Genomic DNA, 144,179 nt, shown 5'->3' on the forward strand with positions numbered 1-144,179 from the left:
GATTTAATATGCAGTCGCAGGCATGCGGACTTTCGCATTGCTCCTCAAATGGGGCATATGATTTGGATGAGTAAGTGGCCACTCTTCTTGCACTCCTCATCCAGAATTGATACTCTTCTTCCAAGCAAATTTCAGGGGAAATGTTACAGATGTTACAGACTAACAGTAATTAAATACATTCAAGTTATACAAAGGGTCATTAATTGACGGTACTTTCAAAACTTTGTTTTTCATTTAATACAAGAAAGTATTCATGTATTGAATTTAAAGTGACAATTTAAGTATATATTTTTTTAAGAAATCCAAGATTCGTTGTCTTTCTAATATGCGGACCAGACTTTTAATATTCATTTGGATATATGTTAACAGAAAATTCTAACCAATATCGCTGCATTGTTCTGTTGTGTTCTTTGTACTATTTATTCGAAAATCTCAAAAAATTAAAATGTAAACGTACAGTTCTCATCGTGTGCCAAATTGTTGAAAAAGTCTCATAAAATGTAATAAAATGCAATATTTCTAAATTTGCGGCAAAATCAAAACAGCTGCTGCTGTTTGTCGTACGTCTGCCTATATGTTGCAAATGTTTGCTAGTTTTGTCTCAGATGTACGAAGCGATTTCGCTTCCGCGGTAACTTTAATTGAAAAATTGTCTCTCCAATTAAAGTTGCTCATCAAAAAGTATAATTCCGCAGCTCATATTTTTGAGCCTGTGAAGCTGAAATGGATTTTAGCTAAGTCTGATTTTTAGATGATTTACAATCAGAATGTCTCTTAAGAATTAAACCGTAGTAAAGTTTTCTCCAAACGTGAGGCATTTCTCACAATGCCTTGACACGACTCCATGAGTTTGTTTTACTTTGTCAAAATTTTTAAATATTTTATAATAGAAGATTTCAGCGGCAAAGTATTCGTTCTCTCTCTCTCTCTCTCTCTCTCTCTCTCTCTCTCACGTCTGGTGTCATTTTCCACACCAGCTTCATCGGAGAACTCATTGTCAACTAATTTCTCGGCCTAAGTACCGTGACATGCACTTAAACTGCTAGTCGCTACTTACGATACTATCCTATTATCCCCAGTGATAAAAGCGGCCATTTTCATTCAATATGTCTATATTTCTTAAAATTACAAAAGTGACAGTATTAATAATTAAAATTGTTTGGCAATAAATCATTCCCGAATTTTTTTATCAGTGGACTGTCATTGAATAATTTAAGTTTGTAGAAGTAGTTCTAAGCTGCTTGTGCGATATGGAAATTTTAGGTGTGCGGTATGGAATATGCGATACGGAATCATCGATATGGAATCTGTATCGAATGCCAGATGAGTCATGCAAGATTAAATAGGCATTAATGAAATTATCTTTTGGACTAGGATATCTTAAGATACCTATCTCCTTGCGTTATTTTTCTGTGTTTTAGTACATTTATTGAGATGTGCTGAAAAGCACGACTACCGTGTTCGTAAGGAACATACACACTAATACCCATCATAAGTGAAATAACTTTCTACCTGTATTTTAATTGATCCGTTATAAGATTGTAGGAAATAATACATTTTCAGCTGCCTAATCTTGTCAGTTTGTACTTTATTTCCTGCGTGCTCATTCAGAGCAAAGAATCACACATGTTGTTGAAAGTGTGAGTTACCAGACTTTCTTTTGTCACTCTTTCGCAGAAGTATTTTCTGTTTTCATTTAAATCTGTAGTTGTTCTTCATCATTATTCTAATTTGATCACGTACAAATCCTTTTTCTATTAGAATCCAATAGTTTGAACCCATAGGTGTTTTAATTTCTGTACTAGAGCCTTACCAAATGATCCTCCAAAATGTATTCAAGTTGCAGCAATTGTACAACAACTTTTGATACGCGTGCTAGTATTTTTTACCGTATAAGGATTATCGTTAGTTTATAATTCAATTATCTATAAGCAGTTTTCTTTTCTAGACAGCATTAAGTGTGTAGTTTAATCTCTAAATATTAGGTACACGAGCTCATTTAAGGTCTAACGAGTAAGAGTCCCTTTTTATTTCTACAAATAATTCGATATAAAAGTTGATACTAAAGATCAGAATGATATACAAGGTGTATTCTTTATATAATTCTTTTCAATGGCATATTCCTGTATATCATCTACAGTGTGTATCTTGTATTCAGCATTTTGTAATAGACATATTTGTTGACTTATGTTCTGAGTGCTGTTTCAGGCAATCCGTTTTCATTTCAATCATTGTTGATACTAACTGGTCCATTTGTATTTCTTTAACAGTTGTAATTATATCCCTTGTTTTTACCCGCAACATAATGCCATCTGGTACAAATCGACAATCGATAATTAATATTCGCCCAGATATTAGGCTGGTTTTCTCATCAAAATATTTTCATTTTTTGATTTCTATACATTTTCCATGTTAAATTCAGTTTTAGATGTATTTGCTTTCTTTTATTTCGTTTCGATCCCCTTTGATTGAACCGCCTAATGTGATCCTTGTTGTATTTACTTCAGTTTTGACTGCATCTGTTACAACCTCTAATTTCAAATCAGTTGAATCTCCTTCCTATCCATTTCACTATTTCATCAAAACGGTCTTGTAGCACTGATATTTGTAATCACCTATCGTAAACAATATGTTGTCGAATCCGTTTTTGAATATTTAACCTCGTTGTGTAATGTATTGCAAACTTCAGCAATGTACGCCTTTTAAATCTTTTTATATTTTGACTCAAATCCGTAATCTGTCAATTGTAATTTGTTCTTATAGATCTCATCGCGCTGTCTTTAAGATTTCTGTTGTTATTGGCATCATCTATCTTCATAGCTACCTCTGTTCAATAATTATTCTTCTACGACAATGACAGATGATTAGTGTTGTCATAATTTTCCTCTACTTTTTAATATCTATCAAATTAATGCCTTCTAACGTTTTACGTATATGAGTATCAGCTCCCTTTCTCACAAAATGTGTACATAAATCTAACACCTAGTGAGGCAAACACCGTTTCGGTTTTTGTCTCAATGTTTAAAGTAAGCCTAAGTAACTAAGACATTTTAAAGAGATCTGTATAATGTATTTTACATAAAAATCCTATGTTACAGGCATTCCATGAAAATTAATAGGGTGTAAGGTGTAAACAGTCTTGTTTAATTTGATTCGTGCAATTAGAGTAGCAAATGCAATTATGTTCATGTTCTTAAAGTTAGTGTAATGCATTAACAACAAAACCTATTCTACTCAATGCCTACATACATACATACATACATACCTACCTACCTACCTACCTGCCTGCCGGCCTGCCTACCTACCTGCCTACCTACCTACATACATATAAACATACATACATACATAAATACATACATACATACATACATACATGCATACATACATGCATACATACATACATACATACATGCATGCATGCATACATACATACAACTTTGTTTCAAATAATGTTTATATAATTTTTGATTGAAGCGTTGTAGATTGAACTTGTATATTTTCGGAAATCTTCACGTTGTCTTTGAATTTAAACAAATAAGCTAAATAGGTCATTTATTACTCACTTATACCGTACTAGTTTAATCATCTTGCTACCAGTTTGATTAGCATTAAATGTAATATCTAAATCAACCGTTTTGCTAATTAATGTAGTAGAACATTAGTTTATGTTTGAATTAACAAATGTACATTTTCATTCTGTTATATACTACGTTGTAATATAACTAATCACACTTTTATCCCTTGCAAACATGTAAACCAATACGTATCATATCTTGATTACGATAGTTTTGATTTCCTGATAAATCCATTAAATAGATACAGAACTCTCATATAACTGTTGAACTGAACACAAAGTGGCTTTGTGACATTATTCTGTCCTGTATAAATAATCTGTATTATGATTTGTACAGTTTGTTTAGTTGCACATTGTCTTCATAATGTGATTCTAGTGATTTAAATGATTTTCAAAATAATGACAAGTAGAGCTAGTCCAGTGATTTTCAAATTTGAATTCTATATTCTTTTTCCCAGTATGGGATCATTAAAACACAAAACAGACCGGTCAAGTATTGTCCATATATATGGTGCTATTTCATGCACTCGATATGCACACAGTCCATTTCTTTTCATTTTGATTTCTAATATTTTTAGTACACCACAAGTGAACACTAACGAAAAAAAATATTCGTCAAGTATCGTTCATGTACATACCGTTATTTCATTCGATCAGTAAGCACATCGACCGATCAGTTTAGAAATATCATAGTTTTTGTGAGAAACTATTGTTTCACATACAAATTGTGTCCTCTTTGCAGCTGATTGTATCGGCATTTTATTTACTTCCTTGGCTTCCATGCCAAGTTGCTTCATGCGGGGCACAATTTCCTTCTATTTTGCAATAGAATATGTCTATTTATATCTTTGACATATTTATCAAATACCATATTGAAATAAACCGGTACTTACCGCCTTCATATCTACAACATGTAGACATGACTTATATATTTACTTGAAAGTACGTCATTATTGTCTACAGAGAGTGGAGATTACTGATAAGACTTCAACATGACTGCCATGATTTGGTCGCTTTTACTTGGTAAGCATGAAAGTTATAACATTTATTTGTTTCTGTTTTCGTTTTGTTTATTTTTTTCAAAGCTTTTATGGCACATTTTATTGTAGTACATGTGTCTAGAATGGACTTGGAAGATGTACAATATGGCTAGCAATATGGTTTACATATTTTGGCCATATGGTTGATATAACTGACAAAGGCAACGCTCATAAGAACAAATTCACGTACGAGTGCATGTTAGTTCATGTATGCATATAAACATGCATAAAACGATACTTATGTGTATGTGCTTTTTTCTGATCTGATATTGGATATTGAAAAAATGACATACGTTTCTTACCCATCTGTAAGGGAAAACATGCAAACTAGAAAAAAAATGGCTCTGATGTGCATGCTGCACTGTTGTACCTCTATTTCTCTCCAACTACAGACACAATTTCCAGCAACTTATCATAAAATGATATCAAGTTTGATTACACGCATCGGTCACTGGTAGTTCTTTTGTTAATTCTCCTGTTGATTATAAACTTATTGTGACGTGTTAAAGGCACAACAGTGCCGAGTGTCTGTAAGTTTATGAATTTTAAAGATCATGAACATACTGAAATGTGTCAACTTATAAGCTGCAATAAATCACAAAAACCTAGAATTTCTGACTATTCAATTCGATAATTGATAACTAAACGAGAGAAAATGAATATTTGTGGGGCCCGCTTTAATTGAAACTTGTAGGTCACGAACTGTTACGGAAACCCCATGTGACCAGAAAAACGGACACGTCATCTTCGTCCAGTGGGCGTGTTATGAGTCACGTGGTTCTAATTTGAATATATACTATAAACAAAAATGGCGGACGCACTAGAGAGTCAACAACGTAAAGGTCACCCGCGCTTGTCGCTTTCCGAGAAGAAACGTCGAAAAGCTGTCAGACAATCCGAACAGGACCTAACAAGGATTCGTCTTTGGGACCAGTTTATTCGATGGAGAGCGTTGATGGAGGAGTTAAAACTGGCATCATACACTACAATGGTGAAGTTATTGTTGGACAGGTAGGTCATTAGATACGTATAAAATGTTCTCCAACTGCAATTGTCAATATTTTGTTCCTATGTTTGAAAGCACACTGTTTTATTATTACTATCTTTGCACAAGGACTTGATTGGCTTTTGTAAGATTCCCAAAATGCATATGATCGGCTGATCGATGTTTCACTCGGTGATTGCATTGTGTGTATTATATATGTTGGGATGTACTTTATTGTTTTATAACAGCGAGCTCATAAAGGTCATTTGTATACATGTCCATTAGGCTGTCTTCGTGAGACAGGTTCTTTAAGTTACGTTAGGGAACATAGAGACATACAGAAGCTTTATCAATATGTATAACCTCTCTCCCCGGCACACACACTTTGGGTAAATGTGACAAGCACATTACTTGTACAAAATCTGAATAACCTTTTCATGTAGACGTGTAGATATAGTTGTAGTTGTTGTAGGGTTTAACGCCATTTTTCAGCACACGATAGGCTATACATGGCGGCCAGTATTAATGGTGTAGACGTGTAGAACAAATAATATATGTTTAATGCTGAACTGTTCATAGAGTTTTCTGTATCTGAATGTAGAACTGATCCAGTACAATTTTGATCTCATGTTTACAATAGGCTGGATGCTAAGATTTTTTATTGCACGTCTTTCAACCACTAGTAAATGTATTATAAAGCATTGTATTGTCTACAATTACAAAAGGATCTCTAGTCATGATAGGAAAGGATTTTGTAGTGCTACCAAAACATAGGGCTGGCAGGTTGTTATGTTATCAGTTTTAAACTGCAGTCAAGTTAGTTTTATTAGTTTTCCAATACTCTGGAACTTTGCTTTGGAATATTATTCCAGTTGAGATTAGAAATGTCCACTCTGTTTCCTTCTTCCAAACCCAATATATCCAATGGCTTCAGGGATGCAGCTAAAATAAATAAATTCCTTTGTATGGGGGCCTCAAGGTAGATTAGTTCTTAGCTAACATTGTTACCCTCCTTAAATAAAGTCATTATTATTGATGAAATTTTTGTAGATCTATTATTATCTATCCCTGCTAAAATGAAGTATTTCAGTTCTAAGTGTTTAACACAAAGTACAACAAAACAGATGTAAAACATAAATTATAATCCAAATGAATCTTTAATACATATTTTTAGTTACGAAGTTGCAAAGTATATAGCAAAAGATGAAACCAAGCATACAGAGCCGATGGCCGGTAGATCTTCATACTTCACATCATCACATGGCCAAGAGGTTTTGCAACATAACAGAGAGAATGAAGATACCGTCAGTATCTGAAGTATTTGCTACTGAATCAGGAAGGTACAAATTACAGATTTCTTGCAGATTTTATGAGGAGGGGGTGTCTTATAATTGTCATTCTACTGAAAACAATGATGTAACAAATGCAATGCTGATAAAGGACATTAGTATAACTGTGCCAGCAGTTTGAGATCTTGTCATTAGTATTGTTATCATTCTAGTGGATATTAATTTTGATTTGAGCAATGCAAGTCTACTAATTAGATTCAATTATATATATATATATATATATATATATGTATAGCACTTTCCCAGGGGACTGACACTTTATTAAGGATGTATGGGGTTCATGGAATTTCCTCTGGATGGGGAAGGTGCTGTGCTGTCATCATGATGATTACTAGCTAATACCTGTTCCAGAAAATATGTTGCCTTCTGAAGTATTGGGCAAAAATGCATCCTGTCTCACATAGTACTTTGTAGATAGAACAAATAAGAACAAAAACAACCCCTCAACAACCCCTTGGGAACTGGTCATGAGGCTCTAATATTGGGTGAAAAGTTAATATAGGAGAGCATGGGGATGCTTCTCTCACAAGTTAAGAAAACAAACGTTTTTTTTTTAAACAGGTATCATTGATGTTACAGCAAGCTGGTCCATCTACCCTTGCAAGGAAAAGAAAACATATCCCCACATCAAGGAACTTATACAGAAAACTTAAGGGCAAGCAGTGTATGAGGAGGAGAAGAGAACTAAAGGAAGATGATCCCAGTAGAATTTGTAGAAACCTGGCACCTCAACAACTACCATCAACTCTAGTTTTGTAGTTTTGGTGAAGGAAAAGATCTCTCGATTTTAGTTATGTAAAATATGAAACTGTCTGATATATGAACGTGTCTGCTAAGGCAGGTTACACTCTATATAATAACCTGTACATATCAGTAGTTGAAAATAAAATAATGTATAATGATGTATCTTCAATTGCTGAAAACGTATATATTGATTACTTATGACCTTCTTGCCCACATTGTTTATAGGCAGAATCAGACTGGTGTTAACAAATCTGAATAAAACATTATATAGTAAAATTTGGTTAGGAACAATATTACATCAAATCTGGCATTTGCCAAATATTCCATACGCATGTTTCGATGATAAGTATGGCTTATATGGTTAACAAGCGCTCATGGGAGTGGCAAACAGAAAGAAAATCTCTTATAATGCTCCGAACTCTTTTATGGTCATCTATATATAAATTATATACCTTATCTTCATTCGATTCCTTCGATATGTCGAGCAAGTCCGCGTCTTTGCGGGTGGTGAGACCACTTTGGGCACCCGAGAGAATTCCGAATGGACACATAATCGGTAAGTAACCGTAATGAAATTATTTGACTAGTTTTATCAACTACGCCAGGTACTATAAACATACCTCCGACGAAAACTCCGGTTGGTACACTTGTGATAGTTGCTTAGTTCGCAATTCCCGCTACACCAAGGCCAACATTTCTCGTGGCGAGTCCACATATAACATGCATGACAACACACGCACACACACACACATGAGTAAAACTGTTTTCTTTTCGATTATTTATTTGCATTGGTAAGCTTGAGGGTCTATCACATATGTATTATTAATATTATCAGTGAACTATACATGTTTGATACTCTGGCCTTGTTCGGGTGCAACATGTACATGCACTTATAGCCAATTACTTTTCTTCATTGGTACAAATGCCACGCAATCGTAGAAAATATCGTACTGGGAAATATTAAGTCTTGGAAGGTTGCGTCTTACAGGAACATGTCACCTCATTTAGTTAGAAACACATCGATTACAACCTTCACTGGTGTTAGCAATGATCAATCTCATTTTTGCCCAAGAACTGTTACACAGACCGGTGCATCCTTGTTGAATCTGAGATACCTCTTCCATAATTTAAATGTTACCGATGTATTCTTTTGTTTGGCGGCCTCATACTTAAGTTTTATTTGAGTTAATCAGAATTGATCATTTCCAGTTTAGTTTGGCGGAGAAATCCTCAATGTAACTTCGCAATCGTTTTATTACACTTTTACGTTAACCGTGACTCCATGAAATGACAATTTTTATTCCTGTTTTTCAGTTACAACTACGTGTTTGAGAAAACAACTACATGTTTTATATAAGCACATCAATAACCATCATTCGGCCTCGTGTACCTTCAAACAAAATTAGCTTATCGATGATCGCTTCTGTAAGTGGGGACATTGTGCTTGGTTACATGTGCACGAAAGTACATGTCGACCACGGACTGCTTGTTGAGGCCTAGATACTCGAGAGAAATGTAATCTGTAGGGTACAACGTAGTGACGTATTTCCGGGAACTCGATTTCTAAGAAGGCCTTTCATGGAAGAAAATACCGCGATTTGTTTTGCAGTTGGAATTATATGCGTTCACGTTGATTAGGGTCGCTAGATGGCTGCGAGTAATACCGAAAATTGATTCTGATTTAGCAACACAGACGCGTCCATGGCAAACTTGGAATTGGGTGCATCTTTAAATTTTGCCATGACGAAACTTTATATATTACAGGTTTCATCTAATACCTTTTGATGCCCGTCTACAACTGCACTCCATTTCCCTTTGTGAGATTTCCAATCATTGAATCTGTATTGGTTTATTATAGAAGTTGTTTATTAGCTTCATTGATAACTTTACCAACATTGACTGGGATCGTTGTTTTCTTTGGTTGGCGAGTCGCCAAACGTCGTAGTCGATCTCGAATTAATTTAATCACGTGTGAATCCAGATCGTTCAAGCGATCCACAGCGGTGCTTTTATTGCTATCAAATACTCTTAGCGCAATTTGTTTAGCGATCGGTGCAACGTTGGAGGCCAGACCGGCGAGAAACTTTGGGCTTCCTGTGAACAATCCCCAGACGACATTACCAAGATAATTTCCATAATATGCCGGGAAAAAGGAAATATTTTCAGACTAACCGGGTACTGTTTTCAAAGGCGACTGTCCGGTGTCAACTTGTACTGTGGTTATACAAGAGCTGAGAGTGTGATCGTGTTTGCTTGTTAAATGTTGGAGTCTATCCGGGTCTTCAATGAAATGCTCAATCGGATCTCATCATTGATTAAGACAATGTAGAAGTAGCCCGAGGGAAGTCCAGCAACATTACGTGATGCACCACCGTCCGACAATAACACATCCGAGTTATCAGCTTTGAAGCCCATAAACTGTCCAAATAAAATATTATGCCTATGCAACGATGCTAGTGGGATTTCCAGTGTGTGGGATTTCCCTGGTTGGGCACTTTAGCGGCAAACACTAAAGGATCTCCTAAATTGATCAAGTTGCATGACCCTAATTACAGTTTTGAGATTTGGTGGCAACTGTGACTTATACCAGGGTGGTAGTTCTGGTAGAAAACTTGATGCTGCCTCTTGGTCGTCATTGGTCTCATTTTCTTCCAAACCAGCTTTTTATGATTGATCCATCCAAGTCTTCTCGGATTTGCACTGGTAAAAGTTTCATGCCGCCACGGTTTCTCAAGTGGCTTTCTTGATATATTTGATGTTTTGGCTGTCTTAATAATTCTACTAGATTCTTGTTCTCTTTAAATCATTATTATCACTTCTATTGTTTCTGATGTAGCTGTTGCAGTCTCTTTTGTTGGTTTGAACAATGGTGCAAACATTTATTCCAAGCCGGATACAAAGTATTCCCATGTGGTCTGTCGCGACTGAAGAGTATCTTTGACACGTTCGCGGATACCTATAAAATCGTGGATACGTTCCAATTGTTCGTGGGCAGCTCTGAGGCTTTGATCAGAATACAATTTTATGGCATCGTTGACCGGTTTCGTCAGTTTATCGTGGTCGTTAAATTGCTTCACGCGTTCACATCTAACGCGCACGATACTTGCGCTGTCTACTTTCAGTTCGATCGTGAGGGAATCATGCGGGTCCCGGATAACATCCGCAAATATATTTTGAAACTCATCCTACGAAGCACCGGCAGCAGACCTGACCTAATGACTGTTAGCGAGGCTATGAGCGTCAACTCCACTAAATATTATCGACATATTGCATTTTTACTGGATACCTTAGGCACGTGTCGTATCATTGGGTTACATAGAGAATATCTGTGTTTTTGTGCCGGTCCCGAGAAGATTATTCTTTTCCAGGCTGAGGTCGTTAATCACAGGGGCTTCATCGATGTTGGAAAATAACCGAATAGTGGGTGATGAAGACTCATAATGACAGATTCTTTTGCAAATGTTCCGTTTTCCAAAACATATGCCTTCACATTGATGGCGTCCCAATTACATTTATGTTTCTTCATGCACACAAATTATATTCTTTAATAGAAATTCTCATTTATGTTCTCAAATGGTGTTTTAGTAGCGGATCGTGCGTAAGGTATTTTTCTTTGAGCCCATTTGTGTCAGTGACTTTTATTATAATTATCCCTTATCAAATATGGATCATTTAAATATCCTTTCCTTAGGATTTTGTTGGTGAGATGTTAATAGGAAAACTCGTGGTTTACCATACTCTGCTAATATCTTCGTTTGTCTAAAAAAAATTCTGCGCATATACTAAAGGCGTCTCTCTAACTGATTTGCTCTTGACAGTAATCGCCAAAGATCTTCACTGCGAATCTTCACTCTCTTTGTTGGACGTTCAATGTCTTTAGAGACGTGTTCGCAGTCTTCGCACACCAGTGACTAAGTTAACGTCAGGAACTTAAAGTTTCTTGTACAACATCATATCGACTCTTCTATCGTTGTATTTATTCTTCGTAACGTTTTCGTCGTGCTTCCGGTTCCGGTTACGTCTTTAGAAAGTCATATAGTATCGGTGGGTTCTCTTTGACGAATTGATACGTCGAATTCGAGCTAAATAGCTATTTAATCTTTTATTTGACCTAACAAACACCATTGGTCTGGTAATTTAATTCCTGCATTTGCAGGCTAGACTTTCTTCAGGAGACTACGTGTGTCAAACGTTGTGGTTCTAATACATTATATAACAGTCTATAGCAGTTGTGTAATTTATGAATCACTATTGTATTGAAAGATATATACTGATATGTCTGCGAGCTCAGAGCACTTCCGCTCCTCAACCCGAAACACATGATTTAGACTCATGTGGATGCACGCGTGTGCAAAAGGACATTATTGGGGAAAAGTTATGGGGAATCCAGAAAGGGCTTCGGGTTGGGAAATTTAGGAATTGGTCAGCCACTCTAAAATCCCCCATAATCACACTACTCCTTCCAACCACCAAACCGCCCATTTTGTGTAGAGGATATTCTGCTTGCATCCATTGGTCTTATCATATATTAAATATAAACTGCAATGCCTTTTTTGACTTAATCGATATTTTGCATAGTTCTGCGTTTCAGGTTTATGTGTCTTACTTTTCATTACGCAATATATTTTGACCGTATGACTTCAAATGAGCACAACACAAACTAATATATTGGAATTAATTCAAGCTGACAGAATAACTTGATTAGCTTCTTATAATTATAAATACGTACAAAGAGTTAATAATCTGCCACAAGAATAAGCAATTTGAACTGCTTAGTTTTCACAACGTTTCTAAAAGTAAACCGAGTTCAAAATTCAGATTATAAAGTTGAGGGAATTCATTTGTAACATACGGGACCACTTTGGATTGCACAGATGAACACTACGGTGTGAAGACACCTGCACATGAGCTGTCATGTACATTTATAACAGTTATGTCACTATCGTTCTGAGATACATTCGACTTTGACATCTTCTTGGAGTTTTTGAAGCTGATAAGAAAAACAAATGCTTCTTTAAACGGTAATGTTTAGCTTATTTGTAATTACAGTACTGAATCTAATACACCTATCAGTTAAAGCAAATTAAAATGTAAAGTTTATGTTATGCTAATATGAATTCATATGGCCAACGTACATGGTACAATGACCAAAAAGGGCATATATACCGCAAAGGTTGTCAGTCAGGTCCTTATGATATGACACGTTTAAGGTTGTTCTTGGTACGAGCGATTTGATTTTCTGATACACGTTAGCAATGTAATTTCCGTAATTTTTAGATGAAAAAGGTGACAACATCGTGTGCAAAGAACACATACTGTAACACATTGGTGTTCAGTATGATGTATGATACGTAGGACTCTCACCATTAATACAATATAGCCCAACAAATATTACAGAGCACGTAAAAGGTCATTATGAATATGTCATCCTTATATATGTGGATTTCGATTTGGAGGCGGATCGTGATCTGCATAAGTGGATAGATATATAGATATTTAAATAAATCAACTGGCAGCTTATTGTTTATATATAAAAGTAGTCCTTGTAGTGGTATTCTAAAAGAATGAAGACGGGTGGGATAGGATCTAGCAAAAACACTTATCAATGCTTACGTAAATGGGATGTTTTGTTTTCTAATGTAAATAATATTGCATGAATCTGACACCCTACTTATGCGCACTAGTTCAACAACAGATACAACAAATTATGTTGTTCATAAAAGGAAACGATCACGTAATCGAATAAATAATCACAAATGTTCTCACATATCAACTGATATGATCACTAATTGGAACTTATCAACATATATGACTGATATATGGATTCATAAACAAATATGCTGGTGAAAAATATGATAAATGTATGAAATTTATCAACAAATATGAATATTATATGGATCTATCAATATGACTGATGTAAAGAATTATCAAGAAGTATGACCAATATAAAGTTCATCAATAAATAAGATTAATGTAAGGATATATGTATTGTTCATTAACAAGTATGATGCTGTATTAATGTATTGTTCACTAACAAGTATGATGCTGTAATAGACTATTTGATATTGACTTTAGGTTCAACAAAACCTTATTTATCCAGACAATAAACTCAAGATTCTGTCTCCATTGCACCCATCAAATAGGAACAATCTTATGTGGTCCGCTCCTCTCCCCCTGCTCTCACACCGAGTAAACCAGTATCGTTGACCGCCGTATGCGGGCACACAATCCCCCAGAATTCGGTGAATTCTCGTAACAGCAAAGAATACAATGACTGAACCATGTAATGCATGAGACGTTTAAGTGTGAATAGAGCCATACACATTACGCATGCCCACACAAGTATCAATATCGTTACACTTTGCATTCTTTCATAAGAACCACTGTAGGAGATTATTATTACAATAACCACTCTAGTACATGAATCTGTCTCCGACAGGTATAATCGCACGTGATTATAGAACTTCGAGTATTTCCCATCATTTAATATAGATCTCTAATTGAATTAAATGTGTCTCTTCAGCTATTGAGAGTCTATCAAAGAATAGAATAAATTATATCTTATAGCATGGCAATATATGATATATGTCTGACTTTCTAGAAAAGTCATAATTAATTCCGAAACGTCTAATATATTAAGTCATTTATAAAATAGAATGGATAGCAAGAAATAATATATTTTTCATATTGACATACCTCTTCAGTTGCAAATTGCTTCCATAAAATTGACAGCTATCTTATAAGACTATCGATATTGTAACGATACTGAGATAATTTGGGCTATAAGTACTATAATCGTGGTCATATCCGCAGCCAGAGAACTCGAGGTAAAACGAGTTCCCCTCTGCCATTACTTTGAGCGTGCAGCAGTGAGTGAACAGAAATCAGCATTTCATGATCACCAAGGTAAGAATTAATATGCGGGTAACCCTGTTCCGGGCAACGAAACCTCCACGTTTTCATCCGTAACGCTTAAACATTTTCGTACACATCATTCCATTACACGATTCCTGAATCATGACCTTCTTTTTACGGTCACTAATACAGCATTTTTTGTGTCACATATGCAGCGTTTCTTCCTAATCTTCAAAAAAAATGAAATTATCGTCTGCATAAAATATTGTCCTGCAATTGATCGATCCTTTTCCTTAACATGTAGCACTGTGTTTGTAGAGAAACAAGTTGTATTAGTAGTACACGTAATTTCTTCCTGACTTACAGGTTGCTGTTCAAGAAGAAATTAAATTAAAATTCTACCACGCCGTCTATACACTACTTATACTTAAGTATGGAAAGCGTGTAATACTAGCCTGTGTTCTCCACTTAGACCCAATGGTTTGAATGTTATTAACAGAGATTCGTATCACACTATATAGAGACCCACAGGGACATCAATGTTATCCTCCCTAAAGCTAGCGCATCATGTCGGTGTCATCCGCTGTGGCTAGAGTGAATAACCAGGCTACACTTGTTGCCAAAGTTCCTTTCCTATTCCATTCTGTTGTGAACTTGGATGCCTCTCAAAGTTCGAAATGTGTTGTATGCAACTGATTGAGCCAATTAGGCTGGTAATATTTTAATTCTTCACTTTAATTTGAGCTAATACACCGATTTACTTGCTTCTTGTACATTGGAGTTAGGTACTAAATTTTCAACATGCCTTTAACCTGACCAAAGGTAATGAAACTGTTTATTATCTCAGTAATGAAGGTTATGCCTGAACTTTTAAATGTCCCACAAATATTCCATGGACAGCTGCTTCTATCCATGTTCATTAATGACAGGACAATTTTCTCTAGTTTTCGCTGAGATCAGAGAAACTGTGGCGTTTATTTGTACACAGTCGAATTTACGTTCTTGTCAAAAGGATAGACCGAGTTTGTTGTTGGGTTATTGAAGAGATCAATACCAATTAATAAATCGGTAGTAGTGTAGCATATAAAATTCTGACACCCCTAGCACGTGATGACTTCGGTAGTAGTGTAGCATATACAGTTCCGACACCCCTTGCATTTGATGACTTCGTTAGTAGTGTAGCATATACAATTCTGACACCCTTAGCATATGATGACTTCGGTAGCAGTGTAGCATATACAATTCTGACACCCCTAGCTATGCAATCACACAATCACACTCTGATCTAGTACTCATTTTATAGTAATATATATTCACAACAATTAATGAAAACTTCTGTTTCAAATACAATTTGTATCCCAGTTGAGTGATTTGTGTATGTGTGTGTATGTGTGTGTGTGATTTAGATTTTAAACGTAGCTTAAACAATTTTCCAGTCATATCGCTACGATGTCTGCAGTGTGGCAGTTTACTGTGATGTCTAGCACTGAGACATCATGCTGCAGACATGTAGCACGATGTCCTACCCAGTCACATTATCCTGACACCAGGCCGACCAGTCCAAACACTAACCTCTTATTGCTGAGCGTCTAACGAGGCAGCTGTTAGTACCATTTTTGGAAGTCTTTGGTATGACTCGGCCCAGGGTTCGAACCCACGACCTCCTGCATCCGGGGCGGACGCTCTAACCACTAGGCCACCGGAGTGGTCGAATCCCAATTGAAGTATCGTGATATTTTGTCCAGTTAACATTACACATTTGCATTCTATTAGCATAGCAGATGCGAAATTGTATTGTTCACACTGACATATATGAAATTGTTCATTTCATTTATTGCGATTGTGAGTCTATGCTAAATCATAATTTTATTTTGAAGATATGATATTCACATAAGTGAGGAAACTATGAAATTGTAATATGCAGAACAAACTAAATAGGGGAAGATCATTCATATGGTATGGCGTTGTGACACCATATCATTCATATGGCATCCATGAAATTATTACAATACAACGTCCATCAATGGTTGTGACGTTGCCCAGTTTCACTGCAATAGGGCATATATAATGAATGATCCTATATATTAAATTCATCTCCACCGGGAATCTAACTTTCGCGCAGACATAGGTTGAAGCATTAACCTTTGACCCCTCAGCCGCTGACCGATCCAACACAACTATTTCGAACCATTGTAACATTAGTCACCTAGAGATATACACATTAAACCGTGCATGGCATGAACCGTAAAAAATAGCATATTTTGGTAGAAACAGCATTAACATGTCATATATGCGTTCACAAGAATAAATTTGGTTTAGCACTAAAACTATTTATGCTAAGAAAGACTACACGGACTTACTTGGTAACCAAGTTCATACAGGAACCTATGTACAACGGGAATGATAAGATGCGATTATAAAATGTTCAAATGTATCTCATCTTTAACTATACACCACTCCCTCGATAACTCGCAAACCCACTTATAACGCGGGGTCAGGCGTGGATCCCATTTTTTAAGTCAGAAAACACCCCAAAAATTGACCTCTATTTGCTTGAACTTGAAGAAAATCGCGATCAAATTTGATAACGGAAACTTTGATGTATCGCTCGTTTTATCGTCGAAACGGTGGATATGACCTGGAAATGTTAATCAACACTATGAAATTTAAAAACAGGTCATACAATTTTTTACATTTTCTTTCTAAACGACATTCCTAGTACACCGCAATTAACGATATGTAAGGAAATTTCGATCAATGAAATTGTCATTCACGCCGAGTGGAGGCAGTACTTTAATAAATAAAAACAAATTATATAATTTTTTATCAATTGAAATTTGTGTTCTAGTTCTATCTTTTAGGTCCTCTTGTAATTAAACGTAAAATGCGTCACTCTACCGAAACAGCTATGTCCGCGATCGTTTCTCTGAGAACCTAATTAAATGCCGACCGTGTTTTGATAACTGAATTCCGGAAGTATTTGTTGTATTGTTGCACTGAATTAAAAGCTGGCCTCCTTTGTATTATCACGTTAATTGTGTATTTTGAATCAAATAAATGAGGGTGGGATTAAAGAAAAGTGAAAAGGTACGAAAATTCTACAAACCTAATATTTAGCGGCCCCGGTCGTATGTCGAGTGAATTCACTTAAATTGATCAATCCAACACTTATAAATGTTATTGTGTATGTAACATAAACTACCTTAAATTAACCGATTCTTTCATAAATGTGATCAAAGTTAACATGGCAACCAAGCGAAATGAATACTTCGTAAAAATAAAGAGCTTGATTTCACAGATAAGGACCATTGTGGGCAAGCGAGTTTCAGAGAATTCTTGAACTGGCACTTAGAGATATCCTCAAGGATGATAAGAAGTTTCATTATTACTTCCAATGAAATCACGACATCAATATTGTACTAACTGAACAATAAAAAAATTGAGTTTCGACGTACACGATTGTCTCACGAAATAAATGTCGCGTGTTTTTGAAAAAAAAAAAAGGAATCTTGTTTGGTGGACTATAAACACTTAGTCTAGTTCCCTGCTTTGTGGATTCCCTATTTCGCAGGATAATATTAAACACCATTGCGGGAACCAGACTCATCACAAAAAAAAAGCATCAACGTAATACACAGAATTTTTTCACGTACACGTGATGGTTGTTGAAACCAGTAGGAACGATCTTTCGTATGTTGGACATTTTGAAAATAAATGTTATTTAAACAGAATAACGAACAACTTCATTAGAAAAAGCGCATTATTAAAAATTATTATCGATGTGATTGTAAAATGAGGATTCAGTCAATAAACAGCCCAGTTCCCTAACGCCTCTCCCCACCCCCTACGGTTTTCTCGATGTCAAAGCGATTTTTTTCTTCAAATTTTGGAGGTCCCTCGGTAACTCGTGCCTCGCTTATAGTGCGGTCAATGTTTGTGGACCCCGTTATGCGCGTTATCGAGGGAGAGGTGTATATAACATACATAATGTTATACGGTATAATGACGTTTCATGGACCGATATTATATCTCAGTGTTAATCATTCGTAGTATCAGACGACTACCTTTCCTATGCCTACATCAAGTCGATATTACTCATACATAATATCACGTGATAACGTTGCACTGACCATTATCATTCCGCGATTATGAAACATAACATAATGACGTTAGAGGTGTATCTCTTTTGCCTCCGAATCGTACCGCTGACGATTTTACAACAGTTTGCGGATTAAAACAGACATGTCTGGTTTGCATAAAAAAGTATAAAATATGTACTTCTTGCAGGCGATATGTTGGAAGCTCATTAAATTAATTTCAGTTTTCTTCATGCCCATGCTGAAACGACAGAAATCAATAAAATTACTTGTTTCATGAAATTGCTGGTATGATGATTCACGTAATATTTTTCATTTTCAGGACTTCTGCAGGCTGTTATCTTCTATCCAAACAGACACGCTGAAGGTAGGACTTTGCACATTATTATTATTATTATTATTATTATTATTATTGGGGCCCCGAGTGGCCGAGTGGTCTAAAGCGCTCTCCGCTACGGATCACTGCCATCTCACCTCTGTCTGCGTAGGTTCGAGTCTCGGATTCGGCCAATGTGTGGTATGTGAGAAAGCTTGCCACTAGCTTCTCGAGGGTCGGTGGTTCTTTCCAGGGTTTTCCCGGATTCTTCCTCCACCATTAATACTGGCCGCCATGTATAGCCTATCGAGTGCTGAAAAATGGCGTTAAGCCCAACAACAACAACAATTATTATTATTATTATTATTATTATTATTATTATTATTATTATTATTATTATTATTATTACAAGTTGCTAATTGTTCTTATGGAACTCTATGATTTGTATGTGTAGACAATAATGTTTCTTAGCATCAACTGTTTCGTATCTTTATATTAATATGCTTATTTTGATGTTAAAGTAAAACATGATATCCTGCCAAAATAGTATATTTATACATCTATATGACGTCAGTTAAACGTTGTAAACTGGTACTCTCGTTCCACCAGACTCTTTCGTTGGTCTATGAGTAGTATAAGGGGTGAGGTTAGCGACAATGGGAATTAGCATTAAAAACACCCCCTGGGTAAGATTAGCGACAATGGAAATTTAACATTAACCACCCTGGGTAACATTAGCTACAATGGAAATTTAACATGGGCAAAAAACCCTGGGTAAGATTAGCGACAATGGAATTTAACACTGGAGAAAGGAAAAAAAAGGAAATATTGAGATTAGCGACAAAGGCATTCGAACAATGGAAAAAAAATATCGATTCTAGGGACAAAGGCAATTGAACATGGGGAATAGAGTTTGGGTCTGTCTAGGGACAAGGGGAATTGAACATGGGAATAGAGTTTGGGTTTGAATTGAACATGTTAGAAAAAAAAAACTAGGGACAGGGGAATTGAACATGGGATTATTTTTTTTTTAATTTTTATAAAGGGGTAGGCAATCGAAAGGTTATCTCTTTTCGAGAAATGTGGGTGGCCCTGAAAAGGGCCTTTGGTTTTTCTTCTTCTTCTTCTGCTTCTAATTTCTTCTTTTTCTCCACCAACTTCTTATTTTCTCTCCTACACTCTTTTTCTTCTTTTTTTTTCTCCTCCTCTTCTTTCTTCTTCTCTTCCTCCTCTTCTTTCTTCCTCTTCTCATTTTCTTCTTCTTTTTCAATTTTTTCATTCCATTTTCGTATTCTTATCCTTTCCTCTTCATCCTCCTTCTCCTCCTTTATCTCTTTCATGACACCACTTATTATGTCCTTTACTTTTCTTAAGGTATTAATTTCCATCTTTAATCGATGGGGACTATAGGAATAGTGGTCTTCATTGAGTCTCACTAACATCTGCTCCATTATTCCTAAATTGTCTAAAACGTCTTGTAATTTTTGCATTTTGTCAAGGTGGTTCGAAGCCATCTTCTTTGTATAATGGTTTGAACGACGAATACTGTGGGTTCTTATACGAAAAGCGCGGATGTGAAGGAAAACATCCCCCCTAAGACATAAAATTGATCTTACCTAGATCATGACCAAACAACGCGCGAACGTGAAGGAAAACATCCCCTACTTTTCTCATTTCATATAATATACTATCCACATAAGTGAAGCAACAATAAACAAACCCCAAATCTACTATTTACACACGCAAATCATTAAAACAAAATCCATAATCTACTATCCACACAATCGTACGTGAGCGGTTACAAAACCCAAACTATACTCTCCACAAACACAAACACACAAACACATACACTCGCGCTATGAAAAAAGAGTTAGTGTTTATATTCACACTACTCTACCTACACACACACACACACACACACACACACACACTCACACACACATACACACACACACATTGGCAAATTGATGGTTATTTCTTTTCTAGAGTATTGGGTAGCCCTGAAAAGGGCTGTTTTTTTTTTAACTTCACGGACACCTGGTTAATGGTGGCACCTTCCAGGCCTGGCGCCACATGCACATCTTGTTCCCCAGTTGCTTTTTACTTTTTTGGGGGAGAGAGCAGAGGCAGGATATGTGGCTTCAGAATCCCAATTTTCGGTTTCTGGGATTCTGAAATTTCTTCTTCTTTTCTCCTTTTGCTCCTCCTCTTCTTTGTATCTTCTCTCCTCCTCTTCTTTGTATCTTCTCTCCACCTCTTCTTTATTTCTTCTTTCCTCCTCCTCTCTCATCCTTCCTTCTTCCACAATGGCCTCCGCGGCCAGTTCGTTCAACAGGCGCCTGGCATATTCCAGATGCACATGAAGTTCCAACAGTTTCGCCAGTCTCGTGTTCATTCTGGTGTTGATCAATCAACAAGGGTAGTTGGACTGCAGAACGAGTTTCAATTTATACTAAAACTGCGGACGTGAAGGAAAACATCCCCCTAAAAAACATAAAATTGATCTTACCTAGATCATGACCAAAAAACAATGCGCGGACCTAAAAGAAACACTCACTCACTTTTTTATACTACCCATTCCTATTCTAAAAAATTTTTTCATTAATCACTCCAATATACTATTCACATACGCAAAGCAATCCAATCAACCCCCCCCCCAAATCTACTCTCCCCACACCTCAAACAGCCAAGAAACACATGATCTTAATCTACTATCCACACCAACGTACGTGAGATGTTACAAACACAAACACACAAACACATACCCTCACACTATAAAAAAGAGTTAGTGTTTATATTCACACTACTCTACCTACACACATTGGCAAATTGATGGTTATTTCTTTTCTAGAGTATTGGGGTAGCCCTGAAAAGGGCTGGTTTTTTTTTTTGTTTGCTATGGCAATCTTTTAGTTTCTAAGAATGCGACGTCCTCTGAGGATAGACTTTCTGACGATAGGTCTGCTTCTTCGGAAAGAGAAGAAGAACTCTTTGGTGTCGATACGACAATCGACAAAGCCTCTGTCAGGTTCAGGTTGCTGCTGCTGCTGCTGTTGTTGTTGCTGTTGCTGCTGTCTCTGAAGTCTGTACTTCTCTGTCCATTCTTCTTTCTCCCTGTTCACTTCTTCTCTGAAGAGCTCTTCTATCAGGTCTTCAGTGACTTTTAACATTCTCACATTCTCTATGTCTTCTGGCTTCGGTATCAGGCTGTGTCTGACCCTATGCAAATTCACGTAGGCTTCGTTTAGCTTAGCTAGTTTGGAGCACATCTTCGTAGGAGGATGAGTCGACAATGGATATTGGACTGGAAACTACCCCGGCTTTAAAGTCAAAGCGCGGACGTGAAGGAAAACATCCCTCTACGGTTTTTGAGCCGGAACGTTCAACGAGTGTCATGAGAGAGATAGAGAGAAGTCAAAGGGCATGAATCAACATTCTTATAGCCAAACAAAAGACAAAGGCATTTTTTTCAAAACACAACATTTTTTATTCAAAATCACTTAACACTAACAAACAACTCTAACATTTTTTAACAATAATCCAACAATATAACATCAAACATTTTTTTCAAATCACAAACATTTTTTTTCAATTTACACTCTACTTTAAACAGGGTTGGCAACGTTGTGAATGAAATTGTGATTTCCACTGTTGCAAGTCATTGAGTCATGGATGGACACTACGTTTCCTAGCTTAAGACAACAAAATAAGCATACTAGTCACAAAATCAACGATTTACTTTCTCATCGTTTCTAGAAAAATCACGATCAAAATAAGTCACTAAATGTTCTTTTGCTGATAATAAGTGATCTATTTCGATCTCGACTTTCTCTTTGAATTTGTCAAAGAGGGTTTTGATGTAATGGATGTCTCGAGTCGTTAATGGAGGACAGAAATGTTCACGCAAGTCTTTATACCACCAACGTAACACGTCTTTTTTTAAACAGACTCCAAGCTTCGTCCAGATATTCGTTGAATTTTTCTTCTTGACTGATGTTTTGACATCCATAGTAATCATGCTTCATCCATGTCGTAATTGTGTCTGCCAGGTATGTAGCACAGTAGGAGACCAATTGCTGTTCTTGTTCTGGACATCTAGACTTGATCACGATGTCCTTTTCGTCTTTGTGTTGGGATTCTCCTTCCACGGTCTCCTCACATTCCATCTTCAAAGCTTCTCCACTAGGTAAAGAGGGATAACAGTCTTCCTTAGCTTCTAGTAATCTAGAATGACTTCTCTCAAACTGTTGATTTCTATGGTATTATCGAATTCTGCATACAGGATGACGTTCACTGTCTCGTCCAGTGGCTTTGCAAACTGAAGTTCCACACGAATCTGGCCAGATTTTATAGGGTGGAAATGTCCCTCGTCGCTGCCTTGGTCTGGAGTGAAATCGAAAGCCCACAAAGCGTAGCCTCCTGCATAATCCTCGTACGTAATGCCGTGACTGGTGTTGGTTCCTAACTGTCCCGTGGCTTCGTACAGCGACAAGTACGACCTCAAGTAATTCTTCTTGTCAAAGTTAGGTTCGAAAGGTCGGGTACACAAGGTCTTGCCATCGCGACTGACTTCGATCTTGGACACGTCAAAGTGTTGAAAGTAGAAAGGATTTTTAGCGATAGCTCCGTTGAAGGCTGTATTCTCGACCATACCAACAATCAAACGTTTGGGTAACTGTCCTTGGAACAGATGATCGTCAATCATGGATCGCTGTCCCCTAGGAATGGTGAAGGTTTTCACTTCTACGCGTCGGATCGGATACTTGGCGGTCGTTCTGCTCAACGTCTGACTGATGTCGTTTCCCACCTTAGGTAACACTTCCACACGGCGTACGTAGAGTCTGGCTTCTTGGATTTTGGTTTTGTAATTATCGTCACTATCAGCTATTAAATGGAAAGCGGCACTGCTCCGATTCAGTCTCAGACGGACATCCACCCCATTCAGCAAATATTTTTCTTGCAACCACATGTCCAAATGCAAACGATCCATCAGTTCTAAACTGTGTCCGTCTTTGATTCTGTCTCTTCGTTCTACAAATCCCGCATTGTGGTCTTTGGCTGTATCAGTTTTGAATGTTTCAAATTCGCCTGCAACGTCAGCTTCCCATACCACACAGGCATTGAGATGAGTGTTCTTGACGTCTATTCCGTACGTCAAGAGATTTTCCAGGTACGCTCGATAAGGGTAAGTATCCATGCTGCTACTGACTAGTTTGTTATTCAAGTACAAGTCCACTCCGCTAAACAAGGAATGCATGAAATTGTTGACGGGAGCTACTGGCTCAGTGTCTATAGCATTTCCATCCTTATCTTGAACTTTGACTTTCAAGTACAAGTAACTGCTATTCAAATCGATGTAATCTTCGGGCTGTCCTTTGATTTCAAACTCGATGGGAGCGGAATCGGTCAATGAAGAGACGGGATGAAATTCCACCCATTGGGATTCTCGCATGGTCATCATGGTGGGTGGCATGGCAAACAGATCCAGTTCCGTCTTGGAACAGGCGCAAGACTCTCGGTGCATCATTTTTTTGTTGCTGTGTCTCAATAATCGAAAACGTCTAAGTCTCGAACGGTTCTTCTTTTCTTTGCCTTTCTAGCTTGAAGTCTGGTGAAAGGGTGTTTTCTTCGTCGTCTCTTTCTGCCTTGTCCTTGCTGAATGCCTGACTCGGTAGCGTGCAGGGCATTAATAGGTGTTTCACGTCGGCCCAAAAGGTCTTTGCCTGTTTGCAGCAAGACATTTTTGCCTGCCCTCATGAAGGCTTCTTTAGAGTTTTGTTTGTCGATGATGACATTTTGGAGAAATTCTTTGCCTTGCGTCAGTGCCGCATCTTTCAAGGCGTGCAATCCGCGTGTCACCATCGGTTTCAACACTGGGGCCACCGAACAAAAGGATGATTTTAACATATCTCCTAAACCGTGTCCTCGCTGTCGAGCAACCCCTCGATACACTGGATACATGACTTACGAGTCGTGAGAGAACCGTTTTCGAAAATGGAGTTTCACCGTGACTTCTCCTTTGGTGAATGAAATATTTTGTCCCAAATCGCCTTTTATAGCAATGTTGACCGTGTCCAAATACGACTTGCTGACAGGCAAATAATGAGGATGTACAAATTCCCGGTGGACGTGGTAAGTGTTTCCACCTTCCTGGTCACTGGTTGTGGTACTATCCACTTTGAAAGGAATGACACGCAGTAACGGCACAGAGGTGTGTCCCACCACGTTATACTCCACCACATCGGAGTACACGAACATCAAATTCAGTTCTTGGTTCAGTTCTACAGGGAATCGAAAAAACTTATAAAATTCCGTATTGCTGTTGATCTTCGGTTTAAAATTTGGAGCCATTTTTGTGTCTCCACCTAAAATATCAAACAAGTCCCGATTAAAACTGATGGACAACGTTTGGGTATCCTAAAATTTCATCAGTAAGCGACGAGCCACTTTATGGTACTCCAGGGTGACACTTTTTTGACTCTGTTCAGGGCTTTGCCAAAGGCTAAGTCGAACCTGGAAGTAATGGTGTCCACCAAATGTTGACCACTAAAATAAAACCCTGCCGGAATTTTCAAGGTCTAGATATTGAAGGGTGAATTTTTGGATGGTCTTGTGTCCCCTGAAAACCCGATGTCATTCATGACTTCTTGTAATTGTTGGTTCAGGATTTCGACCTCAAAAGTGTTTTGCTTTTCGGTGATGTTTTAGATTTGTGTAGGGTGAATCATTTCTACCAAAGCCACTTCCCAATGGGCTTCGTGATCTAACTGGATGGCTTGAGGTAATTTGGCCGTGTAACAGCACAACGTGTTGTTGGGGAACACCTCCATGGAATTGTCACTGGGGAAGGTCAAGTAAAATTGGTTTTGGTGACCCAGAGTTCTGTGGCTGTCCGAGGGGTTACTGGACGTCAGAGGCGTGTCTCCGCCCAAAATGAGGTTCTGGTTGTGATTGTTGTTGGAGTGGTGACTGGCACTGTCACTGGACACAAGGTTCCCGTGGTTCCCGTTCGAGGAGAATTTCAGGGAGGGATTGGGAAGCAGGTAACCGATGAAACTGCTCAATAAAATGGTCCACAATTGTTTGTCTCCTTGTTGCAAACTCAAATTGGCGATGGCTGCCCCGATGACACAATACACCACGAAGATTTGGCAGAAAAAGACGATTTGCGTTTTAGGCACACGTTCTCCACACCACACCCACAAGGGTTGTTTTTGTAAATCTTGCAGAGAAGAACTAGGTGAAGGAGGAGTGGTCGACGTAGCTGCGTCTGTGTGAAAGGGCGTGATGGTCACTTCTTTTTATAGTCGATGACTTGCGAAGCGTCGATCCAAGAATCAAAACTGGGTGGATATCCATTCCAACGTACTTTGACTTCTTTGACACGTCGTTTGCCCACTTTACGGGTTCTGCGTTCGAGAATGCTTTCAATGTCGTACACGTCGTCTTCTTTTTTGGTCACACGTTGTAACTCGGGCAAATAAAACGTTCCTTTGAGCACTTCTCCGTTCATGACTTCCAATTTATAGACGGCAGGATGACGCCATGCACTCGTCCAGTGACGCGAAACAATTCGGTCGTCCAGTTAGGTAAGTAACCTTTGTCGAAAGTGCGTTTGGTTTTGCCAATGCGCACCCAATCTCCTACGGCCAACTCTGCACTTTTCTTGGGGACAGCCTTCGTCGGGGACGTACCAAACAGGCGCTCAAACACCAACACTTCGTTGTCGGGAGTCACGTCTTGCGGGGCACGTCCGATGCTTCGATGGTAAGATTGGTTGTACGCTTGCACCAGGTGCGGTAAGATGTCGACGTACTTCAGAGTGTGGTGATGCGTAAAATATTTCCACATGCGTTCTTTCAAAGTGCGTTGAAAACGTTCCACGATGCTGGCTTTGGTTTCGGGATTCTCGGTGGTAAAAAAATGAATGTCACGTTTCTTTAATTCTTTTTGGAAAGCTTGGTTCAGAAATTCGGTGCCTTTGTCCATTTGCCATCGAAGAGGGTGACGGCCACTTTGTTTCAACACTCGTTGCAGGGCTCGCACTAACTCGCTGCTGGATTTGGAAGGCAAGGGCACGACCCAGGCAAATTTGGAAAAGACGTCGATGACACAAAACAAATATTTGTAGCCACGATTGTAGCTGGCCAAATGAGAGACATCGGCTAAATCGGCTTGCCATTGATCATCGATGCCTTCCACTCGGGTGCGACTTCTGGCAAACTTGCGTCGAATGGGTTTGTGTAAAGTGTAGGTAGCTTGTTCTTGTAACCATCGTTGCACTTGAGGTAAACGGAGACTTTTCAGTCGCGTTTTGGCAGCAAGATACAATTTTTGAACTCCTGCGTAACCTGCAGGATGGGAGGGATCGTAGTAAATGCTGGCTAAGACTTTTTCCATTTTTTGTGTTGGTTGGTGTGTTAATAAGACACCCACTCTTGGAGGATGCTACTCTTTTTCTCTTTGGGTATTTTCTTGGATTGCAATGCTTTGCGTGTGCGACCGGCAATAGGTGTTGAAGAGGAGGAGATCTGAGCGGGGGATATCGGTTCTTGTTTCACTTCTGTCTTCACTTTCTTTTTCTCTTGTGATGAAGAAGGGGTGGCCATCATCTTTTTAATCCATCCAATTCTGGAGGTAGGTGTTGTTGTTAACTTGCATACTTTTTCTGGTGGAGTTTGAAACCCTTCTTCTTCTTCTCCTTTTTCTGTCTTGGTCACTGGTAGTGGTGGTACTGGTACTGGTACTAGTACTGGTGATGGTGCTGGACTTTTCATCAAGGTCTTAAAATCTTTCAGAGTGGGTAGAGCTGTTTCGTCTAAAGCTTTCTGGTGAAAGAGTTGCAGTCGTTGCAAGAGTTGACCGTACTTTTGCGATTTTTCTGTTTGGGACAAATCTTGGCGATCCATCAAGGACTGCAATTCGTGTTGTAACTGGGACATCTCGCTCAACTGGGGATTGGAAGGTAAATGCGGGGTGCGTTGTTCTTGCCACCGATGGTATTCCATCCATCGTTTGTAAGGCACTAAAGCTAGTTTTCGTCCTTCCATGGGGTTGTCAGGGGTCGATTCTGAAATCTTGGGACTTCCGAGGGCCTTTTTATCTTGTTCCCACCAGTCCTCCCAACATGGTTCCCAAGACTCCTTTCAGTAAGGGGCCTAACAAGAGAGGTAAAATGCCTCCACGTTGGACCAATATCTTCTTTTTTTGACGAATCGGAATTTTCTTTTGAACCATTTGGCGAAGAACGTGACGATGTTTGCTTAAGCATTGTTTCTGGTGTTTGGACAAAGGGATCGTTCCTTTCAAGACGTTCATACAACATTCGCACACGGTATCGATGACCTCTTTGGAGGCTAATTGAATGAGTTTTTTTTTCGTAGAGGTGGAGAAGCTTTGGACAGGACAGATAACATGTCCCCATGTTTGATTAAACGTGGTGGTAGTCCTTTTCTTTTCTTTCCTTGGGGTTTTCTGGAGGGTGACATCTTTGAGTCTTCAGGAGCACCAAAAAACACTGATACCCTACTTGGTCACACACTTTTTTATACTGGAACGCGTCGCCACTGATTGTCTTTACGTCGTATCAATTTGAGGAGAAGCATGACACGTCGTGCAGGGGTACGTAACGGACTAAATCGAGCCAGTTCTTGCTTGGACAAATCCAGTATACTTTGTAACATGCCCGATCTTTCTTGGACTTTGATTTTGGGAGAAGGTACTTTGTGAGCAGCAGCCACTGCCACTAAATTGGAGGGTCCTACCACTGGGGAAGTAATTTTTGGGGTCATCAACGGAGAAGTTCTTGGTGTGATCAACGTCTCCAAGTACTCTTCAGTTCTTGGTGTCATCAACGGAGAAGTGGATGAACGTGAGGCTGCCGGAGATGCGGTCACCGCCGTGGCAGGTCGTGGTTTGCGAGTGTAAAGTTGCGTCCTGGCCGAAGTGCCTCTCTTGCGACTAGTTTTCTTCTGTGGACTTTTCTTTTTCTGGGGACTTTTTCTCTGTTTCTTTTTCTGGGTGCTTCTTTTCTTTCTCTGGGGTGGTGTATGGTCAGAGGAGGGTCCCGGCACTGGAGAAGTTCTTCTTGGGGACCTGGTCTTTTTCTTCTTCTTGGGGCTTCGTTGGACTTTTTTCTTGGGGAGAAGTTTGGGGGCATTAGGATCCCATCTTAAGAGAGAGCGAATGATGACCCCTCCTAGAGTACCGCTCCCTCCAGGTTTCAAAATGATTTGTTTTTTGGTTTGAGTGTCGATGCGGGGTTCGGCCAGTTGGACCAAAGCGACTTTGTTTCGATCGAAAAAGCGTTTGGTTTGATGAGGAATCTGAATGATTCCTTGGAGTAATTGACGTGCCGTCACCGTGAACCATCGTAAGACTTCTTTGAGACTAGCTTCTAAGACACGAGCTCGTATTTGTGGATTTTTTTCTCGACTGATGCCATACAAGGCACGAATCAATTTGACGGGAAGATGCGACTGAAGGGACGTCATGTTGACGTTGTGTGAGACAGACGAAAAGTGTCTGAGGCTTTTATAGATTTTTTTTGTGGAGTGAAATTAAGTCGAGGACGGAGACGTGTACAGGACAGGCCCTCCGTCTTGGCACCAGTGGTGAAACAAGTGGGTTCGAAATCGTAAATCCTCGGGGGTCGTAGGTTTCAAATCGACGAGTAAATAGGCGTGTGGAGTTTGAGTGGCATCGTCGTACGCCTGAGTTAGCCAAGGCGTTCCTAACCGTTTGGCTAAGACTTGCACTTGCGATTTATCTCGAGGGCTTTTAAACAAGACCACGTAATGCGCATTGAGACTGATGGTGCGATGGGCTTTACTTTGTGGAAACAAATTTTGGGTGATGTAAACGACACTGGCATTACGGTGATGCCCTTTGCGCGTGAACCACAGTTTAATTTCTTCTTCGTCTTCTCCTAACATGTCGTCAAAAATGACCAAATGGGTTAGACGGGAGTCAGGGACGATGCCGTCGTCTTCTTTAGGAATGCCTTCCACAACCACGATGGAATCGCCTTGACTTTCTCGCAAGAGGCTATACGCCGATTGCCACTCTTTGTAACACCACACGATTCGTTGAGGTGGCCGATCGATCAAATGATGTTTCTGTTCGATCAAACGTTTGACGAATTCGGTTTTGCCTGAACCGCTAGGTCCAGCAATGAGCATGTTAAAGGGATGGCGAAGATACAAAGCCTCCCAACTGGCACGATCTAAGTGTTCGTCGATGACTTTGACAGTAGAGGAAGAGGGAGCAGAGACAGCAGAGGTAGCCATAGTGTGAGAAATGTCACTTGTGACACGAAAACAAACAAGACAAGAGTTTATATACTTTTTTTCAGAACACGTTTATTGAATGTTTCAAACATGAATACGAAAGACAAAAATACATAAAAGCCAAAGGCTTAAGTATAAGGATAAAAGGCACATGATAACCATTAACGTGGAATAAACACAAATGTCTGTACAACATGTTTTGGGTAATGTTCTAACCAGTTCTATAGTAGGGGGTAAGGTCACACAAGTGTCCTCCCGAAAGGGTCTTTCAGGCCTGTCCACGACAGTCCCGTCCTGGGTGACGGGTTCTTCTGGCACCGTCACTAACACAGGTTGAAAAGTCGCAAGGCTCACAATCGCATTCCACTTCAGAAGCCCCACACTTGAATTGTGCCTTTCTAAACTTGTTTTGTGTTTTTCTGAAAGTATTCATCTTGTTCGTTCGGTCTTGGTAGTCACAATGAACTATCGATCTTGCCTAGGGTTTCTTTTTATATACAGACCAATACCGACGTGTCCATACGGTAAGGTGAAATGATTGGGAAGTCGCACTCGCTTCTGGTACACGATTTGATAGACTTTTTCCAAGGGTCGACTGACGATGTGGTGAGTGGGTGAACGTACAGTTTTGTTCGGTTGATAGGTGGTCACTTTAAAGTTTGCATCCTCTCCCGATTGCAAGGCTTCTTTCAATACCCCAAAGTTCAACACACGACTGGTACGATAATTCAGAGTCAATCGTTTCACTTTACACGTCGTGTGCAATTCTCCTTGTGTGTCCCGGTATTCGTAGCCGTAATGTTTGGGACCACCACTGACGAAACTTAGAATCTTGTCGTTGGGATGTTCATCTGTCCAGGCTCCTAAACGGTCTCCTTCGATGTCAGGGTGCTGTTGACTCGGGTGATGGATGTAAATGCAACTGTCCGTGTCAAAGTACAGGACACGTTCCCCTAACAGTTCTAAAGCTTCGTACAATTTTAAGCGAGCATGAGCTGTCACGTAAGCCGCAATGATGACATTTCCAAAGGGGTCGTCTTGTACAAAGTCCAGATCTTCTTCGTAATTGACTAAGATTAAATCCTCGCGAACAACGTCCACGTGTTTCATATATTTGGTTTTGTCGTGAATCATCTGAAAGTAGCGGGAAGGTTCTGTCAAATATTCCGTCTTGGGTAAACACGGTCATTGTGCCATTTTACCCCACAAACAATTTAACATCACTTTGGCAAACGACCGCCTGCCTTCGTTTTTCTCGATGTGGTCTAAAGAGATGCCTTCTTGTTCATAGTATTTCTCTTTGAATGTCTTTTCGTCTTCGGGAGTGTGACACCAGGAAGGATAGCCGCTGGCTTCTTGCTTCAGTTTCAAAACGGCATCCACGTAGTCGGCGAAAATGCCTTTCTGAGTGGGGTCACCCTTGTGGTATTGTTGTGTCTTGGGAAAGTGGCAAATTTCGTACACTTCTAACAGTTGGTATCCCATGTCCAGAGCTTTGAACAATTCTACGCTGATCCAGGTTCCCGTCAAGGCCCGTTCTTCCTGGGTGTGCTGACAAGGTTGGTCTTGGTTGCACGTTTCGGCACAAGTACGGCACAAGGGAAACATCAGTTTGCCTTGACAATGGTGAGGTAAGACGGGATGGTATAGGTTCGTGGGAGGCAAAACTTTACACTTGATCAAGCCTTCGTATTGTCGAATGTTTTTCAGGTCGATGTGTTCCGTGAACAATTGTGGGTGCCCTGCAGGAAAGGGACAATATTTGCACACGTAAGGATACAGCGAACACACGTCCAAGTATTTGATTTCTTCTCCTTTCTCTTCGTCGGCTTGGTACAGCAAACAGGTGGCATTGGTCCTTCCTCCGTACAAACTATCCCTCAGGTTTAGGGGGTCCATCAGCTTGTAACTTTCCACGGGACGTTTAAACTCGGGATCGGTTTTCATACGGTGATCGTACTCGTGTTCCCACATTTCCACCACTTGGTATCCTTGCTGTTCTAACTTTGGGCGTCGCTGACAAGTGTGATCGTACAAGTCTTCCATGGTTCGTTGTAAAAACTGATTTTTAGTGCTACGATCAGGGTAACAGACGGGACATCCGTGAAATAAGCAACCGTTAAACTCGTACACGATCTGGAGGTTTTCTAAGTCCCAGCCATCGACCGAATACGTTCCGATGGTCTTTTCGCCTCCTCCGTTGCGGGCATGCTGAATCCATTTGTCTTCCTTGTCGCACAAGTAATGTAACCAACGTAGGGCTTTGACCGAGTATTGACGTTTGACATAGTGGGTCGTTTGAGGACTGATGACAGCCACGGTGTTTTCAGGCATGAATCGTTGGCGGTACACTAAGGAACACGCTTTGGCAATGGTGCAAGCTTCTTTCAAAGGATCGACCCCTCCGTGTTCCATGAACAGTTCTCGAAATTTTCCACAGCAACGCCGTAAAATGTCCACGTCGGAACGACAATACTTTAACATTTCTTCCTGAAAGTCGAAAGGGTCCGAGGCGTGAGCTTGGTGCCAAGCGTAGAAAGCTTCTCGTTGTTCGGTACGCATGTTGTCGGGGTCGTAATAGTGAGCCTCAGGCAAATGGGGTAGAACAGCATGTTGATTGGCTTCCGTATTGAAAAAGTGAGGAAAGTACCCTTTAGCCATTTCTGTCATTCCAAACGTTTTAGGCATTCGACTCAAAGGCATGGCCAAGTAACTCATCGAATCTTTAAACTGCACTTGTCCCACTTGCATGAAAATGATTTTGGCTCCGTTCAAAGTGACTTTAGGACGTTCGGTGCCATGTTCCGTATAGTACCTCAAAAGAAACTGTCCATCGTATCCGGAGAAATTGTGAGCCATCACCGTGGCATGACGATGACAATCTCCGTAACGTTCGATGTCCTCTTGGCTCCACGTCTTGTCGATGGGATCTAAGACCCATTGGGCAAAATCGGCTAACGTGTTCGGTCCTCGAAAGATTTTTCACGCCCTCCAGGAATCTTGCTGCAGTGAGGGCAATGACTGAAGATAGGTTCTTGAATGCACTTCTCGCACGCTCGATGAGCCACGCAGAAATTAGGAATGTGAATGCCAGTCTCTTGCATGCATTCGAAATCGAAAAAGATGAAATTGCCTTTCTTCTTGTGACCGTCCTCTTTCTCTGGTGGGGGTTGGTATTTTTGCACGTAGCATTGGCGTTCCAAGTCCACGATGTGGTGACAAATGTGACATTTTTTCTTTCCTGAACATAGGTGTGCCTTGGTATTATTGGTACGTAGGCCTTTACGACACGTAGGGCACAATCTCAGCAGTTGACAAGCACATTTCTGCTGTGAACCTTGCGTCTTCAGATGTTGTTGGTAACAGGCAGGGCTGACAAACGTGCGCAGACAAGCAGGACATTGTACTCTTTCTTGTCCTTCGCTCAGACAGGGTGGAGAGGCCAAACATCCTGGGCATTTCCATCCGCAATGTTTGTGTTGCTCTCGATTGTTATAGCCATAGTCACATTTTTCACAGTAATAATTGTATCCCAGGAATCCAGTGATAGTGGTAATGGTATCGAAATGGTCATCGTGATAATAGACATGAATGTATTTTCCGTCCTTAAAGTCTTTCCCTCGAAACAACAGAGGTCCGTGCATTTCTTGAGGGTGCACTTTCAAGGTGTAGAGTGGAGCTAGGACATCTTGCAATTTCTGCATCTCAGGAATGCCACAGGGTGTGTCTTTGGACAGTCCGGCTTGTTGTAACAGGAGTTCTGCTTCGTTTCGTTGTTTGGCTCGGTCGGATCGTTGAATAGTTTTCCAGGCTCTTTTCCATTCTACCGTGTCGTTCTTGTTGGCATAGGTTCGTCCCACCACGATGGCTCGGGCTAAACACACCTGGTCTTGAGAATTGTGAATTTGGACGAGAGTCTTTTTGGTGCTGCGAAGGTCGTTCACCAATAACACCTTATTGCGTTGTCCGGTCCCTTGAGGAGGAGAGACGTGGGCCATTTTCAGTGTGGCTTTACCATCGGTGATGTCAAACTGGTCATTAGATTGTTGTACGTGTTGAATCTTGTCCATGACATTGGAAGAGGTTAGTTCTGCGGGTCTGCTAAACTCGATCCAAATAGGGGATTTCAAGCTGTCGTGATCTATGGATAGTGTCAAGCGATCGTCTTCTTTGGGTTGACATTGTCACTTGAGTGCGGTGAGCAAAGAATCCCACATCTCGGTGATAAACCCTTCTGCTTTCTCCAATGGTACGTCGGACTTGAAATCTTTAAACTTCACTGTGTAGGTGTAAGCCGTGGTTCTAAATTTTCTAGAGGAACGCTTTTCTGTCTCTCGAATGGAATAGTAGTTTTCAGGGTTGACTAAGAGTGGTGAACTTTGTTTAGAGGGTTCGGATTCTGGTTCACTCTTGTCCTCTTCAAAATCACTGGCATGAATTTGTGCCAAGACTTCAGCTCTGGTACGAGGCGATAGATCACGTTTCTGCCTCTTACTTTCTTCTTCTTTCTTCTCGAATGAATACGATCGTTTCTTCTTGAGTGCAAAACGTCAAATGACTCAAGTTTAAACACCATAGACTAATTTATAGTCATGGCAAACCAGCGTATATAAAAAGGGTGTGTGTCTTGTCCTTTCACTATTCATTTCACTCTCAAACCGAGCACAACGATGGAAGAGACTACCCAGATGGAACTTTTCATCAGAGCTTTGCGAGGGGTCATTAGAAAATTCTCTTCAGACCAGCCGACGGACTACTCTCCTTCCTTTCGAGATAAAAGTCAAGATACTTGCTATATCTGTCAGAAGAAAGGGCATTGGTCTTCAGAGTGTCCAGACCGTCAAAAAAGAACAAAAACAGGGTTCTAGAAAAGACAAAAGTCAAGATACCTGTTATTATTGTCAAGAAAAAGGACATTGGTCTCCAGATTGCCCAAAAAAGAAACAAGAGGAGTCGGAAGAAAAGAGGGATTCTTCAGAAGAAGAGAGAGATTCTTCAGAGGAAGAAAGCAGCCAGGTGAAGAAAAGAAGAAAGAAGAAAGTGAGGAGGAAGAGGAGGAAAAGACTGTGACGGTGAAGAAATTGAAAAAAAAGAGAGAGTAAAAAAAGAAACAGAAGAAGTGAATGTAATTTATAAAGTGTTCTGTTGTGAATTGTGAATTGGATTGTAACTATGGAGAAAAGAATACATTAATTATATAAGATAAGTGTCTTTGAGTTTTGATTTTAAAATAAGAAGCTACACTCACGCACTCATACACAGACATGTACTATAAGGGTAAAATGGTTTTTTTTTGTTGATTTTTTGAGTTATTGGCAAATTGAAAGGCTATCTCTTTTCGAGAGAAGTGGGTGGCCCTGAAAAGGGCCTTTTTTGGTGTAGGGGTGAGTTTAAGCAATCAACTTTAACTGTCTTAAGCCTTTGCCACGGCCGAGGCCTACTTCTGATGATGATGATTGGGTTGAAATTACTAAGGGTGGTACGATAGGCTAAGTCACAGGGTTGGCGTGTTTAGCTCGGGAAGGTCGTATTCTCTTCGGTCGTGATAAAGAAGTCTGATACATTTGTTTCAGACTTCTTCACTTCGCTAAAATGTCCAACAGTACCGTAGCCGTTTGATTTTCACCCTCTTGTTTCTTTGCTGCTACTTCTTCTTGTTGTTGTTTTTTTCTTACCTCTTCTTGTTGCTGTTGCTGTTGCTGTAGGAGAAAAGCTTGTTCCGCTTCCTTTTGTCGTTGCATAAGTTTCTCCAATTCTTCTTTCTGTCTCTGTCTAAAATTCTCCACTTGCGGTAATGAAGAATGAGACGAAGGTTCCGGAACAAATTCTTGCGAGGTAAGAAAATCCACAAAATCCCAATGTACCTCTTCTGAAAGTAAGTCCGGGTTCCCTTGGGCGGTCTCCACTGCTGGTGCACCCCAGTGGATCGTTTTCTGAGTTTCCGTCATGTTGAATCACTGTCGCATAGATTAACAGCACACAGGCGCTAGCGAATCTATATAGACCACATGACGTCACAGACTGCTCTCTTCGGATTGGATGCGGACTGACTAAATTTTGTAACGCGTGTTCGGATTGGTGAATGAACTCAATCCGTTTCAATCCTTCCTCTACCTATAAATAAGCGCAGTTCACTGCATTGATTCACCTGTTCTCGTCGCCTCACGATGTGGACCACAGTTGAATCATCCAGCCTTGTGTCTTCAATGATGTTTAGGACGGACATGCTCATGTATGTCCGGTCCAAGTGGACTGTTGTTGATAGGACAGATACTAGTCTATGGATGAGAAGAGTTTACATAGAAAGACAAGGATGCCTCAAGAGGGTCCTTGTGTATGGACCTGCAGTTAGAAGGAGTTTAAGAAGAAGAAGATGTGACAGATGCCGTCTATGTTAATATTAATATTAACATAAATCCAAAGGCCCTTTTCAGGGCCACCCACATTTCTCGAAAAGAGATAGCCTTTCGATTGTCTACCCCTTTATAAAAATTTTAAAAAAAATTCCCATGTTCAATTCTCCTTGTCCCTAAAGTAGTTTTTTTTCTAACATGTTCAATTCCCCTTTGTCCCTAGACAAACCCAAACTCTATTCCCATGTTCAATTCCCCTTGTCCCTAGACAGACCCAAACTCTATTCCCCATGTTCAATTGCCTTTGTCCCTAGAATCGATATTTTTTTTCCATTGTTCGAATGCCTTTGTCGCTAATCTCAATATTTCCTTTTTTTTCCTTTCTCCAGTGTTAAATTCCATTGTCGCTAATCTTACCCAGGGTTTTTTGTCCATGTTAAATTTCCATTGTCGCTAATCTTACCCAGGGTGGTTAATGTTAAATTTCCATTGTCGCTAATCTTACCCAGGGGGTGTTTTCAATGCTAATTCCCATTGTCGCTAATCTCACCTTATACTACTTCTATGAGATCCTATACATCTGGAGGCACAATCTATAGAGGACATTTCATACAGACCTACGAATGTCTGATGAACCGAGAACAAGGAGGTGGTGTCACTAGCCATCTTGAATCCAATTTACCACCGAGGCGGGCGCACAAACCAACATAAATTATATTGCTTATTTCTTTACACCCAGAGAAAACTTAAATTGTCCTATTTTGTCGACTAAGATTAATCAACTAGAGAGCGAAATTTTCTGCAATTGTAACAAGTTGCCTTCCTCGTACGTAGTATACTATGGTACTTGAGCCTCAAAGGGGTGGAAAGATTCGTGTGTTCAACAGTGCAAAAAAATATGACAGATAGGGAATTGATATTAGGCTGCCATATTGAAATCTATATGGAATACAATGTATATGTATTGTTTAAAATTAGTTCATAGGTTTTTCGTGTGTGGTGAGTCTATGGTTAGAAATGCTAACAATGTAACAAGCATGAGTTTGCCCGCTACCTGAAATAAATATTAAGTCGTAAATATATCGTAATTGGGAGAAGCGTATGTGGGTCAATGCATAGGAAGATAAGTCGCATCAAATAAGAAAGACATTTCCGTCAATAGTGAGAAATCAACCATAATATTTAGCCCATGGGTTTAACATGATCGGTCACTATAGGGAAAAGGGGAAAGTAACATTAAACCTCAAATTATATTATTGTGAGGTAAAGATAAACTTCTAGGTTAAAAATCTGTCAATAGTTGTCACATAATCTGTGATTAAATAGACAAGAGGAAATTAATATTAATCCACCATTATTTTGTAGGATTCGTAATTATGCCTGTTAGTTCTTTTTAAAAGTGGCTGGCTTCAAATAAGACTATATGACCTTTAACGAATTAACATTTGTTTAGCATATTTGGTCACTTCGATCGATCGGTCGATCCAGAGAGAGATTTTGTATTCATACTTATTAAAGATAACCGACACTTAATTTTTTTTATACACATTCTCTTTAAATAATACTGCACAACAAAAGAATTCCGTGTTCTACTTGCAAACGAATATTCGTCTGTTTGGCTTTTTCGTTCATCTCACGAAACAATTTCAACAACAGAAAAGTACTTGCGTATTAACTGACTGTGTTATTTTGTGGACAAAATTGTTCGAATAACCAAACGTCGCACGTGTGTGCAGGAAGGAAAAGGCGTAGTGCTTGTGACCAAGTCGTCGCATTAGATCATTATAGTTAAATCAAAAGATATGACAACAGATTCGAGGAGGTATCTGGTGACGACCAGGACAAGAAAATGAAACATAACGATCGAGTGGCTTTACCTTGTTTTTACTTCGAACGTTCACAAAAGACTGGATTTCAAATCTGTATAGACCTATGAATGTCTACGTTTCGCTTGACCATTTACAACGAGTGACTGATAATGGAGACAACGTATATGATATGGCAGAACACACAGAGTGGGAAACATCGAATAGAAAAAGCCAAAGTCCGTTGAAAAGAATATCAACCCTGTTTCGATTCTTAGATTGCAGCTTCATCAAGTCATTTATTATAAAAAGAAGTAAATATCATCTCCCTCGCAAAGTTCATCTTCCCCAAAAAAGCTATAACACCAACAACCACTATTAGTGTAGTGTAGAGAAAGTGTTCCTGAAATTAAATAATCTTTTTCTGCTATATTTTGCGTGCATTGTGCCATTGGAGCAGCCAATTGAAATTTGAATTTGCAACAAGGAGATAAACAGCAGGATTATTCTAATCTGCAATTACATTGTTGTTTTTCCGAATCTATCGTTGAAAAAACAGGTAGTAGCAGTAATGGTAGCCACGTCAACGTCTTCTAATAACAGCAACCATCTTCTAGAGTTCTTCTTGAAAAATCCTCCTATGACACCGAGTGAGCCATCTGAGACTTGTCGAAGTAGGCTCATGGTCGTTCCGTACCCAAGTCGTTTCGTACCCAGTGGAAATTGGTCGTTTCGTACTCAAGGTGCTAGTCGTTTCGTACCCGAGGTGCTGGTCGTTTCGTACCCAGTATGGTTGTTGTTTCGTACCTATTAATTTACAAGGTCAAATATACAGTATTGTCATATTTACCGCTCTCTCTCCAGGCCTAATCTTTTTCCTACCTTAAAAATTGCATGGGCAAAGCATATCCGGGCAAAAAAATGACCAAGCCCACATAATTACAGTAACTGTATTGTTTTCACTGTATAATAGCATCTATGTACCAAAACGAATCAACAAAAAGTCACATTGCCAGTAAAAACGAAGTGAAAACGTTGACCATGTTTAAATAACTGAATAATTCCATTCTTTTTCTATCGTTCAAATTAACAACCATTGTCATATTTCTTGGTATTATTTAGTAATGACTAACGTGACTGAAAAAAATACAAATGTTTATCCTCTCAAAGCAATTAGAAATTCTGCGATCTTTTAATAATGGGGCTGAATGCATATATGTCACGGAATGGTGTAAATGTTGTTAATTAAATACATGTACTCGGGTTTCGTTTCTTTTTCTCTGTACAACGATACCCGAGGGTGATTATAATATGGTCTATGTATTTCGAAATCGTGAGTACGATTCGTCCTGTGCCACACGTGCAAGGTGCCTTTGATAAAGAATAACGAAAATTCTAAAGGTATAAATACGTTACTACATGTAAAGGACCTTTACAATACTAATGGTTTTGTCAGCAAGCGGCCTGCTTAAAGGATTCGCACAACTCCAGCTGTAGGGCTGAGTTTTTGATGGTAGGAATATCCGGGGTGTCCGGTGTTGTCAGAGGGTAGAAACGTCCGTGTGTCCGGAGCGTTTAAGGTGCCGGAGCGTCTAATGTCTAGCGTCCGGAATGTCAAGAGTGACTAAGGTGACCCAGCTGTAGAGCCGTCAAAGGACCAGGGGGACCGGAGGGTCTAATATTTCAAGTGTCCGGAGGGTCTAATGTTTCAAGTGATCATAGTATTCCGAGGGTCCGGAGTCTATATTGGTTGTGAAATTGATTCGGAGGAGCTGTGGAGCGGATATGGTGCACGGGTGACGGAGTGCATCTCCACACATGTATTTTTAGCTGTATGCTAATTTTGGGTTAGTAAGACCCAGTGTATTATTCAGGACTGGAAGGATAGATTGTATATCCGTTCTTGTTTAGTGACATAATTTCGCTACCTGAGCGAATACATTTTTTTTTTACTATGTGTAAACGCTTACATTGTTTACTATTTGAGTGAACTATATTCATCTTTCCATTATTCCATCATTTGTGAAATCATTTATCCTGTGTTTTAGGGTTACTGACCTAAATTTATTTGTACATTTTTTTCATCTTTGAAACTGTGCGTTTTTTTTTGTTAAATAGATCCAATATTTGGACTATAAATACGCACATATCTTCATCATCTACTACTCATATAAATCGCCACATTAAACCATATATGTGTCGTCAAAACGTGTTCTGTTGTTAATCCGAAATATCCCACCCGGTTATCTTGTTACAATATAAAACAGTGTTGCTTGATAAAGTTTCTCTTCTCCAAGGACCAACACTGGTGTTAATTTCAATTTTTTGTCACCTGACTTTAAAGTGTTGAACGTGGTATACTATACGGACCGCCAAGCCATTTTTTGGTAGACTGCCGGCCGCATTAGCATACTTGTGCAAAGTTTTGGACACTTTCACCGATCACAAGAAACTAACAAGTTAGTGGCATAATTTAAATTCTCCCTCTTTTCAACTAATCATAAATATTAATATTTGTCATGGCAAGTGAAATTTTTTTTTCATTATTTGGCACAATCTGTTTTATTTTGTTATATTCCTAAACATAATGCACATAAATAATCGCGCAAAGAGAGAGAGAGAGAGAGAGAGAGATTATACTTGGCACTGCATTTTACATATATTTACTGTGTTTTAAAACTGATTTATTTAATTATTTACAAACTCTTAGATATGTGTTCATGCTTTGAATCTGCCAGTATTGAAACTTTTATAATACAGCGCCCCACTTAATACGGCATATATTTTGTCCAGAATAGAACAGTAAAAATTATAATTCAGTGAATGATTGAAGGAGATTTCTCAGTAAGTCGAAAGATTAGCTCAGACAGGTTTCTTAAAGCAGAAAAGACTAACAACATTATTCCGAGTTGTACATTCCAGAGTTTTATTACATCCCTTCTTATAATCCTTTTTCTTTGTCCTGATGAAAAAGCGAACGCCAGTGGCAATTGCTTTGTTTCATGCTAGTCATTCTTGACAAAGGCGTGCATGGAAAACAACTGCTTAAACGGGACCCTGATTATTTTGAAGGTGGCAACTACGTACCAGACCTTGGTTCTTCCCAAAACTTCGAGTTGTTTGTCAGTGGCCAATAAAATGTTACGTTTACTGCCAACATGAATATCCTTTCAAAGAAATTTGTCTGGAAACTGTGATTCATCCAACTGAAAGAAATAAAACAAGGACATAATATATATTGAAGGGCCAAGAAAGCAAACTATTAATACATAATGACTTGTGCTACTTACAACAAATTCTAAGTCGCGCAGCTCATTTGGCCACAATTTCTAGCGGGTCATATTGGCAGCTCTAATTAACAGCGATGGTTCAGGCAGAAAGTGATCATCCTTTGGCACTAATTCCTGTATAACTATCGACGATCGTAGCAGCTGACGTATATTTATGCTAGCTCGCTACACTCTTCACCTATGGAATATATTATAGAATATGTGAACGTTACAAATAAATAAATGTTAAAAAAGCGTAAAGTGGAATGTTATCTTGTTATGATGTGTGTATATCAAAGATTACTTACACGTACGAAGATTTTCCTCTAAGAAACAATGAACATTGACAGGTGCGGGGTTATCAGCGATTGTGTATTATGAGATTACCAAGATTTTGTGGACATGCAGCTAACCTCCGATGACACCATAACCTTCGAGACGATCCCTGGGTCGATTCTGTGCACATGCCGGTGTTGTCCTCTCCCGTAACAATCCCAACGTTGTTTTATGGTGGCTGGGCATCGCATCTTTTTAGAGAGGATAGAGCACCACCAGTATGTTACGCCCGGCCTTTCACTCTACAAGAAAGATTTTTAAAAAAATCAAATGTGTGAATATCACGGCTACCACCACCCAACGCAACTAATACTGTGACCAATAATGATGATGACATTATGGGAATTACTATTATTACTACTAACCTTGACATTGTATGAATATCCGTCAGCTTCCACAAGTTTTGGACGAGATATCTTGGAACCAGAAAGAGCGATCTGGAAATCTGGTTGACGTACATGGTTTATTCTGAGCGGTAACGTCGGTTCCTGTATGGGCCTGTATATAAAGATTAAGATTCGATTTCATGAATAAAGAATATTTCAGTTGAACATGTGGTAAGTTTTGGATACTGTGCTATTCTGGGTCTTATATATTATGTTTTTCTCCAGAACACTAGGTATCTAATCAGACTATGTAATCTTATTAATTTCTCGACTACATACCATTTTAATTGTATTGTATTGAACGGAAATGTACATTACAACATAACAAAATTCTCAAAGATTATAAAAGAATAAACCTACTCTTCTTCTTGATTTTCTGTGACTTGTAAGGAAGCGTCTATGTTAAAGGTGCATGTCACTTCTGTATCATGGGACACTATGCAAATGTGAGAACTAACAGCTGGTGGCAATCTTGAAAAAATAATATTTCCGTGGTTACCTAATGTGAAAACGCTGCACATTTATTACGAATTTGTTTCTTACATTAAGATCGATTAAATTAAGATGAACTAAAAGGATATATATCTTACTGGACTGAAGAGTTGTCGATCGGCATGTCAGAATCGTTGACACTGATAATGACGTCAGCTGCGATTGCGTTATCTGTAAGATCACCATATGTATGGTCGTGGATATCATGTCTTTCATCAGGAGTCAGATGGGTACTCTCTGCTATTGGCAAAATGTTCACCATATTGTCGAGACTGACATCTGTCGAAATCAGAGGTGGAGGAAGTCGGAATCAGTCCTTGCAACGCCAGCCACTCAGCATCTCATCACCATGACATAACTGCCTACTGTTGCTACTGTTGCTTCTTCTTCTACTACTACTACTACTACTAATGATGATAATAATAATAATAATAATAATATCATCATCATCATACCTGTCTCACATTCACGATGCTGCCACGTTTGGCAAGCGTTACATTGTAAAGGGTGTTGACGTGGTCTTACTCTTTGGAAACAAACTACACAGTTGTCCATTTATTGCTTGTATTTGCTTGTGTGTACTGACGTCTGACTATTTCTTACAATACTTTATTTGTTTTAAACCAACTCAGCTATTTACAGCTGTATCGCGTTTTCTTGTCAAATTTTGTTTGCACAGAAGCATTATAAATGTGGCTTTATCAACTGACATAAATAGATAGAACAACATTAAAATAAACTAAGACAGAAATCAAACGTAAATTGTACAATACCTGACGACAAACAATTAGGAGTGGAACATATGTCAATTGTAACCGACAAAGGAGAGTATGAGCAGGGGCAATTAGTAACAGTGTATGCATCCATGAGAATTATTGAATGTATTTTCTAATTGATTATTTTTGGCTTAATGATAAATTTTAATTCATTGTATTAACTCCAAGTTTGCCTTCTGATCATCATACTAAATTATAAGTGCCTGAGTAAAACAGATTTAAATTTTCGAAGATAAATTAAAACCCCAGTAAACAAGTGAGGTAAATAGAGTATTAATATCAAATAATTCTTGACACGGAATTTATTAAGATTTCTCCGAATCAAAAGACTGCTGAATAACACGTGTAATTATTTCAAAGTAAAACAAAAACAAATAAATAATCAAACACGTGTGAAATTGAATTAAGCTTGAAAGCTTCAATTTACTAGATATCCGTGGATTTAAACATTTGATAATTTAACATTTCAATTACGCTTCACTTTAAAGTATACAAGGTCATGTAGAATTCAAATAATATCATCCATTAATAATGTTCCTATTATTATTATTATTATTATTATCCATTTATATATAGCCGTTACTTCACTAACATGTAGATTCATTTCAGCATTGATCGTTCGTGTAATTACCTATGTAATGTTGTATGCCTCTATCTATCTATCTATCTATCTATCTACCTATCACAAAGGAAAAAAACAACAACATAGAAATAGTTTATTACGATGAAATGAAATTTGCATATACTATTATATTACAATGCTTCATCTTGGCGACCAATAGATACTCATTCTCACATGGTAATACATGTAAAGAAACATTGAACAGCTTTAAACAGTTGTTGTTGTTGTTGTTGTAGGGTTTAACGCCATTTTTCAGCACACGATAGGCTATACATGGCGGCCAGTATTAATGGTGGAGGAAGAACCCGGGAAAACCCCGGAAAGAACCACCGACACACGAGAAGCTACTGGCAAGCTTTCTCGCATACCCACTTTGGCTGAATCCGAGACTGGAACCCACGAAGACAGAGGTTAGATGACAGTGATCCGTAACGGCGAGCGCTTTAGACCACTCGGCCACTCGGGGTCCTCCTTTAAACAGTTTGAAATACGTATGAAATATTTTTTGTATATGATACTGGTGGTTATATTTATACTTTAGGCACGATACGACTATAACATTGGGTACGAAACGATCAGCACCTTGGGTACGAAACGACAAGTGCTTTGGGTACAAAACGACTCATTTGGGTACGAAACGACTTGGGTACGGAATGACCAGATGGAATACTATCCAATTATCATCGTCTCACAACATATTTTTCCGAAGCCAAAAACTCTGTCCATCACGTTTTCTTATAGTTTGTTTGGCATTTTGGGTAGAACAACCAAATATATAAACAAGAACGACGAATTCTGCAAGTATTTTAGCTCTCCTATCGAATTGAACAAAGGACTGAATTTGATGGCGATGTATCCTGGTGTCATCGAGTATAATGTCATAAGAACCATAGCTGTTCCGTTGGTAAGAGTCATGCCTTTCAAAGTTAATTATGACATAGCTGCTTACGATGTATCACATTCACCAAATTTTTTTGTACATCGTCATTATATGCCCATGACTAAATCTTGCTTCGACAATGTTAATATAAATATTAAAGGAGATGGGCTAAATGGTATATTCTTTAAAGAAAAGATGATCGTGAAATTAGATTTTCGAAGACGATTCTCCATTGCATTATATTACAATTATAGCTTTTAACGAAGAGCACATCGAGAACGAGCACATGGTTTAGGAGATATGTTAACATCTGGTTTTGATACGGTAGCACCAATATTGAAAAGTATGGTCAATCGAGAACTACATGCTTTTAAATATACAACTTTGAAAAGAATTTTTACAAAACATGCTCGTCTTCCAGCAACGTCTTAAAGAAGTGTTCATAAAAAGAGGAAATTATGTGTTGATACAAAGTGGAAAAGAAATATTGGGTCGCCAATATGTGCACATAAATTCTCTTCACCCTCCTGTCAACGGCATTGGTTCCTTTTCTACTCCACATGAAGGACAAAGCAGAAAGTGATGCCAAAAGCTCTTTAAACCACATAAACACACTCAGAATATAAAAAGAGAGCCTAGATATTTTTGATTACTAAGACAAAAATAATGCACCGAGATTCTGGCGAATTATCCAAGAGTGAACTCAATTTGTTTGCCGTACCATCTTCGATGCTGGCGATATAAGGATCCCAATGTCGTCTTTGACTACCTACGCAACCAATAAATTTGAAATTAAAGGACATACTGAAGATAACATATTTCAGATTGACAATTATTTGCAAAGCCTTAAAATAGACAACATCAATCCAGGTAATGATGGTAGATTAGCCTTTGTCAACATGTTCATGCAGTACTTGTTCAGCAAATAAGAAAATGCACTTGAACAACAAACTATTCAGTAGCAGAGATACTTTTGCCGAGCGAACCTGGAACATCTCTTGACGTACAAACAGAAGTCCAAAACACTAATCGGGATGCGACAGTGATGTAGAAACATGATACTCTGGATGCCTTCAACGACATAGCTTTGACTACGAATGACGATTCTCACAAAGCTGGATTTAACGATTCCCAACAGAAAATTAAACCAGGAGGTAGCTTAGAAATAATGGATCGTTTACACTTGTGCATGTGGTTGCAAAATAAGTATTTGCTGAATGGTGTCTGAGACAAATTCGAAGTAGTACCGTGTTCGATTTGGTTGCTGATGTTAACGTCTACAAATCGAACATCGAAGATGCCAGATATGTGGATGTCTTACATAAAATCTTACGGAAACGACAGTCAAGTATCGAGTGGAAGTAAAAGCCTTCATAATTACCTGTGGACTCTTATCGAAAGTCATGTTTTCTTAAAACTCTCACAACTGTTTAATCACTGGCATTTTCAGCAATGCAGCTTTCAAAGGATATCGATCAAAACCCTTTCGAGGTCCAACATTTTAACCTTTTCAAGATAGAAGTCGCATGAGATGACCAGACGATGTGCGCAAGACCATTTGAACCTAATTTGCCCAGAACAAATATTTCAGTTTTTACCTGACTTTTGAAGCCAATGTATTTTGTTTGATGATTACTCAGGAGCAGTTGTTTTCTTAGTATTTGATTTCATACCAGACAATTGCATCGATGAGTTATATTTCCAGCCTATAAGATTTGGCCAACTTCGTGTGGAATTTCAGTTTGCACTGCTCTAGTGAACACTGTTAACAAGATCTTGTATGCAGAATTCAACAATACTCTAAGAATCAACAGTTTGAGACACATGACCCTAGGCTAATAAAGCGATTGACTCATGAACCTGTGAAAGAAGATGACAGATATGATGTTTTATGTAGAACAACTGCAGTCACAGATACTAAGTGGAAAAGGAGAAAAAGGATGTGGAACACAAAGTCGTGAAAAGAGAAAAAGAGGATGATGTTCCCAATCAGAACGCCTTAGTCACAGACTAAGAAGTAAAGAAGAAAATAAAGAAAGACATGGAACACAAATGTGTCGATGTAGACAAGGAAGACGTTGTTTACTGTCAAGAAGAAAAAAAGAACAGATCACCGATTCATCAACTTATTTGACAGATCATATTTAAGGAAAAGGTCTAGTGTGAACTCGTGACTGATTATGACATGTGAAAATACCAAAGACTTACAAAAATGGTATTAACAGCTGCTCGCTTGGCACTCAGCATTAACAGGTTTGTGTTAGGACTGGTCGGCCTGGTGTCAGGAATATGTGACTGGGTGGGACATCATGCTACATGTCTGCGACACGATGCCCCAGTGCTATTCATCAATATAAACTGCCACACTGCTGACATCGTAGCAATATGACTGAAAAATGGTAAAGCTACGTTAAAAATCCAAATCACACACACACACACACAGACACACACACACACACACACACTCACACACACATGTGAAAATATATACTTGCAGACTACATTACCTTCAGTTCATGTTTCTTATTTGAAATTTGTACATGATGACGACGGGACTGTCCCTAACCATATTACTTCATTAGCTGATGTTAAAATGCGCAGGGATTATTAAAAAATATTGCTTTCGAAAAATTAATGTTCATTGGATTTTTCAAAATATCCTCAAGTCTCTCATGGCTCTGTCTCTATCTCTGTTTGTCGGTCTCTCTTCTAATAAAAGAATGACGTAATATTTATTTCAGTTACAGGAAAGCCAAATGCCAGCCTGTTACCTTGTTACCACAATTTTGCTAACCAGACAAACTCACAACACATGAGAAACCTATAATCCAAAAGTTAGATAATACATTTTATCTCCCATGCATTTTAACATGGCGGTCTGACGTTAAGTTTTTGATTCTCACCAGAATTTTCTTCCCCCATTTAAAACAGGATCCCTCACTTGAGGTTCAAGTGCCATGCTATACTACTTTCGTATCTTCCCAACTTCATCTTTTGAGTACGTGCTGTGAGGGCCACTATTTTCTTTTAGAGCTTGGGCAGAGATTGGTTGTGGGGATGAGGTTAGAGTGTTGTCCAAAAATAGAATGAAAACAAAAGGGTATTTTTGCATAAACAAGAACACCGAAAATATTTCATTTTTGGGTGCAAAATACCATGTGCTCTCCTTTTTTGTAGATACATCAATCGAACACCAAAAAGATCTTTGAGGACGAGTTAAAGATATTATGCACGTCATTTACAAATGTCACATTGATCCTTGATTAAAATGTCTGTTTATTTATGAGGACGCTTGAATGTATTTTAAATGATCATGTTATCAGCATTTAATTTCTTTTTAATGATGCGAAATAAATAAAACAGTAAAATGTTCTTAATTGACACTTACTGTGTCAGGAAGTACGATACAGAAGTTTCGAACTTTTTAGTGCTAACATTTATTGCCAACAACGATTCTATTATCAATAAGGACATAAATATTACTTAGTAAAATGGGGTTCAAAAGTAAAATGTTCATTCACAAAGATTTTTCATTAGCAAAAGTTAATTCGTAAAGATAACTGCATATGCTTACGACTTTCACACTGCGATATTTTGAATTCTTTGTATATTACTTAATGCATATAAATTGAATATAAATTTTAAAAAATAAACATAAACAAAACTTACATGTTTAAGATTTAAACTTCATAGGTTTGCGATGTGCCTATTGTGACAGCGTAATCACACCTGACCAGTGCACGGAAGAGATAGAATGTGATATGGACCAAGTAAGTAGATTTAAGAACTGGATGATGCATCTGAACATGTGTTTTGGCTTGGCAGTTCATTCATTGTTTTCTTCGTTCATTCATTTTCCCCACTAGAAACTTGAAAATAAATCATGCATTCATTAGGAAACAATGCAAGAGAATGAAATATGAGAATGACATAATACTATAGTCATAAGCGAAGAAACAAACACACACACAGAGAAGTTGTACAACTTGTACACCTGAAGGCATGTTGTAGTCATTATATGGCACCTGCTTAATTGGCAATTAAGACGTGCTTTATTGAAATTGTAGGTCATGCTAAGTACATTCCCGCGAATCAAAGGAGAAAAAGATAAATAAAAATTACATCGCAAATTAGAAGGTATTTAAACGCAAGTTTTTTATATCAAAATAAAGAATTATGTGTGCAGGAAATTTATTCCCTCATTGCTTTTATCTCTTTCTGTGTTTTCATAGATAGGTAACATAACGTATTTAGCGGCAGAGAGGGTGAACAGATTCTAATTGGTTCACTCGTATTTCGCCAAAATAAGCCTTCCTGGAAAATCGCAAAAAAAAATCGCGATATCCAGCGTAAGACAACCCTGTCAACGACGAATTGGCTTAACCATCCTATTGTTGATAAGTTTTTCTAATCGCGATACATCGAAGGAAAATACGCGATCGTGTCGGTGCCAATTTGGAGGTGCGCCCTCTCTGCTGCTATAAATTAAATCATCATTATATCAATAATGGCAAATAGCGGAGAAGCATATACCACTAGACTAGCTCGAGAGCGACTAGAAGCAATCAAAACATTTCTTTCTTTTCTTGATTCTGTAAGACAAAAACTTCAAGAACGTCAGCAAGCACAAGTTGAATTTGCTATGGGTACAGAACAGTTATTTAAACCTATTACAACAGCTGCTGAAAAACTTGCAGCGACTACTGAAAGAGCTATACGGGGAGATATTAAGGATGAGGAGGAGAGGAAGAAGGATGTTCTTCCAGTATTAAAACAAACCGCTGAGCAGACTGAAAAAATAGCAGCGAGAACTAAAAAAACAAAAAAGATTTTACGAGATCTTCCAACTGAAATAGCTGCAGCTCAACCTCTACCTGTCGATGAAGAAATACTTGAAGGTATTGGTAAAATTCGTACTGAAATCGCCGACTTGAAAAGGGAGGAGCCTGCGCCTGAATCCAAACCAGTAAAGGAAGAAGTTGAACTGATTGCAAAATTTAACTAGGTGTTATTGAGCAACTTAAAAAAATAGAAGAAGAGGATTTACCCGCTTCAACATTAGCGAGTATGACTCAAAAAAACAAACTTTTAAAACTAAAATATGCTACCGTAAGCGATGACAAATTTATAAGATGGATATATCGCGTGTATTACGACAAAAAACAAGCCAGAAATGATGATCTAAATTTTGCGAGATTTGTGAACGAAATACAAACACTTTATAATGAATACACATCACAACCTAAACGGCCACCACCACCTCCCTATTCTCCCTATTCCTCCACCTCTGCAACAAACAGAACGACAAATATCTCAACCCGAACTTCAACCTACGCCCATATCAGCACCTGCAATGATGTTTACCGATGAAGCTCTTAATACTTTTGCTGATCGGAATAAATTAATCAATATTGCCGCGCGTGGATATCGCTCTAGAGAAAAGTACTTAAAGTCCGAATTTGTTAAAAGAGTAAAACCTCAACATTGGTTTCCTGTATTATATTTTGCCTCCCAAAATTCAAGTATTGATGTAAAAGATCCCGGGTATATAAAATTTAAACAAGATGTAATCGAAGCGACGCAACAACAATCTTCAAAAGAAGTACCCGGTGCTACTGGTAGTGGTTTGGGAAGTGGTCTTATTGCCTGTCCTAATAATATCCTCGATGACGTGCAACGGTTAGAAGTTCTCATAGGAGGTAAACGAGCTGGAAATAATTCACCAGAAATAATTAATGAAGCAGCTGACATTTGTCGACGATTATTTCAAGGCGGTATCATGGACATTAATGTTTATCGGAAACTCATTGATGAAATCGTTGATGACTATCATAGTGACTAGTTGTTAGATAAATGAATAACAAATAAGATGATTATACATAATGCTCACCGTAGACCTGTAGCGGTTAGGGTGATAAACTCACGATTACCGACCTATAAAGCAACTTACGGAGATGGACTCGGTGATGTTGTTCAGGGTTTATTCAGAAGGATAGCTCCCAAAGCAGTACCGATCGCAAAACAATTATCAATGAAAGCTATTGGCGTTGTTCGTGATAAAGCTACTGGTGCTATTGGTAACGTTGCCAGTAAAGCGTTCTTGGCAATCAAGGACAGACTAGCACGATTAATACGCAGACCGCCAAAGCCAGTCAAATTACCAAGCACTGAAGTGATGCCTGCAAATGTCAGTAAAGTAATAAATCAAGCCGCAAATCAAAAACTAGCAGCGCTGATGAATCAAGGGGCTGAACAAATAAATACGAGTCTGATATCAGGAAGTGGTCTTCGTTTTAGAAGATAACAAATTATAATAAAATGTTTAAACGTACATCTGATCCAGCGTTTGACATGGATGCACCAGTACTCAAGGATGAGTCTGTGCGTGATTATCAATATTATTCTTATGAAGCATTATCGCCAAATCAACGTGGACGAATTGAATTACGAGTTCAGGATACAAGTAGGTATTTCTTGCCCGCTGAAGCGTTTATTGAAGTCACAGGTGAACCTGTAACAAACGTCGTCGCTAATACAGAATACAGAGCTAATATCAGAGTTGGCTTTGTTAATAATGGCATCATGCCGTTATTCAAAAGTGCTATATACATGATTGATGGAAAAGAAGTTGAGGCAATCCAAGATAATGTTGACGTTTCTACAACGATTATGAGTCTAGCAAGATAGTCAGATGATTATACTAGATCAGCTGGTCCGACTATGATGTTCGCTAAGGATAATTCTGACCATCCCGATGGGAGACCTGATATTGTAAGACGACCAAGAAACTTTGCTGACAACGCTGACGCTGATGTATGGCCGGTGGTTCATAGCAATCCATGTTACAACTTAGGATTCAGAACACGTCAGTTAATGCTGAAAACTAGTCGTAGAAGATTTTCGTGTGCAATTCCAGTGTCCCACATCTTTGGATTTTGCAGAAATGTCAGAAAGGTCATTTTTGGAGCCAAACATACAATTGTTCTTCATCGAAAAGAACATAATGATGCTGTCTGGCGAGAAGGTGGTGGCGCTGCTGATGGTAAAGTAATATTATTTAAACTCTCATTGTGGATGCTGGTAATGACTCCATCGAACGCTGAAGAACAGCAGCTACTTTCTTTTATGGATCAAGGTGGCAAATCAATATTATCATGGTTAACAACAACCACCGATAGTAATCAAAATCCTGTAGACGGTTTATTTACTTGGCATATATCATCACAGCAAGGTGTTTCTGCACCAAGACATATATTTGTTGCTTTCCAATATACTACACGATTAAACAATCAAGAAAGAAATCCAATGGTATTTGACAAACTTGATGTCACCGGAGTATCTTTAAGAATAAACGGACATCAAGAACCATCTGAAGATATATTATTGAAATTCGATGATAATGTAACACGTGCATATCATTGTTTGATGACATTTATGGGACGCAATCAAAATATTGATACTGGTTTGCAAATATCGCAGTTAGATTTTACATCTTTGTATCCGATTTATTTCTTTTCGCTGGAACATCTTGATTTAGTTAAGCAATCTGTCGTTGATATACATTTTCGAGCTAGCGTAAACTCAGGTGGTGCTAATTACAGAGCAATTGCTGTTATACTCAGCGACAAATCAATGTTACTTGAAAGTGTTGGTGGACGAATGAGAGTCGTTTTTGCACCAGTGGAAAACATGTAGACAATTAGACAAATCGCGTTAATTATAAAAATGTCATCCAATCACGTTAATGTCACTCTGATTCCCGGTTATGCGGGACAAAAATAACATTGAAGCGAGAACAAATTGCTAGTGGTGGTCCAAACAAGTTATCGTTGACTAAAACTCAAATAAAACATTTCAATAAAGCGAAGCAAGCAAAAACCGGAGTTCAACTTGATTTCGCTCCAAGTGCCATCAAGGACATGATTAAAACCGGTGGTATATTTCCACTTCTCGCAGCAATACCAGCACTAATTGCTGCTGCTGCTCCAGCTGTCGCAAAAGCAGCCGCGTTAGGCGCTGTTCGAACCGCTGCTGGAATTGCATTAAAGAAAGCAACTGGGAGCGGATATAAGAAAAGGGAGAGGGTCTAAGACTTCCAGGAACTCCCCCCTCATGGTACGGAAAGGGTCTAAGGCTTCCAGGAGCTCCGCTCTCATGGTACCCCAAACGCTGTTGACGCCGATGTCAAATTTTGATTTACTCGATGCCGCTAAACAACTAAATATAAAATATTTCAGAGGTGTTTTTATGAGAGATCATTTACCACAACAACCAAATAATCTAGAAACTGGAATTATTAATCTCGATAACACCGAACGCCCTGGAACTCACTGGATTGCTTACGCGATACATCCAGGTGGAATTGTTTATTTTGATTCGTATGGGTTAGCACCGCCAGTTGAATTTCTAAAATACGTACACAAAGTACAATGCACTTCCGCTCCCATTCCAGTCTGGTATTCAACGCTACCAACACAAACACTAACTGATCCACCAATATGCGGCCGTGAAGTAAATAATGTACATGACGCGTTATCAAAATCAACCAAACCACCTTACAAAGTCGTGCACGAGTATACCGCGGAACGATTTAACATTTTAAACAATCCCTAAAGAACAATGATAGATATTTACGGAAGATGTCTCACCGAAACAAAGACAAAAAAAAAAAAAACGCGGCGACGTAGATTAATCAAAATATGCGACTAAGGATGAAATCGATTATCTTTTAACCCTCTCCGGGATCGACCCAGATGAGGATGTTATTTTTCAGGACCGGCATGGCAAGCTAAAAACCAGCAATATCAGGTGGAATGACATAATTCGCAGAGTTCTTGGAGCTACCTCGGATAACATTCCCGTGTTTACTGATAACGGAAGAATCAAAGACTCAATTATATCAGTTGCAAGTCTCAGAGACGAGATGAAAAAAGTTGTAGCGGATTGCTTAAAATTACCGGTGACATAATGACAGGTGAACTCAGCATGAACGGAAACAAGATAACATTGTTAAGAGATCCAACATCCGACGAAGATGCCGCAACGAAAAATATGTGGACGTTAACTGCAGCACCGTAGACACTAAATTATCCACGTTGCAGGCCGAGTATGACGTTCACGTAAACGCGTTTACAAATCTCCGTAGAAACTTTAGAAAACTTAATGAAAACGCGGATAAATTTCTTGGTGATCCGCTCACCGCTGATATAACTCTCTCTGATATCAAGACTAACATTGACACAACTAAAAAATAAAACACTCGAAGATGTCGTAAGTGGAATTCCTAACATCGTTAATAAAATTAGTCTGATTAAAATCCTACCTGGAGTTACTCCCACGCATATTAACAATATAGTATACACGGTATCATCTGGATTCGCAACATGGTCAAAAAAAAAATAATACTATCAAATATAACTCAACAGTTACTGGTGTGTACAGGCTGTCTGTGTTCAGTGCTGCAAAATTTGAGATATTTACAACGTATCCATGGCGGCATTCCACCGACAAGTTTTCCGGGGTTGTGTCTATCATATTAAATAAAGGAACCGAAGAAACATTTATTCTGGAAGCAGCTGATAAGAAATTAACCGCAACATCTTACTGGTGGTGTTTGGAATTTGTAGCTGAAACACCTCAGTTGGTTACTGCGTAAAATAATAATGTCATTGACTAAAACGGAGTCAACGACAACATTAAATGTCAGGCAATATAGATACGATCAAGTACGCGAATGGCAATCAGAGTTAAAAACCACCATCGACAAATACACAACAAAAGTAGAAAAATATAAACGACGAGCAGTCATTCCTGACGTTGCAGTATACTCGGTATCCGCGTTAGTTGCATCCACCGGATTAGTATTATCGGCGCTGACCCCTGTAACAACTGCAGTAGCAGTAACAATACGCCTTTCATCATCAGCGGCACTTGCAGGTGTTTTTAATATAATTGCGAAAAAGATATCCACGTGCACGAGCATAAAACTACACGACTATGTCACGCGGTTAAACACAGCAGCAACAGCATACTCAAAATTATCGTCGCTGATATCATCAAGCCTCAAAGATGAAAAAATATCAAACTCCGAATTAGCGTCAATGGTTAAGACATACGATGAAGTCTAACATTTGAAAACAACGAAAATGAATAATAAAAGAATGACTTCAGCAGATAGCCGCAAATGCAACTCCGGCAAGGACCACAGTGATAACAGTGAGCTCAACCAAGCCTGAATTCAGTATTAATTTTCCAACTGCGAAATCGCGTTAGGACAGTTGCGAGTATATCACAGCTGGCCCAATATCAGATCAAAATCATTTGGTGGACTACCAGCAAATAATTCGTTTGTGTTTGCAAATAAAAATAAACAGGATGGTTCACCCGACTGGAACGTTGTTGGTATACCAACCGGAAGGTGTCAAATCGAAGAAATCAATGAGGAATTACAACGTTGAATAAAAATATCACAGGGAAAGAATCCAAGATAACAATAACAGCTCATGAACCAACTCTGTCTTCTGCAATCGAGATAAACTCACCCGACTACGCCGTAGATATATATCAGAGTTCGATTAGAACAGTGTTAGGATGGCCTGAAATCCCACCGGAATATCAAGGACCACCAGAATCAACCCTGGATAAGATTAAGCCTGCTGAGAAGAACTTTATAACAACTCCAAAATATCGAAATAAATATCCGTGGAAAGAGGGAAAAGACTGATGGACTAAAGATTATTTTGCTAGTTATTTCCCACTGGAGGGAGAATGGCGTTCCTACCCCGGCGGATATTATCCCCGAATAGTGGGACAATTGTACACATATGACGATAAATTAGATCCCATCATCAATCAATCAGCGAACTACAAAATTTATTTCCAGCGCGGTACAATACTACAGCGATGATATAAAGCAACAAATCATTGAAATGATACACCATTTCAATCGTGTTATGTCGGATCTTGAATACATCAATCATGTCATTATTTCGAACAAGGATGAACGCGATGATCTCGTTGACCATCATACAGGACCCAGAACAGCAATGACGCTTAAACAATTATTTCTCAATCAATATAAAATAACCGAGGCGGATTTACCAGCATTTAAGATACCCATCCTTGGAATCGACAAACTAAAAAAATCGGTTAATGATATCATTGATGAGTTCTTTCCTAAAATACTTGCTGGTTGGAAAAGGATAACATCGCCGGCAACTATTCTCCGGCACAATAATGATTCACAAGGGCAAGGACGAGATTTATCTCCGGAAATCGTAAATATAACTTCAGTGGTCGCTGTCAGTCTTATGTGTGATGTAATTGATAACAGCTACAGCACGGACACAACAATATTAACTCAAGCGCAGCAGGGATTCATTCTTTATTCATTCACACCAAAAGAACCGCCTGGATTTTTGATTGTACAAAAACCGATCAATCCATTCTATCTACGATGTCACTGTTATCAAGAATAAATTTGAAACTAACATACCAATCAGGCCACTTGTTGGATTTGAGAAATGAACGGTAAATATTAATTTACTTGTGAAATCGTGAAACTGTTGACAGTTTTAAATCTACTATTCAAGAAAACAGTAAAAAAAATAATTCTCCTGACAGTCAAGGTGGATTTTTTTACTGACTGTCGCTCAGAATTACAAATATATTATAAGAAATTTATTTTTTACTGAAAATCTGTCGAATTTCTCAATTCTGAAGGGTATTTAGGTAGTCAAAATCGTGTGCATCGACTGATTTGTTAATTCTCAAGGGCGTTTAGGTAGTCAAAATCGTGTGCATCGACCGATTTCACAAAAAAGTATAATAATTTTATTTTTGTGCACTGGCAGCAGTAAAAATATTTTATTTATTATATTTTGTGCACATCGACTGATTTGCTAATTCTGATAAGGTGTTTACTATTAAAAATCGTGCAAATCATTCGATTTGCTAATTCTGATAGGGTGTTTACTAGTAAAAATCGTGCAAATCTAACATTTCAGTGAAAAATAGTGAAATCTGTCAGTGGTGAAAGAAAAAAATAATTCTCCGTCCTTGTGGACTGACGTACTACTTTCACTTTCATTTCCACATCCTTGATAAAATTCTTGAAATCAACGAGTCTAACTTTCGTTTTCACGATCTGACATAATTTTTCTTAGTTGCCTCACAGGAGAATTAATTATCTTCTTTGCTTCATATTCAAGAGATAATTCCGACCTAATGTTTTCGATTGCACGAGAGAGACTGACAAATTCTTGTATCCGTGTTTCTTCTACTGTGGCTAGTGATTGACACATAGCCGTCTGAATCTTTTTTCTAAAACTATATTGTGATTGTAAAATATATCTTCCTTCGTGTTTAGCTTCCTGCAGTGTTTCAAAATCAGAAATATTTTTTTCAGGATTTAATTCATCAGATATATTTATGCCATCATATTCTAATTTTTAATAGCAGAAATTATATCATTGATATTTTCGTAATTCATTATTATATATATCGAATATTATATATTTAAAAGAAAAATATTTAGACCAAAAATAAACAGTAGCATGATGAGCGGTTATCATTCATGAATTATCCCTCACTGGCCTGTGTGTCTTTGGGAGATATTTGTCTTTGTTTGAGACTTTTGTTTCTTGAGGCTATTTTTGTCTTTTCTTGCATCCCATGACCGTTTCTTTTTGGCCAACATTCTTTCTGAATGTTTTTTTTGTGGGTACCCATGTGACTTCGAGCTTATACATCCACGCTACTATTTATTTTGGGAGCGAAATACATTCGTGTACACCCCACCCTTCAGGATCAAATCCCGGGGTAAGTGCAAAAGAGATGTACACGGGCTGCTGGCGCCCCTACTATATAGAAAAACCCTATAAATCGGTACCGTCAACAATATGCCCGTTACGGGATTCGAACCACTGACCCCCAGAACGAGAATCATCCAAACTACCACTGCGCCATGGTTCTAATTTACTGGTATATGATTTAAAAATTATTATGTAGTTACCTTCGTGGGAAGTGTAATACAGAGAGTGAACAATTTGCAGCTGAATACACAAATTCAAATTTGTACCCAATAAGTCAGATTTGATAATATATATACCCGAAAACCACAAATATATTGTCTGTGAAAAAATATTATTTATCGTAAATAAACGATTACGCCTACCTGTACTGGCAACCCTTGATAAAATCGACGGGAAGTAATCGTATACTTCCGTGTTAATCTTACAGGTAACTCAGAGAATTGTTTACCTTCACACACTGTGGCTTGTAGTGTGTATACAATAGACGGTTCGCCACAAAACCCTGTTTCGATTGCAAAAAAATAACACAACTCGAAATTTATTTATTTTCTAGATAATATATTAGCTGTAAAGGGGTAATGACGTGTATTGCGCAATCTCAAGGGAGGTAATTCCATCATTGACTTTACACAATCGCTGCAGAGTTATCTCCGTTATCTGTATCTAGCACCATTTGGACATAGTAAAACGAAATCTAGGCATCATGCAAGTATGAAAAGATCGATTTGGTTATATTTTCTGCAACATATCGTACCGCCCCGGAGTTAATACCGAAATATTTGCTAGCCGCGATCATTGACTAAAAAACTCTCTCTTCGCCGGTCTCCACATTGAAAGATTTAACTACCTTAGGCTTTCTGTTCCCCCCAGCATTCCCACATGCAGCATTCTCACTTTGTGTGATATCTTGCAGGTTAGATAAATTATTATTAAGTTTCTCTCCGTCAATATGATCGATCACAAGACCGTCTTTGATCTCCCCAAAGAAACATTCGTACACAAACCTGTGGCAGAAATACATCTTCTCCCCCCCAGCAGTAAATTTAAGATAACCAGCATTATTAACTATACCAACTGGTTTTTTCAACCTACAGTGTATAAATGTACCATCACGATTTGCTTCATAATCCTTGATGATGGGATGTCTGACAAATTCTTTTTGCTCCATTATATATAAAGTAGTTGTCTAAATCATAATTTGTCTGAAAATTTATTTAAATAATCCTCTTCACGTTTTATAACTCTGTCACTGTCATTATTTTTTATCATAATATCTTTTAAGTTCCTTGTATCGCTTGTCACCACAACGCGCGCACAACTGTGTCTTTCTCCGGACTCCGACACCACATCGCAGACACGGTATTGGTCCTAAGCTTCCATTAAGAACGCACTGCAAATGTTGCCCGCAGAATTCTTTTATACAGGATTTGTTGCAAGGAATCAATGAACCCATCCTAAGCCATGTACACTGATTTCGTACTTGATTCATTATATATAACATTTTTATTTAAATGTTTGTCTTAATTATATATGAATGAGTTTGAGAGATTGTCTACAATCAAGCCATGGAAAGATTCTAGATTCGATCTTGACAGACTAACCCCTGACTCTCGGAGGAGAGCTCTGACTGATCTGATTGATATTATCAGGGATGCCAAAAAAGAATTTCGTGATGATGGAGCATCTCACATGTGGTCGACATTCAAAATTATACGCGACGACTCTGTCATTGGTGCTACAATGAACGATACACGAGCGAAAGCGATTATCAATTACCTTAATCAGAAATATCTTCTCATAATAAAGTTTATTGTGCAATACGTGGATTATCCGTGACAAACGTGATCCTGTCCTTGTTAATGGAAAAACTGCTATATTAAGTAAAGATTCCAAACCAGGAATATTAACTGGGATTGACAGACCATATTGCACTCGATCGTATCCTGTGTCCTCGGTTATTTATGGAATTTATCAACTAAATGATTTACCTAACATTAATGATCTTGCCCAGATGAGATTTTCATCATTGAATTGTGTAGCCAAGCGAGTAATGGAATATTTTACAAATGCGAAGTGTGGAAACGGTTTAACCGATCTGCGACGTGAAAAAATAGCGAAGTGGGCTGAGCAGGTCAAAGATACAGGAGCGTCAATAAACGATGTCGCTGAGTTATCAAGTAAATTAAAATTTCCAATGGTAGTAAAAACATTAACCAGAGAGGTTTTATATGAATCGCCGAAGAAATCGAGAGGGACACCGATTGAAATTATTGATCATAACGCTCACGCGTGGACCTCCGCGGTAACAATATTTCCACGAGATCTTACTCCCCAGAAAATATGTTCGATTTTATTAAACAGATTAGTAAAAACGACCCCGTGTCAATGTGGTTGTTTAAGAGTTCCGAAGATGAAGAATACTATCAATTTGTAAGACCCAACGGTGATTTATATCGTAAAGAATCTCTCCAACTCGCAATGAGAAAACTCGCGGAAAGATATTCAGAAAATACTGAGCAATAATTAAAAAATTGTTTTACAGTTCCGTCAGTTGCTGCCCACGCCGCGAGAGAGAGAAATTCATGGAGACCAACACGCGCTGAGTTCCTCAAAGATATTCAGTTAAATTGTATCGAATATGGACATGGCGGCTTGTGGAATACCGAATATAACCACAAGGATGTCATTTCGGTGGATATGGTTGCGTGTTATCCGGGAAGTTTTCTCGGGATGGGTGAGTGTGCTGGATATTTTAAAAGATTCTGGCATCCTACAAACGAGATGACACGAGTGACGATTAATGGTCCATTACGCGATTTTGATCTGACAGGATTCGCTCGTGTAGTGTCGTTTGAATTCGCTAAGAATCTTCATCCGTGTGGTTATGTTTGGTTTGGTAGACACGTCTCGGAGTGACGCTGGGCACCAATAGTGTTATTACGATAGATGCTTGAGAGTAACGTCTTAATATTATTGACAGTCAGTGAACTAATTATATCATATCGGACGCAGACCTCGGTTTGGTTACCAACACCGGAGCGTACCAGTGTAGATGAGGTCATCGATGATTATAAGCGGGAATGTCCAAATGCCCCTGTTGATGTCATCGTCGATAATGCTCCTAATATTCTCAGCAACAGTGAAAAAACCGCAAAAGATCTCGGTAGAAAAATAATTGGTAAATTTACTCAGGGTGGTGCGTATGATTATAAACGGCATCACGCACGATTGATTATGGATGACGTTGAATTAGATTTTATAATTGCCGATGCCGCTGCGAGAAATATATTTTGTAATCGGGAAGACGCTTACTTGTCTGACGTAACACGGTTGGGCACAATTGTTAGTTACACTGATGGAGATTCTCCTCAGTATACACATTTAAGATCTTCAATGCTCGCTTATGTTTCTATAAATTTGATATCGATGATAAATAGATTTCCTGACACTGCAGTTAGATTTGCAACGGATTCATTTTACTTGAATAAAAAATATTCAGAATTTTTGGCTCGGTTTACAAGCACGAATGCATCATGGGGTTCGTGGAGAATAAAAATGGAAATGTTACATTGCTATTGTAAATCCGCGGATGTTGCGGTTAAAGATAGTTATCGCAGCGATCAGATATCAGAATTATCGTCAGAGCCATATGTGTATGATCCAGTATCCAGACACAAAACGGTTTATTTGAACGGACCGGGAGGTTCTGGTAAGACAACTCGGGTAATCGAATTATTTCAACAGAAACACGATGATATGACTGTGCTAACACCAACACACAGACTTGCCAGGGAGATGAAACAACGAGGAGTAAATTCTTGTACTTATCATAGTTTTGTCAAATACAGCGGTGGCACATGGACTCACGATCGAATGGGAGAGAAATATATTCCAAAGATCATCATTTGGGATGAAGTGTGCACAGTGTCGTTGGAAATATTAAAAACATTTATCGATTGGTTGTTATTGAAAAATACAGCTGTGATAATGTGCGTCCATCACGGCCAACCACCTCCGTTTGTTGGACCATCTCCACACGATTGGTGAAGAATTTTGTAGACTACGTTGAAGAAATAACTGATGATCATAGATCTCTTGATGCAGAATTAAGAGAATTTAAAAAATTAATCAGATTACAACCGAATAAAATTCAATGTGAAATAGCGCGTTAAATAATTTCAGAAACTTCCTTGAATGACTTTTGGGATACGTGGAGACCAAACAATTTGATAGTGGCAAGTAGAAAGATAGTCAGAGACACACTTCAACAGCGGTTGTTTCAGTTAGATAAAGAAAAAAACGTTTCCAGTGCCGATGTGTTATCGACCAGCTGATACGCGACGACAGAATATCGACGTTGATATACCAGGACAGACCGAGTCAAGGAAACAGAATCTCGTATTAAATGATATTGTCGCAGTTGATGTCAGTGTTGTTGAGGATGCGCTACACGCTGACCAATCTCCGTGAACGGTAGGATACGCAATGACGATTCACTCATCTCAGGGATTAACTATTACTGATACAGTTGTTTGGATCGTTAATGATCGTATCGAATGGTCGAATTTAGTTTATTTGGCGGTGTCTAGAGTCAGAAAAATATCTCAGCTGTGGAGAATCGTCATGTACTCGTCAGAAACCATTAATGATGATATTGACAAGGATATAATAAGAAAAAAATTGGCTGGTTATAAACAAAGTGACAAAAAAAACAACAACTCGATTTTGATCTCGACGTTGAATTAATTAACGCGCTGAAACAACGGCAGAATAATCACTGTGCGAGCTGTAATTGTATAATGTTTATGGCAGTACTCAAGTAAACACCCAAGACAATTTACCGTAGATAGAAAAGATAACATCCGCGGTCATACACGAGAAAATGCGTTGTTGACCTGTCTTGAATGTAATCGACGTCGGGGTGCTAGTTAAGTGATCGCGGTGGTAATCGTGAGTCTTCGGGAATTACTTGTAATTGTTCACGTCTAAATCCATGTTGAGGAGCAGTTGAATCCAGTCTGTAGATTGCGGGTCTACCCGAGGATCTTGTTACGTTTAATATCTTGTGTGTCGTGATGCTCCAAATAGGATCAGTTTTTTTTTTTTAACCACCTTCAAGTTCACCGGGCTCATATAAATATCTTACAATGTCATTACCCAGCACTGGTTGTGTTGAAAACTCAGTCGTTGTGTTGTCATACGCGCGCGCTTGATTGTATTAATTGGTTTCAACGCAGTTATTCGTGTAATGTCATTATTTAACGCGGTTATGACATTTGGTGATCTTGCAACCCATTCACGAGATCTCTTGTCTTGAATGAATTCCTTCGCGTATTGATATCCAAATAACCGCTCAGCAAGTGTTCGATTAAATCGTTCAACAGTTGCCTGATCGCGATGAATTGCAGTATGTCCTCGTCTGATGGTGACGTTATGTTGCTTCATCAACGATGATACTGCATCCTGAAATTCTTTGCCAGGATCAACTTGTAACAGCTGTGGCCATTGCAAAGGTCCACGTTGATAAATTCGTTTAAACGCAGAAGCAACTTCACCACCTGTCTTTGTTGACAACGGCTCTGCTTCTTTATATCTACTTGCAACGTCAACGGCAGTTAACGCGTATTTATATGTTATTTAACGTCTTTGGATTTTAACGGTATCATGTGGCAGAAAAAATATATCAGCCTGATGAACTTCGTTAGGAACACTAACATCAAAATGTGCAGAGTGAATTTGTTTAGGTGGTGGTAGGTAATTTTGCCATATTGCCTGTCGGGATAACCATTTTTTAGCAGTAACACGTGTAACCTTTGCTGCTTCGGCGAGTTTACTAATCGCTGTGTTACCCTTCCAGTATCCTCTTGGGGAATAATAAATAGATTCCATTATAATTAATTACCAGCACCTAGCGCTAATTTACCTTTCATTGCGGATCTTAATAACCAATTAGCCAATGATTCCTTGAAAGATTTATTCGTAATGGAATTTAGCGCGTGAATTAATTTAACATATGTTATGTGTCTGTGCTGCAGATCTTTATTTTTATAAGCTACATCATGAGCATGACACGCTTTATCAATAGCGTTTATCGGATGCTCACCTGGTTTTGGTTGGTCTTGGTTGTCAAGTCTAATATCAAGTCGGGTTCCAGGACTACAGTAATTATATCCTGGAAGATGTTTTTCTCCTGGGTATTTAGCCCACGGAGCTCCCGGTTATTTCGTTAATTTTGTTGCAATATCACCTCCTTGTCAGCGGGAATAAATTTAAATTTCTTTGTACTACACCGCGTACACTTACCGGTAACCGCTGATCTGTTATTTTTTGTTGTAATGGTTGTTAGATCACCTGTTGGGGTATGTGTCCTGCATTTCACACAATATAAATCCATATTCTTTTTATATATTTCTATAACATGGAAATCACTGACTTTTCTGCAACAAGAAAACGAGAACCAGTCAAGCATCATGCTGCGCTACCAAATTCTGTTTGTATGATTATCATAGGTCCATCTGGAAGTGGTAAGACACAACTGCTACTCAATTTGATAATGAAGTGGATGAAGTGGGATAAGTTGTATTTGGTAGTACCATCAGTTGATGATCAACGACGCTACGACGTACTCAAAGATTTTAATGAAAACGCAAGATCGTTAAATGAGCGCGGTGATGATGTTATTGAATTTATCACTGATATCAATGATGCACCGAGTGTTGATGATATTGATGGATTCGTTAACAATTTAGTAGTGTACGATGATGTAATGCTTGATAAACAATCAAACCCTGCTCGGATATTTTCTAGAGGTAGACACAAAAACTCTGATGTGATTTATGTAACCCAGCGGTATACATAAATACCAACAGTGATCAGGGATAATTGTAATATTCTTGCTGTGTTTAACGGAGTTGATACACATACACTGAGAAATATTCATCATACCTGGTGTAGCGGTGATATGGACATAAACAAGTTCAAAAATTTATTTAGTCGGACTCCGTTAACCCAACACGGATTTATAACAATAAACTTACACGATCCTCGAGCACGATACCGAGTCGGTCTTGATAGGATTTTTGGATAATAGCAGCAGAGAGGGTGCGGCTCCAAATTGGCACCGACACGATCGCGTACTTTCTTTCGATGTATCGCGATTATAAAAACATATCAGCGATAGGATGGGTAAGCCAATTCGTCGCTGACAGGGTTGTCTTACGCTGGATATCGCGATTTTTTGTTTTTTTTTGCGATTTTCCAGGAAGGCTTATTTTGGCGAAATACGAGTGAACCAATTAGAGTCAGTTCACCCTCTCTGCTACTTATTTCAAAATATAGCACGTCTTGATGTAAGTATTTAACTACATACACAAATACGTATGCACTTTTTATATGATGTATAGATTAAAGGTAGTAAAAAAACTGCTTAAATATAGAATTGTTGTCATCTAAAGAGTGTGTGGGAAGTTTTGATGTAAATCTTTAAATGACTCATCCGTCTCAACTGAAGAGTCTGTGCCGAGTTTTCATGAAATGATTTAAGTAGTTGAATCATCTCAGCTATAGAGTCTGTGTAAAGTGCATGTACTGTTAAATGAATACATATAGATTGTATTGTCTAATGAAATTTAAAGTCCATGTGCTGTCCAGTAATATTTATATTGTTTTGTCTAACAAAATTCAAAGCGCATGTACTATCCAATGTACTGCAGTGAGATTTATTGTCTAATGGAATTCGAAGTACGTGTATTGTCCAATCGACTCCATACTGATTGTATTTTCTCGCCCATGCGACACAGAAATCATTTCCACTCTCAGTCTGGTTATCAAAGACCTGTCATCTCAGTCATGGTATCCACTCACTAGTGACTGCTTTTAAAAAGAAACCCTTGATGTCTTCTGTTGTGTACCTGAAGGGGTTGTCTTAAAATCCAACAACAACAACATATATATAACAGAAAGAAATTCATTCATAAAGCAATTTTAGGTCTCTCCAACTTTGATAATACCATAAAACCTCTCTCTCTCTCTCTCTCTCTCTCTCTCTCTCTCTCTCTCACACACACACACACACACACACACACACACACACAAAGCTGAGCTATTTATAGAGCTCTAGACAGGCAATACACAAACCAAACTCTCACAAGTGCTGCTACAAAGCCGGCCAAATCCAGAAATGTGTTATGTCAAACTGGTTTCTGTAACCTTTGTCGAATACCCACAATCCGCCCATGTTGAATCAAATATAGTAATGTGATTGCAAATGTGAACTCCCATTTTTACCAGCCAGAGTTACTCATTCATCAGTCTACATGCTGTTTGACAAAATGATTTTCATGTAGATTATTAGTGCACTAGTGATAGCAGCACTTGCCATATCTTCATGAATTAGAAATGTCCTGATTTCACTTCACACTTCGTTAGAACTGAACCCAGTAGGCATATTGTATTACACAGCATCGTACTGTTGTCTACCATATAACGTTTTCCAAATTAGAACTGATGAAAGCTAAAACTCAACCATATAAAAGATATTAAATTTGTATTGTCAATTTCATATTACATCCATTGATTAAATGTGAGAATACAGTACTAATATCAAATGATTTTATGTTTCTATTGTCTCATGCATAGAAATGTGTTTAACAGGTCATCCTGTTGCCTCATTAACATATTCGTCTTAATGCGCAGTATTCGATAAACAAAAGCACGTGGCTTGAGAAGCTCATTACTAAGTGCTTCCAACACATAACAATTATAACCTTTTCATATTTTTGTTTCCTTTTCTAAGTCTAGCATATAGAGCTAGATTCTACTTAAATAATTATTCAAATATAAAAAATTACAAAACCTGATGACCTTTATATGGAGTGAGAAGCAAGAATAGTACCCAATGAATACTGAGTTTTGAATCTACTAACTAAATTGCTCGGGTGCGGGGTTATTTTAATTTCGTTGGATACATTCAGGTGAGTAAAATAATCTATGTCGGTGTTTGTACTGAGACAAGGAAATCCCAATCGCAGGGTTAAATTATTTGTCTCCTGATGAGACTATGCCTAGTGTGGAGACAAATAATATAACCCCGTGACTGGGATTTCCATGTCTTGGTCCAAACGACAGCCTAGATTCTGATAGAATAACGAAATTCATGTGTTTGCAATCCCCAGTAGATTTTAAAGTCTGTATACTGTCGAATGAAATTCATACTAAATTTAATCTCCAACAAAATTCATAGTGCACGTACAGTTCAATGGAATTAATGTATCATGTACTATCCAACTGCTTTCAACCTGCATAAGCTGTTCAATAACATTCATAGTGAATGAACTACTGAAACGAATTCATTCTTCATAAACTATACAATTGAAATCAAAATGCATGTATTGTCTAACAAGATCAGAGTGCATGTACTGTGAAATGAATTCAGGTGCATGTACTGTCCAGTGAAGTTCATATTTTATAGATTGTCAAATGGAATTGAAGGTGTATGTATTGTTCACTGGAATTCATATTGCATGTACTGTTCCACTGATTCAAAGTATATACATTGTTCCATGGGATTGAAAGCGCATGTCATGTGATATTCAATGCGATTCAGGATCCATATAATGTTCAAAAGATTCAGTGTGCATATACTATTCAATGGGATTCAAAGTGCATATACTGTCTAATCGGATGCACAGTGCATATACTGTCTATTGGGATTCAAAGTGCATGTACTATTCAATGGGATTCAAGGTACATGTCCTATTGGGATTTAAAGTGCATCTGCTGTCTAATGGGATTCACAGTGCATGTACAGTCTATTGGGATTCAAAGTGTATGTACTGTCTAATGGCATTCACAGTGCATGTACTGTCTATTGGGATTCAAAGTGCATGTACCGTCTAATAGGATTCACAGTGCATGTACTGTCTAATGGGATTCAAGGTACATGTACTGTCTAATGGGAATTACTGTTTAATGGGATTCAAGGTGCATCTGCTACCTAATGGGATTCACAGTGTATTTACTGTCTATTGGGATTCAAAGTGCATGTACTGTCTATTGGCATTCACAGTGCATGTACTGTCTAATCGGATTCAAAGTGCGTATACTATTCAATGAGATTTGCGGTGCATGTACTCCTTAATGGGATTCAAGTTGCATGTACTCTCTAGTGGGAATTACTGTTTAATGGAATTCAAGGTACGTGTACTATCTAATGGGATTCAAAGTGCATCTGCCACCTAATGGGATTCACAGTGCATGTACTTTCTATTGGGATTCATAGTGCAGGTATTGTCTATTGGCATTCACAGTGCATGTACTGTCTAATCGGATTCAAAGTGCATATACTATTCACTGGGATTCACGGTGTATGTACTCCCTAATGGGATTCACAGTGCATGTACTGTCTATTGGAATTCACGGTGCATATACTGTATAATGGGATTCAACGTGCATGTACTGTCTAATAGGAGTCACGGTTCATGCACTGTCTAATGGGATTCACAGTGCATGTACTGTCTAATAGGAGTCACGGTTCATGTACTGTCTAATAGGATTCACAGTGCATGTACTGTCTAATGGGATTCACAGTGCATGTACTGTCTAATAGGAGTCACGGTTCATGTACTGTCTAATTGGATTCATAGTGCATGTACTGTCTAATGGGATTCACAGTGCATGTACTGTCTAATAGGAGTCACGGTTCATGTACTGTCTAATATGATTCACAGTGCATGTACTGTCTAATGGGATTCAAAGTGCATGTACCACTGGGATTCACAGTGCATGTACTGTCTAATGGGATTCACAGTGCATGTACTGTCTAATGGGATTCACAGTGCATGTACTGTCTAATAGGAGTCACGGTTCATGTACTGTCTAATAGGATTCACAGTGCATGTACTGTCTAATGGATTCACAGTGCATGTACTGTCTAATAGGAGTCACGGTTCATGTACTGTCTAATTGGATTCAAAGTGCATGTACTGTCTAATAGGAGTCACGGTTCATGTACTGTCTAATGGGATTCACAGTGCATGTACTGTCTAATAGGAGTCACGGTTCATGTACTGTCTAATAGGATTCACAGTGCATGTACTGTCTAATGGGATTCAAAGTGCATGTACTGTCTAATTGGATCCAAAGTGCATGTACTGTCTAATAGGAGTCACGGTGCATGTACTGTCTAATAGGATTCACAGTGCATGTACTGTCTAATGGGATTCACAGTGCATGTACTGTCTAATAGGAGTCATGGTTCATGTACTGTCTAATAGGATTCACAGTGCATGTACTGTCTAATGGATTCACAGTGCATGTACTGTCTAATAGGAGTCACGGTTCATGTACTGTCTAATTGGATTCAAAGTGCATGTACTGTCTAATAGGAGTCACGGTTCATGTACTGTCTAATGGGATTCACAGTGCATGTACTGTCTAATAGGAGTCACGGTTCATGTACTGTCTAATGGATTCACAGTGCATGTACTGTCTAATTGGATTCAAAGTGCGTGTACTGTCTAATAGGAGTCACGGTTCATGTACTGTCTAATAGGAGTCACGGTTCATGTACTGTCTAATAGGAGTCACGGTTCATGTACTGTCTAATAGGAGTCACGGTTCATGTACTGTCTAATAGGAGTCACGGTTCATGTACTGTCTAATGGGATTCACAGTGCATGTACTGTCTAATAGGATTCACAGTGCATGTACTGTCTAATGGGACTCACAGTGCATGTACTGTCTAATAGGAGTTATGGTTCATGTACTGTCTAATTGGATTCACAGTGCATGTACTGTCTAATGGATTCACAGTGCATGTACTGTCTAATAGGATTCACAGTGCATGTACTGTCTAATAGGAGTCATGGTTCATGTACTGTCTAATGGGATTCACAGTGCATGTACTGTCTAATAGGAGTCATGGTTCATGTACTGTCTAATAGGATTCACAGTGCATGTACTGTCTAATAGGATTCACAGTGCATGTACTGTGTAATGGATTCATAGTGCATGTACTGTCTAATGGGATTCACAGTGCATGTACTGTCTAATAGGAGTCACGGTTCATGTACTGTCTAATAGGATTCACAGTGCATGTACTGTCTAATAGGAGTCACGGTTCATGTACTGTCTAATAGGATTCACAGTGCATGTACTGTCTAATGGATTCACAGTGAATGCATGCTCAGTGCAATGCAATTCATAGTGCACGTACTGTCCATTGGAGTTAAATAGCCTAACAGCAATGATAATGTCACAATTTTGATCGTTCTTACATTTTTATTTTCTTTTATTGACTCGTATTGTTTGCATGTACTCTACATATTGTCTTCTTTTTTCTTATCATTTTACGCTTTCAGTGTCAATTAAAATTTAAATTTACATTCTCATTACTTTAAACCTTATTTAAATTATGATCAGATTGCACTTGCCAGTGTTTTATACTTACATATTATCACCACTGGGAACTTCGACCAATATATTTATTTATTTATTTCAGATGTGCCAGACACATGCGGTATTCAATGTTGTTTACGAGATGAGATATCAAATGAACTGCTTTTCAAAAATGGTGAGACCGCATATAGAAATATAAATTTTGTGTTTACGGTAATAATTTGATTGCATGTTTGATGCTAGACACCAATTCAACTTGTGTGTCTTTTGTATTATAAAAGTACTCTAGACACAGTTCAAGTCTCAAACATACATACATGACATATTCAAGGGATATTAGAAAATATCACTGGAAGACTATCACCCCCCACCCCCAACACACTCTCTCTCTCTCTCTCTCTCTCTCTCTTATAGATGGAGCAATAGGAATTAGGGAACAAAGGAATGAAGGTAAATTTTGTTAGGACGAGACAGGAAGATGAAAGCAATCACAGCAAACAAAGCGTGTTAAGATCGGGAGTGGGAGGGCATTTTTAAAGGGTTACACTACTGGTTCATATATATATATATATATATATATATATATATATATATATATATATATATATATATATATATATATATATATATATATATTCTTTCCTCTTGTTGAAGGGATGTGAAGCAATAAGCAGGATTCCTCACTCGTCTGGTGGATTGTGCGTCAAATGTTGTGACACTCCTTTCTGTAACCTTGATATCTGTGACACAGGTATAAAAAATCTTTCCTAGCGTATGTATGTATGTTTATATATATATATATATATATATATATATATATATATATATATATATATATATATATATATATATATATATGTGGGGGGGGGTGAATATGTGTGTGTGTTTAAGTAGAATTCATAACAGTAAATTCCACCAATAAAGTAATAATATTTGTGTTTGGAACAAGCAAACAATTTAGTTGTTTTTATAATATGTAATTAATAAACACTGAGGATTAATCAGTGTATATTTGTGCCATACATAGGAAGTAAATTATATTGAATGACGGGATTAATCCTTGAGCTATGAATTGGATGATGGATTAGGCGTTGTTGTACGTTTCTCATATTTAGATAGCTTTCTTGTGACAAATTATATCAACCTATTTCAAATAATACGATGACAACTCCTTTTCTGAAAGGTTTCATTGACATTCACTGAAACATTGTCAGAATTCTATAATCAATTTAATATTTTGTAATGTGCCTGAAATCATTACACAAAATCATGACAGATTGAATAATCAAATCTCCTAATAAATATGTATTATAGATAAGTGCAGAGCAAAGAAGGCATTACAAAGATGCAAACAGATCTGAGTGAAGCAAATTCAAATTAAATTTTTCTATTTTCTTTTGTTTTGCTTATTAGAACAATTCAGTGGGGAAAAAACTGGGGCACGGAATCTGATTTTAAACTAAATTACCACATCAATTTAGACTACGTTATGAGCACAAATAAGTATATGCAAAATTCTATTAATTATTGATATAAGAGGTCCATGCTACAATTACAAAGCATTATTTCTCGTTTCGAATGTCACATAACTTTCCTTTAATATTAGAAATGTGTTCGTAGACGAAGAATGCCCATTGCCGCTTCTTTGGCAATGTATGAAATCCCTAACATAAGCTCAAAAACCAAGGTGCTATAGATTGCCAAAGATGACATTACATCTGCATTAGTGACTGGGTACACAGTATATATTGTTATAGTTGAGTTCTCGAGTACTCGTTTAAAACGTCAAAATTTATCACCCGAAAACTCAGAAACAAATTGTGTTAATAATGTGTTGGGGTTGGTTGGTTGGTTGTCACCATGAAAGGTCAATCCAAAAAAGCCATTATTTCAGATATATCTCACAAAGTGAAGAATTTGGTACATCTTTGTATACCAACCACAATTGATGACATCATCATAATTTTATAAAATATTAGATAATTTGTTTTAAAGGTAAAACAACACACCAAGCAACACCAGCAACAACATCGACGACGATGATTACCACTACAACTGTCACCACCGCTGTGACCACACCAGTGGGAACAACAACTCCATCAACAACAACAATTCCAACAACAACGATTCCAATAAGAACGATTCCAACAACTCCAATAACAACTACGCCAGCAACCCATCCTACACCAAAGCAGACATTACCAGCTGTACACGTGGGCCATATCTACTATGCAAAATATGGGGAAACATTGTCCATAACATGTAGCATTACCGGCAATCCAGCCCCATTTGTGCATTGGAAAAAAGTTGGGGTGAATAACATTTCATGAGAGATCTCTGCACTATTTCTGTTTTGCTTGATGTACATCTTTAATACATGTTTCCATGGCTATGTTTACGGAAAATGTATTTATTTTAGAGTGGTGAATAGGTGAATCTTCTACCAAAAACTTTATATATATATATATATATATATATATATATATATATATATATATATATATATATATATATATATATATAGAGAGAGAGAGAGAGAGAGAGAGAGAGAGAGAGAGAGAGAGAGAGAGAGAGAGAGAAACAGGCGAGGGAGGTGGTCGTTGATTACTGTTATGAAAGATTGGATGATACGTAACTAGTTAACTAAACATCAGTTTACAAGTTTGTAATTGTGGAAGCAACCATAGTTTATGTATGTATGCTGTAACGCTTTCTAAAGCAATACAGTCAACAGCTTCAGGATTGGGCAGAGATGGTCATCTCTACAAGTATATCCCATTTCACCACATAATTAATGCTTTACTGAACCGTGTATAATAACCGCATCAAACGACCGAATAGCATGGACATTTGTTTGCCCTCAGATTACATAACTTCATATCATGGTGCACTCTGTTCATTACAAGTTTAATCTAAAAGAATTTGATGTAGACCCCAATTTGTCAGTGTATCATGCACCTGTAGACCTTAGGACATACATTGGTTGCAGTATTATAGGCATTTTATTAGTCCCATTATGTAGAATATATCTAACGATCTCATAAATATTTCCTTCTAGTCAGAAGTTGTTTTATCAAATACTCCGACATTGATAATACATCATGTCTCAGCAATGGACCAAGGGCAGTATGCATGCGTCGCCAAAAATGCATTAGGCACAGCGTCAGCAGTGACGAGTGTCTTCATTACCAATGGTGAGTTATATCAGAGAAGTATACAGCTTTGCTAAATACTTTGGTTTTGTTTATATTTTGAATATAAGAGTATAGACCAATGATAATTTAATGAAAGATTTTAACCATTCAGTTTAGGCTTAATTTTATTGGTTAAAAATTCTTTCTAACACGGATGTGTACTATATACATATATGAATACATGTATGCTAAGATCAATCTATTCATTTACGCGTACATACATACGGACAGAGAGAGAGAAATACGTGCATAAGGAAAGACACACAGATAGTACAACACAGAAAGGACAAACATAGATATAAAAAATTAGCTTCAGTATCAGCATATAAATACGCAAACTATACACGTGTTCTGTTTACTGTCAGGGGAGTTTGGTATAGCGTAGGGACACATGGAAGCCGTCAGTCCTGGGCGTATACGCTATGTCAAATGAATTCTTTCCCATGACTCAGATCAAAATACAAATGTGGTTGTTTATTTCTTAGATAACCCCTCTGTAACGATTTCCAAATAGCTTAGTTGTTCGGTATGACTGGAATTACAAATAAACAGGGATTCATTTTGAATACGTACTTATAATAATCGTCGCGCTGACGTCTGATAACACATCTAACAGTTACAGTATAGGTGTGATAGAGAAACATTGATTGAACATATGGATTCAACACCAGATCAGTCATTCAAAATGAAATAGATATTTATACATTCTACAAAAATGATACACAGTAAAGACTACATTGGTGTACATATTTGAAAGCTCCGGCAAAACTAGCTTATACATAATTGCTGATGCCATGACCTTGGTGAGCAGTCATGCTTGTCATTGGTCGACCGGAATCACCAACGAAACGCATATTATTTGGCATTTGTTTTATAGGTGAATTCAACGTTATGAAAATATACTAGTGAAAAAGAGTATTATTGAATCCGAATATTAAGTTGGTGGAAAATAGTCGAAATTTTGGGCTGTTAACAGGGACGTTATTCCTCTGTGTAGTTGGGGTTGGGTACTGTTATGGATTTGCAAAGTAATAATTTAATTGTTTTCATATTAATCATTTCTGCAGTACCAACAACAACTAGGACAACTGCAACACATTCAACAGCTTCAACAACTGTGACCAAACCCACTACTCATTCAACAACGTCAACAACTACGACCAAACCCACTACTCATTCAACAACTCCAACAACTATGACTATACCCACTACTCTAACCACTCATGCACCTGTTAAACTGATTGCTCCTACAGAACAGGTGGTTTGGCACGGGGATAATATGTTCACATTGTGCCAAGTAATTGGAGATGGAATGATGCACGTGAAATGGACCGTGCTTTTTGTAAGTTTTTTTCTTCTTCTTCTTACTATTATTATTACACACATACACACTCAAAACAGAAGTTGTAAGGAGCAAAATCTGAGTTGTATGGTGGGTGATTTAGAGTTTCAACACCAAACTTTTGCAAGGTATGCATTATACAATTGCATGTGTGTATGGTACGTTATCCTTGTGCAAAATAAAGCCACACCATAGTTGGTCTAGTCACGTCTTGCGAATAACCCCACGTACATTATCTATAATTTATGTGGCATAGCATTTTCTATTCCATGCATGTCAAAACAAATTCCTGTGTGTTGAAAAACATAATACACATAGTATTTCCAACGAATCTAGAACAACATGTTTTCATACACAGTTTTGTATCTTTCTCTCGGGTTCAGAGCAATGTACCTATGTTTCATCGCATGTAATGATCTTATGTAAAAAATTATAATCTTCTACATTTGTATTTGCCAAACAATCCTGTGCATTTTGAATCTGACGGGCACAAATCCTATTCGTTAATAATTTCTTGGGCAGAATGTAGAAAATTGTCAGCTACCTACTGGATACTAGCATTGTCTCTCTTCACATATACTTCCTAAGATCTGGCTATTTATTTTGAAAGAGATGCCCTTGGGGTATCTTACATTATCTTAAACATTCTCCTTACCACCTCTTGCGAGTTTCATCTATTTCCTCATTCTAGGTTCACCAAGAGCTTAGGTTCATGAACAACATCCATGTCAGCTTTGATATGGAAATATTTTTCCTAATGTTGCAGAAAATGGCCCTATCTATCATTTTGCCACTGCATCAACATATGTGGGGTCGTTTTCAACTATAGAGTGTCTATTTGTTATTAAGTTGAGGTGGCTAGAAGTTATTGCCTTTGTTCTGGAACGTTTCGATTAACCCTATTATTATTATTATTATTATTATTATATTGACTGCTCTGGTGGCCTAGTGGTTAGAGAGTCCGCCCCGGATGCGGGAGGTCGTGGGTTCAATCCCCGGCTGAGTCATACCAAAGACTTACAAAAATGGTACTAACAGCTGCCTCGCTTGGCGCTCAGCATTAAGAGGTTAGTGTTAGGACTGGTCGGCTTGGTGCCAGGATAATGTGTCTGGGTGGGACATCATGCTACGTGTCTGCGGCATGATGCCCCACTGCTAGACATCACTATAAACTGCCACACTGCAGACATCGTAGCGATATGACTGAAAAATTGTTAAAGCTACATTAAAAATCCAAATCACACACACATTGTGTTATTATTATTAGCATATTGCAAGTATTGGATTATGAGTCATAAATGTTCGGAACAGTTATTGATGAGTGTTCTTCCACATATCGGTACTTTGTTTTGTATACTTTGTAACTAGAAGCTTTGTTAATAAATATCAAAACTCAGAGTCAGTGTCTAAACACAGATACGAATGATTAAAAATTAAACACCTGTAGTTTGTTCTTGTGTTAGTCCAGTTTCTGAGACCGACGTTTATCATGGAATCCAAAGAAGAGCAATGCACATAAGAAACTAAATGTATCATTTTTGAGGTTACCTTCCACTATCTGGCAACTAACAAAATCAGCTGTTCTCAGAGAAAGATGCATACATTAGTTACAATATACATGTTGCATTCAGCACCACTTAAGTGACACACTATTATACTCAACTATTTAAAATTAAATAACCACGAAGTGCAAGCTTCTTGTACTCTTTCCAGTCAACGCGACAATTAGAAGTAATGACATTAATATTGTATTTGCTTCATTCTTACAAAATATCAATGAATAACAAATATGCAAGGTACAGGTTAACATATATTTTTTTTATTTTTAAAATGTACCACAAAGAAGAAATCATCTAATGGAAAAGGTTTTAACTTCCCATAAGCCAAGTAAGCATTACCACATGCAAAGTTATTCTTTAATACAGGGAACTGAAGCAAACAACGTCCAAACAGAAAATGGTGTCCTAGAGATAAGGAATGCACAGCCCTATAATGAGGGAATCTACGAGTGTTCTACAGATGGTCTGAATGCGGTCCGTACTTACACCCACATCAGAGTAAACGGAAGTAGGTAAATCATATGGACAACCCCCACCACCACCCCCAGCTCCCCAAAAGCCCGAACAAACCTAGCAAAAACACAGAACAGAGAAAAACAACTCACACTATAGTAGTAGAGCATATATAGTGCAATCTGACACTCAAATATTTGGAATGCCTGTCCATCATTTTCGAACACGCTAATTAGTTCCGACTTTATTATGGCTAATTTAACACTAACGATTTCCTATGAGAACAGCTAATATGGCCTACAATTTTACAAAGATAACGTTTGACGGAAACAAATCCCCAGTTATGTTCTTACTGCAAGTTTTCCGGCACAGTGTCCAATTCGGTTATGAGTTTTTTTGGCCAGTATTCATGAGTGGATTATACTGTTTCCATTCTAATAGGATGTGTACGGTATTATATTCAATGAATATAAATGGAACGCTTACAAGAGATTGTCAGAATATATATTAAGTTTTATACTGAAGGGCATCAAAACTTAAGGTATTGTGATACGAAAGTAGCGAATGGGGTCACCTTGGCGTCAAGGGGAATTAGCATTGAAAAACACCCTGGGTCACTTTGGCGTCAATGGGAAATTTAACATTACGAAAACCCCTGGGTCACTTTGGCGTCAAGGGAAATTTAACATTACGAAAACCCCTGGGTCACTTTGGCGTCAATGGGAAATTAACATGGGAATAAATTGTGGGTCTGTTGAGCGTCAAGGGGAAATGGAACAGGGTCGGGACCCTATTTTAATAAGGTCCCAACCTGATGGGTCTATGGAAATGGAAGAGGGGAAAAAATTGAAACAGGGAGGGTCTCTATATTTAAAAAAAAAAATAAAATAAAAAAGGGTAGGCAATTGAAAGTCAAGATCTTTTCGAGATATTGGAGTGGCCCTGAAAAGGGCCTTTGGGTTTATGTTAATATGCCCTTAACATAAAGGGCATCTGCAATATCGTCTTCGTCTTAGGCTTCGTCTAATGGTAGGTCCAAAGACTAAAACTCATTTGAGGCATCCTTGCCTCTCCACGTAAATCCTACGTATCCACAGGCTTGTGGCGGTCCTATGGACAACTGTCCACTCGGATGGGACATACATCGGTATGTCCGTCCTGAACATCATCGTTGACACAAGCGTAGAAGATTGCACATCGGCCCACATGTTGAGGCGCCGAGAACAAGTGAAGGAATGCAGTGAACTGCACTTATTTATAGGGAGAGAAAGGATTTAAACGGATTGAGTTTGTTGACCAATCCAAACACGCGTTACAAAATTCAGTCAGCCCGCATCCAATCTGAAGAGAGCAGTCTGTGACGTCACGTGGTTTATATAGATTTGCTAGCGCCTGTGCGCAGTCAATTCATGCGACAGTTATTCAACATGACGGAAACTCAAAAAACGATAAATAGGGGTGCACCAGCAATGGAGACCACCCAAGGGAACCCGGACTTACTTTCAGAAGAGGTGAATTGGGATTTTGTGGATTTCCTTACCTCGCAAGAATTTGTTCCGGAACCTTCTCCTTCATTACCACACGTGGAGAATTTTAGACAGAGACAGAAAGAAGAATTGGAGAAATTTATACAACAGCAAAAGGAAGCGGAACAAGCTTTTCTTCTACAGCAACAACAGCAAGAAGAAGAGGTAAGAAAAAAAACAAGAAGAAGAAGAAGCAGCAACAAAGAAACAAGTGTGTGAAAATCAAACGGTCACGGTACTGTTAGACATTTTAGCGGAGTTAAGAAGTCTGAAACAAATGTATCACACTTTTTTATTACGACCGAAGAGAATACGACCTTCCCGAGCTAAACACTCCAACCCTGTGACTAAGCCTACCGTGCCACACTAGTGATTTCAACCAAATCATCATTATCATCATTAACAGTACGCAGTCCAGAAGTAGGCCTTGGCCGTGGCAAAGGCTTAAGACAGTTAAAGTCATGGACAAGATTCAACACGTGCAACCATCCAATGACCAGTTTGACATCACCGATGGAAAAGCCACACTGGACATGACCCACGTCTCTCCTCCTCAAGGGACTGGCCGCAAAAAAAGTCTTATTGGTGAACGACCTTCGCAGCACCAAAAAGAGTTTCGTCCGAATTCACAACCCTCAAGACCAGATGTGTTTAGCCAGGGCTATCGTGGTGGGATGAACCTATGCCAACAAGAACGACACGGCAGAATGGAAAAAAGCCTGGAAACCTATTCAACAATCGGACCGAGCCAAACAACGAAGTGAAGCAGAACTCCTGTTACAACAAGCCAGCCTGTCCAAAGACACACCCTGTGGCATTCCTGAAATGCAAACATTGCAAGATGTCCTAGCTCCACGCTACAACTTGAAAGTGCATCCTCAAGAAATGCGTCGGCCTCTGTTATTTCGAGGGAAAGACTTTAAGGACGGAAAACACATTCATGTCTATCATCACGATGAACATTTCGATACCATTACCAGTATCTCCGGATTCCTTGGGTATGTTTATTATTGTGAGAAATGTGACTATGGCTATAACAATCGAGAACAACACAAGCATTGTGGATCGAAATGCTCAGGATGTTTGGCCTCTCCACCCTGTCTGAGCGAAGGACCAGTGCCTTGTTCGACTTGTTTGCGCACGTTTGTCAGTCCTACCTGTTACCAACAACATTTGAAGATGCAAGGTTCACAGACGTAATGTGTTTGTCAACCGCTGAGATTGTGCCCTACGTGTGGACAAGGTCTACGTACCAATAGTACCAAGGCATACGTATGTTCAGGAAAGAAAAAATGTCACATTTGTCACCACATCGTGGACTTGGAACACCAATGCTACGTGCAAAAATACCAACCCCAACCAGAGAAAGAGGATGGACACAAGAAGAAAGGCAATTTCATCTTTTTCGATTTCGAATGCATGCAAGAGACCGGCATTCACATTCCTAATTTCTGCGTGGCTCATCGATTGTGCGAGAAGTGCATTCAAGAACCTATTGTCAGTCATTGCCCTCACTGCAGCAAGATTCCTGGAGGAGTGAAAAAATCTTTCGGGGACCGAACACGCTAGCTGATTTCGCTCGATGGGTCCTAGACCCCATCGACAAGACATGGAGCCAAGAGGACATCGAACGTTACGGAGATTGTCATCGTGATGCCACGGTGATGGCTCACAATTTCTCCGGATACGATGGACAGTTTCTTTTGAGATACTATACGGAACAAGGCAGCGATCGTCCTAAAGTGACTTTGAACGGAGCCAAAATCATTTTCATGCAAGTGGGACAAGTACAGTTTAAAGATTCGATGAGCTATTTGGCCATGCCTTTGAGTCGAATGCCTAAAACGTTTGGAATGACAGAAATGGCTAAAGGGTACTTTCCATACTTTTTCAATACCGAAGCCAATCAACATACCGTTCTACCCCATTTACCTGAGGCTCACTATTACGACCCTGACAACATGCGTACCGATCAACGAAAAGCTTCCTACGCTTGGTACCAGGTCCATGCCTCCGACCCTTTCGACTTTCAGGAAGAAATGCTAAAGTATTGTCGTTCCGACGTGAACATTTTACGGCGCTGCTGTGGAAAATTTCGAGAACTGTTCATGGAACACGGAGGGGTCGATCCTTTGAAAGAAGCTTGCACCATTGCCAAAGCGTGTTCCTTAGTGTACCGATAACGATTCATGCCTGAAAACACCGTGGCTGTCATCAGTCCTCAAACGAACAACTATGTCAAACGTCAATACTCGGTCAAAGCCCTACGCTGGTTACATTACTTGTGCGACAAGGAAGACAAATGGGTTCAGCATGCCCGCAACGGAGGAGGCGAAAAGACCATCGGAACGCATTCGGTCGATGGCTGGGACTTAGAAAACCCAAAAATCGTGTACGAGTTTAACGGTTGCTTATTTCACGGATGTCCCGTCTGTTACCCTGACCGTGGCACTAAAAATCAGTTTTTACAACGAACCATGGAAGACTTGTATCAGGACACTTGTCAGCGACGCCTAAAGTTAGAACAGCAAGGATACCAAGTGGTAAAAATGTGGGAACACGAGTACCATCACCGTTTGAAAACCGATCCCGAGTTTAAACGCCTCGTGGAAAGTTACCAGTTCATGGACCCGCTGAACCCGAGGGATAGTTTGTACGGAGGAAGGACCAATGCCACCTGTTTGCTGTACCAAGCCGACGAAGAGAAAGGAGAAGAAATGAAATACTTGGACGTGTGTTCGCTGTATCCCTACGTGTGCAAATATTGTCACTTTCCTGCAGGACACCCGCAATTGCTAACGGAACACATCGACCTGAAAAACATTCGACAATACGAAGGCTTGATCAAGTGCAAAGGTTTGCCTCCCACGAACCTATACCATCCCGTCTTACCTCACCATTGCCAAGGCAAACTGATGTTTCCTTTGTGCCGTACTTGTGCCGAAACATGCAACCAAGATCAACCTTGTCAGCACACCCAGGAAGAACGGGCCTTGACGGGGACGTGGGTCAGCGTAGAATTGTTCAAAGCTTTTAAACATGGGATACCAACTGTTAGAAGTGTACGAAATTTGCCATTTTTCCAAGACACAACAATACCACAAGACTGACCACACGCAGAAAGGCATTTTCGCAGACTACGTGGATGCCTTTTTGAAACTGAAGCAAGAAGCTAGTGGCTATCCTTCCTGGTGTCACACTCCCGAAGACCAAAAGACATTCAAAGAGAAATACTATGAACAAGAAGGCATTACTTTAGATCACATCGAGAAAAACGAAGGCAGGTGATCGTTTGCCAAAGTGATGTTAAATTGCTTGTGGGGTAAAATGGCACAACGACCGTGTTTACCCAAGACGGAATATTTGACCAAACCTTCCCGCTATTTCCAGATGATTCACGACAAAACCAAATTCATGAAACACGTGGACGTCGTATGCGCGGATTTGATCTTAGTGAATTACGAAGAAGATCTGGACTTTGTACAAGACGACCCTTTTGGAAATATCATCATTGCGGCTTACGTGACAGCTCATGCTCGCTTAAAAATGTACGAAGCTTTAGAACTGTTAGGGGAACGTGTCCTGTACCTTGACACGGACAGTTGCATTTACATCAATCACCCGAGTCAACAGCACCCTGACATCGAAGGAGACCGTTTAGGAGCCTGGACAGACGAGCACCCCGACGACAAGATTCTAAGTTTCGCCAGTGGTGGTCCTAAAAATTACGGTTACGAATACCGGGACAAACTAGGAGAAGTGCACACGACGTGTAAAGTGAAAGGATTGACTCTGAATTATCGTACCAGTCGAGTGGTGAACTTTGGCGTATTGAAAGAAGCCTTGCAGTCTAGAGAAGATGAACACTTTAAAGTGACTACATATCAACCCAACAAGATTGTACGTTTACCCACTCACCATATCGTCAGTCGACCCTTGGAAGAAGTCTATCAAATCGTGTACCAGAAGCTAGTGCGACTTCCCAATCATTTCACCTTACCGTATGGACACGTCATTATTGGTCTGTATATAAAAAGGAACCGTAGGCAAGATCGGTAGTTCATTGTGACTACCAAGACCAAGCGAACAAGATGAATACTTTCAGAGAAACACAAAACAAGTTCAGAAAGGCACAATTCAAGTTTGGGGCTTCTGAAGTGGAATGCGATTGTGAGCCTTGCGATGGGAACGATGCTGTACGTTGTGACCTTAGCGATGCCGTAAAGCATCATCGGAACTTTGTTCTCACTATCCCTATCATGGAAAGTGATGCTGTGCGTGTCAAACCTGAGGGATGCGAAAGCGATGCCGCTCGTCCTCTTGGACACTTTACTGGGTTTCGTTTTAAAGGTGGATGTCCACCTTCACGTCGACCCCCCTACGGATGTCATCCAGCCCTGAGCAAACTCCTGTCCATGTCACCCAACCCTCATCGAAACGAACCTGTGAAAGACGAATATTCGTTTCCTGTGCGTTTGTCGGAATACTGCGACTTTGAAAATCGTCTTCAATCGTTCAAAGGAAAATGGCCTAAGTATCTGGGAGGACCGACCCCTGAAGAATTAGCCAGAGCCGGATTTTTCTACTTGGGCGAAGGGGATAAAGTCAAGTGCTTCAGTTGCGGTGTGTCACTTCACCACTGGGAACCACAAGATTCGGACTAGCTAGAACATGCTTGTTGGTCACCGAATTGTCATTACTTACCCTTAGTGGGACCGAGACATTAAAGTAACTTACCATGTCGTTGAAGAAGAAACCAGATTGGTTAGGAGTCAAATGTTGGACATCACCGAGACCAGTATTTAAACTTCATTTCAAAAACGATATTGAATCATTACCTAAAGAACTGCAAGAGAAGATTTACAAGGAAGTTTGGCAGGGGTTTGCCAGAGTGAAATCCCAACAGGTGACTGTAGAACTTTTGTGCCGAGAAATTCACAAGAGGAAAGTGAAAAAAGTCAACCAAGGTGTTAGATTTCTCTGGGTCAAGTGTGCATTCGTCCTATTATATTACTCTAGACCGTTTACATCAAAAGAGTTTAGTGAAATTCTTGGACGTTACCCTGAATGGCAGTGGTCAGAATTACTCACTATGTGGATTACTTTTGCTCTAGGAGAAGATTGTGAATTGTACGGACTGACTTATTCATGAATACTTTAGAATAGAACATTCGTGCTTTGCCTGTGGAGTTGAGAGAACGCATTTACCGAGAGCTGGTCAAAATACAAGTGAAACGTAAAGAACAGTTGCATCCGTTACGTCACTGGTGTTTGAACCACTGGTACCTGAATGCTATACAAAGACTGATTGAGTTGAAAGTGTTCCATTGGACAGACATTGATCAACGACCCCCTGGTTTTAAAAAGAATTGGTTTGGTATTGATAATTCTATCTACTACATTGTCAACTTACTGCATCCAATTCCAGAGGAATAGTTAACGAATTACCGACATCTTTTACGCAATGTCAACTTAGTGAAAGAGGAAACTTCTGAACGAATTTTAATGTGTAGATTAGTGATTAAACGATTTAGATTCGACAATGAATTAAAACCATGTCTGTGCAAACGGTACATTTCTTGTGTCAGAAAGAGAATTTAGTATGACCTATTCATGGATACTTTACAAGAGAACATTCGTGCTTTGCCTGTGGAGCTGAGAGAACGCATTTACCGAGAGCTGGTCAAAATACAAGTGAAACGTAAAGAACAGTTGCATCCGTTACGTCACCGGTGTTTGAACCACTGGTACCTGAATGCTATACAAGGACTGATTGAGTTGAAAGTGTTCCATTGGACAGACATTGATCAACGACCCCCTGCACGACGTGTCATGCCTGTCCTCAAGTTGATACGACGTAAAGACAATCAGTGGCGACGCGTTCCAGTATAAAAAAGGCCTGTGACTAAGTAGGGGTATCAGTGTTTTTGGTGCTTAAGACTCAGAGATGTCACCCTCCAGAAAACATCCCTCTTCTAAAACCCAAGGAAAGAAAAGAAAGGACTGTCTCCTCGTTTAGTCAAACATGGGGACATGTTATCTGTCCTGTCCGAAGCTTCTCCACCCCTACGAAAAAAACTCATTCAATCAGCCTCCAAAGAGGTCATCGATACCGTGTGCGAATGTTGTTTGAACGTCTTGAAAAGCACGATCCCTTTGTCCAAACACCAGAAACAATGTTTAGGCAAACATCGTCACGTTCTTCGCCAAATGGTTCAAAAGAAAATTCCCATTCGTCAAAAGAAGAAGATGTTGGTCTAACGTGGAGGAATTTTACCGCTCTTGCCAGACCCATTGCTGAAAGGAGTCTTGGGAATCATGTTGGGAGGACTGGTGGGAGCAAGATAAAAAGGCCCTCTGGAGTCCCAAGATCTCAGAATCGACCCCTGACATCCCATGGAAGGACGAAAACTAGCTTTAGTGCCTTAGAAACAATGGATGGAATACCATCTTTGGCAAGAACAACGCACCCCGCATTTACCTCCCAATCCCAATTTGAGTGAAATGTCCCATTTACAACACGAATTGCAGTCCTTGATGGATCGCCAAGATTTGTCCGAAACAGAAAAATCGCAAAAGTACGGTCAACTCTTGCAACGACTGCAACTCTTTCACCGGAAAGCCTCAGACGAAACAGCTCTACCCACTCTGAAAGATTTTAAGACCTTGATGAAAAGTCCAGCACCATCATCACTACCACCACCACCACTACTACCATCCCCAGGGGTCACCAGAGATGCTACCCCACGAAGACCTGAGGAAGAAGAGATACGAGAAGTGTTTCAAACACCGTCAGCAGCTCCCATTTCAAGTAAGATTGCAGCATCCTTGTTGACCCCGTCCCCCCACCCCAACGAGAAGAAATGAAAGCTTGGATTAAAAAGATGATGTCCACTCCACCTTCGACAGAAGTGAAAAAGAAAGAAGGGAAACCAGAAGTGAAAAAAGAAAAGAAGACCAAAGCCATTCCATTGCAACCTCCACCACCACTACCTTCGACTTCTACTCCCGTAGCCCATCGGACACGCAAATCCGTTTCCAAACCACCCTTTCATCCCACCCAAAGTAGCATTCTCGAAGAGTGGGTGCCTTATTAAGAAACAAAAAAATGAAAAAAGTGTTGGCTAGCATTTACTACGATCCCTCCCATCCTGCAGGTTACGCAGGAGTTCAAAAATTGTATCGTGCTGCCAAAACGCGACTGAAAAGTCTCCGTTTACCTCAAGTGCAACGATGGTTACAAGAACAAGCTACCTACACTTTACACAAACCCATTCGACGCAAGTTTTCCAGAAGTCGCACCCGAGTGGAAGGCATCGATCATCAATGGCAAGCTGATTTAGCCGATGTCTCTCATTTGGCCAGCTACAATCGCGGCTACAAATATTTGTTTTGTGTCATCGACGTCTTTTCCAAATTTGCCTGGGTCGTACCCTTGACTTCCAAATCGAGGAGTGAGTTAGTGCGAGCTCTGCAACGAGTGTTGAAACAAAGCGGTCGTCACCCTCTTCGATGGCAAACGGACAAAGGCACCGAATTTCTGAACCAAGCTTTCCAAAAAGAATTAAAGAAACGTGACATTCATTTTTTTACCACCGAGAATCCCGAAACCAAAACCAGCATCGTGGAGCGTTTTCAACGCACTTTGAAAGAGCGCATGTGGAAATATTTTACGCATCACCACACTCTGAAGTACATCGACATCTTACCGCACCTGGTGCAAACGTACAACCAATCTTACCATCGAAGCATCGGACGTGCCCCGCAAGAGGTGACTCCCGAGAACAAAGTGATAGTGTTTGAGCGCCTGTTTGGTACGTCCCCGACGAGGGCTGTCCCCAAGAAAAGTGGAGTGTTGGCCGTAGGAGTCTGGGTACGCATTGGCAAAACCAAACGCACTTTCGACAAAGGTTACTTACCTAACTGGACTACATAATTGTTTCGTGTAACTGGACGAGTGCATGGCCGTCATCCTGCCGTCTATAAATTGGAAGAGATGAACGGAGAAGTGCTCAAAGGAACGTTTTATTTGCCCGAGTTACAACGTGTCACCAAAAAAAGAAGACGACGTGTACGACATCGAAAGCATTCTCGAACGCAGAACCCGTAAAGTGGGCAAACGACGTGTCAAAGAAGTCAAAGTACGTTGGAAAGGATATCCACCCAGTTTTGATTCTTGGATCGACGCTTCGCAAGTCATCGACTATAAAAAGAAGTGACAATCATGCCCTTTCACACAAACGCAGCTAATACTGCTACCACTCCCTCACCGAGTTCTTCTCTGCAAGATTTACAAAAACAACCCTTGTGGGTGTGGTGTGGAGAACGTGTGCCTAAAACGCAAATCGTCTTTTTCTGCCAAATCTTTGTGGTGTATTGTGTCATCGGTGCAGCCATTGCCAATTTGAGTTTGCAAAAAGGAGACAAACAATTGTGGACCATTTTATTGAGCAGTTGCATCGGTTACCTGCTTCCCAATCCCTCCCTGAAATTCTCTTTCAACGGGAACAACGGGAACCTTGTGTCTAGTGCCAGTGTCAGTCACCACTCTAACAACAACCACAACAACAACCCCATTTAGGGCGGAGTCACGCCTCTGACGTCCAGTAACCCCTCGGACAGCCACAGAACTCTGGAATTATGAGTCACCAAAACCAATTTTACTTAACCTTACTCAGTGACAGTTCCATGGAGGTGTTTCCCAACAACATGTTGTGCTGTTACACGGCCAAATTACCTCAGGCCATTCAATTAGATCACGAAGCCCATGGGGAAGTGGCTTTGGTAGAAATGATTCACCCTACACAAATCCAAAACATCACTGAAAAGCAAAACACTTTTGAGGTCGAAGTCCTGAAACAACAATTGCAAGAAGCCATGAATGAAATGGGGTTTTCAGGGGACACAAGACCAGCCAACAATCCAGCCTTCAGTATCTGCACCTTGAAAATTCCGTCAGGGTTTTATTTTAGTGGTCAACATTTGATGGATACCATGCTTCCAGGTTCGAGTTAGCCTTTGGCAAAGCCCCTGAACAAAGCCAGAAAAAGTGTCACCCTGGAGTACCATAAAATGGCTCGTCGCTTACTGATGAAATTTCAGGATACCCAAAGGTTGTCCATCAGTTTTAATCGTGACTTTTGTTTGATATTTTAGGTGGAGACACAAAAATGGCTCCAAATTTTAAACCGAAGATCAACAGCAACATGGAATTTTACAAGTTTTTTTCGATTCCCTGTAGAACTGAACCAAGGATTGAATTTGATCTTTGTGTATTCTGATGTGGTGGAGTACAACGTGGTGGGACACACCTCCGTACCGTTACTGCGTGTCATTCCTTTCAAAGTGGATAGTGCCACGACCAGTGACCAGGAAGGTGGAAACACCTATCACGTACACCGCGAATTTGTGCATCCTCACTATTTGCCTGTCAGCAAGTCATATTTGGACACTGTCAACATTGCTATAAAAGGAGATCTGAGACACAATATTCCATTCACCAAGGAAAAAGTCACGGTGAATCTCCATTTTCGAAAACGGTTCTCTCACGATTCGTAAGTCATGTATCCAGTGTACCGAGGGGTTGGTCGACAGCGAGGACACGGTTTAGGAGATATGCTAAAATCGGCCTTTCGTTCGGTGGCCCCGGTGTTGAAACCGATGGTGACACGCGGATTGCACGCCTTGAAAGATGCGGCACTGACGCAAGGCAAAGAATTTCTCCAAAATGTCATCATCGACAAACAAAACCCCAAAGAAGCTTTCTTGAGGGCAGGCAAAAATGTCTTGTTGCAAACGGGTAAAGACCTTTTGGGTCGACGAGAAACACCTATAAGTGCCCTGCACGCTACCGAGTCAGGCATTCAGCAAGGACAAGGCAGAAAGAGACGACGAAGAAAACACCCTTTCACCAGACTTCACACTTCTAAAGCTAGAAAGACAAATGAAAGAAGAACCGTTCGAGACTTAGACGTTTTCGATTATTGAAGAAAAGAAGAAAATGATGCACCGAGAATCTTGCGCTTGTTCCAGGTCGGAACTGGATCTGTTTGCCATGCCACCCACGATGATGACGATGCAAGAATCCCAGTGGGTGGAATTTCAACCCGTCTCCTCTTTGACGGATTCCGCTCCCATTGGGCTTGACATCAAAGGACAACCCGAGGATTACATCGATCTGAATAGTAGTTACCTGTATTTGAAAGTGAAAGTGATCGAACCACCCAACGCTAACCTAGACGTTGATGAAGCAGTAGCTCCCGTCTATAATTTCATGCATTCCTTGTTTAGCGAAGTGGACTTGTACTTGAATAACAAACTGGTCAACAGCAGCATGGATACTTACCCTTATCGAGCCTACCTGGAAAATCTCCTGAGTTACGGAAAAGAAGTCAAGAACACTCATCTGGATGCTTGCGTGGTATGGAAACCTGACAAAGCGACTAAGTTCGACACCATTGCAATTGCTGGAAATGATTCAAATTTAACGGGATTTGTAGAACGACGAACGAAAATTGCACTAAGTCGCACTTTAGAAATGAAAGATCGCTTGCATCTAGACATGTGGTTACAAGAGAAGTATTTGCTGAACGGTGTGGATATCCGCCTGAGACTGAACCGTAGCAGTGCCTCTTTCCATTTAATGGCTGCTGCTGATGCCACTTACAAAACTATCATTCAAGAAGCCAGACTCTACGTGCGTCGTGTGGAAGTGTTGCCTAAAGTGGGAAACGACATCAGTCAGACGTTGAGCAGAACGACCGCTAAGTATCCGATCCGACGAGTGGAAGTGAAAACGTTCACCATTCCTGCTGGACAGCGATCCATGATCGAAGATCATCTGTTCCAAGGACAGTTACCCAAACGTTTGATCGTTGGCATCGTCAAGAATTCAGCCTTTAACGGAGCCTACCATGAAAATCCTTTCCAGTTTCAACATTACAATGTGTCCAAGATTGAAGTCAGTCGCGATGGCAAGACCTTGTGTACCCGACCCTTTGAGCCTAAGTTTGGTGACAGGAATTATTTGAGATCGTACTTGTCGCTGTACGAAGCCACCGGACAGTTAGGAACCAACACCAGTCAAGGCATTACGTACGAGGATTACGCAGGAGGCTACGCTTTGTGGGCTTTTGATTTCACTCCAGACCAAGGCAGCGATGAAGGACATTTCCATCCTATAAAATCCGGCCAGATTCGTGTGGAAATTCAGTTTGCGAGTGCACTGGAGGCAGGGAACACAGTGAACGTCATCCTGTATGCAGAATTTGATAATACCATAGAAATCAACAGTTTGAGAAAAGTCATTCTAGATTATTAGAAGTCATGGAAGACTGTTATCCCTCTTTACCTAGTGGAGAAACTTTGGACATAGAATGTGAGGAGACCGTGGAAGAAGAAGAATCCCAAGACAAAGACGACGAAGTTATGATGAAGTCGAGATGGCCCGAACAAGAAGCCCATTTAGTCTCCTGTTTTGCTACATTCCTGGCAGATATAATGAAAGAATTGATCAAGGAAGAGTGCTATGGATGTCACAACGATCATCCCAGTCAAATTCAACACGACAAATGCTTGATGTTAAGTCAAGAAGAAAAGTTGGACGAATATCTGGACAAAGCTTGGGGTCACATCGAGATAGAATTCGTGTTGAGCGAGTGGTATAAAGGGTTGGATAAACATTCTTCTCCTCCATTAACGTCTCTGGAGTGCCGTCGCATCGAATCTCTCTTTGACCAGAGTAAGAAGTCGGATCTAAATGCCTTTTACTTGTCAGACATTTTCAAGCAAAAAGTCAGGATCGAATTGATCACTTATCATTACCTGTGAAGAAAAAAAACACACAAATAAATGGATACCTGGGAACATTATTACCTTTTGAACCACAGCTCGTACACGGCTTTTTGGAATCCTGTCGTCTGTGCTAAAGATGAACTCCCTCATCGCAAACCTCAAGACCATCTAGCTTATGTGATCAAGACGGACGACAGTCATCTCCCAGGAACCCACTGGGTAGCCGTCTACTTTCCTCAAGAAGGATGTGTGGAATATTTCGATTCGTATGGATTGACTCCTTTGGAAGAGGATATCATCGACTTTATGAGAAGAAATGCTCAGACCACACGATTCAATAATGCGAAATTACAAGGCACAGATTCCTTGGTGTGTGGACAATATTGTGTGTATTTTCTGCATCATCGCAGTCTGGGCTATTCCTTAGAACATTTAGTGACTCATTTTGATCGTCGTTCTTCTTCTAGAAACGATGTAAAAGTAGATAAATGGTTTTGTGACCATTATGCTTATATTTTGTCTCAAGCTAGGAAACGTAATGTCCATCAATGGCCTAATGACTTCCAACAGTGGAAATCAGAATTTCATTCACAACGTTGCCAACCCTGTTTAAAGTAGAGTGTAAATTGAAAAAAAAATGTTTGTGATTTGAAAAAAAATGTTTGATGTTATATTGTTGGATTATTGTTAAAAAATGTTAGTGTTGTTTGTTAGTGTTAAGTGATTTTGAATAAAAAAATGTTGTGTTTTGAAAAAAATGCCTTTGTCTTTTGTTTGGCTATAAGAATGTTGATTCATGCTCTTTGACTTCTCTCTATCTCTCTCATGACACTCATTGAACGTTCCGGCTCAAAAACCGTAGAGGGATGTTTCCCTTCACGTCCGCGCTTTGACTTTAAAGCCGGGGTAGTTTACAGTCTAACCATCCATTGTCGACTCATCCTCCTACGAAGATGTGCTCCAAACTAGCTAATCTAAACGAAGCCTACGTGAATTTGCATAGGGTCAGACACAGTTTGATAACGAAGCCAGAAGAGATAGAGAATGTGAGAATGTTAAAAGTCACTGAAGACCTGATAGAAGAGCTCTTCAGAGAAGAAGTGAACAGGGAGAAAGAAGAATGGACAGAGAAGTACGGACTTCAGAGACAGCAGCAACAGCAACAGCAGCAGCAGCAGCAGCAGCAGCAACCTGAACCTTACAGAGGCTTTGTCGATTGTCGTATCGACACCAAAGAGTTCTTCTTCTCTTTCCGAAGAAGCAGACCTATCGTCAGAGGACGTCGCATTCTTAGAAACTAAAAGATCGCCCTAGCTTCAACTTCGCACACAAAAAAACAGCCCTTTTCAGGGCTACCCCAATTTCTAGAAAAGAAATAACAATTGATTTGCCGATGTGTGTATGTAGAGTAGTATGAATATAAACACTCACTCTTTTCTGGTGTGATTGTATGTGTTTGTGTTTGTAAGCACTCAAGTACGTTTGTGTGGATAGTAGATAATGTTTTTTATCTTTGACGTGTGGGAATAGTAGATTTGGGGTTTGTTTATTGCTGCTCCGCGTATGTGGATAGTATATTATTTTTAATGAAAATTTTTACAATAGTAATGGGTAGCAAAAAAAAGTGAGTGAGTGTTTCTTTTAGGTCCGCGCGTTGTTTGGTTATAATCTAGATAATATAACTTTTGTTTTAGGGGTATGTTTTCCTTCACGTCTGCGCTTTTAGTATAAATTGAAAACTAATCGTCAGTTGGGCTACCCATCGTCGACCTGTTTACAGCAAGACAATGAATACAAGAATTGTAAAGTTTCTAGAACTCCAGATGCACCTGGAATATGCTAGGCGTATAGTGAATGAGCTGGCTGCAGAGGCCATAGTAGAAGAGGCAAGGATAAAGAAAGAAGAGGAGGAGGGAAGACAGAGGGAAGAGGAGGAAAAGAAAATAGGAGAGAGGATGTCTTACAATATTCCAGAGACAGAGGATTGGGGTGCTGACTCCAATCATCCTCCCTCTGCGCTCCCAGTCAAAAGAAGAGTGAAAGGAGATTGGAGTCGGAGATGTGTGTGTGGTGCCAGGCCTGGAAGGTGCCATCATTAACCAGGTGCCCTGGAGTTCTTACAAAACAGCCCTTTTCAGGGCTACCCAAACCTTTAGGAAAGATATAGTAATCTATTTGCCAATGTGTGTATGTAGAATAGTGTGAATATAAACACTGACTCTTTTTTTCCTAGTGTGAGTGTATGTGTTTGTTTTTGTAAGCGCTCACGTACGTTTGTGTGGATAGTAGATTATTGGGTTTTGTAAGAGCTTAAGTTGGTTTGTGTGGATAGTAGATCTGGGTTTCATTTTAATGCTTTGCGTGTGTGGATAGTAGATTTGGGGTTTGTTTATTGCTGCTCCGCGTATGTGGATAGTAGATAATATGAGATGAGAAAAGTAGGGGATGTTTTCCTTCACGTCCGCGCGTTGTTAGGTCATGATCTAGGTAATATAAATTTTGTTTTAGGGGATGTTTTCCTTCACGTCCGCGCTTTAACTATAAGAACCCACAAAGTTTGTCATTCACACCATTCTGCAAAGAATAAAAAAGAAGATGGCTTCGAACCACCTTGATAAAATGAAAAAATTGCAAGACGTCCTGGACAGTTTGGGCATGATGGAGCAAATGTTAGTTAGGCTAAACGAGGATCATTATTCTTATAGTCCCCATCGAGTGAAGATGGAGATTAACAACTTACGAAAACTAAAGGAAATCATCAGTGATCTGTTGAAAGAAATAAAGGAGGAGAAGGAGGATGAAGAGGAAAGGATTAGGATGAGAGCATGGAACGAAAAAATTGAAAAAGAAGAAGAAAATGAGAAGAGGAAGAAAGAAGAGGAGGAGAAGCAGGAAGAAGAGAAAAAGAATAAAAAGGAGGAAGAAAAGAAAGAAAAGAATAGAAAAAGTGTAGGACAGAAAATAAGAAGCTGGTGGAGAAATAGAAGAAATTAGAAGAAGAAGAAGAAACCCAAAGGCCCTTTTCAGGGCCACTCCAATATCTGGAAAAGATCTTGACTTTCAATTGCCTACCCTTTTTTATTTTTTTTAAAAAAGAAAAATAGAGACCCCTCCCTGTTTCAATTTTTTCCCCTCTTCCATTTCGATAGACCCATCAGGTCGGGACCTTATTAAAATAGGGTCCCGACCCTGTTCCATTTCCCCATGACGCTCAACAGACCCACAATTTATTCCCATGTTAATTTCCCATTGACGCCAAAGTGACCCAGGGCTTTTCGTAATGTTAAATTTCCCTTGACGCCAAAGTGACCCAGGGGTTTTCGTAATGTTAAATTTCCCACTGACGCCAAAGTGACCCAGGGTGTTTTTCAATGCTAATTCCCCTTGACGCCAAAGTGACCCCATTCACTACTTACGAATGTCACAAATTTCCACCTTTTTGTAGCTGGTACTTAGAAACATAAGTATTTTCAATGTGCAAAACACCAGAGTTTATATTCATCTTATCGTTTGACAGATAAGTAAATCTCTTGAGGATTTGTTCATCGTGATCTTCGCTTTATTTTATGAGCCTGGATAAATTGACCTACATGTGGTACGAAATAAGTCATTGAAAGTTATTTCATGGCCAGATCTCGTAAAACTACGTGTAAACAAGTGGAGAATATACCAGACATTGCCTTCAGAAATTTTTAAATAGAATGTTTACTGCCCTTAATAAGTTTCCTTATAATTTGATTCATATTACTGATATCTTTCGGTACTTTTTCATAGTACAATACTATTTAGTACAATAATATTTCCTTGCTAATGAAAAATGTGTTGCTTTTGTTTTCTTCAAAACTATTGCTTACATATATGTAGGTATGCATTTGTGTGTGTATGTGTGTTCCATTCTATTCTATTCTAGTCTAGTCTACTTACTCTATTCTATTCTATTATATTACAGGTGCTCCAGAGATAAAGCAGTCACCAAGTGATAAAACAGTTGAAGAGGGAACCAGCTTAAGATTGTTATGTGAATTTTCCGGTCATCCTGAACCAGAAATACAATGGGATGTAACAACGGTATATATTCTTTTGTACCTCAACATTTTACAATTTTAAAACTCAGAAATAACTCTTTTGTTGAAACTCATAGATAAAGTTACTTTTTAATTGTTTAATATATTCCAACTTTAAATTTTTCATTTTTCCTGACCATCATATGTTGCCTATTGTACTTTCTTCCCATCCATAGTCATCCACTTCCTGTCCATAGACATCCACTTCTTGTCTATAGACATCCGCTTCCTGACAGTTTATTCTTCCTTCTAACATCTATATATCTATATAATCTATGCTCGTTTCATCTTTTGATATATTATTGGAAGCAAAGCAAAAGGTTTATTGTTACAACAACGCATGCTGAGGAAAGGATGCATGTTGAAAATAGAGGACACACCCTGGTGATTCAAACAACCTTGGTTACGGATTCTGGCATTTATTCTTGCGTTGGTACGAACTATTATGGCAGGAAGTCCGTGCAGTTTCATCTTCGTGTTGAACCAAGTAAGTACAAAGAAAAACATACAGGACACTAAAATCTTACTATGTACTTATACCACGCCAGTATAATTTTCAGTCGGCCAACCACTTAACTAATTGACTAACTCTTCTCTCTCTCTCTCTCTCTCTGTTTACTGAGTGACTTTATTTGTATCTATCTGTGCAACTGTCTTCAATATTATATTGTTAGATAAATGTATTGATGGCTTCCTAAAAGTACATTGTCACAGACCACAGGCGACAATCAGAATCCGGATAAAGATACATTGAGAATTGTTGCCAGTGTCTTGCGATGATGATAAGAGTAGTGTCCCTCTTAATTATTTCTATTTTAGTTTGCCTCTGCAATTTCTTTAATTTGATCGAACAATCAAATCCGTATTAAAATGTCATATCTTGCTGATAACTGCTTCTTTGCAATGTTTGGCAGAGGACAGATTTCAAGCTATTTGAAAAATCAAATGTATGTATGTATGTATGTATGTACGGATGGATGGATGGATCGATGGATTGATGCATGCATGTATTTATGTAACCTCAAAAATGCAATATAATTCAAATCCGTCTAAAAAGGTACAAATAACGTTTTATTTTTTTTAGAACTGACGACAACACATTTAACAACGATACATTCCGAACCACCAAGAGTTTCGATGATAGACAAGGAGGTCGTTCTTAATGGGTTCGATCTAACTCTTACATGCAATTACACTGGAGTTCCAAGTCCAGTCATATCTTGGAATTTTAATGGGGTACCTACCGGCACACCTATATACCTAAATTTGCACTCACAATTAGGTTTGGTCCTAAGGGATATTACGGTTACTGCTTATGCAGGAATGACCGAAATCACAAATGTTGGTTGAATGCCAACATATAGGGGACATTCACACTTACGGTCATTCCTTAACAATTCCGAATATATATATATATATATATATATATATATATATATATATATATATATATATATATATATATATATATATATATATATATATATATATATATATATTAGGTGCAATATCTATAATTTTCAAACAATAATTTTGTTAGATATGCGGTTTTGTACGTTCAACTCCTTTTTTAATTATATTCTGTTTTGAACTTCATCTGACAAAACGTCGGAGGGAGTTCACACACAGACACACACACACACAAGCGGGAGGTCGTTGGTTCGATCCCCGTCAGAGTCATACCAAAGATTTACATAAATGGTGACCGCTCCGGTGGCCTAGTGGTTAGAGCGTCCACCTCGGATGCGGGAGGTCATGGGTTGGATCCCCAGCCGAGTCATACCAAAGACTTACAAAAATGATACTAACAGCTACCTCACTTGGCGCTCAGCATCAGTAAGTTAATGTTAGGACTGATCAGCTTTCTGTCAGGATAATGTAACTGGGTAGGACATCATGCTACATGTCAGCGGCATAACGCCCAGTGCTAGACATCGCTGTGAAGTGACACAATGCAGACATCGTATCGATTTGACTGAATTTTTTTAAAAGTTATGTTAAAAATTCTAATCACACACACACACACATATATATATATATATATATATATATATATATATATATATAGAGAGAGAGAGAGAGAGAGAGAGAGAGAGAGAGAGAGAGAGAGATACATTACGGGTTTATATTGTGTTCTACAACAATCTCTTCCTTTAATTTTCTTTAATAAAATGAGCATATGATTATTTCTATCTTTTTCACTGATTGCTAATGTTTCTTTCAGAATAATCATCTGCCAGCAAATACAATTACAGTTTCTAATTTTCTAACTATAAGAGGTGCCAGATTTTACAATTCTGGAACATACACTTGTCATGCTCAGAATGCTGTGGGATCAGCCAACGCAGAAACCAAGCTCCAAGTATTTGGAAGTATGAGTGAAAAGAGACTTAATCTGCATAAATAGTCACTGTCCTTAATAAAATATGAGATGTGGCATAACAGTGCCACTGAATATGTCACGTGGCATAACAGTGTAATTGAATGTCATGATCACTGATATCTCACGTTTTGACCCCAATCATTTGTCTTCTATTTTCAAGGCAAACTTTAATAATTGTGTTTTACATTCACTACCTTACTAATGCACATATGTAATTTGTTTTTTGTTTTGTAACAATTAATTACATGGAAACAAAATGAGGGAAAGTAACAGAACTAAACCAGGATAGTCCTGGATTTTGTGCCATTAGAGATGCCAATATTTTCTTCACTGAGCTTGCAGTTTGAAAATAAATCTGTGCAGCTTCGTAAAATTCGCAATACATTCCTTAATTGCAACACAGAGTAGAGGATAAATAGGGATTTTAGAGTTGTTTTAGATTTTGGGGTACTAATATAGAGCAACGTCTTCTACACTCCCCAATTTTTTAAAATTTTTTTTACCCTTATCATTACACGCGACTATATGCGTTATGGGATCATATAATTATAATGCTGGTGTGAAGAATGTTACATAGGAATATCAGATAGCATCACACCATATAGCTGCTCTTTAGTTTTGGGAAATACGATGTTTAGTTTCTGAAAATATAATTAGTACACAATTTGATCACTAAAACGATTTAGCAAACCAAAATCAGTCAAGCCTATATAATTGATTGTGGCTTTTCTGTGCTACCAGATGCTACTGCTGGAATAACATTATTGATTGCCAATATACTGTATAATGGCTGTGGCAGAGTTAAACTGGGAATATTTTATGCTGACAGAGTAAGTCTGTGAATATTTTATATAGGCATTGAATATTTTTACATTAAACAATTACCACAGTATATATAAATTACGAAAAATCATAGATTAATGCGTAAATCATTTTGAAAGAATTTATGAGCATATCTGATTCTTAGACTATTCTACCATATCATTGAAGTGTGTTTCACAGAAGATTAAATCGCTGTTTTGCATAAATGCATCATGCAGTTTTGTCGAAGAGGCCCAAAAGATTATGATTTTTCTTATATTTATTCGGAGTTTGTTGATATATTAATCCGCTTAAGAATTTTCTTGAAACAGCATCGATATCAACATGGCCAGTATTGTAAGAAAAAAACTGAAAAGAAACATTATATAATATTGTGCAAGAATATAATAGCCACTGAAGTTGACTATAATACTTAGTACGATTTAGAAACGAATGAAACTACAAATTCATGATGGCTGAAACAGCAAGCGAATATAGTAGCAGTAGCGAAGATAATCAAGAATAAATTAATTAGAGAGATGACTTTAGAATCACCAATGTCACGTTTTTGTAAGAAAGTTAAATATCTAGCAGACGAAGAGTATAAGCGAATTGCGCGATGTTGAGTTTCGCAAAAAGGTCTTAACATTCAAAGACATCGAAAGTATGGAGTCAGTATCCAAGATGGGCATTGTATTTTATGTTATCGGATATCGTTATGCAAGCGGCGGTCATCGACATGTTGGTTTAATCCTTTGTAATGATCAGCGTTAAGTGATTTGGCCAAATACGTAATTGATGAAAAATATATTCAAGGACACAAAACAATCTATTTTATGGTAATGCTAGTTTATGCAGCCTGCTGAACGAGTTTGTTTACAACACACTGAGTTTGGAAATTGCTATAGCAGGTACAAATTATTTTGCAGTGAATGCCTGGACATCTCAAATAATATCCACTGCGATTATTTTTAAAACACTTGATATGTGGTGAGGTGTGCAATTATCAAAACTGTATATATTCCCAAAACATATATTTTCTGTGATTGTATAGCAGTTGCTTCAGTATAAATGCCAATATTTGGTTGGAAGTGCATGTTACACCTGATCCTGGTCGACATTTTGAGCATTGCTACTGGCTTGAAAAAAATAATCGAAGCATAGAAACAACTGCGAGATGAAATCACAAAGAGAAATGCGTTGCTCGTGAAATACGACTATGTCTTGTTGCTGATGCAGTGTGTATGTATTGTTGCTGATGATATGTGTATGTATTGTTGCTGATGCTGTGTGCATGTCTTGTTGCTGATGCTATGTGTATGTCTTGTTGCTGATGCTAAGTGTATGTCTTGTTGCTGATGCCATGTGTATGTCTTGTTGCTGATGCCATGTGTATGTCTTGTTGCTGATGCCATGTGTATGTCTTGTTGCTGATGCCATGTGTATGTCTTGTTGCTGATGCCATGTGTATGTCTTGTTGCTGATGCTATGTGCATGTCTTGTTGCTGATGCTATGTGTATGTATTGTTGCTGATGCTAAGTGTATGTCTTGTTGCTGATGCCATGTGTATGTCTTGTTGCTGATGCTGTGTGTATGTCTTGTTGCTGATGATGTGTGCATGTCTTGTTGCTGATGCTGAGTGTATGTCTTGTTGCTGATGCTATGTGTATGTCTTGTTGCTGATGCTATGTGTATGTCTTGTTGCTGATGCTGAGTGTATGTCTTGTTGCTGATGTAGTGTGTATCTATTGTTGCTGATGTTATGTGTATGTCTTGTTGCTGATGCTATGTGTATGTCTTGTTGCTGTTGCTGTGTGCATGTCTTGTTGCTGATGTAGTGTGTATGTCTTGTTGCTGATGCTATGTGTATGTCTTGTTGCTGATGCTGTGTGCATGTATTGTTGATGATGCTATGTGTATGTCTTGTTGCTGATGCTATGTGTATGTCTTGTTGCTGATGCTGTGTGGATGTCTTGTTGCTGATGCTATGTGTATGTCTTGTTGCTGATGCTGTTTACTGAATCGCAATGTCAATGATTGGTCTGGGAGTGGCAGGGATCCCAACCACAGCAACTATTGTAAGCAGACCAATCATAATTGTCGGGGCTATAACCATAGTAACCGGTGTCTCAGGCGATATTGGCAAAATACTTTTGCGAACACGTGTCTATTATAAACTTCTCGGGGCTCTATAAAGTAATCTTAGCATGATCAATGGCTATCAAGGATAAAATAATTAGCATTGTCATGTTCGAGATTGTTTTGATGAAAATGGAAAACCTACGGTGACACAATGTACAGATACAAAACCGAGGCGCTAGCAACCAAATACAGGTAATAAATTTACAGAGAGATTTTGCTTTGCAAAGTGTGTAGTAATTATATTTTTAGAAATTAATTATAGTATCTCCATAAAGATAATAACAGCTACAGAATTTTACGTCAGTCAAATTTACATAGTAAATTCTTAACACATGTATTTTAATTATAATTTACTGTCCCTTTGCGCATACATCTGGTCAGGTTAAGATAATACAATTATGGGGAATAGATGGCTTTGACATATATCAATACCCCTAGATTTAATATAACAAGACTTAACTCTAATATATCTTGGCCAAAATTTTAAAAAGTAAACATGTTGATTGAGTCTATATATTATTTTGTTTTCAGATTGTTAGTATACATTTCAATAAAAGTTATATTTTCATCAGGCTATATTCCAAGTCAAATTAGGTAAAAGCAACCATATCTTCCATTGCAAGTATATTGTGTGTGGTGATCCGGTATATTTTACTCTTATTGGACGTTATCAAACACTTATTGTGGCATATTAAACATATACGGGGCTAAACACATGTTGTTATATAACATGATATCACATATTAGCAAAAGATGAATTCTTCTAAATTTTGGGGAATAATTTTGAAGATAATTTAATTTTCAAAAAGGGGATATGTTCTAAATAAGTTATAGCATTTGTACTATTGGATATTGGCATCATGCCCAAAGAACATTGGGTTCATAAAATACCCCGCTGTACTTCATTTTTGCCCATGATATCAAACAGCAGAAACATTATGAATATATACATTATGTGCAGTCATGAGATATTAACTTTTATGTCTTTTACGATATGTATGTGGTATATGTGTCATAATGGTGGCATATTCTACTCCAGTTTCTTTTTCACTAATCAAAACTATTTGGTCCATACCAGGTTTGCTGGTTCACTGCACTTCATACTCACCCGAACAAGGGTCCATACTGTACGTTATGTAAGCGAAACGTCATAATACAAAATGAATTGTATACAAATGTAATAATGTATAATATTACGCAGTTTAGATATTTTTAAAACCATAGGGAGATAAATTAGTCTTAGAGCAAAGAACAGCAGTTTTGGTTTTTACTCATCAACTCTACAATAAAAGATTCTTGTCAAGCAAGACTTTCGAAACTGCCTTTTCAAGGGAGAGTGTTTTGTAGACTTTGAAAGCTGCATTCTATGTTTAGTTTTGTTTTTCTGGAATATATTATCTTGTCATGAGTTTATTATGTCACTGTCAGCATGATTTTGAATATTACTTTCATTTGCTGTAAATTTTAATACGATTTTCAATTTACGAGCATTTATAAACTTTTTGTTGTTGCACACTTCAGTAGTGATTTAAACAATTAATTTCACTATTCCAGTGCCACCACTGATTACAAAAGCACCTGTATCTGTTTTATTGCACCGGGGCGAACTTCTGATGCTATCTTGTGATGCAAGTGCACTACCAAGGCCAACAATATCATGGAAATTTCTTTCTTATGCGGTACTACCATTATTACTTTTCTCTTCTTTTTTGCCAGGGATGGGTACATTACTATTAATGTGTAGCAATGAATCCAACTCAGATATATTAATTTATTGAGGTTACTATCCTATTAGAATCGGAGTAACTAGGCTGATGTTAGGTGTCATAAAACTTGTGATTATGCCTAGAGGGGAACATCCAAAACTCTAATCCTTGCTGGCCCAGTTTTTACGTCTTTCGAGCTTTTGGGAAGAAGATCATATTCTGCAGCGGGGCCCATGAGGGGTATCAAGTGTTTGCATAATTCTTGATGAAAGCTTTAGCATATCTCGAAAGAAATAATATGACTGTATTGGCAACGTAACATGAAAAATAATTACTTAACCTCTCAAACAAAGAAACAAAAACAAGGAAAACAAATACTAATGATCCACAATTGATGATATGAATATGAAACCAACAAGATGGAGAAAAATAAATGGAAGTGTCAAAATCAGATAGGATTGGTGTTCAAATATACTGTGAGCTTGTTCGGGCCCCATGACAAGTGGGCTAATGAATATACATCATAGTTTGTAATGCATGCATAGTCTAGATGCGCTTTGATTTGCCCGTCACAATCTTGCAATTTCTAACTAATTAATGTTGTATTAATATACATTAATATAACAGTTCATACAAAAGGATATTAATTTCAACCAAATGTGTTAGATGCATTTATAAGAGTTTTTTATATATACAATGACACCTTTGTTTAACATAATGATGATATTACAAAAATATATTTCAATAATATCTTTGATTATTTGATAACAAATATTCAAATATATCCTTTTTTTAAAATTGCACCTACAAATTTGACCAGTTTTAACAGATGTGGCTTTAAGACATTTCAAACTGGTTAAGAGGAGACAGAGTCACCTTTTTCTTGGAGACTGGTGAATATAAACTATAGTAATTCTATAAAGAATAGTTAGGCATTGTGACCTAAATACAGGGGTACATGTTGCTGCTTCTCACTCAGATGGGATTGAAGTTACAGAAAACAACCTATGATTGACTTATTAAGGCTGTCTTTTCAACATTAACATTATAGATTCTCATCTGTACCCTTCCCTCTGATAAACAAAGAGTGTGGAACATGACATACGATTACCAAGATTATGCTGAAATCAGATAAAACAATTCTCATCTCTTTACAATATAACCAACACACCATACATCATGGAGTCTCCATTTACAAGTTGGCAAAATGAGTATATTTTCTTGCAAGTGAATGTTTTACTGATGGAAAGTAAAGGATTCAGTATTCAGTATTTTTTTCTTCTCATATTTCCTAATGTTATAATTGATGGAGTATTATATTTGCTTAGTAGCAGTTATTAGTAAATTATTAATCTCTCAGTTCTTAAAAGTAGAAATCTTCTTTCCTTATTACCGTATAATTGTTCAATACATATTACCGATTAATTCTTACGATTTATTGATGTAGATATTCTGTATCCAAACCTTTCTCTGTTACGTTTATTTAATTCAATTTGCCTGAATATTAGATCTCCAATCTAGTCTTTATTACTTATTATTGAACTGATTTATGGATGTGCCATTATTAAAATTAAAAGAAACTATTTTTATATAGACCATATGACATTTGTATACACGTACATTTATGAGTACTTGAATATATCTACTCTATATATTTTACAGCTTTGTATGTGTTGTTATATTAATGTATAATGATACATTAGTTAATTAATACATTAATTAAAAATATTAATGTACATAATGTATACTCATGAAAAGATATAGATAATCATGTGCCAGTACTTTCTCAAAAATTCTTTACTTTAAAAACCATCATGTATTCTTTTTGAAGTGTTTGAAAATACAATCAAATATTGTTTTAAAAAATGTCAACTTAGTTTTGTTTTCAGAATCTTAACGTGAAAGATACATAGTATAAAGCGCTCAGCTGAATTTGACTTAATTTAAATCAAAATATTTTGACATCAAGATTATTAAATTTATACATGTTGATTATAGATGTCATATGGCCTGTACTTAGGCTACTAAACCAAGAAATGCATTTCTAAAAAGCTCTTTAAACAACCATTTACAAATAAAGAAAAAGTACTGAAAATAATAGCTTTAACCTTTGTACAGATGATGGCTACTTAATTTTAAATATTGTCATCGTTACCAAAAATATTAAACACATTTAAAATTAACGTTTCTTAGAAATCAAATATTAGCATTTACAAAACAAATGTCTTGCGCTTTTGATTTCATTAAGATCTTTCATAATTTTGCAATTTGCTAATCGGTCATCAAATACGGACCCCATTACCAATATAAATGTATTCCAGCAGCTGTTGAAAAATGTGTATCTACCATAACATACGGCAAATACATTTTAATGAGTTTGTTTTGATTTGAGTCTCCAAAAGAAAAACAGCTTTATACGTTGAAGACCAGGTTCAGCTAAAAAAGCCTTGTTGGCAACCAAAAACATTATATGCAAATATGTTAATTTGCCTTAAATTATTCATACCACAGCTAAGACTGTTCAACCTTGCAATATTGAATCAAGAAACAACAGATAGTTAAAACAAAATTTGATTGGGGCGGAGGGACTTCTGATATCGAGATGTTCAGACTCAAAATACATTGCCAATTGGTCTTATGTTGATGTTAAGACTGAGGTCTGAGTGGCACTGGTGAAGTGGGTCTCATCGCTTTATATCATACACAAGAGTCTATAGATCTCAGAACATTTCAAGGGAAAAAATGAGTAAATCATAATCAGATTTTGTCTAAAAATCAACTTATCTATGTACTGATGCAAAAAGTATAAAATATCTGGCTAAGTATAGCGACATATTGTCAGAATATTACCAAATCAAAGCTTGGTATTGGTTATCAGGGAATATATGAAAATTTGAGAGACTATTTGTCGATTATATTTTTCAGAAAGGGACATCTGGATTTATTTCAAATTCTGATGAAAGCGGTGCAATTCTCTCGGCAGAAAATACTAAGCTGGTAATCAAACAAGTACAATACACTCATGAAGGAGTATACATCTGTATTGCTAGCAATGATTATGGATCAGCCGAAGCAAATGCAACTGTCTACATAACATAAAGTAAGTAAAACAATAAGCGTGTGTATGTATGTATGTATGTATGGATGGATGGATGGATGGATGGATGGATGGATCTGTGTATGTATATATGTATGTATGTTTGTATGCATGTATTTATTTATGCATGCATGCATTTATTTATGTCTGAGTATACACTGTATTTACTGTTAGTGTTTCTTCTGTTTATCTATCTTACTGTTCTGTTTTTGCTTTAAAGTTTTTGATTGTTCTAGCATTAAACATAAATGTAACCTTTTCAAATATTCAAGTGACATGCTTTATCTAATATGTAGCGAAGCTTAAAATCTATTGTAATAAACATTTAATTATCTCCATTCACTTCATTTTATCTTAATTTTATTCTTAATTGTAATTGCTTGAGTTCCATGAAGAAGAAAAAATCTTGACTGAACATTTCTCTGTAATACAAATTTTAATGACCCGATATTGAATACCCAACTATCATGACCATTTAAGGCTTTCTTAGATTTTAGTGATTATTTGTTGACTGTTGGGGGTCAGTGTTAGAAAGACGTTTCTCAACCCGAGGAATCGGCCAGTTTCTATGAGCAAACGTCATAATGTACATAATTCACATGAATCAGGTTCTTAAAATATAGCTTCCCTAAATTTCTTAAAAATTATCTGGATATTTTTAGGTGTACATGTTTAGTAATTTGAGAATGGAATAATTTTTTGCATTATGTGTTTGGGTCTTGTTTTGTATCGCACAGCGTGAAGTACAAATATCCAGTTCGAAAACGCTTTGCGAATAAGTCATACAAATGTGAATAAAAGAAAAACCATGTAAGTGTTTAAATTAGAGTTCAGCGGTGCTAGGTCAGTAGGTGATTGGAACAAAATTACTGTAGTATTTGCTCTTTTAAGAACCTTTCAGTTATTATTATCTTAAGGTCATTGGAAATAAGAAAAATAATTATCATGGCAAGAGGTCTTTGATTTGCCCTGTATGAGACCTCATTATATATATGGGGCCGCGAGTGTCCGACCGGTCTAAAGCCATCTGCGTGAGTTCGAGTCTAGGATTCGCCAATGTGGGTATGTGAGAAATTGTGCCGGTAGCTTCTCATGGGTCGGTGGTTCTTCCCGGGTTCTTCCTCCACCATTAATATTGGCCGTCATGCATAGCCTATCGTGTGCTGAAAAATGGCATTAAACCCAACAACAACAATATATATATATATATATATATATATATATATATATATATATATATATATATATATATATATAGAGAGAGAGAGAGAGAGAGAGAGAGAGAGAGAGAGAGAGAGAGGGTGGGGGGTTAAAAAATAAACTTTCCACAACTTGAAATATATCCAGTATTTGTGCACAAAATGGAAATATCACTTTCTTAGGTGGATCGTATAAATATTATTGATGACTTAAGGGAGCAGTAGGATTGAGATGACAGTGTGTTGCAGTAAATTACATTTATTGACAGTTTGTTGACTTTGGTCAAATCTGACCACAAAGCAAATCCGATGCAGCACATCGGGTTTATCCTTGTTGTCAAGGAAGTAAAGGGAAATAATTTCATAAAGACGCAAATGGTGTTGTGTAAAGTTTCCTTAGCAAACATTAATATCCGTGTCTGAAATGTTATACAGTTTCTATTTATTTGTTCTAGCTCACAATGACTTTGTTTCTGGATGTATAAATTCTGTATGAACACACAGTCAAGTGTTGCATAGCATGATGGGAAATATAATATTTCCCTATGTGAAAATACAGGAATGAAACAATAAGAAAATTATTTTGCTTTCAACGTTTCAGTATTTCACATTTAAGTATGTAATACATATCATGTTTCATTCATGTTACAGTAATATAAAGTGCTGTAGCAGTAATGACACTTTAATAGTTCAATTACTAGCATATAAGCAATGAACATAATACTTGAGCAGCTAAAAATGCATACGGGACAATCAAACTGAGCCGAGGCAGATAGTCTCACACTTAAACCAATTTAAGTGCGATTCTTTTCAAAATATACTGAATCTAACTCTGCTTTATATTTTCCAGATTATCGTCCAGTAATATACAAATATGGCAACCCAGAGATGATATATGCTTCGAGAGAAACATATTCACGTGCAAAAGAAACAATACCTCATTTTAATGTGGCCATTTAGTGTAAAGACAAATAAATTGTAACTGGAATATGGTTTTGGCTGCTATCTTTTTTATACAACATGCTACATATATCTATGTACTGGCAGCCTCCCTTAAGACGTGTAGCACTTTCAACAGAGCTCTATAAAAAAATGATCATATTCTACCAGCCATATCATCATTGTAGATTCATCACCAACAGTACAGTTTATGCTAAAATAAAGTTAATTTCTTGCTCTTTTTAACTGTTTGCTTGGTTTGTTGATGAAAATAGGTGAATGAACAGTACTTTGCATCTAATAAAGTCAGCTTCACTGCTGGGCACGATTCGGCCAGCTGAACGCCTCACATTGAAAGCATGAGATATCGAATTCTCTAGGGAAATTCCATTTAAACTCCAAAGTCACTGGGTCAACACCTAAAAATAGCACAACATTGTAGAGCAGAAAACAGCCTTTATTTTCATATAAGTTTGAAAAATATATGTTCAAATTAAATTTTCTTGGTAAGCTTTAAAATAAATAGGTTTATTTTTGTGGCAAAATATCTCATCCATTTTTAAAAAGTTAATAAAAACATTTAAAACAAAACAAAATATGCACACAAACTTAAAACATCTAAAATTATGTGACCTGAAGATCTCAATCTAGAATATATAAAAAGTAAGTTAAAATGTTGATAAATATTTTAACAATGTAATATATCTTAAGTTTCAAACTGTGGAAGAAAACAATTTCAATTTCCCAAATATTACACCGATACAGGTCTAATAAATTATTGGCTGTGCTGTCTTGCACGTTTAAAGAGATTGAAGGCTTCTACCGTATGTCTAGGTGGTTGATTAAAAAGGGCAAATTGAGAAAAAAGCCCTTGAGCATCAAGAGCAAGATGTCATCACCTACAAGTTTTTGATCCAGCTTAAAAGTAAATTCCTGTCACTTCTGATCAAATTCAAGAACTTTTTGAAAAGATTTGCTCAGCCTCATGTCAAGATGATTTTAGGCATACGGATTTGCAGAAGGAGGTACATCATGTGCTGAGAGCTGCTGCAGAAGCAAAGTTAGAATCTATTTCTAAATCGGATGTTTTGTCATTTCTTAACCGCAGTGCAACCCATGACTTGGAGAGACGTAATGTCGGACCTTTTCTCCAGCAGTTTAACTTGAAGTGGCATCACTTGCTCAGCCCTCATTTACTAAAGACATTACCATGTCCAACTCAGCCACCAATGGAACAATCATTGACTTGCTGAAATTTTTATTTGCAGCATACACAATTTCTTTACCTTTCTTTAAACATGATAATATATTTATTAGGTTGTTGAACGTCAGTTTACAGAGTTACCACCAGACATGCTAGGCAAGTAGCATGCAGTTCAGGATGAAGAGTATACACACAAACTTGCTCACTGTCAGCTGACCAACATGTTCGGGGAGCAGTGTTTTGGAGATTTGGACTTCAGTCTTTTCAAGCGCTGGAATCCTTGACCGAGGAAGAGGGAAACACTTGTTCCAGAAGTCTACATGACTGGCACAGTCTTTCAGAGCAAAACCATCGACACAATATACCACCTTTTCTTCATGCCTCGATGCAATGAGTCCCACATTTGCTGTAATGCTAGCATACATTTTACTTATTGAGCACACGATAACCTTATTGCATGTTATATTCTCCATTAGGAACAAACAACACCTCCCACTCCCATCCAGATTTCCATCTACAAAAACGTTTACATGTGTGAACCAAATATCGGTATGTCCTACATTTTAACAATGCCAATATATAGAAAGAAGTTTAGAGTTTTGAAATAAATACCGGATCCTATGTGGTTTTACATGGATTACATTCTAGTTTGGTAACGTATAAGCGAGAAAAACGAAAACCTGACTTGACATAAATATCAGATATGAACGAAAATCAAACCTGTGCCAAATATTGTTGCAGACTATCCAGATTACCATGTGGCCCGATATAATCGTTTCAAAATCAAACCGATGGTGTATATTGTTGCAGACTATCAAGTTTACCATGTGGCCCAATATAAGCTTTCAAAATCAAATCAACTCACAAAGATTCTCGAGACGGAAAGACAATGCTTCCTGACAGCACCACTTCTAAGTCTTACAGGGTACAAAAACTCTAGAAGTGGATATCAACAAAGTGTATACCAGGAATTAAGATCTCCATCCACTGAAAAGTAGCATGTATAAAGGTATGCAAGACGAAATGACTTGTGTAAATAAAATCGCTTAAAAAGCTTTACGTTTTTAAAAATTGCTGACAATAAAAAATGTTTAGATAACTCAATACTTGTTTTGTGGTTCTTGCCAGATAAATATATAATTTGAAAGATAATGACATTTTAGTGTAATTAAACTATATATAGTAATCATAAAATAAATAATAAATTAAAGGACTAACAAAATAATTTAGCTTATTGACTTTGAACAATTTTGACTTTCACTTATTAATTTATCCCAGTGACTATTACACTTCGATCATTCAGTAGCAGGAAACATGTACTGCCCCCTCCCAACAACACCACACACCACCCGCAGAAAATTTCAAGATTTTCATTTCTTTTGTGGCATTTCCGTAGTAAAATAATATTGTTTCTCACTTCATTTAACCAGTAACCAAAGTTATTCTTTTCAGCGATATTAGCATTTCTGTTGTCAATTGGATTGTTGAGAAAGGCCGTAGGCCGTGAAATAAGTTTCCTTTGGTACTCAAAATTGAAACAGCCAAGATTAAGTATTTGTTTTACATTTTGACATTGTGTACGTAAAAGCAATAGCAGTGTTTGATGTTGTACAGTAAATCGTATTAATATTTTACTTTGTTCATCCCACATTATATTTATGCATAAGAGTTTCGTTATTTATTATATCAAACAGTTAATTCGTTAAGCAAGGAAAGCTAGATTATACGTTTATTCACACGGTGTAAGTAATTTGTCTGGAAAAAGTGATATAATATTACATAGTTGATTAGTCACTCACTAGACGAAACTGTAATGGTCTTGCAACGTCCTCAATATCCATGTCTAATGATGGATATATTGACGTGTAAAAGACAGTTATAAAAATCAAGATAAGTGCCACTGTAAGGACAGAGTTCAGTGCTGCATGGTAAACATATTTACAAATATTTTTCTCTTGTTTTTTTGCTGTGAAGATTGTCTAATGGTCAAAATAATGGTAGCTATTATCTGGATGAAGTTGCAGTATTTCAGGGACAGGATTGCAAGATATTGATAAAGTAACTAACAAAACTAATTAAAAAAAAATGAAAAGTAAATCAAGTCCATCTCTTGTATTTAATAATTTATAAAGCAATGATACGAAAGAGACATAGATCATTACAAACAATACATAACGAAATAAGCAGACGAAAACAGAGTACATGTAAATGAACACATTAGACAAAGACGTCACAATAATAAACAGCTCTATCGGCCGAAAAGAATTTCCAAGAAATCGGGATAAGATCATTTCTTCGGTTTAACTGCTCAGTCATGAAATCATGGCTGGTACCTTTCAGCGATAAAAAGACCTTTATAGAATGAACAAATTGGATATCAGATTGGTACCTTTACATTATGGACCAACTGACCAACTATACGTCATAAAAGGATTTTTGATGAAAATATGATGTTGGTAAAACCATCCAATCAGTAGTAGTAGAGATAACATGATGTGCAAGATGGACTACATTGAGGCAGTGTTGGATGCCTGAGCGCCAACATATTCATTTAGGCCCAACGAAGAGGACATTTTTCCCTGGTAGAGGCTCGCCATTCATCTGGGATATTGACAGATTGCCAAATTACAGGTTTTGTAAGGTTCTGGATGTGGAAAGAAAAATCCAAAAAAGATGAAAAAAAATTGTTTTATGAGAATTCAGTGTTATAATTTTAGCGGCAAATAAGTAGTCGTTATATTGTTTGAGATGGGTGACACGCGGTGTTGCAACTGCGATTCCAACTTTGTCCTTCTCTTACTAACCGCTTGTGTACAGAAACACATAGCCGTCGGTTTAATTAAATCTACTCTAATAAAACGATAGGATTTGGCAAAGATTAATTATTATTTGGAGCCATTTTGATAACCACTGCGGTGATTTTAGTAATATAGAAATTTTCAATATATGCAAGACCGATTCTCGCTGCATTTTAATGATGCCAAATTCGTATCCCAAAAGGTGGAATGAAGTTTAGTTTGCTTTTGTATTTGTGGACTAAAGTAGATGGATTAGAAGATAGTTTAGTAGCATATTAAATAAAGATGGAGAAAAAATTATGTACGAGGATTCTTAAAACTAGTTTAAATTAAGTGAAAGTGGTTCATTATACCGCACCGTACTTCCATGCAAATGGCGACGTTTTCGACAAGATACCTGAAATATATATATATATATATATATATATATATATATATATATATATATATATATATATATATATATGGACAGCTCAGTCACTAGATCTCTAGGATGCCATCTCCTGCAATGGTCTTTCATTCTGTACTTCACATTTCTGGACACCACATAATTGCAGTGTTCACACGGTTTTTTTCTCTCACCATGGTGATATCGGTGGTGTCTATGGAGAAGCTGTCAGTTGACAAAGGACACGCCACACCACACTCAACACACTGGACAAGCATTATGAAAAGTGTCGGTTGAGAGAGAGACAATGAAAAGCCCTTCAATCCTAGGACATTTTAAAAACTACAATATAGCGCGCAATCATTTCAGCAATAACCTTTTCATTTTTATGTATAAGAATGAAATAAACTCAATAAAGTAAAACCACCATACGCAAAAAGTTTTTCATTGACTTACATGTTGTTGCTTGTTTGATTAAGCATTACTTTGCCATTTCTGTCATAATTATACAAAATGAGTGCTATTCAAAATACCGAAATATTTTTTGATCAAGAGAACCAAACTGAACCCACAATACACTGGACAGAACTGCCCATACCCTACTTAAAATATATCAAACTGTATCGTATAAAAATGCTAATCTGTCAATCAGCCTCCACTATGTCAACATCAAAGCACTCAGTAGTGAGAGTCTTCGCTTCCATGAGTTTCATTTGCTTGTCCTGGACATTCACTCAGGTGACTGTGAATATGACAATTACCAACTAACCTCAGCACAAACATCTGAGAGCATTTGTCGACTAATGCTTCAGAAAACAGATAAGTACATTAATGCCGACTACCGATAAAGAGTCCCGTTCATTCCACAAATAGAATTCACACGAATACCAGGGCTTACATACCTTATATCTGTGTCAGGCTCAAAAATATTAGAGGCTTCTACCAACCACGGGGTTCCTGCCACAGAATTACTTCAATCTTTCATGATGGACACATTTTGGTACAGCTTTAGGGTAGTTTTGTATTTATAAACAAAATCAGACACCACATCAGTTACGTGTAATGAGCCTTTTAGAGTTGTTTGCAGTTTTGGACAACGACCTTTCGTTTTTGTTTTTGTGTGTAGCTAAACAATGTTTCCTATTTTATACTGTCTTGCCTGTATCTTATGATCATATTATCTCTTCTGTCAGTTGCTTGCTTCCATCATATGATTACTTGCCTTTTCATGAATTTCCCACATTTGGGTAAGTAGCTTATTAATATGCTAATTTTCTGGGTTGTCAACAGCTTGTTGTTTCACTTTTATGGGAGGTCAGCAAGTAGTTGAACTTTTCGTCCCATCATCATTATATTCGGAGTTTGACCCGTGCTTTCATGCATGGATAATCTGTACGCAAGCATATCTAATTGAAGATGGCCATCCCAGTCTCGTTGATCATGTGTAATATATTTGCTTAATATATCTTCATTGGTGCGGTTAAACTTTTCACCTAGACCGTCATTTTGAGGATTAAAGGCTGTTGTCTTGGGTTTGTCTGTTTCCTGTCTCGAGCAGAATTCGCCGCTAAACAGCTTTAATATCATCTGACCACTCAGTGTATAGTTGTTGTGGTAGCCCGAAAAGAACAAATAAATTCTTCCACAAACAGATGAGCTATTAGTAGTAAGGTGGGGCACTATACGTACAATGGAAATTAGCATTACGGAGACCCCTGGGTGAATATACGTACAATGGAAATTTAACATGGCGAAAAATCGTGGTTAATATACGTACAAGGGGAATTAACATGGGAAAAAATTGTGGGCCGATATACGTACAAGGGGAATTTAACATGGGAATAGAGTTTGGGGGTTGTTTAGGGACAAAGGGGAATTGAATATGGGATTTTTTTTTTTTTAAAAAAATTTTTAAAAAAGGGGTAGGCAATGGAAAGGCTATCTCTTTTCGAGAAATATGGCTGGCCCTGAAAAGGGCCTTTGGGTTTATGTTAATGTATTCATTAACATAAATGGTACCGCATTGGTCTTCTTCTTGTCCTTAGGCTACGTCTCACTGTTGGTCCGTAAATCAGCACTCTTTTCAGGCATCCTTGTCTTTCAACGTAGATCCTACGTATCCACAGGCTGGTGTTTGTCCTGTGGACAACGGTCCACTTGGATCGGACATACATGAGCATGTCCGTCCGGAACATCATGGAAGACACAAGCGTAGAAGATTGCACATCGGTCCACATCTTGAAGCGACGAGAACAAGTGAATCAATGCAGTGAACTGCGCTTATTTATAGGTACAGGAAGGATTGAAACGGATTGAATTCATTCACCAATCCGAACACGTGTTACAAAATTCAGTCAGCTCGCATCCAATCCGAAGAGAGCAGTATGTGACGTCACGTGGTCTATATAGATTCGTTAGCGCTTGTGTGCAGTCAATCTATGCGACAGTGATTCAACATGACGGAAACTCAGAAAACGATCCATTGGGGTGCACCAGCAGGGGAGACTGCCCAAGGGAACCCGGACTTACTTTCAGAAGAGGTACATTGGGATTTTGTGGATTTTCTTACCTCGCAAGAATTTGTTCCGGAACCTTCGTTACCTTCTTCATTACCGCAAGTGGAGAATTTTAGACAGAGACAGAAAGAAGAATTGGAAAAATTTATGCAACGACAAAAGGAAGCGGAACAAGCTTTTCTCCTACAGCAACAGCAACAGCAACAAGAAGAGGTAAGAAAAAAACAACAGCAACAACAGCAAGAAGAAGTAGCAGCAAAGAAACAAGAGGGTGAAAATCAAACGGCTACGGTACTGTTGGACATTTTAGCGGAGTTAAGAAGTCTGAAACAAATGTATCAGACTTCTTTATCACGACCGAAGAGAATACGACCTTCCCGAGCTAAACACGCCAACCCTGTGACTAAGCCTGTCGTACCACCCTTAGTGATTTCAACCCAATCATCAGAAGTAGGCCTTGGCCGTGGCAAAGGCTTAAGGCAGTTAAAGTTGATTGGTTAAACTCACCCCTACACCAAAATAAAAAGGCCCTTTTCAGGGCCACCCACATTTCTCGAAAAGAAATACAATTTCAATTTGCCAATAACTCAAAAATAAACCCCACCCATTTTACCCTTATAGTACGTGTCTGTGTATGAGTGCGTGAGTGTAGCTTCTTATTTTAAAATCAAAACTCAAAGACACTTACCTTATATCATTCATGTATTCTTTTATCCATTTTTTTACAATCCAATTCACAATTCACCACAGAACACTTTAATTAAAAGTTCATTGACTTCTTCTTTCTCCTTGTTTAGTCTCTCTGTTTTTTGAATTTCTTCACCGTTTTTTCCTCATTTTCTTCCCTTCTTCTTTTCTTCTCCTGTTTCTTTGCTTCTTTTAAATAGAATTGTCTTCTTTCTTCCTCTTCTTCCTCTGAAGAATCCCTCTCTTCTTCCGAAGAATCCCTCTCTTCTTCTGAAGAATCCTTCTTTTCTTCTGACTCCTCTTGCTTCTTTTTTGGGCAATCTGGAGACCAATGTCCTTTTTCTTTACAATAATAACAGGTATCTTGACTTTTGTCTCTTTTAGTCCCTGTTTTTGTTCTTTTTTGACGGTCTGGACACTCTGAAGACCAATGCCCTTTCTTCTGACAGATATAGCAAGTATCTTGACTTTTATCTCGAAAGGAAGGAGAGTAGTCCGTCGGCTGGTCTGAAGAGAATTTTCTAATGACCCCTCGCAAAGCTCTGACGAAACGTTCCATCTGGGTAGTCTCTTCCATCGTTGTGCTCGGCTTGAGAGTGAAATGAATAGTGAAAGGACAATACACACACCCTTTTTATATACGCTGGTTTGCCAAGACTATAAATTAGTCTATGGTGTTTAAACTTGAGTCATTTGACGTTTTGCACTCAAGATGAAACGATCCCATTCATTCGAGAAGAAAGAAGAAGAAGAAGAAAGTAAGAGGCAGAAACGTGATCTATCGCCTCGTACCAGGGCTGAAATCTTGGCACAAATTCATGCCAGTGATTTTGAAGAGGACATGAGTGAACCAGAATTTGAAACCTCTAAACCAAGTTCGTCACCCTTAGTCAACCCTGAAAAATACTATTCCATTCGAGAGACGGAAAAGCGCTCCTCTAGAAAATTTAGAACCACGGCTTACACCTACACGGTGAAGTTTAAAGATTTCAAGGCCGACGTACCCTTGGAGAAAGCAGAAGGGTTCATCACCGAGATGTGGGATTCTTTGCTCACCGCACTCAAGCGACAATGTCAACCCAAAGAAGACGATCGCTTGACACTATCCATAGATCACGACGGTTTGAAATCCCCTGTTTGGATCGAGTTTAGCAGACCTGCAGAACTAACTCCTTCCAAAATCATGGACAAGATTCAACACGTACAACAATCTAATGACCAGTTTGACATCACCGATGGTAAAGCCACACTGAAAATGGCCCACGTCTCTCTTCCTCAAGGGACAGGACGCAAAAAGATGTTATTGGTGAACGAGCTTCGCAGCATTAAGCGTAGTCTTGTCCAAATTCACAATCCTCATGACCAGATGTGTTTAGCCCGTGCCATCGTGGTGGGACGAACCTATGCCAACAAGAACGACACGACAGAATGGAAAAGAACCTGGAACACTATTCAACGATCCGATCGAGCCAAACAACGAAACGAAGCAGAACTCCTGTTGCAACAAGCTGGCCTGTCCAAAGACACACCCTGTGGCATTCCTGAGATGCAAAAATTGCAAGATGCCCTAGCTCCACGCTACACCTTGAAAGTGCACCCTCAAGAAATGCGCGGGTCTCTGTTGTTTCGAGGCCAGGATTTTAAGGACGGAAAAAACATTCACCTTTATTATTACGATGACCATTTGGATACCATTATCAGTATCACCGGATTCCTGGGATACAGTTATTATTGTGAGAAATGTGATTATGGTTATAACAATCGAGAGCAACACAAGCATTGTGGATTGAAATGCCCAGGATGTTTGGCCTCTCCACACTGTCTGAGCGAAGAACCAGTGCCTTGTTCAACTTGTCTGCGCACGTTTGTCAGCCCTGCCTGTTACCAGCAACATTTGAAAACACAAGGTTCACAGAAGAAATGTGCTTGTCAACTCCTGAGATTGTGCCCTACGTGTGGACAAGGCATACTTACCAACAATGCCAAGGCACACGTATGTCGAGGAAAGAAAAAATGTCACATTTGTCACCACATCGTGGACTTGGAACACGAATGTTACGTGCAAAAATACCAACCCCCACCAGAGAAAGAGGACGGTCACAAGAAGAAAGGCAATTTCATCTTTTTCGATTTCGAATGCATGCAAGAGACTGGCATTCACATCCCTAATTTCTGCGTGGCTCATCGAGCGTGCGAGAAGTGCATTCAAGAACCTATCTTCAGTCATTGCCCTCACTGCAGCAAGATTCCTGGAGGACGTGAAAAAATCTTTCGGGGACCAAACACGTTAGCCGATTTTGCCCAATGGGTCTTAGACCCCATCGACAAGACGTGGAGCCAAGAGGACATCGAACGTTACGGAGATTGTCATCGTCATGCCACGGTGATGGCTCACAATTTCTCCGGATACGATGGACAGTTTCTTCTCGGATACTATACGGAACAAGGCACCGAACGTCCTAAAGTCACTTTGAACGGAGCCAAAATCATTTTCATGCAAGTGGGACAAGTACAGTTTAAAGATTCGATGAGTTACTTGGCCATGCCTTTGAGTCGAATGCCTAAAACGTTTGGAATGACAGAAATGGCTAAAGGGTACTTTCCACACTTTTTCAATACGGAAGCCAATCAACATGCCGTTCTACCCCATTTACCTGAGGCTCACTATTACGACCCCGACAACATGCGTACCGAACAACGAGAAGCTTTCTACGCTTGGTACCAGGATCATGCCTCTGACCCCTTCGACTTTCAGGAAGAAATGTTAAAGTATTGTCGTTCCGACGTGGACATTTTACGACGTTGCTGTGGAAAATTTCGAGAACTGTTCATGGAACACGGAGGGGTCGATCCTTTGAAAGAAGCTTGCACCATTGCCAAAGCGTGTTCCTTAGTGTACCGCCAACGATTCATGCCTGAAAACACCATGGCTGTCATCAGTCCTCAAACGACCAACTATGTCAAGCGTCAATACTCGGTCAAAGCCCTACGTTGGTTACATTACTTGTGCGACAAGGAAGACAAATGGATTCAGCATGCTCGCAACGGAGGAGGCGAAAAGACCATCGGAACGTATTCGGTAGATGGCTGGGACTTAGAAAACCCCAAGATCGTGTACGAGTTTAACGGTTGCTTATTTCACGGATGTCCCGTCTGTTACCCTGACCGTGGCACTAAAAATCAGTTTTTGCAACGAACCATGGAAGAATTGTACCAGGACACTTGTCAGCGACGCCTAAAGTTAGAACAGCAAGGATACCAAGTGGTGGAAATGTGGGAACACGAGTACCATCACCGTTTGAAAACCGATCCCGAGTTTAAACGTTACCAGTTCATGGACCCGCTGAACCCGAGGGATAGTTTGTACGGAGGAAGGACCAATGCCACCTGTTTGCTGTACCAAACCGACGAAGAGAAAGGAGAAGAAATGAAATACTTGGACGTGTGTTCGCTGTATCCCTACGTGTGCAAATATTGTCGCTTTCCTGTAGGGCACCCGCAATTATTGACGGAACACATCGACCTGAAAAACATTCGACAATACGAAGGCTTGATCAAGTGTAAAGTTTTGCCTCCCACGAACCTATACCATCCCGTCTTACCTCACCATTGTCAAGGCAAACTGATGTTTCCCTTGTGCCGTACTTGTGCCGAAACGTGCAACCAGGACCAACCTTGCCATCACAGCCAGGAAGAACGTGCCTTGACGGGAACCTGGGTCAGCGTGGAATTGTTCAAAGCTCTGGACATGGGATACCAACTGTTAGAAGTGTACGAAATTTGCCACTTTCCCAAGACACAACAGTACCACAAGGGTGACCCTACTCAGAAAGGCATTTTCGCCGACTACGTGGATGCCTTTTTGAAACTGAAACAAGAAGCCAGCGGCTATCCTTCCTGGTGTCACACTCCCGAAGACCAAATACAATTCAAAGAGAAATACTACGCACAAGAAGGCATCTCTTTAGACCACATCGAAAAAAACGAAGGCAGGCGATCGTTTGCCAAAGTGATGTTAAATTGCTTGTGGGGTAAAATGGCACAACGACCGTGTTTACCCAAGACGGAATATTTGACAGAACCTTCCCGCTACTTCCAGATGATTCACGACAAAACCAAATACATGAAACACGTGGACGTCGTTCGAGAGGATTTGATCTTGGTCAATTACGAAGAAGATCTGGACTTTGTACAAGACGACCCTTTTGGAAATGTCATCATTGCGGCTTACGTGACAGCTCATGCTCGCTTAAAATTGTACGAAGCTTTAGAACTGTTAGAAGAACGCGTCCTGTACTTTGACACGGACAGTTGCATTTACATCCATCACCCGATTCAACAGCACCCTGACATCGAAGGAGACCGTTTAGGAGCCTGGACAGACGAGCATCCCGACGACAAGATTCTAAGTTTCGTCAGTGGTGGTCCCAAAAATTACGGCTACGAATACCGGGACAAACAAGGAGAAGTGCACACGACGTGCAAAGTGAAAGGACTGACTCTGAATCATCGTACCAGTCGAGTGATCAACTTTGGGGTATTGAAAGAAGCCTTGCAATCGGGAGAGGATGGAAACTTTAAAGTGACCACCTATCAACCGAACAAGATTGTACGTTTACCCACTCACCACATCGTCAGTCGACCCTTGGAAAAAGTCTATCAAATTGTATACCAGAAGCGAGTGCGACTTCCCAATCACTTCACCTTACCGTACGGTCACGTTGGTATTGGTCTGTATATGAAAAGGAACCCTAGGCAAGATCGATAGTTCATTGTTCATTGAAGTAACTTACCATGTCGTTGACGAAGAAGAAACCAGATTGGTTAGGAGTCAAATGTTGGACATCACCGAGACCAGGGTTTTGAGGCTTGGACACAAGAGGTGGCCCAGTATGCACGAGAGTTATTCAAGGAAAAAAGTTACTTTTCAACCTGTGTTAGTGACGGTGCCAGAAGAACCCGTCACCCAGGACAGGACTGTCGTGGACAGGCCTGAAAGACCCTTTCGGGAGGACACTTGTGTGACCTTACCCCTACTATAGAACTGGTTAGAACTTTACCCAAAACATGTTGTACAGACACTTGTGTTTATTCCACGTTCATGGTTATCATGTGCCTTTTATTCTTGTACTTAAGCCTTTGGCTTTTATGCATTTTTGTCTTTCGTATTCATGTTTGAAGCATTCAATAAACGTGTTCTGAAAAAGTATATAAACTCTTGTCTTGTTTGTTTTTCGTGTCACAAGTGACATTTCTCACACCATGGCTACCTCTGCTGTCTCTGCTCCCTCTTCCTCTACTGTCAAAGTCATCGACGAACACTTAGATCGTGCCAGTTGGAAGGCTTTGTATCTTCGCCATCCCTTTAACATGCTCATTGCTGGACCTAGCGGTTCAGGCAAAACCGAATTCGTCAAACGTTTGATCGAACATAAACATCATTTGATCGATCGACCCCCTCAACGAATCGTGTGGTGTTACAAAGAGTGGCAATCGGCGTACAGCCTCTTGCGAGAAAGTCAAGGCGATTCCATCGTGTTTGTGGAAGGCATTCCTAAAGAAGACGATGGCATCGTCTCTGACTCCCGTCAAACCCATTTGGTCATTTTCGACGACATGTTAGGAGAAGACGAAGAAGAAATTAAACTGTGGTTCACGCGCAAAGGGCATCACCGTAATGCCAGTGTCGTTTACATCACCCAAAATTTGTTTCAACAAAGTAAAGGCCATCGCCCCATCAGTCTCAATGCGCATTACGTGGTCTTGTTTAAAAGCCCTCGAGATAAATCGCAAGTGCAAGTCTTAGCCAAACAGTTAGGAACGCCTTGGCTGACTCAGGCGTACGACGATGCCACTCAAACTCCACACGCCTATTTACTCGTCGATTTGAAACCTACGACTCCCGCGGATTTGCGATTTCGTACCCACTTGTTTCACCACTGGTGCCAAGACGGAGGGCCTGTCCTGTACACGTCTCCGTCCTCGACTTAATTTCACTCCACAAAAAAAATCTATAAAAGCCTCAGACACTTTTCGTCTGTCTCACACAACGTCAACATGACGTCCCTTCAGTCGCATCTTCCCGTCAAATTGATTCGTGCCTTGTATGGCATCAGTCGAGAAAAAAATCCACAAATACGAGCTCGTGTCTTAGAAGCTAGTCTCAAAGAAGTCTTACGATGGTTCACGGTGACGGCACGTCAATTACTCCAAGGAATCATTCAGATTCCTCATCAAACCAAACGCTTTTTCGATTGAAACAAAGTCGCTTTGGTCCAACTGGCCGATCCCCGCATCGACACTCAAACCAAAAAACAAACCATTTTGAAACCTGGAGGGAGCGGTACTCTAGGAGGGGTCATCATTCGCTCACTCTTAAGATGGGATCCTAATGCCCCCAAAGTTATACCCAAGACAAAAGTCTAACGAAGCCCCAAGAAGAAAAAGACCAGGTCCCCAAGGAGAACTCCTCCAGTGGCAGGACCCTCCTCTGACCAGACACCACCACCACCCCGGAAAAAGAAAAGAAGCCCCCAGATAAAGAAAAGTCCACAGAAAACTAGTCGCAAGAGAGGCACTTCGGCCAGGACGCAACCTTACACTCGCAAACCACGACCTGCCACGGCGGTGACTGCGTCTCCGGCAGCTTCACGTTTGTCCACTTCTCCGTTAATGACACCCAGAACTGAAGAGTACTTGGAGACGTTGATCACACCAAGAACTTCTCCGTTGATGACCCCCAAAAGAACTTCCCCAGTGGCAGGACCTTCCAATTTAGTGGCAGTGGCTGCTGCTCACAAAGTACCTTCTCCCAAAATCAAAGTTCAAGAAAGATCGGGCATGTTACAAAGTTTACTGGATTTGTCCAAGCAAGAACTGGCTCGATTTAGTCCGTTACGTACCCCTGCACGACGTGTCATGCCTGTCCTCAAACTAATACGACGTCAAGACAATCAGTGGCGACGCGTTCCAGTATAAAAAAGGCCTGTGACCAAGTCGGGTATCAGTGTTTTTTGGTGCTCCTGAAGACTCAAAGATGTCACCCTCCAGAAAACTCCAAGGAAAGAAAAGGAAAGGACTGCCACCACGTTTAGCCAAACATGGGGACATGTTATCTGTCCTGTCCAAAGCTTCTCCACCCCTACGAAAAAATCTCATTCAAACAGCCTCCAAAGAGGTCATCGATACCGTGTGCGAATGTTGTTTGAACGTTTTGAAAGGCACGATCCCTTTGTCCAAACACCAGAAACAATGCTTAGGCAAACATCGTCACGTTCTTCGCCAAATGGTTCAAAAGAAAATTCCCATTCGTCAAAAAAAGAAGATGTTAGTGCAACGTGGAGGTATTTTACCTCTCTTGTTAGGCCCCATACTGAAAGGAGTCTTGGGAACCATGTTGGGAGGACTGGTGGGAGCAAGATAAAAAGGCCTCGGAAGTTCCAGGATCTCAGAATCGACCCCTGACAACCCCATGGAAGGACGAAAACTAGCTTTAGTGCCTTACAAACGATGGATGGAATACCATCGGTGGCAAGAACAACACACCCCGCATTTACCTCCCAATCCCCATTTGAGCGAGATGTCCCAGTTACAACACGAATTGCAGTCCTTGATGGATCGCCAAGATTTGTCCGAAACAGAAAAATCGCAAAAGTACGGTCAACTCTTGCAACGACTGCAACTCTTTCACCAGAAAGCTTTAGACGAAACAGCTCTACCCACTCTGAAAGATTTTAAGACCTTGATGAAAAGTCCAGCACCATCACCAGTACCAGTACCAGTACCAGTGACCAAGACAGAAAAGGAAAAGAAGAAGAAGAAGAAGGGTTTCAAACTCCACCAGAAAAAGTACGCAAGTTAACAACACCACCTACCTCCAGAATTGGATGGATTAAAAAGATGATGACCACCCCTTCTTCATCACAAGAGAAAAAGAAAGTGAAGACAGAAGTGAAGACAGAAGTGAAACAAGAACCGATATCCCCCGCTCAGACATCCTCCTCCTCTTCAACACCTATTGCCGGTCGCACACGCAAAGCATTGCAATCCAAGAAAATACCCCAAGAGAAAAAGAGTAGCATCCTCCAAGAGTGGGTGCCTTATTAACACACCAACCAACACAAAAAAATGGAAAAAGTCTTAGCCAGCATTTACTACGATCCCTCCCATCCTGCAGGTTACGCAGGAGTTCAAAAATTGTATCGTGCTGCCAAAACGCGACTGAAAAGTCTCCGTTTACCTCAAGTGCAACGATGGTTACAAGAACAAGCTACCTACACTTTACACAAACCCATTCGACGCAAGTTTGCCAGAAGTCGCACCCGAGTGGAAGGCATCGATCATCAATGGCAAGCCGATTTAGCCGATGTATCTCATTTGGCCAGCTACAATCGTGGCTACAAATATTTGTTTTGTGTCATCGACGTCTTTTCCAAATTTGCTTGGGTCGTACCCTTTACTTCCAAATCGAGCTGCGAGTTAGTGCGAGCCCTGCAACGAGTGCTGAAACAAAGCGGTCGTCACCCTCTTCGATGGCAAACGGACAAAGGCACCGAATTTCTGAAGCAAGCTTTCCAAAAAGAATTAAAGAAACGTGACATTCATTTTTTTACCACCGAGAATCCCGAAACCAAAGCCAGCATCGTGGAACGTTTTCAACGCACTTTGAAAGAACGCATGTGGAAATATTTTACGCATCAGCACACTCTGAAGTACATCGACATCTTACCGCACCTGGTGCAAGCGTACAACCAATCTTACCATCGAAGCATTGGACGTGCCCCGCAAGACGTGACTCCCGACAACGAAGTGCTGGTGTTTGAGCGCCTGTTTGGTACGTCCCCGACGAGGGCTGTCCCCAAGAAAAGTGGAGAGTTGGCCGTAGGAGATTGGGTGCGCATTGGCAAAACCAAAACGCACTTTCGACAAAGGTTACTTACCTAACTGGACGACCGAATTGTTTCGCGTTACTGGACGAGTGCATGGCCGTCATCCTGCCGTCTATAAATTGGAAGACATGAACGGAGAAGTGCTCAAAGGAACGTTTTATTTGCCCGAGTTACAACGTGTCACCAAAAAAGAAGACGACGTGTACGACATCGAAAGCATTCTCGAACGCAGAACCCGTAAAGTGGGCAAACGACGTGTCAAAGAAGTCAAAGTACGTTGGAAAGGATATCCACCCAGTTTTGATTCTTGGATCGACGCTTCGCAAGTCATCGACTATAAAAAGAAGTGACCATCATGCCTTTTCACACAGACGCAGCTACGTCGACCACTCCTCCTTCCCCTAGTTCTTCTGTGCAAGATTTACAAAAACAACCCTTGTGGGTGTGGTGTGGAGAACGTGTGCCTAAAACGCAAATCGTCTTTTTCTGCCAAATCTTCGTGGTGTATTGTGTCATCGGGGCAGCCATCGCCAATTTGAGTTTGCAACAAGGAGACAAACAATTGTGGACCATTTTATTGAGCAGTTGCATCGGTTACCTGCTTCCTAATCCCTCCCTGAAATTCACCTCGAACGGGAACCACGGGAACCTTGTGTCCAGTGCCAGTGCCAGTCACCACTCCAACCACAACCAGAACCCCATTTTGGGCGGAGACACGCCTCTGACGTCAACTAACCCCTCGGACAGCCACAGAACTCTGGAATTATGAGTCACCAAAACCAATTTTACTTAACCTTACCCAGTGACAGTTCCATGGAGGTGTTTCCCAAGAACACGTTGTGCTGTTACGCGGCCAAATTACCTCAAGCCATCCCCTTAGATCACGAAGCCCATTGGGAAGTGGCTTTAGTAGAAATGATTCACCCGACCCAAGTCCTCAATGTCCTTCCCAATCAAAATTTTTTTGATGTGGAAGTTCATGACGAACAATTGCAACAGTGGATGGATAGCAATGTCAAATATGACAAGAAAACCCGTACACGAAAGTACACCACCTATCACTTGTTAATTTCCCCAGGCTATTATTTTAGTGGTCAACATTTGGTCAGCACCATAGCCTCCAGGTTTAATGCCGTGTTTCTGAAAGCTTTGGAGCATGTTAACAAAAGTGTCACCATGGAGTACCACAAAACAGCTCGTCGCTTCTTGATGAAATTTGAACGGAGTAAAATCCTGTCCATTTTATTTTGTCCTGAATTGTATGACATGTTGGGCGGAGACATGAACCTGCGAATGAGCATGATGAAGAAAAGCGAATTACCCATCGTTTACGACAACGAGTCTTTTAGCAAGTTATTTCGTGCCCCGGTAGAACTGAACCAAGGACTGAATTTGATGTTTGTGTACTCCGATGTTGTGGAGTATAACGTGGTGGGACACACCTCCGTACCGTTACTGCGTGTCATTCCTTTCAAAGTGGATTCTGCCACGAACACTGACGAGGAAGGTGGAAACACTTACCACGTCCACCGCGAATTTGTACATCCTCACTATTTGCCTGTCAGTAAGCCGTATTTGGACACGGTCAACATTACTATAAAAGGAGATTTGGGACAAAATATTCCATTCACCAAAGGAAAAGTCACGGTGAAACTCCATTTTCGAAAACGGTTTTCTCACGATTCGAAAGTCATGTATCCAGTGTTCCGAGGGGTTGCTCGACAGCGAGGACACGGTTTAGGAGATATGTTAAAATCGGCCTTTCCTTCGGTGGCCCCGGTGTTGAAACCGATGGTGACACGCGGATTGCACGCCTTGAAAGATGCGGCACTGACGCAAGGCAAAGAATTTCTCCAAAATGTCATCATCGACAAACAAAACCCTAAAGAAGCCTTCATGAGGGCAGGCAAAAATGTCTTGCTGCAAACGGGCAAAGACATTTTGGGTCACCGAGAAACACCTATAAATGCCCTGCACGCTACTGAGTCAGGCATTCAGCAAGGACAAGGCAGAAAGAGACGACGAAGAAAACACCCTTTCACCAGACTTCAAGCGAGAAAGGCCAAGAAAAGAAGAACCGTTCGAGACTTAGACGTTTTCGATTATTGAGAAAAGAGACAAAAAAATGATGCACCGAGAATCTTGCGCTTGTTCCAAGACGGAACTGGATCTGTTTGCCATGCCCCCCACGATGATGACGATGCAAGAATCCCAGTGGGTGGAATTTCACCCCGTCTCTTCACTGACCGATTCCGCTCCCATCGAGTTTGAAATCAAAGGACAGCCCGAAGATTACATCGATCTGAATAGCAGTTACTTGTACCTGAAAGTCAAAATTCTAGATAAGACTGGAGGTGCTATAGACGATGAAGCAGTAGCTCCCGTCAACAATTTCATGCATTCCTTGTTCAGTGGAGTGGACTTGTACTTGAATAACAAACTGGTCAGTAGCAGCATGGATACTTACCCTTATTGTGCCTGCCTGGAAAATCTCTTGACGTACGGAATAGATGCCAAGAACACTCATCTCAATGCCTGTGTGGTATGGGAAGCTGACGAACCTACCAAATTTGAAATATTGGAAACTGATGAAAAGAAAGACAACAATGATGGATTTGTAGAACGAAGAAAGAGAATCACGGGAGCCGACACAAGTTTAGAACAGATGGATCGTTTGCATTTGGACATGTGGTTGCAAGAAAAGTATTTGCTAAACGGGGTGGATGTCCGCCTGAGACTGAATCGTAGCAGTGCCGCTTTCCATTTGATGGCTGATAGTGACGGTTACAAAACCAATATCCTAGAAGCCAGACTCTACGTACGCCGTGTGGAAGTGTTACCTAAAGTGGGAAACGACATCAGTCAGACGTTGAGCAGAACGACTGCCAAGTATCCCATACGACGCGTGGAAGTGAAAACCTTCACCATTGCCAACGGACAGCGATCCATGATCGAAGATCATCTGTTCCAAGGACAGTTACCCAAACGTTTGATCGTTGGTATCGTCGAGAATACAGCCTTCAACGGAGCTGCCGAAAAAAATCCTTTCTACTTTCAACACTTTGGCGTGTCCAAAATCGAAGTCAGTCGCGATGGCAAGACCTTGTGTACCCGACCTTTCGAACCTGACTTTACCAAGAAGAATTACTTGAGATCGTACTTGTCCCTGTACGAAGCCACCGGACAGTTAGGAACCAATACCAGTCACGGTATTACGTACGAGGATTATGCAGGAGGCTACGCTTTGTGGGCTTTCGATTTCACTCCAGACCAAGGCAGCGACGAGGGGCATTTCCACCCTATAAAATCCGGCCAGATTCGTGTGGAAATTCAGTTTAAAGACCGAGAGCCTGATGAAACGGTGAACGTCATCCTGTATGCAGAATTCGATAATACGATAGAAATCAACAGTTTGAGAGAAGTCATCCTAGATTACTAGAAACCATGGAAGACTGTTATCCCTCTTTACCTAGTGGAGAAACTTTTAGTGTTGGATTATTGTTAAAAAATGTTAGAGTTGTTGTTTAGTGTTAAGTGATTTTTGAATAAAAAATGTTGTGTTTTGAAAAAAATTGTTTGATGTTATCATGTTGGATTATTGTTAAAAATGTTAGAGTTGTTGTTTAGCGTTAAGTGATTTTTGAATAAAAAATGTTGTGTTTTGAAAAAAATGCCTTTGTGGTTTGTTTAGCTATAAGAATGTTGGATTGATGCTCTTTCATTTCTTACTATCCCTCGCATGACACTCACTGAACGTTGCGGCTCGAAAACCGTGTGGGGGATGTTTTCCTTCACGTCCGCGCTTTGACTTTAAGAACCGGGGTTGTTTCCAGTCTAACCATCCATTGTCGACTCATCCTCCTAAGAAGATGTGTTCCAAACTAGCTAAATTCAACGAAGCCTACGTGAATTTGCATAGGGTCAGACACAGTCTGATACCGAAGCCAGAAGAAATAGAGAATGTGAGAATGTTAAAAATCACTGAAGACCTGATAGAAGAGCTCTTCAGAGAAGAAATGAACAGGGAGATAGAAGAATGGACGGAGAAGTACAGACTTCAGAGACAGCAGCAACAGCAGCAACAACAACAACAACAGCAGCAGCAACCTGAAGCTGACAGAGGCTTTGTCGATTGTCGGATCGACACCAAAGAGTTCTTCTTCTCTTTTCGAAGAAGCAGACCTATCGCCAGAAAGTCTATCCTCAGAGGACATCGCATTCTTAGAAACTAAAAAAAGAATGCCATAGCAAACAAGAAAAAACAGCCCTTTTCAGGGCTACCCAATACTCTAGAAAAGAAATAACGATCGATTTGCCAATGTGTGTAGGTAGAGTAGTGTGAAAATAAACACTAACTCTTTTTTAAAAATGTGAGGGTATGTGTTTGTGTGTTTGTGTTTGTAAGTGCTTAAGGAAGTTGGTATGGATAGTAGATTAACATGATGTCTTTTTTTTTGGTGTTTGAGGTGTAAATTTGGGGTTAGATTGGATTGATTTGAGTATGTGGATAGTCTATTGAAGTGATTTATAAAAAATTTAAAAATAGTGATGGGTAGCACAAAAAAGTGAGTGAGTGTTTCTTTTAGGTCCGCGCGTTGTTGTTTTTTGGTTATGGTCTAGGTAAGATCAATTTTATGTTTTTAGGGGGATGTTTTCCATCACGTCCGCGCTTTCACTATAAATTGAAACTCGCTGGGCAGTCTAGCTACCCTTGTTGATTGTTCAACACAAGAATGAATAGCAGAATAAGCAAACTTCTTGAACTCCAGATACATCTGGAATATGTCAGGCGCCTGTTAAATGAACTGGCCGCGGAGGCTATAGTAGAAGAGGAAAGAATGAAGAACGAAGAGGAGGAGAGAAGACAGAGGGAAGAGGAGGAAAAGAAACTAGAAGAGAGGATGTCGTAAATATTCCCGAGACAGAGGATTGGGGTGTTGAAGCGAATCATCCTCCCTCTGCGCTCCCCAGAAGAAAGGTGAAAGGAGACTGGGGAAGAAGATGCGTGTGTGGCGCCAGGCCAGGAAGGTGCAACTATTAGATAGGTGCATCTGGAGTTAAAAAAAAACAGCCCTTTTAAGGGCTACCCAATACTCTAGAAAAGAAATAACTATCGATTTGCCAATGTGTGTGTGTGTGTGTGTGTGTGTGTGTAGGTAGAGTAGTGTGATTATAAACACTAACTCTTTTTTCATAGTGCGAGGGTATGTGTTTGTGTGTTTGTGTTTGTAACTGCTCACGTACGATTGTGTGGATAGTAGATTATGGATTTTGTTTATTGTTTCTTAGCGTATGTGGAGAGTATAGTTTGGGTTTTGTAACCGCTCACGTAAGATTGTGTGGATAGTAGATTATGGATTTTGTTTATTGTTTCTAAGCGTGTATGGAGAGTATAGTTTGGGTTTTGTAACCGCTCACGTACGATTGTGTGGATAGTAGATTATGGATTTTGTTTATTGTTTCTTAGCGTATGTGGAGAGTATAGTTAGGGTTTTATTATATGAAATGAAAAAGTAGGGGGATGTTTTCCTTCACGTCCGCGCTTTTCGTATAAGAACCCACAGTATTCGTCGTTCAAACCATTCTGCAAAGAATAAAAAAAGAAGATGGCTTCTAACCAAATGGACAAAATGGAAAAATTGCAAAACGTCCTCGACAATTTAGGAATGATAGAGCAAATGTTTATTAACCTAAACGAGGATCACTATTCTTATAGTCCCCATCGAGTGAAGATGGAGATAAACAATTTACGAAAAATGAAGGTAATCATCAGTGATCTGTTGAAAGAAATAAAGGAGGAGAAGGAGGATGAAGAGGAAAGGATAAGGATGAGAGCATGGAATGAAAAAAATTGAAAAAGAAGAAGAAAATGAAAAGAGGAAGAAAGAAGAAGAGGAAGAGAAGAAGAAAGAAGAGCAGGAGAAAAAAAAAGAAAGAAAAGAAGAGAAAGAGTGTTGGAGATAAAATAAGAACTTGGTGGAGAAAAAGAAGAAACTAGAAGCAGAAGAAGAAGAAGAAAACCCAAAGGCCCTTTTCAGGGCCAGCCATATTTCTCGAAAAGAGATAGCCTTTCCATTGCCTACCCCTTTTTTAAAAAAAAATTATAAAAAAAAAATCCCATATTCAATTCCCCTTTGTCCCTAAACAACCCCCAAACTCTATTCCCATGTTAAATTCCCCTTGTACGTATATTAATCCACGATTTTTCGCCATGTTAAATTTCCATTGTACGTATATTCACCCAGGGGTCTCCGTAATGCTAATTTCCATTGTACGTATAGTGCCCCACCTTACTACTGCTATTGTTTCGGTGTTTTGTTCTGGCATAGGGAATGCCTCTGGCCATCGTGTGAAATAATATGTAATTTCTAATATATACTTTTTTCCTCTATTTGATCTCGGAGAGGGACCCAGTGCATTCGTAGTTACTCTTTCAAATGGGGCACCAATGATATATTGTTTCATAGATGCTCTTGGGAGTAGCTTGGGGACTTTGCGGAATTGACATTTCCCATTCTTGGCACCATCGTCTGACACTCTCTTTACAGCCAACCTTGTGGAAATGGTTTTGTACTCTTATAAGTGTGCGAGTCACACCTAGATCCCCAGCACAGGGGTCATTATGCAGCATCTTCAAGATTTCATTTTTCTGGCAGTTAGGCAATATAAACTGCGATCGGGTTTCACCAGTGTCAGCTATTATCAATATTCAGTAAAATGTTCCATCAAGAAGCTGTATACGATCCCATTTAGAGTAAGTTTTAACTATTGAATTGTATGGAGATATATGTTCCCACGATGGTTTTGTATCTCCAGCCTGCTTCCATTTCACTGTAGTCCATGGAGGACATATTCCGTCAAGCAATCAAAAGCCCCTGGGCCATTGCACAGCCCAAATGGCGTAACCTTAAATTGAAAGAGACCGTAAGGTGTGGTAAGTGCAGTCTTTTCCAGCATCATTTGGATGAACGTCAACTTGCCAATAGCCACTGGCAAGGTGCAAGTTTGAGAACCATTTGGATCCTCGCAGAGCATCAACTGTATCATCAATACGTGGAAACTGTTACCTGTCCTTCAGTGTTACATGTTATAATCTGCGGTAGTCTAAACAATCTCAGTGAAACATCCTTCTTTTCAAAAACGACAATGAATGATGCCCATGCAGATTTAGTAGGTTTAATTATGCTATATATTAACATTAGATTGATTTCAGCTTCTGCAGCTTCCCGCTTAGACAAAGGAAGTATTCGGGAGGAAGCGGCATTACCACACTTGATTCTGTGTTGAACTGTATTTGTACGACCAAGACCACTTTTAGACCTGGCAAATATTGATTCATATTTGCATAGCAGCTTTTGTGGACAATCCTGCATAGCTTCATATAGTGTTTTGCTTGACTCATCAATCAAAACCTTTAAAGGTTCTTTTTCCTGAGGACAAGTAGTGCTGGTTATTTTATTTACCTTTCCTACGATATCATCATTCTCTGCTTCATGCAGATGAAAAGTAGAAGCCACTGTTTCACAAACTGCAGCACATGAATGTTTATACACTTAATAGAACTACGAGACAAATTAATCATTCTAATTGGGATACAACCAGAGCGTGGGTTGATGAAAGATTTGGCATTCTGTGCCAAGTATGACTCTTAAGGTTCTACAACAGCCTCTTCACAGCTTACTATTTCACCATCTGTTATTCCTGTAACTAGTATTTCAGAGTTGGAGGGTACAAGGATGTCCTCTCATAGCGTAACTTTAAACACAGATTGCATATGACTTTCTTGTTGACATAGAAAACATTTCTGATCTATTATAAGTTGCCCTTTCTCATGTTGATTTGACAGTTGTGTCTATGCAAAAATGCCATATCTTAAAATAATAGGTGCCTCCACATTAGCTATAATACATGTATGTGTTAGGGATTCTCCATTGATCTTGATGCGAAACACTGCACTTCACAGTGGAATAACCTTGCCATCATCCGCCATTCCGAGTTGTCCGTAGCCGGATTGTAAAGGGATTCGTAGTGAATAGGAGATAGCACACCATTTTTGAGGATTTAGAAATGTGATTGAGCTGCCAGTGTCAATTAATGCATTGACCCATATATCATAAATTATAGCCTTAACATATAAACCATCATGCTGAGGACGTTTCACTTCATTCATAGGCCATTGATAATGAATATAAGTTTAAGTTGGGCCTGTTGCTTCAGCTAGTATTCGTTTCCCCGGATCGTGCCAGAGCTGTTAGTATATTTCATCTTCCTATTGGTGTTGGTTACCTTGCTATTTAGTTCCAACCTTCCTTCATCATTCAGACGTTTGAAGCACTTATTTTCCCAGTATCCAAGCTTACCAAAATAAGCACATTTCTTTTCTTAGTTTGCTTTTCTTATTGGGTTTTCATTATTTTTGCTTTGATTATGCAGTTGCTTTATTGGTTTTAACATTTCTCTGAGTATGTCATCATTTTTATCTGGTTTTTCTTCTTTCTCTACGGACATGCTGTTTTCGTTGGTCAAAACGTTTCGGTGCATCCGTACACCATGTTTGGGGTTCAAGCGTCCATGTCTTCCCTTTTGAAATGATTCATGTTCATTGGCATCTCGCAGTGCATCATCCACAGTTTGGGACTTTACAAACATCACCTATTCAAGCTCAGAGTCATTCAGGTAGTCAGTTAAGCATTCTCTGGCTAGCTGTTCTGTAACTTGAAAGGGTGAAGTTGGATATCCAAGTCAAACTGGGCGTTTGAAGTCCTGTGCTAATTCTGTGAGAGGTTTCCCTGTCTTCCACAGTCTACTCTTAATCTGTGCTTTATAAAGATCCGACTGGTTTGCTGGCCTAAACACTTGCTTCTAATGCACTGACTAGGCTCTGCTATGTCAATGTATAGGTCACTCAGAACTCACTGTGCAGCCCCACGTAAGTTAGCTACAAGATCCAGAGCCTTTTGATGCTCATCCTATTGATTAATTTCAGCTACCGACTCTAAATGCACCAAGTAATCATGCCACTGTGTTAAGCCATCATACGTTGAATCATTGCGACGAAAGGTATTACCATATGGCATAGGTAAGAGAGGCTCTCCATGGCTATTTCTATAACACACAAATCTGGGCAGCATATGGATTGAGGCAACATAAACTCACAGAGGTCATATGACCTTGGTCTATTCTCATTCAAAATGCTTCTTGTATGGTCTAAGGAGCCTTCTGGTCCGCTGACGACAGTTTCATTTTGTGAGGTAGTAGAAAAAGCTACATTACCATCTCTTCCATCACGCAGCCGATAATGTTCCACATGTGATGGATAATTTCTGAATGTTGAGTGATTGCTACTTTTTGATGAAATGTATTGACTATCCTGTTCCATTGTTTCCGCCATAACTAATTTTAAACTGTACCTTTCCACTAGGTGTGGCATTTAGGATAGTATGTATGGAGAAGAGTCAATGCGATGGCGGGAGTTGTGGTTCCTGGATTATGATTGTCTCTAATGTTGAATCATGAGCTGCCATTGTTTTTCCTCCTGGTGTATGACTTAGATGAAAGGTCAATCAGGTCTTTAGCGATTCAACCGCTGCCACCAAAATTTCTAACGTTCCAAGGGTCAAGGCCAAGTAAAATGGAACAGATGGACAGGTCACGCCTTTTTCAGTTACTAGATCTCTCCAGTGTATTCTAGTGTCAAGAAATGGTGCGTTCACCACAGAAGTTCTAATTTAGATTATAATAACACAAAACAAAACAAATATAAATAGTCTACACACTTTATTATATTATTTTCGGGCCTATATGTGTTTCGTCACAACTTTTAGTGCTCAAAATGATTGAATATAATATCTGCAAATGTGAAGAATGATAAGTATAACAAATGTTTCATAAAGCATGTTGAAATGACAGCAGTGATATCAGTGGTAAATTGCATGTGAAAATAAGCATAAATATTCAATTTATCATAATTCGTTTAATCTCTCATTCAAATAATCCCAATTCCCAAACTAATCTTGCACAGAAAAATAAGTTAATAGTTCTCAAAATTTGTTCATATGACGTACCGAAGTGGTAATGGTTTTGTTCAAGGTCAGAAACAGTGTGTTCTAGGGTCCGATGCTAAATACTGTAGATCACAGTCGGGAACTGGATGTCATTAGAGTGTTGCGTGTGTTGAATGCAACAATGTGTGTCATTGTGTCAGGTATATTATTTCGACATCCAAATGACGCAACCACTACAAAATGGATGGAACTTTGTGATTTCAAAATGATACATGTTTTTGAGTAGTAAATAATAATGCCAATCGGAATTCTATTTTCCAAATGATATCAAACGGCTAATTTTCTCTAAAGAACCTTATATTTGCTATAACGAGGGAAATAAACATGGAAACAACTTCAGAGAAGCATTGCAGTCGTTATGAGTACTAAATTTAATGTGTCGGTAGTAACTAGTCTACCTTGCTATTAATGCTTGACATTATCAGTTGAGAAAGACTTTTGTTTTATTGGCTTGGTCTTGAGACCTTCACTGGAGTACAGCAGAACCATAACTGCCAGAACGACGAATTTCATCCATATTTATAGGTTTTTGGAACACGTTCTGGAAATTACTGACAAATATTTTACGAATATTACTAAATATGGAAGAATACTGAAAGATTAACCTGAGCGCCTCCTAGCGGAAAGCCGAGCGGCCAATAAAAACAATAGTTAAAATGGTACCCGGTTTGAAACGGTAAACATAGCAAATATTTCACAATAAATTATAAACAGGTTCAACACTGAAGACGAACAATTTCATCACAGTGGTGAAGAATAACGTATGAACTTACATGAGTATTACCTTAATCCTGGAGCAAAATTGATGCAGTTGCCTATTTTCTCTCAATATAAATAAGTGTAAACAGTTTACAATCATATTATGTACTTCCTGGGCTTCAAAAATTTTTCTCCAGATGATTAATGCTTAAAACAAATCATTTTTATATGATTTACACATTGCATAAAAATGCATTTCTTTTGTACAAGAGTCATATATCAAAATATGTTACTACAGTTATTATTTGCGTTAGAGACAGAGATACAAACTTTCCAACATGAGGGGATCGTAAATAAGAACTGGAGATAATATATAGATATGATCACAAATGCACTTTATAAGAACATAAGGTGATAGGTATTCGGGATTGCTTCAATAAATAAATAAATAAATATATATATATATATATATATATATATATATATATATATATATATATATATATATATATATATATATCAAGTCACTGAATTATCATTATGATAAAACCATGTCAGTTTAAAAACTTTGACTACTAGTTGAAAGTGCATGAAAGCTAGTTTACATAATTAAAGCGGATCAAAATGATCTGCGTCTCAGAATTCGCAAATTTCTAACTACTTAATAGCTTAATGCGCGTATCCCATTTTTACGACCGTTTTCTTCAAGATAAAACCAATGCAACACTTATCTCGGAGAAATCAACCTGCACATATTGTAAATGATCATCTTCAATCGGGCTGATGGACTGATTTCTCTTAACAAGGAACATATCTCCCTATATCACAGTGGCCTTTGCAAAAGCAATATAAAATATATACTCCCTACATCAAAAACAAAAACATGGCAGTATTTGTAAGAGTACACACTTTACGAAATTCAAGTTGCAAATCATTGTTTCTGAGGCCTATCGATTTTCATATATCAGAAAGAAATACTCAACCAATATTATAAGTAATGCTAGAGTATTCAAAGACATATACACTTTTGAATAAATTATAGATCAGAAAAAATGGTCGATGTTTAAAAGATAGTGTTATCATCTCGCACCAGAGAGACTTCGGGATTGACTGGTGACCTGGAAAAGTAATATCAAATGGTTTACATACTGAACATGTGATAACTTTTTCCTGACAAGTTGCCTTAAAGGAACATTCATACCAAATGTTGTATTAGTCTACTGGAAATCAATTTTCTGCAAGATTCTATATCAAGCCATAGCAGCTTGATCATAGCAAAATAAGCCCTTTAATTGTCTTCACGTGACACATGTAACCCTGTATTGTTTGCTGCTTTTTTGAATGTAGAAGTTATCTCTGGAGATGATGGAAGTAAAATAACAGGAGACTATTGGACATGGAGTTTGTGGAATAATTGTACTGCAACATGTGGTGGGGGGGGGGGGACGCAAATAAGGTGTAGCAATCTGTGTTGTCCAGCGCAGCATGGATTGTGGAGTGACTTCCGCGCTCAACATAACAGAACGCAGCTGTATTTGTATGACTATCGGGAATTGTTCTGAGAGTTGCATTAATGGCGGGATTTATATTAGCGGATCGGGGTGTACCTGTCCCCAAGGATATACAGACCGTCGTTGTTCAACCGGTGAATATTTCATTCCCTGACAAGTAGTTTATATTAGCTCCTCAGTTCCAAACAAAGTATACATTTGAATTAAGTAAAGAGTTCAAAATTTCCCCAGCCTAAAGAGTACACAGTTTTACCTGTAAAAGACTTGATAATGGCAATGTCAAGTAACTTTTCATATTTTTTTTTGTATTATCGCTCGATGGTCTGATATTACTGTTTAGATGACACAAGAGTTGAGACAGAAAATTAAAATTGTGTCGCTGCATACTGTGGCAAATAAATATCAAAAATGATATAAAATTTGGCTCCCAAATTTGTCTGTTATGCACTTTGCTTTCTTTTATGAAATATTTCTTTTATTTTCTTTTCCACGATTTGTCCATATCAAATCCAAATCTCCGGCCTGGATAGCGCAGGAGTAACGTGCTTTCATGCACTTCTGAGCGTCCTATGATGATCCTCACATCATGTACATCACAGAATTAGAAGTCACCAATCCACAATCGGTGATTTAAACGGTTTCTTTTCCCAGTAATCTGAACATGATAGACGACCTTACAACAAGAGCATAATAGTCGGAAGTATATTTAATGCTTTAACGTGCTTTATGTTACTTGTTTTAATTGCAACATATACATAAGAAATAAAGTTTAAACTTTAAAGCAACTCTAAATTTGTCTTCGGCTGACATTAGTTGCGACTTAGAATGAAGCTAATTGTGCCTGTTGGTCATTATTCAATCCAGAGAGCAATAAATGTGTTTGCACAAAGTTTAATGACAAATAAGTTGCAGAGATGCATTTCCATAATCATCTTCGATAGCCAAGGTTCCAATAACCCTATCTACACCTTGGCATATCGAGCAGATATTTCTAAGCTTTGGGTCTGTGAATTTGTTATACCAACTGCTGCTATATCTACCGTTGTTCTTACACCTATTGCTACACCTGTACTACTATTACACATGCTGCTGCTAGTATATCCACTTCTACTGCTACGCTAGTTACTACTGCATATACTGATACTACTACTACTACTACTACTACGCATACTGCTAATGCACACTTACTGCTACTACTACACCTGATACTACTAGTGCATTTACTGCTCGTACTACATCAGCTGCTACTAGTACACCTGTTGCTACTGCTAAAGCAGCTGCTACTGTTACACATTCTGCTACTGGCTCACATGCTGCTACATTTACACATGCTGCTACTGCTACACCTACTGCTACTATTACACCAGCTTCTACCACAAACCCTGCTGGTACTTATAGGCTTACTGCTACTGCTACATTCCACATACCGAGTGCTTGGAAAAATGGTACCAAGAGCCGCCTCGCCGTGCACTCAGCATTAACAGGTTAGTGTTAGGACTTGTAGGCCAGGTGTCAGTATAATGTGACTGCGTGGGACATCATGCTACATGTCTGCGGCATGATGATTCAGTACTAGACCGCTATAAACTGCCATACTGGAGACATCGTAGCGATATAGCTTAAAAATTGTTTAAAATATTTAAGAAATCTAAATCACACACACACACACACACACACACAAAGACAAAGTCTCCTTCCACTGCTACTACATCTACTACTACACTGGCTGCTACTACTCTTTCGGATAAATGCACCAATTCACAAGAGTTCATTTTCAAATATTTTCAAATACTTCGTTGTTGCTTTTTTCAGTTGCTACTATATTCTCGTACATTTGAGAATGTTTCAAGTAGAAAGTAATATAATATATTAATACAATTAGCAACATATTTTTGTTGATGTTGTAGTTCTACGAAAGTGCGTTTATTTGTAACAAATATATAATATTAGTATGTGGATTGTAGTAAAACGGATTGTAATAGGTTGGTAAAAACATGTATCTTTTTTTGGTGTAAGTTACGTAGTTACTTATGAAATCACAGTTGCAGCAAGTGGAAAATATGTGGCCGGCACGAACTGTGATATTCATCAAAACTGACACATAGCTGTTCCCACTCCACCCCTCCTCCACCAACTTGTGGACCCAAAAACGAAAACAATTTGAGGAATTGTTAACTAGCCACGTAGGGCACCTCGTATCAAAGGCTCATGGTAAAAGCAGCATGATAATCGCACTGAATTCATAATCGGTAATTTGAACTCACGAGTTACTTGAGCCATTGATATTTGTTACCTTCCGCATTGGGGCCCCCAGTGGTCTAAAGCGCTCACTGTTCCGAATCACTGCCATCTCACCTCTGTCTGCGTGGGTTCGAGTCCAAGGCTCGTGGGTACGTGGGAAAGCCTGCCAGTAGCTTCTCGTGGGTCGGTGTTTTTTCCCTGGGTTTTCCAGGGTTCTTCCTCCACCAGTAATACATGTATAACCTATCTGAAAAATGGCATTAAACCCTTGAACAACAACAACCTTCCGCATTTGGTAATCTTTTATTTAAATGCTGCCATTGTTTACTTAGCTTTGGCGCGTCCGGTGATGAAAACATCGTAATTGAGCTAATGTTAGCTGGAGGACCACAAAATTCAAACGCTATAAACACCTACACGTTGTAAGAAAGGAACGTCAAAATAAAGACTTTGGATTACATAATAATTAGGAATTTGGGGGTGTGAATTAAATTATATGGTTTTAACATATGAAACGTTTGATCGAAGAACATAATAAACAGTCTTTACTGTATACTCACCTACTTAGAAAGTTTATTGACCATAACTAATATTCAGCTGAAAGTACAGGGCTACAAAGTATCAATAATGAGACATCCTAATATTCCTTTTGTCCTCAGTTTTGCAAAGCAGTTTCTGCAGAACGTTGGACGTAAAGAGACCCGTTGTTGAGCACATGAAACCAATATCAAGGTAGCATTCGTCCGTAATAAGTAAGACCAAGACAATCATATTTTCATGACAGTGCCATTTACAATTTATAAGTATTTGTTAAGGGAAATCTTTATTGGTTCTGAGCACAGGATATAAATTTAAAGGACTAAATACGGTAGTACCTTGTTATGTAATGCACTATTGTTGGAAACATACAGACGTTCCTACATGGTAGCCGGCAAGACTGATGCTCCATACCATATTTGACTTGCATGGGGTTAACACAGATAGATGCCGATAAAATTTCATTTATTAAGATCATGCGCTCACTAAAGCGCAACAATATTAATGCAAACTATAATATTCCATGTCCTTGGATATGTATACACCATAATTAAATTAAATGAAGTGGATCAATCATATTAACATTTTAGTGAGTACTACACTCATCTATGTCTTATCAGAATATTTATTTATTTATTTATTTTGTTTTTTTGCTTCGAGGGAGATGGATCGACTTCTTCTAAAAGCTTTGTTAAGTGTCTTCCTCTTTTATCAATAGGGCAGCCATTGTAATGCTAAGTGAAAGAAAGCCAAAACTGGGTAAGCAGAGTCAGAAGAAGAATAAGATAATGATGACGATGTTAATGTTCATAATCATTGTGGAGATAATAAGGAAAATAGAGATGATAATGTTTGTGATACTGATTTCTAAGCTTATGATGTATAATAATTGTCATCATCATCATCTTGGCGTCGTCATCACCCATATCTTTGTTTACCTTTCGAAAAACTTTTCTAGATAAATAAGTTGTGAACATATCTTTCCCTGCAGATATAGATGAGTGTACCAGCACACCGTGCAAGAGTGGCGGTTCCTACCTTAACCTGGTCAATGGATACATCTGCACCTGTCCTTTAGGATTCGCCGGACATGACGGTAACATAGGTGGAATGAACTACAGTAGTTATTTTAATACTAAAACCGGACAGAGAGTTGCAAAAAGAGAGCGAGATAGATTTATCTGTCGTTCATATTGAACACGATTGAAGTATGTGTCACAGCAATGCAACACTGTGCTCCTTTCTAATACTGACCATGAGGTCCAAATATATGATAGTGTATTGCTAATACTGTTCCTTTCTAACATTGATCATGACGTAAAAAATATAAAAAATTAATTCCCAAAAACAAAACACTTGCATTTTTTCATATGATTAAAAATGACAGGAGTAATGACGATAAAACAAACTGTCAGACATTACATACGACAAGAGACATAACTATAAACACGTTAGCTGCCATTACATACGACATTAAACATAACTATATATACCTAACTATATATAGGTTAGGTTCCATTTTATGTGACAGGAGACATTACTATCAACAAGCTAGCTACCATTGCATATGACAGCAGACATAACTATAAAAGAGGTAGCTGTTATTAACTAAAACAGGTGACGACTTTCAACAAGTTAGTTGCCATCACTGAGATAGACGTAAACCTTCATTTACATCTTATGAAGTTTATGTTTCTTCTTATTCGAGCACTGATGTTAATACTGGAAAATTATTAATAACCAATCATTCCTTTAAACAAGGATTATGCTATCATATCTGATGTTTAACTATTTTCGAATTATGTCGCTCTGATAAATACTTTTAAGAAACAACACGATGAACCCTAAACCTGCAATGCCTGCAGTGTTTGTTTTTATATATTTTGCCGAATTTAAATTATTTATGTTTGCATGGATACAAGATATATAGAACAATGATGACATCAAACTTCAAAAGTTCGGGTTTTTGATTCCTACCATTTTTGTTAAGGCATTATGGGATTACGGACTACATGCAATAGCTATATACCTTCTAAACGAAAGATCTTCACAACATGAAAAAATGCGACGAATTTGAAGAGTCTGATATTGGAATAGCGTTGAAAATTTGCGTTTTAAAACACCAGAGGTATGACATTTTACGAAGAATTTAAATTGATTGAAAGTACATTGAAGGCATATGTTACACTGACATGCAAGTCATCCAAATAAACAAAAGTTAATGGGATCAAATGTGTTCTATTATTTTCTTAGACTCCTGATAAACATGTGTCCGCCAAATTGGAAGTCGAAGGGTCCGCAATACTGCTTATCGTAGGGATAGCATACTTAATTCTATAGTAAATCGCCATATAGTCTATGACAATATGAGTATACCCTATAAAAATATTCATCTGTTACTACGATGTTCTCGACCACATGATTCTTCCAGTTGTTTTGGGTTTTTTTTGAAAAATTGTTATTAATTTTCCTTAATTTAAATTTTGTAAATCTGCTAAACTAATTGTTATTATAACTTGTTCATTTTGTTTAATTTTTTTAAAACAATGTTTTCTTTAAGTTTTGTTTAAACATGATCTTTGACAATTCTATCACATTTGTAAACCTGTTATAATTGCTAATTTTTGTTACAATCTTCTAAATGTTTTAATTTGTGCAGTATTTCTTTTTCCAGTTGTCTAATTTATTTTTACATTTTTACCATTTCATTTAAAATTTCACGTTTTGTTTTAAAAAATAAATAAAAACTAAATTTATATTTTCGTTTTTAATTAAAAATCATTTCTTGAAATATAACCTTTTATTTTGATCTTTTTTCCAATTTTGTTGCGATGAAACCAGATGTTATCTTTGACTCAGGATTTGAAATGACAATATACTTAATCATTTGGGTTACTTAATCGTTTTGGGTAACTTAATGATTTGGGCTACTTAAACGTTTTTGGTCACCTACTCATTTGGGCTACTCAGTACTTATAAAAGTGGCTATTTAACGACTGGACATTTCTGTATCTGCATATTCTGATGTCATTTACAAATAAATGTATAGTTGTGTTTGAGCAATTTCCCCTAACTTTACTAAAACAATTTCATATCGAACTTCTCAATTCTCTTTAAAGAATTACCTCGTTCTAACGATTATTCTTTAATATCCACAATTTAATGTGTAAGATTACTGTTCTGCAGGTATATAATTTCACTTCGCACTATCAGTAAATTCGTTGTATTTGTGTTGGTACAAAATGTCTTACTGGAATTCTATTTCTATTATAGCTGTTTCTATCCCAGAAATTGATTTTCACAGTAAGATTTGGGAGTGAGTTACGGTATATAATGAATTCATTTCTTTAAGAAATTGGCGCTATTTTGAAGGTTGATTGTATTCAAACGGAAGGCTTGGAAAGGATTTCGTGGGCGTTTTGGGGAAGCTTTGCATCTTTTATTGGCATAAACACAAGTTTTATGTCTTGTTTAATATTAGTAGATTGGTACATGATTTTTATATTAATGTTTTATATTTAAATTTAAATATGTAATAATGTTACGATGCCAACTGTTTATTTGAATTGTATTAACATTTTTCATGGTACATATAAAATCAAATTTTCAGGGAAGAAAGTAAAAGTAATAAAAAGTCTTTGGATTGTTTCTTTCTGACTATACTCCAAACTAGCAAGTAAAATATCTGTCTGATTGGTTTTAGCTGAACGCTTTTTATTAAAGAGATTGTAAGAGTTCCTTATTAACTTTGATATATCCTTCAAACAAGTATATTTGTGAATACTGGTTAATTATCCATGTTCCTTAGCGAAGTCTCCAATTCTATTAGCTATGCGTTCGTTTCAAATTGCTTTTTCAAAAGGTCATTGTAACTTGGCAATGTGTCGAAAACAAATGACAATGTTACATGTGACCGTTGGGACGCGCACCTTTCATCATATGACTTCCTGGCGTCCTAGCTTCCGGATCCAAATCTTTCAGGCGCTGCTAGCGTCTGTAGAGATCCTGATGAGAAAGGACGTCCGTGGTGGTAGAGACAATCCCCTAAAAACATGGGAATTCTAGAATGCTCTTTTCTGCGAAGGTTAGTAGTAGTAATACTAGAAGTAGCAATATCAATATTAGTTGTAATCGTCGTTGCTGTTGTGCTAGTAGAAGAGGTGGTAGAGAGGGTCAGTAATGGTTGTAGAGGTAGTAGAATCATTAGTAGGTAATAGTTCTTGTTTTATTAGTGTTACTGTTCCTGTCATAGTATAACCGATAAATCTGGTGAGAACATCGTTAACAGCATCAGCAATGTTTAACTACTTGTATCAGTATCAATTATACTAATCGCTTTTTCACATCTTTCTAGGCAGTTAAGCGGTATGGGAAGTAAGCATCATTACAAACTGTTTACTGTGGCCTCCAGTCTCGAGGACCTTCTTCAACTATCATTGCTGTCATTGCATGTGATAACCTTTATGTCATTGCATATGATATACTTGCTGACATTGCAAAGTGATATCCTTGCAAGCCTTTGCATGTGATATCCTTGCTGCCACTGCATGTCTTATCCTGAAGAACAAGCTAAGTGACTCCTTGCATCCTAGAACAGTGCCCAAGATTGCAGTATGTCATCCAGGAATGAACGATTTCTGTTTTCTTCCGATTTCAATACATTTCCGATATTTACCAGGCTAACGTGTCTGGCATGCTTTTATTTATCTCCGAAATTCCCATTTGATTAGTCTTATAATAAGCCAAAGGGGTCTCCTTACCAAGCGAGCTCTGCTAGAAGTTACTTGTTTTCCCCTTATTTATAAGGACTTCTCGACAATAATTGTGGTCTACTGAAACCTCCAACACGTCTAGAGTATTAATTGTTTTTCTCTCATTAAAACCTGACCACAAATATCAAAACTACACATTAACATAATAACTTCACAATTGCATGCCGACCTCACAGCTGCATGATTTCCGCAACATCGCGCCAGTATTCACGTGCAAAAATATACAACTCAAACACCAAATTCAGGGAACTATTTTCCTACTCTACGCTAGGCCCATCAAATCATGATTTTACACCTCATTTCAACTTTAACTCTGTACCATATTTTCCAACATAGCAACAGTAAAAGATGTCTCCGGTAATGGAACAGTCACTTCTCAATTATTCAATTGTACAATGTATCAGTCTCTATTCCAAATACTTCACATACAATCAATCCACACAATTAATTTAGAATAAGACTTCTTGGCTAAAGGCCATCCTATGCGGCTCTGGCACATACTCATTAAGAATTTAAACCACGCCATCATGAAATCTATTCAACAATGCACTCTGTGCCATTTGCCCGTAGCAATATGCTAATTATTCGGGATGAAGACTATCTGCCAAACACCGATTCCCATATATGATCAAACACATAATCACGAAAATCTAATAAATTTTTAAAACGGTGAGCTATATACAAATGGCGCGTACTCCAAATTTTATTAGTCTGTTAAATATCGGATTATATAATATTATCACGTTTTTTGTCCATACCTGCGCATGTACTCCACAAGTAACAATTTTAGATTTATCAAAATAACTTTAGTTTATCAACATCTACCTTTAACAAACTTTGCGGATAACATATTCTTAGGATAAAAAGAAGCCTGCTGATTGTGTGGCCTAACGGGCAACGTCATGGTCAATGTGACTGAAGTTGAACAATGGTTTTCTCCAACATAATATTAGATATACATCATAGACCATCTGGACTAAATTTCTTGTTTTGTTTGCAATAGAAGTATGGAAGAATTGCATCAATTTGGGGGTAATTATTGACGTATGTAAGAAGTATATTAATTTGCGGATCAGAAGATCAGAGGTCAATATCACTGTTTGAGAAAAAATAAAAAACGGTTTCTTCACATGATGGGTTTCTTCTTTGAGCGAAAAAAGAAGCCGATCTAGGGGCTTCAAATGTTAAAAGTCAAGGTCACTGTGACTGAAAGAAAAATATGGTTAGCGCATATTAGTGTTAGTTCTAGTACCTTAACCAAGGTTTTTTGAAGGCAATTTATTGCCTCTGTCATTCTGGC

The 144,179-nt window shown here is 38.7% G+C and overlaps 2 protein-coding genes across 3 annotated transcripts; one reads left to right on the forward strand and one right to left on the reverse strand.

Annotated features, from left to right (window-relative positions):
* Positions 1 to 4,485: 4,485 nt before the first annotated feature.
* On the forward strand, positions 4,486 to 106,816 carry LOC149794193 (matrix-remodeling-associated protein 5-like). Of its 2 annotated transcripts, XM_089968304.1 has the most exons (17): positions 4,486 to 4,597; positions 18,967 to 19,011; positions 48,861 to 48,937; positions 70,479 to 70,550; positions 71,030 to 71,126; positions 72,371 to 72,687; positions 73,434 to 73,569; positions 74,637 to 74,668; positions 74,717 to 74,911; positions 76,837 to 76,978; positions 94,192 to 94,310; positions 94,616 to 94,793; positions 95,391 to 95,542; positions 96,531 to 96,678; positions 101,188 to 101,312; positions 104,265 to 104,439; positions 106,486 to 106,816. In XM_089968304.1, exons 1-16 carry the CDS (start codon positions 4,567 to 4,569, stop codon positions 104,436 to 104,438), a joined length of 2,040 nt encoding a protein of 679 aa, XP_089824430.1. In that variant the 5' UTR covers positions 4,486 to 4,566; the 3' UTR covers position 104,439; positions 106,486 to 106,816. The 2 variants fall into 2 exon arrangements, with proteins under 2 accessions (XP_089824430.1, XP_089824429.1); XM_089968303.1 differs by having other exon boundaries at positions 74,637 to 74,911.
* On the reverse strand, positions 42,059 to 43,151 carry LOC149794194 (uncharacterized). The gene is made up of 3 exons (XM_089968912.1): positions 42,988 to 43,151; positions 42,377 to 42,509; positions 42,059 to 42,253 (listed from the first exon to the last, which is right to left on the reverse strand). Exons 1-3 carry the CDS (start codon positions 43,149 to 43,151, stop codon positions 42,059 to 42,061), a joined length of 492 nt encoding a protein of 163 aa, XP_089825038.1.
* Positions 106,817 to 144,179: the final 37,363 nt, after the last annotated feature.

Source organism: Sinohyriopsis cumingii, chromosome 8 (assembly GCF_028554795.1).
Source record: "Sinohyriopsis cumingii isolate HCF-2022 chromosome 8, ASM2855479v2, whole genome shotgun sequence".
NCBI classification, from domain to species: Eukaryota; Metazoa; Mollusca; class Bivalvia; order Unionida; family Unionidae; genus Sinohyriopsis; species Sinohyriopsis cumingii.

Excerpts from the sequence above, each read along its gene's own strand:
- LOC149794194 (XM_089968912.1), bottom strand. The coding sequence starts at position 43,151 with ATGGTGAACATTTTGCCAATAGCAGAGAGTACCCATCTGACTCCTGAT. Across the intron at positions 42,510-42,987 it reads ATCGACAACTCTTCAGTCCA|GCCCATACAGGAACCGACGT; the intron begins GTAAGATATATA and ends CTTTATATACAG. Across the intron at positions 42,254-42,376 it reads GATATTCATACAATGTCAAG|AGTGAAAGGCCGGGCGTAAC; the intron begins GTTAGTAGTAAT and ends TCTTTCTTGTAG.
- LOC149794193 (XM_089968303.1), top strand. The coding sequence starts at position 4,567 with ATGACTGCCATGATTTGGTCGCTTTTACTTG. Across the intron at positions 48,938-70,478 it reads TAGAATGTGATATGGACCAA|ATGTGCCAGACACATGCGGT; the intron begins GTAAGTAGATTT and ends TATTTATTTCAG. Across the intron at positions 76,979-94,191 it reads CCACATCAGAGTAAACGGAA|GTGCTCCAGAGATAAAGCAG; the intron begins GTAGGTAAATCA and ends ATTATATTACAG.